Below are 144,179 nucleotides of genomic sequence, written 5' to 3' on the forward strand. Positions count from 1 at the left end.
TCCTAAGCTGCTCAAAGCAATTACCATGTAATGGGTCAGGTTAAACAATGAGAATTTATTTTCTCATGGTTTTGAAGTTGGGACAATATCCAAATCAAGTCACCATCTGGGCAATGCTTTCTTCCTGAAGATCTGCTGCCAGCGATCCGTGGCCCCTCTGCTACACGGCAAGGTACATGGCGGCATCTGCTCTTCTCTCCCTTCCCTTCTAGTTTTGTTAATTTCAGCTTCTTGCTTCTGCAACTTTCTCTCTCTCTCTCTCTCTCTCTCTCTCTCTCTCTCTCTCTCTCTCTCTCTGCTTGAATGTCTTTCTCTTATAAAGGACTCCAGTAATAGGATGAAGACCCATCCTTATTGAGGTGGGTCACAACTTTCTTGAAGTAACCTCTTCAAAAGGGCCTACTTACAATAGGTTTATACCCACAGGAATATATTAAAGAACAATTTTTTTCTGGAGTACATGCAACATCAAACCACCACACATGCCCTAAGAGAATGAGACAATTTAATTCTAATAAATAAGATAAAATTTATCCATGTTAAGATACTTTACCAAAGTCATATCGCTAATAAGGATGGCACATGGATATAATACTTGCTGAGCAAGTTCTTATATTCAGGATTTATGCTACCAATGTACAGAATAACCTCACACTATTTAACAATATGCATTCTCATTATTATTCTTCATTGTGTTTAAGCATAAATGGTAAAATGTTTCCTCTAGATATCTTTACACTGGAAGGATGTTTATAAAGCCAAGTACCACTCAATCTTAAGTTTCCTGAAACCAAGTCCTTGTCTGGTTTATTCACAAACTCACTGTCACTTAAATACATCAATCAACTAAAGACTTGGATGAAACTTCTCAACAACTTTTCCTCTCCAGCTTTTCATGGCTCCCCGATGCCAGGAATGGGTTTCAGGCACTCTGTGTTTGATGAGATTCAAGGCAACCAGAACTCTGATTGCAGGAGGGAATGATACTTTGTTTCTCCGGATGGACCTCTACCAGAACAAGGCAGGTTTCAGGAATGATGTATTGACACTAAGGATCAACTTATCTGTCCCTACCATTTCCCAGAACCCAGATTTGAACAGCCCCAATCAAGCCAACCAGAGCCTATTAACCCCAAAGAAGGATGGCATCAGCAAAAAAACTGGGGAAAGAGCCTGAACACCCTCTCCCTGTGGCTCATTCTCATATGGCCTACATACCAGAATGCTGCTAAATTTATTTTAATTTGGAAGTTAACAGCATGGTGAGGATTTTTATTCATTTCTATGCTGATGTTTAAACTTATTTTTTTTGTTTTTGTTTTTGTTTTTTTTTTTTGCTTTTGCCCATTAAGACATTTTTATTAGAGAATTTATCGGTTTACAGAACAATCATGCATAAAATACAGGATTCCCGTAAACCTTCCCACCAACAAAATTTGCATTGTTGAGAAAAATTTGTTACAATTGTTGATATCCCCCCTTTTTTTTGTAATTTGACTATCTTTTTGTTGTTGTTTCTTTTTTTCATTTTTACTGAGATTGTTCAGATACCATACAATTATCCAAAGATCCAAAGTGTACAATCACTTGCCCCTGGGTACCCTCATACACCTGTGCATCCATCACACTTAATTTTTGTTCAATTTTTAGAAACTTTTCATCACTCCAGACAAGAATTAAAGTGAAAGATGAAAAAAGAAAAAAAGAAAAGGAAACTCTAATCCTCCCCTATCCCTAACCAACCCCCCTCAATTGTTGACTCGTAGTATTGATATAGTACATTTGTTACTGTTTATGAAAAAATGTTGAAATACTACTAACTGTAGTATATAGTTTGTAATAGGTATATAGTTCTTCCCTATATGCCCCTCTATTATTAACTTCTAATTGTATTGTCATATATTTGTTCTGGTTCATGGAAGTGATTTCTAGTATTTGTACAGTTGATCATGGACATTGCCCACCATAGGATTCAGTTTTATACATTCCCATCTTTTGACCTCCAACTTTCCTTCTGGTGACATATATTACTCTGAGCTTCCCCTTTCCACCTCATTCACACACCATTCGGCGCAGTTAGTTATTCTCACATCTTGCTACCAACACCCCTGTTCATTTCCAAACATTTAAGTTCATCCTAATTGAACATTCTGCTCATACTAAGCAACCACTCCCCATTCTTAAGCCTCATCCTATACCTTGGTACCTTATATTTCATGTCTATGAGTTTACATATTATAATTAGTTCCTATCAGTGAGACCCTGCAATAATTGTCCTAATGTGTCTGGCTTATTTCACTCAGTATATTGCCCTCGAGGTTTTGTCATCAACCCATTTTTTTTTAATATGGTTTTGTTCACTCATCATACATTCCATCCCAAGTAAATAATGGATGGTTTTCTGCATGGTCATACATTTATGTGTTCACCACCTTCACCACTATCTATATAAGGCCATCTACATTTCTTCCACAAGGCAGGAGGGAGAGTCAAAGAAGGTAGAGAGGCAAAAGAAAGAGGGAAAAAAAATGACAGCTAAGAAGCAGCAAAAGGAAAAATAACCTTAAATCAAAGTAGAATAAAGAATCAGACAATACCACCAATGTCAAGTGTCTAACATGCCTCCCCTATCCCCCCCTCTTATCTGCATTCACCTTGGGATATCACCTTTGTTACATTAAAGGAAGCATAATACAATTATTCTGTTAGTTACAGTCTTAGTTTATGCTTATTGCATCCCTCCCCCAATGCCTCCCCATTTTTAACACCTTGCAAGGTTGACATTTGCTTGTTCTCCCTTGTAAAAGAACATATTTGTACATTTTATCACAATTGTTGAATACTCTAGATTTCACCAAGTTACACAGTCCCAGTCTTTATCTCTCCTCCTTTCTTGTGGTGTCTCACATGCTCCCCACCTTCCTCTCTCAACTGTATTCATAGTTACCTTTGTTCAGTGTACTTACATTGTTGTGCTACCATCTCCCAAAATTGTGTTCCAAACCACGCACTCCTGTCTTCTATCACCCTGTAGTGCTCCCTTTAGTATTTCCTGTAGGACAGGTGTCTTGTTCACAAAGTCTCTCATTGTCTGTTTGTCAGAAAATATTTTGAGCTCTCCCTCATATTTGAAGGACAGCTTTGCTGGATACAGGATTCTTGGTTAGCAGTTTTTCTCTTTCAGTATCTTAAATATATCACACCACTTCCTTCTTGCCTCCATGGTTTCTGCTGAGAGATCCGCACATAGTCTTATTAAGCTTCCTTTGTATGTAATGGATCGCTTTTCTCTTGCTGCTTTCAGGATTCTCTCTTTGTCTTTGACATTTGATAATCTGATTATTAAGTGTCTTGGCATAGGCCTATTTGTATCTCTTCTGTTTGGAGTACGCTGCGCTTCTTGGATCTGTAATTTAAGTCTTTCATAAGAGATGGGAAATTTTCATTAATTCTTTCCTCTATTATTGCTTCTGCCCCCTTTCCCTTCTCTTCTCCTTCTGGGACACCAATGATACGTACATTATTGTACTTTCTTTCATCCTTGAGTTCCCGGAGACGTTGCTCATATTTTTTCATCCTTTTCTCCATCTGCTCCTTTGTGTGTAGGCTTTCAGGTGTTTTGTTCTCCAGTTCCTGAGTGTTTTCTTCTGCCTCTTGAGATCTGCTGTTGTATGTTTCCATTGTGTCTTTCATCTCTTGTGTTATGACTTTCATTTCCATAGATTCTACTAGTTGTTTTTTTGAACTTTTGATTTCTGCCGTATACATGCCCAGTGCTTCCTTTACAGCCTCTATCTCTTTTGCAATATCTTCTCTAAACTTTTTGAATTGATTTAACATTAGTTGTTTAAATTCCTGTATCTCAGTTGAAGTGTACGTTTGTTCCTTTGACTGGGCCATAGCTTTGTTTTTCTTAGTGTAGGTTGTAATTTTCTGTTGTCTAGGCATGGTTTCCTTGGTTATCCAAATCAGGTTTTCCCAGACCAGAACAGGCTCAGGTCCCAGAGGGAAGAAATACTCAGTATCTGGTTTCCCTGTGGGTGTGTCTTAGAAAATTGCTCCACCCTTTGATGCCTCGGGTCACTGTGCTTTTCTGCCCAGCAGGTGATGCCTGTTAGCCTATAATTCTTGACTGGTATGAGGAGGTATGGCCGTGTTCCCCCAGGCTCTGGGGTCTGGTTCTGAATGGAAAGGGCCCCACCCCTTTCCTCCTAGAGACCACAGACCCCCCAGGTGGAGGTCATTAGCATTTCAATGGTCTCTCTCTCTCTCTGCTTGTGCAGTCCCCACCCTTTCACGAGTCACAGCCCTGGAAACTGAAAATGACTGGGGCTTTCTCCACTGAGCCAAGAAAGAAACAGATAGTCCCCTTCAGACCCAGTCCAAGGCGACCCTCCAGTTCTCCCAGGTCAGTCGTCACCCAAAGCCTCTGTCTGTTTTTTGGGGATTCGTACCTGTAGTGAGCAGTTCACACTCGCTACTTAAAACCCCAGTTGGAGCTCAGCTGAGCTATATTCGCTTGCTGGGAGAGAGCTTCTCTCTGGCACCATGAGGCTTTGCAGCTCGGGCTATGGGAGAGGGGGGTCTCACAACTTGGATCCACAGGTTTTACTTACAGATTTTATGCTGTGTTCTCAGGCATTCCTCCCAATTCGGGTTGGTGTGTGATGAGTGGATGGTCTCGTTTGTCCCCCGGCAGTTATTCTGGATTATTTACTAGTTGTTTCTGGTTTTTTGTAGTTGTTCCAGGGGGACTACTTAGCTTCCTCTCTATGCTGCAATCTTGCCGGAGTTTTACCTTAAACTTATTTTAATAGGCCTTAGTAAGTCCTTTAATTTCAAAATTACAGGTAAGGAACAGGAAGAAATTTTTTAAATGTGGGAAACACATTGACATAAAATTTTAATTAAACACATCAGCAATCTACAAGTATTTATAGATCCTGATACAATAGATCCTGTAGATATTGGACATTGTGAACCTGAAGACATAGCATTGTCAGTCTTTTATATCCAACACATAGACACTGGTTCATACTCTGGCTTGAAGCTTTGAATTTTGCCAAATATAGAAGACTGTAGGAAGTATTTCTAAAAATAAGTGTATATGAGAACCACCTGAGAAGCTTGCTAAAATGCACATTCCTAGGTCTCAGCCCAGATTTGGATGAGTGATTTGTTGGGTTTTGAGTGATACCTAGGAAAATGCATTTAAAGCAAGTACTCTAGACAAAACAGTTTAATGCAGGTGGGTCACAGCCCATAGTTTGAGAAACACTGTTTTAGGGGTTCAGAAAGAGAATCCAAGAAATACAGAAGATCCTGCTTCCCTCAAAGGACCACTTTGGCTTCTGTACTATTATATGAAAACGATTTTTGATCTTGAACCAAAACTGGATTAAGAAAATGCGTAACACTTGTTTTGTTTTGCCAAAGCTGTCAGAATTCAATATACCAGAAATGTGTTGGTTTTTACAATGGGGATTTATTAGTTTACAAATTTACGGTTCTAAGACTGTGAAAATGTCCAATTTAAGGCATCAAGAGAAGAATACCTTCTCTGAAGAAAGGCTGCTGGCATCTGATACCCCACTGTCACATGGGAATGCACATGGCCAGTGTCTGCTGGTCCTTCTTTCCCAGGTTTGGTTGCTTTCAATTTCGGGCTTCAGTGGCTCTCTCAGCAACTTTGGGGGCTTTTTTATTTTCTTCTCTCTGAACTTCTCTAGCTGTTTCTCTCTCTGAGCTCTCTCTGGGTGTTTCTTCTTATTGCCTCATAAAGGATCCAGTAAAAGGATTAAGGCTCACCTTGAGTGGGGTAGGTCACATCTCAATTGAAAGAACCTAACCAAAAGGTCCCACACACAATAGGTCTTCACCCACAAGGATGAATTAAAAAAACATGGCGTTTTCTGGGGTACATAACAGCTCCAAACCGGCACAACTATTAACAGTAAAGCTTCTTGTGGAAGGATTGTCTTGGGAAACGGTGTCTCAGACTGTTCTGCAGTAACAATTTAGCTGGCATTATAGTAAAATAACCTTTTTGTCTTCCTCTAAGCACAGTGCCAAACTCAATTTCACATAACATAACAAAATGATCTATTGGATAAAAGCCAGCATTGTTTCTGCAAGGGGAAAACTATTACAATTTTTAAGGAACTGAAATAAACATGTATTAAGGGACCCTAGTAGATACAATACATTTAAATTTTTTGAAGGACTTTTGAACATCGAATACCAAAAACTATGAAAAGAATGAAATTTTCATAGAATTGTAGGGATTTTATAACATAGAGAACTGGATTATGGAGAGAAAATTAAAAATATATATAGTGGTGAAGGAAAAACATAAAGAGATGAAAATACATAGATTTGACTTATCTTTCTTTGCATTATCTAGCAAAGAGAGTATGTAGTGAATGACAAGTTGAAAATAACACAATTTTACCCTTTTCTATCTCATCAAATTAATTCTCTCCTTGTAGCATAGGTAATATAGATCGGCCAGTATTTTTAAATGCATCTCTGTGGGAAAAAGTGTTGCCTATAAAGCAGATAAAGTATAAATGGATATTTATAAAACTCTGACTGCATGCCTTTTACACTGATCATTGCTATTCAAGAGAAATTCATCCATGTAATAAATATGTGTTATATATGATGAGCATTCAACTAATTGGATGATTGAATATTTCATTCAAAGGTTTAATATATTATCAGAAGCAAACTGATCATTATTTATATGGGAAATAAGAATTTTGGGGTGGAGTGCATAGAAATAGCACATAGAACCAACTGATACCTGGAGAGTTTTCATTCTACAAAATAAATAGTATGGCAATTAAAATGAATTTATGGAATACAATTGCTTGGAGCAGATACTGAATTTCTTTATTTTGTAGTCTATGAAGAGCTCATTGGTTCTATTATCAAGTCTGAAAAATCGTAAATTATTAAGTGAGTCAGGTACATTGAGGAATTACTTTCTCATGAATTACTGAAACACTTGATTGCATTTAGTAACCAATTCATTTCACTGCCATATTTCAGCCCCAACCTGAACTAAATCTGTGGTACTGAGACAGACCTGTTGCAGTAACAGATTTATTGATAGAGATTTAAGAGGTCTCTCCTGTATTCAAATTACTTTATATCCATTTAACACTGCTGCTCTAATTAAAAGGTAGGACTTCACTTTCTTGCAAGTCTCCCCATGTGTATGCTGGGACCATTTAGCTCAAAAGAGAAAGATCAAGTGACAGATCAGATGAAAATGTTAAAAATTAAATTACCTACTTTAAGTTGCTTTCTCTGAATTTAGAAACTCTTATCAGATAAAAGTTGAAATATTAGGGACTTTATACTGATGTTTTGCATATTCATTTCTCAAATTAATTAGACTTTACATATAGGGAATTTCTAAGGCAGATTGAGACATGAGAGGTTTTAATTAATTCCAACAGAAGGGAAAACACCCCATTGCCAGGATAATCAACTTTTTAGTGGAGTCAATTGAGACTATGAAATACTAGCCCTTTGTTTTATTTCACCTCTATTTACTTCTCAAGTTCAAGAGCTTCCAGAATGAGAGAGGATAAGACAAACTATTCATCTTACCTTTGAAAACTGCCATGATGGTCTTGATTTTGACCTAATCATTCAGGCTCAACATAGGAGGAGCAAAGGAGTAGCTTTCATTTTTATGTTTTTGCTGCAAAATTGTTTCTGATCTACTTCAATAGCCAGTTAGCACCCCTTCTCTATGTAGCAGTTGCTGCACAGAGGGCTAAGAAACCTTAATCAAATTATGTTTTCTCTTAAAACTGTAACTACCTTAGAGTATTTAACCACAACTATAGTTGTTCAGCCCAATGATAACATTTAGTTAACAAGATAAAAAATCTAACCAGCTGCCTCGAGTCTGTTCCACAGATACTGATTTTACTTACATATTTATTGTTACCCCTTCACTGAGCCTCCCTGATGTGCCTGATACATTGTGATGAGCACTGGGGATGTTATTATATGTTTTAAAAAACACCACTCTGGAAGCACTAGGACAATCAAGATATGCTATCCGTTTTAACATTAAAATCTAAGGAAATGTGTCCAAGGGATTTTAGATATTATTGGTTTTCAAAATCTATAGATAATATAGATATATATTTAAAATCTAAATAATGAAAATCACCAAAGAAACAGAACCCCAAAACTTACAGGTGCCAAGCAGGAAAACAAATGGATTGTGGTGGACTTGAAGGTCTGGCATGCCTCACGGGTTCATTTCCATGGCAGACTTCCTGTCAATGGTAGCCAAGTCTGATATTTAGGTGAAGCTGTCAATCCCGATTCCTTATGTGACATGATGTTTCATTTAATAATTGCTCAATTAAAATAACAAACAAACAAACAAACAAACCATTGTGGCGGCCTAACCATATTTGGCCTCCAGATTTGAACCACTAGCTACCATTAATCAAATTCCCTAAGTCTGAAATCAAATTTCCCACAGTCCAGCCTCTGTTGTGTCTTAACAAGCATTCTTATTATTTTGCCCATTTGAAGGATGAAAAATTATATCTCATTTAATTTTTTTTCATTACTATTACAGAATTTAAGCATAGTATATATTTATTAATACTGTATGGTTATTTTATATGCATTATAAATCTATACTTCCTACTTTCTATTAGTTTCCTTCTCAGTTTCTAATTGAAGATTTATCATACATTTCAGATATTAACCCTTATTCTACATATGTTTCAACTCCTTTATCCCAGTGTGTTATTTTGTCTTTTGTGTAAAAAACTAAGTCACATCTGCCATGAATTTTTGCAATAGCATCTGGATTTTTGATATACTTAAGAAGATCTCTTCATAAGAAACTTGTATTTTGTTGTAATGCTTAAATACGTTTATCACAAATGCATCTGGTGTTTATTGCTGTACATTGTGTGGAATAAAAATCAAAACGTATTTCTTTGCAAATGGTTGCCAACAGTTCCAACACCACTTATTGAATACCATACTTTCTCCATCATTTTATAGTGCCTCCTTTCTCATGTGATATATTCCTACACATTCTGTGCTCTGCCTTTCAATCTGTTGCTTTCTATGTATCTATTTATCTACTCCCATGGTAAAAATGAACTGTTTAAATGACAATAGCTTTAGAGTATATTTTGATAGCTTGCAGGGCTGCAATCATTTTGCCCCTGGAGTGTGACAGTTGCATTGAGTTCATATAGCTTTTCCAACCTCATTCCTATTTTTGCTTAAGCCAGTGTTATCACTGATATTTTGTTATATTACAGGGGAAAGCTTATTCTGGCTGCTCTTCAATCATCTGTGCCTCTACTTCTGCCTCTTCTACAGGCTACATCTTATTGGATGTTTATCAAGTGTCAGTTCACTCTCTAGGTATATTTAAAATATTTTCTTATTAAGTCTGCTCAAAGACTCTTTCAAGTATTAGAGCAGATGTGTGAAGTGGACATATTCCCTGGGATTCCTTTACCATTTTTTTGCCCACTGGCTTCCCTGTGCTTCACTCCCAACTGCTCACATCTGTGTCACTCTGTGGGGGGGGGGGGGTTTGTTCTTATGTTGTGTACAGGGAGGGACAATTTCTTGGGATTTCACATTCCCCCAGGACAGTCTTAGCCTATGGCTGACAGAGCAGACTACTAATTCTCCACTTCTCTTGCCCACTGGTTGAGTCACCTCAGAGATATGTCTACATTGTCATCAGAGCCCCCTGTGAGATTGAAATAAATGCTCCTCTGCACTGTATTTGACAATTTATCTTCATATGGTTTCTATCCCTTCCTTTTCCCACTTCTCACTTCCTTACTAGGTTTTCCTGGGAATACTTCCTAATAATTCACTTTCATAGAAAATTTTACCTCATGCTCTCTTCCTGGAGAACCCATCCAAAAACAAGTGGTTACAATATTAAAGCCATTACACAATTGAAATACTGAAACTCAGAGGATTTGATCAATGTCACACAAAAACTAAGTGGCAAAATCACTCTACTTTCTTAATCTTTTAGTGAAAACATTCATGAATTCAAGATATTTGTGCTAAATTTACTTTTGTTCCAAAAAAAAAAAAAAAAAAAACCAACCAACCAAACAAAAAGCATTCATAGGTTGACCTCCTAATGCCTTTCAAGTCAATCCAAGGATCCTGTTGGCCCATTTGGTAGTGCCAGCTGTTCAGGGGCATAATCTGTTATTCAACAAGGACTAATGGATGATAAAGAGATGTGCTGGATTGTGCTGTTTTCACAGGTTAAGTTGAGATCCATGTTTCCCTGGATGGACTTTCCCATGTTAGAATTGGTCAAAAGGGTAATTTGTGCAAGAATTGGAAGACAGAATTGAAGCAACAGTCATTATTCTTGGAAGGTCTTTGCAGCAGATATAATGATCGACAAATGCAGAAGTGCCCAGTGGGCCCCAGCTTTCCTTGTCCCCTCCCATCTGTGTCTCTCCTGCCTGCTCACCAGCAGTGGCTCCAGGTCACCCCAGAGGTTGGCTACCTGCCGAGGCAGTAACCCCCAGAGGCAACAGTTCCAAAGTCCTCTGCACGAGCTTGCTATTTGTGTTCCTACTTTGGCAGCTGAGCATATTTGTCCTCTTAGATTTTGCTGAAATTTCAGACCCATCTACCTGCACTGGTTTTCAAGGGGGAGGGGCTAGTGAGCCTTTCTCTCATTCTCCAATTCAGCATCTGGATTTTCACTTTCCTAGCTACTCTTAAGCTTATGCAATATCTTGTTACTTTCACAAATAGCTTTTTTTCCATTAATATTTATAGAGGCCGTGTTTCCCTAACTAAACCCTGACAGATACAAAAAGTGTTAAAAGCAAACTAATACCTAATTGAGACTTTTTTCCAGAAAACGTGAAATCATTTAAAAAATGTAGGCAGCTGTCAAATATAGTTTATGTGTAGAACAAACTCATTTTTTTCTCATAGCATTTTTAGAATTATTTCCTAAGAATATGTAAGATACCTTTAACTAACAAGGGAGTTGCTATGATTTTGTTTTCTTTCTTTTTTTGTTTTTTTTGTTTGTTTGTTTTTGCAATTGTAAAAATACCTAAGGAAGTAATTTTAAAGTAAGAGCATGCCTTTTCGTCTAGTTTCCTTGGGAAAATTCTGTTTTGCTTTTATGTTATTTTAAAGCTAACAAGACCAGAAAAATAATGGGCTATTACAGCAGGTCATGTCAGTTCATGTCTTTGTAGGCAGAGCAGAAAGCTTGACATTCAAACTATATAAGCAAAGAAAATAAAAAGGAAAAGGTTATGATTTACGAATAAGTAACTGCTTTACTTTTAAAGATGTCTCACCATTGTTACACATTACATATGGTTAACTTGTTGCATTTAATTTTAGAGTTAGAAAAGATTCCTAATTGAGAAAAGTTAAATTTGAAATATTTAAATGAGATGTAAATTGTCAATTATTGAAATATTTCCATGAAGATAGAAATTATTAAACAGACCTGAAATTAAAGTAGATTACTTTCCTTAGCATTGACCTAAATAAAATGTATTCAATTTTATCCTCATAAAGAAGAAACTAATGTAAGATTTAGGCTATCATGACCCTGGAGAAAATGATCTCACAGTCAGGCAGCATTTTAGCCTCTGTCCTGGGTAAATAATTCTATAAGCACACAAGCCCGAAGAGTTTCACTAGAGTCAATTAATGTCAAGAGAGAAATAAAAAGTGACAGAAAAAATGGAGGGAACTGCAGAAGCCTGATACAACAGGGACCCTTACGAGGGAGATTTATTATAGAATAGAATGGAGGAAGTCACTTAGATGGTGGAAGATAAGGGAAGAAACACTTTCTATCTTCTTTTTCCAAGTTCTGTGGAAATTAAAACTGAAAGTAGTTTTTATTCACTGCTCCCATCCATGAAATCTCAAATCCAACCAAAAGGACAGGTAGGCATGATATAACTTTAGAATTTTCAAAGAAGTTCCTTAAAGAAAATGCAAAAATCCTTTTTGGTTGGAGAAGTTGAGGTTAACAGGTCATGATAGAAGAGGTCAAGGTTGACAGTTCATGCTTCCATTTGTAGCACGGGAATCTCTAAGGGATTTCTTCCTCCTTTGAGGAACATAGTGCAGCCCTTCCTTTTCCTCTTCTATAAAGATTAATAATGCAGTGAGCAGAGATGGTAGGAATCAGTAATAATTCCCTTCAAATTTGAGGGTGAAGGGCCAGGCCTTTACTAAAGGAGGCAGAAGAGGAGACCAGGATGCAAAATTTGGGGGAACACTCATTGCCAGAGTCAGGAAGGTATCTCCATAAATTTTGTGCCCTGGGCTCCTCTTTCACCTGGGATGGGAACAAGAGTGTGATAAGTTGTTTATGACGTAGAATCACAAAAAGGGATTTTGAGCTAGGAGAGAGACATACGCATGTGGACAAAAATGAAAGATTTTATTTAAGTAGAGAGACTTAAAGATGTCCCAACCAGAGGAATGACTCAGGTGGATAATGCTGTATTGCCTAAATCTGGATTCATCTGTCAGAGTGTGGCCGATACCAGAATGCAAAGTCACTGTGGTGGCCTGAACTTAGAATTCAGGACACAGTCATTGAAGCTATGCTAATAAAAGCACATGGTTGACTTCAGAAAATTTCTGCATGTGATAACATTGGTTTCCTGGCAGATAATGGAATGTACAGATTGGAGTCTGGGAAGAGGTGTGTATAGAGGTCACATAAATTAGGGTCCTAATCACAGTTGTAAAGACATAACTGCAGCTGTAGGAAGGAGCATCAGCTGGTCATTGCTGGCTTTATAGATGGAAGAAGCCATGAGATAAAGAATGTGGGAAGCCTTTAGAAACTGGAAAAGGCACAAAAATCTATTCTCCCCTAGAGCCTCCAGAAAGGAACACAGCCCTGCTGATGCCTTGACTTTAGTCTAGCAAGACCCATTTCAGACTCCTCACTTCCAGAACTTTAAGACAATAACATCATATTGTTTTTAGTCCCGATGCATATATAAATTTGTTACGGCAGCAATAGAAAACTAATACATGAACCAAGTAATGCATTATGATTTGTGCAAAGATAAGGCTGTCCCCCCTAAAGCACCCCTCCCCTCCCACCAAGCACCACACACACACTTTTGGTAACAAAATAAAGCAAGAGAAGCTGATAAAATACAGAATAGAAGACAAAAGGAGAGAAGACACTTTGTAAAGCTAACAAGAACTAAAGAACAAAATCCAAGATTACAGGATCAGAAACTTAAGAAGTTTGGTTTATTTGGGAGGGCTCCACTTCAGATGGAACTCAGAAAACTGGCTTAATTTGGATGAACAGAAAGAAAGAGAAAAAATTTCCACTGAGGGGTCCCTGATAGACAAGAACAAAAAAAGGGCAGAAATTAGAGAATGCAGGTGGTGAGGCAAACACGTGGATCAGGAGGAAGTCACGCGTGAAGAATGATAATGCAGAAGCTGACCATGTACTGAGCGTGAGGCACTGACCCTTCATTATCAAATTGGCACGTATAGAAAGCCCAGTAAGTTCCAGGCACCATTTAGATAGTGGAGCCTCAGCGGTGAATAAGAAAGGTAACGCACCCTATCACCTGGGGTCTACATTCTGACAGGGGATACGCTTTCTAGGAAGTACTTTCGCTGATTATTAGCTCATTTCATCTCATCAGTCTTCACAGAAGTCATTTAAGGTGGAAAGCATGGGGACACATCAGTGGAGGCACAGAGAGGCTTAAAAACTTTTTCAAAGTCACATGGAACCAGGATTTGAACCCAGGCAGCAGGAGTTGGGACCTGCATGCTAACTCATCATGTTGCCTGCTAACAAGTGGACAATAAGGTGGCTCCAGATTGAACAACACTTTAATAAGTTAAAGGGTTTTCACTTAACAACACCACCACATATAATAAGGAAAACTGCCATTTATCAAACAAATCTTTGGAATTAGTTATTAATGCTCAGCATTTTACTACATTTTCTATGGTCCTCAAAACAATCCTGCAAGGTGGGTATAATTATTCCCATTTTTCAGATCAAGAAACTAAAACTCAGAGATCTTACTTAAGTGATTGGCCAATCCACCCAGCAAGCGTCAGACTTGGAATCAAAGCCAGGCAGGAAGAGAAATGTGTTCTTGACACAATTTCACATACTTTCTCAAAACTGAAGCTGGAATAATGAAAGAGCATTTATTTTAACTACATATATCATCACACACCTATTTATATTTCATCATAATATAATATTTCCAGACCTCTTCCCCTATCTCCCTCCCGTTACACATTTGAATTCTTGGAGAAGCAAATAAAATGAATGGTGCAGCTATGGAAGTAACCTAGACTTACGTATACCTGGGAACAAAGAGCCAGGTTTTCTTGTCGTTAGAACTTCCACCTCAGAGATAAAGCCCCTGATGTCTTCTATGCAGTGGAAGAACCATGGGGAAATAAAGATCTGCATAGAAGCTGATTTTCATTTTTAGAATTACTTAAATTTAGAAATTGCATAACCTCAGAATTATAAGCAGTTGTGAAGGCAAATTATTTCTTCTCTCTACTTGAAAAAATATATATATATAGAATTTCATCTTTGAACTACAGTCTTTTCTCAGGGGTCAGAAAATATAGTTCTTCAATAAAACTTAATAGAAAAACTTTTAAAATAATGTATTCTGTTTGTATATGATTAACTCAATTAGTATGTGCATTTGCTTAATGCCATATAGACCTTATTCTCTATTCTCATTCTGATTGCCAGATATGCCCATCACAAATAGGCCAAGAAAAGCTATTGAAAAGACCAGCATTTTTCAGTCCTAGTTTCTTACTTTTTTTGTTATTCCTTGCTATCAGTTTGTGATGTTCTTTTGTTAAAATATGACTTATATGTTTTATTCAAGTTTTTGTTCCCTCTTCAGCAAATTAGAATTTGGAGAAAGAAAACATTTGCATCACACTTGTCTCCAATTTTTCAACTCAGCAATTTACTTTCCTGAGGGGGCATAAAAAATGCCATGCCAAGTGTTAAAAATGGGAAAGAGAACCAAATATTTTGACTTTGTAGAATATTAGGGCAAATGAAATGAATTTGTTGGAAAAAACATTTTGAGTGTCTACTACGGTGCCCATCAAATAGAGAGTTATTTCTTCATATGAAGGAGTTTAGAGAGGAGAGCACCAACAGGCATGAAACTCAGTGGCATTAATCAGGGGAGTTCTGTTCTCCAGCATGCACACACACACACACACACACACACACACACACACACACACAGACCCTCCTAGAAAGATGCTTTAGTTATCATAATCTGCTCCTCAGGCCAGCTCTGGTCCTTCTGACATGAGATGGACTCACCCCAGAAATTTCCATTCTCAGCTACTTTCATATAAAGTTCATTGAAGTTGCTCTGGCTCCTCTGCTTATTAAATTACCTTCTCAATCAGTCTCTGAAAGCCCAGGATACATTTGATCTTTAAGTGAGGAGCCGGTTTATCTACACCATGCAGAGCTAGTTTATTTCATCTTGGAAAATAGAATATCTTTTCTTTTATCAACCTGGTGTATATTTATGAGGTAATTAACTCTTCAGCTTGGTTTGTTTTCAGATAAATAGAAGAAATTACAAATATGAGACTATAGCTTCAGCTTCAATGTTGCTATTCATTTCTAAAACAAATCAAAATTACATCAACTTTTAATGCTGCAGCACTAACACAAAGATATGGGTGGCCTTGGTTTTTATTGAGTGAGAATCTGAATGTGTCACAACTGATAGAATAACAATTCTGTTCAAAACACCTGATTTCCAAACGGCATTTAAGGAAAAGGGAGATGAAGATTAAAAAAACGAAACAGAACAAAACAAACTGAATAGGGAAGCTGCTTTTGTGAATTATAAATGATGTACCTATTAGCAGAATCATAAAACAAGGTAATAAGGTAATTGGACTGACTGCAGGAAGAGGAAAGTTATGTAAATGAAGAGAGTCTTGTTAAAATAATCAAGACAAAGAGATTCACTGATTTAGAAGGCAGCAGTTCTAGAATTGCTGGTATAATTAACCCTTTTCTCTTGTAAACTGTTCTTTCAAAGGGCCAATTTAACTTGAAACAAATTAAGGTGGATTGGACAGAATCAGCATAAGTTGAACTTTCAAAGCAACACTTAGGTAATGCTACTTCTAGAGAGGAAGATGACCTAAAAATATACTCTGGAAAATGACTCCCCCTCCCCTTCCTCGTACCTTTTACAAGGTTTGTAACCCAGTTGTAGAGAAGCAGTACAATTCACTTCCCCAGCTATGGAGATGCTGCTCACAGCTCAGGCCTCCCATTTACGGCCAGAGCTTTACTTTAACCAAGAAGAGTGAGTTGTAAAGGCTAGTCCAGGTTCATCTTCTAGGTTCAGTGGGCATACAACAGAACTGTGGGGAAAATTGTTCTGGTCTGAAGCAGTGTACAGCGTGTATAGGGTTGGAAGAAACTAAGAAATGAAAGTCAGAAGTAATTTCCCCCTTCCATGTACCTGAAAGCACAACTATGTACATAGCCACACCCACACATATATTTCACATATGACACAAAAATAGACTAGAGGTTTTTGGGAAGAAGAATAATGAGTCTATTTTCATCTTTGCACTACCGAGTGAATGTATGCATGACACATGAATGCTCTCCTCCAAAGAACTCAAATTTCAATACAGTTCAGTATTGAACTTCAGTTACAGAACACTAAAAGATGTCTGTCTTTGGCTTTTAGTGTGACCTATTTGTAGGGAAAAGAACTCATTTGCATGTATAATCCTGCATGGGGATAAGAGCAACAATTCTATGAATGGATACAATTATTATAGATCCTGAGAAATGACCACCAAAAGATGTTACATAACTTGTCTAAGCTCCCACAATTACTCATTGGAGCAGCTTGACTTTGAACCAGGCTCAAAGCCACTGCCTTGTACTGCTTTCCAATAGTTTTTCAAGCAAGATATTTCATTTGATCTTCAGTGATGCAATAGATTGGCTGTTTAAATGCAGATACATCTTTTTTTCTCATTCATGTTATCCTCACTTACCACTCAGTGCATGCCTTACAGCATGGATATGATTTGCTTGAGGATACAATATGTTTGTATTTACCGACTCTATTTTGAAAAAAGGAACATTTGGGCATTTATGCCAAATTAATGGGTTACAGCTCAGCTGTTTTACTTTGGAAATATAGACTTTCTGGTTATAGCCACAACCTTAATTATGCATCTCTTTTTATTTTACTAACTCAATTACTGTTACTAAATAAATCGGACCTCATCTAGGGAAAGTCACAATTCATGGTGCACTGTTTTCCAAGAGTACTTGTTGAAGAAGAGGTAAGTACAGGAAGTCAGGGGCTAGCAGATTTTTAAGAATTTGAATGCAAATATGAGGAGCTTAATACATTCCACAAAGATTATGATCATGTTAAAGATATTCATTACTCTCTACTTTTCAGACCTGCTGTTGTAATTGGAAGGTGATAGGGGAAAAAAAAGGCTTAAAATATTTTCTTTTTCTAAGAGTTAATCCATGAAAAGGTAAAAGTTGTAAAATCACAATGTCTAAAGATGACATGGAAACCTCATGGCTATATTCCTTTCAAACCTAACTCAAACACAGCACCTTTAAAACCTTCTCCCCATTCTTTTTCTTTTCTTTTCTTTTCTTTCCTCTTTTTTCAGTTGTGCATATGCTACTACAAAAAGATTTTTAAAAGTAATTTTCCTTTAATTTCAAAATTAATCTTTAAAACCATCAGAAGACAGTCGTATAAAAATGTAGCTTATGAGGGGTGACAATGGGATTGGGAAAGCCATAAGGACCACACTCCACTTTGTCTAGTTTATGGATGGATGAGTAGAAAAATAGGGGAAGGAAACAAACAGACAAAGGTACCCAGTGTTCTTTTTTACTTCAATTGCTCTTTTTCACTCTAATTATTATTCTTGTTACTTTTGTGTGTGTGCTAATGAAGGTGTCAGGGATTGATTTGGGTGATGAATGTACCACTATGTAATGGTACTGTAAACAATCGAAAGTACGATTTGTTTTGTATGACTGCGTGGTATGTGAATATATCTCAATAAAATGAAGATTTAAAAAAAAAATAATAAAACCATCAGAAACTCAAAAAATGATAAACAGTAGGACTCAAGAGATAAATGGATAAATGAAATGAGCAGGCAATTCAGACAAATCATAGAATGGAATGGTATAATTAAAGATTATGTTCAACCTCACTTGTAAGCATAGAAATGCAAATTAAAACAAGATTATATTTATTTGCAAACTAACATAGATAGCATTCAATGCTTGTGAATATGAAGTAAGATGGGAATCCTTAAAACAGCAGGTTTAAACATAAATGCCTACAATTTTCTGGAAATTAATTTAATGATATGTATGATTGACATGAAATGTTCATGGCTTTTTTACAATATTTTCATTTTTAGGAAAACAGTTGAGAAACAACTAGGAGCATAAAAACTTCTGAAAATATAAAAAGATGTCCATAAATGGCATTTTCTAAACATTTAAACATGGAAGAAAATTAATTCCACACAACAGGAGAATGAATAAATGAATTTTGTTATATTAATGGGGTAGTATATTAGACAGTCGTTAAAATTATGTTCATAAATGTTTAATGTAAAAGAAAATGTTTATAATGTAACATTATAAATATAGTATTGAAAAATATGTACAGTATTATCTCAAATCTATAAAATTCATAAATACATAGGAAAATTAGGATTGAAGCAGTTCAGGTAATAGAAAATAGGTCTCATTGGTGGAATCCATAGGTGTTTTTTACTACCTTTTTTACCCTTTTTAATATGAAGATTATATATATATACATATATACTGCATTTAAATTGAAGTATTTTATGGCTATATCTATGCATTTGTATGTATGTGTGTATGCACACATATAAAATATAAATACATATGTATAAATCTTTATTATTTAAACAGCAAGCACCTTTTTGATGAGCTACTTCTTTTCCTTTTGTCTTCATGTTGACATTTTTTTTTCTATCAGCAGTTTCAGTTTTTAAGAAAACCAATTTCATTAATGTATCTTTCATTAATTTATTTTATTTTATTTTATTTTATTTTATTTATAATATTAACATATTTCACCACTCTTCTCTCAAGTTCTCATTCTGTAGGGCATAGTTTTTGTTCATCAAGTATTAATAAGTGGCTGGTCACTGGTGTCCCTTTTTAAAAAGGTATAGTTTTTTGTTTACTTGTTTGTTTTAAGCTATGTCTTTTAGTCTCAGCATATGACTTCAGATGTGAGAAACGTCATCTCACCCAATTTGGAATGTATTTTAGTTAAGGGTTTTAATTTTCTAAGAGGTTAACAATATTATCTACTGTCAAATTGATTGTCAAAATATATGGCTCTGCTCTTAATTGGCACTAAAGCCCATCTGAACCTCAGGTTATTAGAAACAAAAACTTTATATGCCTCGCTGTTCATTTAGCATTAAAAAAACACAGCAAATTGATTTGGACAAAAATTTAGGATTGATGGAAAATCATGTCATCTAATATTTCCTCAGACAAGTGGTTTTTGAAACATTTTTTATGGGAGTGGAAATCTTTCCCAAATAAATCTTACACAGCATCAAAGTGATTCCTGCCCTTTTAGCTTTCTCTTCAATCAGCCCCACACCCCATCTCTCCCTGAGAAAAATACAAGGATCCTGTGGACTCTGAGGAACACCAGTTGAAACCATGGCTCTGGATAGTTCTGTTCACCAAAGATAAGAATATAATTCAGAGTGTATGTGGAGCAAATTTCAGGAAAGCTATGCTTTACCATATTGCTGATGTATTAACCCTGAGAAACAACACAACAGAATGTTTTACTGTATCTAGAATGAGCATATTTCAGGTAAGAGAATTTTATTTAAGGACCCATGGGAGAAATTCTTCTCAGTTTTAAGTTTCAGAAAAAATTTAGCTTCCCCTGAACAGAAGTTTGCTCTAAAGATACTATGAATCAGGTAACAGTTTCCCTCTTTGCTTTGGCTCTAGGGAGGCTCCATGTCACTGACAACTGTACAGTATCTCATGGTGTGAATTCCTGAGTTATTATTAACACCGACTTTTTTTTTCCCACCCACTTTTTCGCTTTTATTTATTGTTTTCTTGATGTATCTTTACTTTAACATCATTAGGGGATTTAGTGACAATGAAAATCAGAAATAAAGTCGATTCTGAATCTTTTTAAAATGTGTATTTATTTTCTTTAGATTGCTGCCAGGAGTTAAGGCTACTTTTATTGCCAATATTCCTCAGAGTGTATTTGATAGAATTCATTTTTTTTTATCCATTCATTTTCTCGGAAAACATATTTGTGGCTTACCTATGGCATGCTCAACTCTTTCTAATAGTGGGAGTGGAGTTGCAAAAGTGAACCAGATTCAGTACTTAATCTCAACCCATTTACTAGAACTACCAAATATTACAGCTGGCCAAACTTTAACCAAAGCTCACAAGCATTCAACAGTTCTCTAATAAATTTGAAGGCATTCAATGAATTAAAGTTAAAATTGAATTCTATCTAACTCAGGTAAGTAAATGATTAAAAAATGAGGTCAATATAATTTCAAATCAATAAAGCTTATGTGCATTCTTCTCGGTCTCCTTTTTAACACACAGTGTGATTTCATTTTCTCTAATACATTTTGTTAAAAGTCATTCAATTCAATATATCTCAACCAAAATTAGTGTTGATGGAATACTACAGCCTTTTCTTAAAGAAGAAGATTTATTTCTCCCTAAGCTATTTATGTGCATGCTATCTGATTAGATCAGAATGCCAATATCCATAAGAATAGCAATGAGTTTGCTTGCCCAGTAATGCTATTAACATCTTTAGAAAAAATTGCATGCCACTCCAAAACTTAAGTCACTTTCAATCTAACTTTTAATTAAGAGAAAAAAGAAATGACTAATAAATTAAAATTTTATGAAAAAAATTGTACGGGACTTCTCCACTATCAATGCTCCAACTATGTCTTCAGGACTATTCATATTTCTGAAATTTTATAGTAGAGGAAAAAGATTTTAGATTTCACATAATTATGTGATTGCAAAGATAAGATAAAAAAACAAGAAAATAAATTAAATCATGTAGATTTAAAAAGTAACATCGGTAGCAAAGCAATTTTTCCCTTTAAATAATGGCCAATCTTATAACATCCAATATTTTTAGAATAGCAATAAAGTGGAATATATTTTATCATTGAGCAAAGTTCTGTATAAAATTAATTTCGATGTAAATTTTCATGTTTCTGATCTCCTAAGAATCTCTACCAGAAAGAAAAATTATGTCCAAAAGAATCAATAAGAGATTTTTTTTCTACCCAGAAACCAAGAATATCCCCTTAAAAAACAAACCAACAAACCTCTGTTTCTAACTTTTCCCCTAAGATCAGAATTCTGCAAGCCATAACCTCTCCTCCAATCTCTCTCCCTCCCTCCCTCTACCTCCCCCCTCCCCCGCCTTTAACCACAGGGATTTATTGGCTAATGATTTTGAAACTATAGAGCAGTCCAAAATCACAGCATCAGCAAGGTGATGCTTTCTCATTACAGCCTGCAACATTCTGGAGTTGGCTGTCAGGGATCCTTGGGATTCCTCGGCTTTTATCCTTGCCTCCATCACCTGGGGATGTCCTCTCCTTCTCTTCCTTCTGACTTCCTGTTTCTCCCTGTAGACTTCTATCACTATCTCAGAATTTCTTTTACTTATAAAGGACTCCATTAATTATTATTATTTTTTAGTGTGGTACCTTTATTACAATGGATGAAGGAACATTAAAATATTACTTTAGCTATAGACCATAGTTTATATTATGTGTATTTTTTCCATATACCACCATATTATTAACACCTTGTAATAATATTGTCCATTTCTTAAAATTCGTGAAAAACACATTATTATATTTGTGCTATTACCACAGTCTGTTAACAACAGGGTTCACTGTGCTATACAGTCCCACGTCTTATCTTCTAACTTTCCTTCTAGAGACAAATGTGATCTAAAGCTTCCCCTTTCAACCACAAACTCACAGTTCAGTGCTATTAATTATACTCACAATAATATGTTACTATCACCACTATCCATTTCCAAACATTTCCAACCAACTTCAACAGAAATTTTGTGCAAATTAAGCATCAGCAATCCATTTCCTACCTTTATCCTCTATACTTTAGATTCTAACTCTGTGTTTGTTTATTGGCTCATATCACTGAGATCATATAATATTTGTCCTTTTGTTGTCTGGCTTATTTCACTCAACATAATGTTCTCAAGGTTCATTCAGGTGGTCACATGCATGAAAACTTCATTGGTTCATACAGCTGAATAACATTCCAGTTATGTATATACCACATTTTGTGTATCCATTCATCAGCTGATGGGCACTTGGGTTGCTTCCATCTTTTGGCAATTGTGAATAAAGTCACTATGAACATCAGTGTGCAAGTGTCTGTACAAGTCCCTCCTTTCACTGCTTTTAGGTATATACCTAGTAGCAGAATTGCCAGATTTTGAGTCAATTCTATACTTAGCTTCCCGGTGAACCACTAAACTGTCTTCCACAGCAGCTGGACCATTTTACATTCCAACCAGCAATGAAAGAGTGTTCCCATTTTGCCACATCTTCTCTAACACTTGTAGTTTTATTTGTTTAATAGCAGCTGTTCTACTGGGTGTGAAGTGGTACCTTATCATGGTTTTGACTGACATTTCCCTAATAGCTACTGATGTTGAGCATATTTTCATGCACTGTTTATCCATTTGGGTTTCTTCTTTGGAAAATTATCTATTCTTGTCTTCTGCCCATTTTTCAGTTGGGTCGTTTGCTTTTTTATTGAGTTGTAGGATTTTGTTATATGTTCTAGATAATAAACCCTTATCAGATATGTGGTTTCCAAATATTTTCTCCCATTGAGTTGGCTGCCTTTTCACCTTTTGACAAAGTCCTTTGGAGCAAAAATGTCTTTAATTTTGAGGAGGTCCCATTTGTCCATTTTTCTTTTGTTGCTTGTGTTTTGGATATAAAGTCTAAGAAACCACCACCTACTGCAAGATTTTAAAGATGCTTCCCTACATTTTCTTCTAGGAATTTTATGGTCCTGGCTCTTACATTCAGGTGCTCAATCCATTTTGAGTTAATTTTTGTATAATATGTGAGACAGAAGTTGTCTTTCATTCTTTTGGATATGAATATCCAGTTCTCCCAGCACCATTTGTTGAAGAGACTGCTCTGTCCCAGTCGAGAGGATTTGGCAGCCTTGTCAAAAATCAATTGACCATAAATGTGTGTCTCTTTCTGAACTCTTAATTTAGTTCCATTGACCAATATGTTTATCTTTAGGCCAGTACAATGCTGTTTTGACCACTGTAGCTTTATAATATGCTTAATGTGAGGAAGTGTTAGTCCTCCAATTCCATTCTTCATTTTCAAGATGTTGTTGGCTATTTGAGGTCGTTTACCCATCCAAATAAATTTGATAATTGCCTTTTCCATTTCTTCAAAGTAAGCCATTGGAATTTTGATTGGGATTGCTTTGAATCTGTAAATCAATTTGGGTAGAATTGACATCTTAACAATATTTAGTTTTCCAATCCATGAATATGGAATGTCCTTCCATTTATTTAGGTCTTCTTTGATTTATTTTATCAATGTTTTCTAGTTTTCTGTGTATAAGTCCTTTATATGTTTGGTTAAATTTATTCCTGCATATTTGATTCGTTTAGTTGCTATCATAAATGGATTTTTTTTTCCTTGATTTCCTCCTCAGATTGCTTATTACTAGTGTGTAGAAACACAATTGATTTTTGAGTGTTGATCTGGTATCCCACTACATTGCTGTACTCATTTATTAGCTCTAGCAGCTGTTGTAGATTTTTCAGGATTTTCTATATATGTGACCATGTCGTCTGCAAATAGTGAAAGTTTTATTTCTTCCTCTCCAAACTGCATGCATTTTATTTTTTTTTCTTACCTAAAGTGCTCTAGCTAGAAATTCTAGCACAATGGTGAATAATAGTGGTATTCCGTTTTGCTAAAGCTGTCATTTTGCAAAATACCAGAAATGGATTTGGCTTTTATAAAAGGGATTTATTTGGTTATAAAGTTACAGTTTTAAGGCCATTAAGTGTCCAAGGCAAGGCATCAACAATAGGGTACCTTCCCTGGAGAAAGGCCACTGGCACCTGGAAAACCTCTGTCAGCTGTGAAGGCACATGGCTGGTGTCTGCTTGCTTCCAGGTTGTGTTTCAAACTGATATTCTCCAGAATGTCTCTTTGTCGGCTTCTCAGCGCAAACTGGGCTAGTATCTCCAAAGCATCAGCAAAACTCTGTTTTCAAAGGCCGTCTTCAGAATGTCTCTGTAAGTTGCAGAAGCAAGCTCCTTCTGTCTGAGCTTCTTATATAGGACTCTGGTAAACTAATCAAGGCCCATGCTGAATGGGCAGAGCTATGCTTCCATGGAAATTATCTAATCAGAATTATCACCTACAGTTGGGTGGGTCACATCTCCATGGAAACAACTTAATCCAAAAGTTCCAACTTTATCAACACTAATATGTCTGCCCCCACAAGACTGCATCAAAGAACATGGCTTTTTCTTGGGGACATAATATATACAAACCAGTACAAGTGGTGATAGAGGGCATCTTTGTATTGTTACAGATCTTAGAGGGAAAGCATTCAGTTTTTCACCACTGACTATGATGTTAGCTATGTGTTTTTCATGTATGCCTTTATCATGTTGAGAAAGCTTCCTTCTATTCGTTTTAAAGTGTTTTTATCAAGGAAAGATGCTGGATTTTGTCAAATGTCTTTTCTGCATCAATTAAGATGATCATGTGGTTTACCCCTTCAATTTGTTAATGTGGTGTATTACATTAATTGATTTTCTTGTGTTGAACCACCCTTGCATAACAAGGATAAAACCCATGTGATATGGTATATGTACTCTTCTGTTGGATTTGAATTGCAAGTATTTTGTTGAGGATTTTTTCATCTATATTCATTAGAAAAATTGGTCTGTAATTTTCTTTTCTTGTAGTATCTTTATCTGGCTTTAGTATTTTGGTGATATTGGCTTCATAGAATGAATTAGATAGTTTTCCCTCCTCTTCATTTTTTGGTCAGAGTTTGAGCAGGATTTCTATCAATTCTTCTTGGAATGATCGGTAGAATTCACCTAAGAAGCCATCTTGTCCTGGACTTTTCTTTGTTGGGAGATTTTTGATGACTGATTCAATCTTTATTTGTAATTGGTCTATTGAGCTTTTTTATTTCTTCTAGGGTCAATGTAGCTTATTTGTGTGAGTCTAGGAGTTTATCCATTTCATCTAAGTTGTCTAATTTTTTAGCATACAGTTGTCAATGTTATCCTATTATGATCCTTTTATTTCTGTGGGGTCAGTAATGCTGTCCCCTCTCATTCATTCCTGATTTTATTTTTTTGCATCTTCACTCTTTTTTTCTTTGTCAGGTTGGCTAAGAGTTTGCCAGTTTTATTGATCTTCTCAAAGAACCAACTTTTGATTTTATTAATTTTCTATATTGATTTTTTAAAAATTCTCAATTTCATTTTTTTTTGCCCTAATCTTTGTTATTTCTTTCCTTCTGCTTCCTTTGGGATAAGTTTGCTATTCTTTAGATCTTCCAGGTGTGCAATTATGTCTTTGATTTTAGCTCTTTCTTCTTTTTTAATGTAGACATTTAGGGCTATAAATTTCCCTCTCAACACTGTCTTTTCCACATTCCATAAGTTTTGGTATGCTGTGTGCTTGTTTTCAATCATATAGAGATATTTATTCTTTTCTCTTGCAATTTCTTCTTTGACCCACTGATTGTTTAAGAGTATGTTGTTTATCTTCCATATATTTGTGAGTTTTCCAGTTCTTCACCTATTAATGATTTACAGCTTCATTCCACCATAGTCAGAGATTTGTTTTGTGACCCAATCTGTGGTCTATCCTGGAGAATGATGCATCACACTTTAGAAGAATGTACATCCTGCTCTTGGGGGTGAAATGCTATGTATATGTCTGTTAGGTCTAGTACCATTTTCATATAATTGAATTTCTCTGATTCCTTATTGATCCTCTGGATGTTCTATCTATTGAAGATAGTGATGTATTGAAGTCTCCCACTAATATTGAAGAGACACCTTTTTCTCCCTTCTGTTTTGTCAGAGTTTTGCCTCATGTATTTTGGAGCCCCACGATTAGGTGCATGAAAACTTATGATTGTTATTTCTTCTTGACGGATTGACCCTCTTATTAATATATAGTGTCCTTCTTTGTTTCTTGTAACAATTTTGCACTTAAATCTATTTTGTCCAATATTAGTATAGCTACTCCAGCTCTTTATTGATTACTGTTTGCACGGAATATCTTTTCCCAACCTTTCACTTTCAACCTATTTGGTCTAAGATGAGTCTCTTGTAGACAGCATATTGTTGGATGATACTTTTTATATATTCTGCCTATCTGTGTATTTGGGGAATTTAATCCATTAACATTCAGTGCTATTGCCGTAAAAGCAGTACCTACTTAAACCATTTTATCCTTTGGTTTTTATATGTCATTTCTTATTTTTGCCTCTCTTTTTACCTTTTTATATCTCTTTTTTACCCTTTTGTTTACCTTACTGATAGTCTTCAATTCTACACTCTATCACAAGCCTCTCTCCTGTATTTTCCTTTCAGCCTACAGAACTCCCTTCATTATTTCTTGTGGGGCAGGTTTCTTTTGAGAAACTCTCTCAAATTTCTGTTTATCTGTGAATAGTTTAAACTCTCTCTCATTTTTGAATGACAGTTTTGCTGGATAAAGAATTCTTGGTTAGCAGTTTTTCTCTTTCAGTACAGTAAATATATCATACCACTGCCTTCTTGCCTCCATGGTTTCTTATGAGAAATTAGCCTTTAGTCTTCTCGTTGTTCCCTTGTATGTGACAAATAGCTTTTCTCTTGCTTCTTTCAGTTTTGTCTCTTTGTCTTTGGCATGTAATATTCTGATTAGTATGTATCTCAGAATAGTGTTACTAGGATTTATTCAGTTTGGAGTATGCTGCGCTCCTTGGACATGTATATTTATGTTCCTCATAATAGTTGGGAAATTTTTGGTCATTATTTTCTCAGGCATTCTTTCGGCCCCTTTCCCCTTCTTTCTCCTGATGGGTCACCCATGATGCCTATAATTGTGTGCTTCATATTGTCATTCAAATCCTTGAAACCCAGCACATTTTTTTCCATTCTTTTCTCTATCTGTTTTTCTGTCTGAAAGATTTTGATTTTGCTGCCTTCTAGTTCATTGACTCATTCTTTGCCAGATCAAATTTGTTGTTGCATACCTTTAGTGTATTTTTAATCTCTTCTATTATGCCTTTCATTCCCATAAATTGTTTTGTTTTTTTATACTTCCAATTTTTTCTTTATGCTTACCTAATATCTTATTAATATACTTTATCTCTTTAGCCATATTTTCCTTCATTTCCTTGAATTGATTTAGGAGACTTGTTTGAACATCTTTGATTAGTTAGTCCAGATTCTATGTCTCTTCCAAAGTTTTAATTTGTTCCTGTGACTGGGCCATATCTTCCTGATTCTTAGCAAGGCTTGTAAATTTTGCTGATGTTTAGGAATCTGATTATCTTGATGAGTTTACTCTGAAGGTTGGTTTCTCTTTCTTGCCTAGAGTTTTATTGCTGATTGGCTTTGTGTTAAGGCTCTTCTTTGAAACTTGGTTGAACTTATTCTAGACTTTTAGAATTGCCCATGTTTATCTGATCCAAATTTTTCAGCTCTTCTTCATCTGATTTTTGCCCTGCGTATAAAGTACGATATTTAAGATTGCACTATTTGTACAATTGCTTCACCCCAAGAGAAAGCATCTTTTCTCCTGTTCCTTCTCCAGGAATCTGTTCTTTTTGTTTTGGGTTTGTGTTCTAATTTGCTAATGCTGCCAGAATGCAAAACACCAGAAATAGATTGGCTTTTATAAAAGGGGGTTTATATGGTTACACAATTACAGTTTTAAGGCCATAAAGTGTCCAAGGTAACATATCAACAATTGGGTACCTTCACTGGAAGATGGCCAATGGTGCCTGGAAAACCTATGTTAGCTGGGAAGGCACGTGGCCAGTGTCTGCTCCAAGTTCTGGTTTCAAAATGGCTTTCTCCCAGTATATTCCTCTCTAGGCTTCAGCTCCTCAAAAATGTCACTCTTAGTTACTCTTGGGGTGTTTGTCCTCTCTTAGCTTCTCCGTAGCAAAAGTCTGCATTCAAAGGCTGTCTCCAAAATGTCTCTGTAAGCTGCAGCTCCTCTCTCAGCTCCTGTGCATTCTTCAAAGTGTCCCTTTTGACTGTAGCTCCTCTTCAAAATGTCACTCTCAGTTGCACTGAGTTTTTTCTGTTTGTCAGCTCATTTATATGGCTCCAGTGATTTAATTTAGACCCACCCTGAATGGGTGGAGTAACACCTCCATGGAAAGTATCCAATCAGAGCCATCACCCACAGTTGGGTGGGTCACATCTCCATGGAAACACTCAAAGAATTACAATCTAATCAACACTGATATATCTGCCCATACAAGATTACATCAAAGATAATGGCATTTTGGGGGACATAATACATTCAAACTGGCACAGTTTGTCTCTATAGTTTTTGTTTTTGTTTTTAGCACTCCTTTTGTTGCCTGTAGCTGCTTTTGTCTGGAGGTCAAATTCTGGGAGGATGGTCACTCTGGAGAGGACTTTCCCAGGTCAGTACTTCCCAGCCAAAACAGGGCCAGTGGCCCATGAAAAGGGCACAGACCAGCCTCAAAGACCCTTGGGGAGAGGTCAGGAATTACATCAAAAGCCTATTTGATGACTCCCCAAAGCTGTACTTTCCTGGTCTGCCCAGCAGATGATGCCCTTCAGCAAACTGTTCACTGCAGCTCTAAGGAGTTACTGTGCCTTTAAATATCCACCACCTATGCCCCAGTTAGGGGCAGGGTTGAAACAACAGCCATGTCTGTCCCTTTCTGGGGCAGGATGAAACAGTAGCCCAGACCCAGAGATCTGAACTTGCATATCAAAAGCCATAATATTTGCTCAGCCATGCCCCTCACACTCACCCTGTTCTTGGGGAAGAGGGCTTTCATAATGCTTTCCATCCACAGCAACCAACCAGGGACTGGACCCTAAGGCTGCCTGCCTTGAAAGTAGGGGATGGATTCTGGCACTGCATTGAGCAAGGTACTCACATTCTTTGCCAGTTTCTTAGTCTCTTCATCCCACTCTTCCCTGGATGCTGTACTGTGCTCCTTTGACCTCCAAAGCCCCAGAACAGTTTTCTTCCCAATGGTTCTTGTCTGTCTACTAGCTGCTGTGGAGAGGTATGAGTTCTAGGGATCCCTACTCAGCCATTTTCCCCAGATACCCTCCTTCCCCATGTACTCTTGAAAGTTGGCCAAATAGGGTAAAATTTAGGAAAAACTTTTGCTTAGTAACCATTAAATTATTTAAATTAACCTCATTTAACTTCACTTTAACAGATTCTTTTATAAATTTATGGAAGTCATGAGTGCCTTTTATAGTGCAGTTGGAATGGATTGCCCATCTCATCTTCTTGATCTAGAAGAACTAGGACACATGACTTCTCAACTTGTCAATATAATCACTACTAGGATTCTATATACTGACATGATTTACATTAAAATATAATTAAGTAAAATAAAAAAATGACTTGGCACTATTGATTCCTAATAGCAAACTAATAAAAAGAGAATTTAGTATCTGCTAGGAGATTTAGCAAATCAGAGACCTAAAAAATATGGCCATATAATTTCACATACTAAAATGAAAAAATCTTTGTATAATTTGTCTTTACTATAATTGTTGGAATAAACTACTGTTCTGTCCATAGTGAGAAATAAGCAGAAACTACTGTAAAAAATAAGACTATACTGATAAAATGACCATTCATCTGTATTATTTGTTTCTAAGAAATTAGAGTGCAATATGTACAAATAAATCATCAGAATAACATTTTGGCAGTCTCCTTAAAAATAGGAATGTGATTGTTAACATGCTTCAAAATTAAGGAACATAAAGTAAATCTGAATATTGATATCTACCCAGTTCATCTGTTCAATAATCACATGCCAAACCAAAGAAATCTGGACTAAACATGAGTCAACAACTAATATACCTCTAAAGAACAAAGTTATTTTTTGTCCCACACACAAGTATACAAAACAATGGATCGATTTGCGTCTAGAGAGCTATCTTGTGTATTGTCTCAGCATACAGCACGTAATCTTGCCTTTTTCAGAGCTACATCAATTATGTGTTTGTAAATAAGGTGAAACACTAATAAAATTTATGCGTTTTTCAAAACGGAAACCAAAATATATTTTTTCACCAAACTAGTATCTAAAAAAAGATATTTTACTAGATAATGCTTAAACTAACAAAATGCAGTTTAATTGAATGTTGATAGCTACAATTTATTGATCTATTATATTCCAGGCCTTATACTGAGCGCTTTAAATATATGATTCCATTTGATGTATTTTTTTAAACCTACAAAAAAATACCAGTAGTTATTGTGTTATCCACTTAATCAAGGAAAATATTCAGAATATTCAAGCAACTTGCCCAAGTTCAAACAGGTACAATGCAAGCCTTCAAACCCAGCTCTGGCCACAGAGCCAGGATTCTTATACTCTGAGTTACACAGTCTCCCATACAAGTTCCATGAATCAAACTCTCAGTTCAGACAATGAGAGAAAAGGACAATACATGTAAACAAGACAGACTTTAGTTTATAGTAAGGTCCACAAAAGTATATGTTTGCCAAAAGCATTTAAAGCATCTTAGGCTTCAATTATAAATGCAGAGTGTCCGGAACAAAGAAACCAATAATCCTTAATTGATGACCCTACCTGGAGATTTAAATTCTGGCAGCAGATGTTCAGAGGAATACCAACAAGAGCACTGACAAACTAGAGACCTGTCAGAAGACGTCAAGAGTGATTAGAATGTAATAACAGTTGCTAATTATTATAGCCACCTTTCATTTAACACATGCTATGTGCCTGGTGCTGATTTTGAACTTTATGTGATTTTCTCATTTAACTTTCACAACATTTCTGAAAGTATGAATTTCCCTATTTTACAAGAGAGAAAACTAGAGCTGAGAGAAATTAAATAACGCTCCTAGGTCACATAACTTTTGTGTGTGTGTATATATATATATGTGTGTGTGCGTGAGCATGCATATATATATGTATCTATATATGCACATGTATATATATGTATATGTGTATATATGTGTGTGTGTATATATATATATTAATGCTGAAAAAGGGACTGGGTTTATCTAACAATGAAGTCAGAGTACTTCCTATTATACTACATGGCAATATTGAAAGGACTGGAGGAATTTTAGTACTGAAGAAGACAAATACCAGAAAGATAAGACTTATATTGCAGAGTTCCAAAGAACCAAACTAGAAACAACTGGAAGGGAGTACAAGAAGACATGTTTTCCTATAGCAAGGATTTCCTACTGATTGAGCCATTTGGAATATGTCATTTTAAGTGGTACAAAAATGATGACCTGTCACTGGATGCTACTTTTCCCTCAGTGAGACCATTCTGACTGAAGGAATTTTTATCTGTGGTTCTCTCAGCCTGGGGTATTCTTGTCTTGCATCTAATCTCTGAAGAGGTAGCATTTGAGCTGAGCCCTCATGACTAGGGGTGTCCTCAATTACTCATAGAAAGGTATTCCAATCTCATTACTACCATGATTCTCTTGCTTACTTATGGTTGACTTGTTGATTGTCTTTCTTCTCCACCAGAATGAAAAGCTCCAAGAGAAAAAGATGAGAACAGGTCAGGCACTCTGAATACTGAACAAATGTTGTTGAAGCTATTCGTGACTTAGATGGCATATCACTGGATGGGGTTCTCATTTACTCTTAGACTCTGTGGCCTATGTTTTCCTAGGATCCATGAAGGCAGCAAAAGGGAGACAGCCTGTATGAGAGTCGTATTGTGTCCTCTAAACTTTTTAATAGATATACTAAATAATGTTTAAGAACACATATGTAAAAACAAATAAAAAGTCATATTGTGGAGGAACTAAGATGGCGGCTAGCTGAGACAGGGTGAGAAAAATGCCTCCATGAAAAACACTAGCTAAAAACCAGAAAGTGACCTAGAATACCGGTTACAGCAATGCACCAACTGGATGAGGGCTCCTAGCTCCAGAGGGGCCGTATAATTGGTGAAACCGGGAGTCGGCATTCTGAAATGAGTGAGTAAGCTGGCTGGAAGACCTGCAGCCACACGGCAGTGTATGGAGACCAGCTGGCTGGCTTTTTTTTTTAAAAAAAGGAGCAGCTCCAGTAGCAATTGTGGGAACCACGCAGTAAAACACAGCAAGAGGGGGCTGGGCTGGCCTCTTGCTGTCTGGCTGGGAAGATAGCCCGCAGCAAATACCCTTGGGTTCAGGGGAATGGAAGGGAGAGCCGGAAGCAGAAAGAAACCCCGCAACTAGCAGCTAGCCCCCGGAGGGCTGGATAAATTCCTGCGCGGGGCCGTGCCCACAGCCCAGAGCCCCGCCAGTTGTCCCAGAGCTGGGAAGGAGGAACGGTGCAAGGAGGAGGGGGCTGAGATGCCCCGCTCAGCCATTTTTGCTTCGGGCTGGGAGTGCACTGCCGCATGGCCCAGCGGCCCGGGGCTTCCCTTGTGGGACGGTGAGCACTGATGACGTAGCACAGCCTTCCCTTGGCTGAGCTACTGGAGGAGCGCGGCTGAGAGGGGAGATCTGCTCAGAGAACCCAGGGACGCTACGCCAAGTCCAGTGGTTTATGGATCAGTGAGAAAGAGAGACTGGGGCTGAACTGAAATGAAGGCTTAGACTTTTGCGGCGGCCTTGAACCTCCAGGATCCTGGGGGAATTGAACATTAGAACTGCACTTCCTCCCTGGCTACCCATACGCACGCCCCACATTCAGGGCGGATGGCTCCAGCAACACATCCAAACTGAGTTCCCCAACTGAACCCACCAGAATCATTTCCCCACACAAAGCGGCAACAAAGTTGAGAACTGACTTGAGGGATATAGGTGACTCACAGACACCATCTGCTGGTTAGTTAAAGTGTATGTCACCAAACTATGCTCCTGAAAAACTAGATCAATATCTCTTTTTCTTTACAACTTGAAAGAGCCCTATCAAGCAAAACAAATGTCAAGAGGCCAAAAACAACAGAAAATCTTAATGCATATGATAAAACCAGAAGATATGGAGAATCCAACTCCAAACACACAAACCAAAATATCGGAAGATACAGTATACCTCGCAAAGTTAATCAAAGATCTACAATCGAGGAACGAAAATATGGCAAAAGATTTAAAGGACATCAAGAAGACCATGGCCCAGGATATAAGCTACATAAAGAAGACCCTAGAAGAACATAAAGAAGACATAGCAAGAGTAAATAAAAAAATAGAAGATCTTATGGAAATAAAAGAAATTGTTGGCCAAATTAAAAAGTCTCTGGATATTCACAATACAAGACTAGAGGAAGCCGAACAACATCTCAGTGTCCTAGAAGCCCACAGAACAGAAAATGAAAGAACAAAAGAAAGAATGGAGAAAAAAATCAAAAAAATCGAAATGGATCTCTGGGATACAATAGATAAAATAAAACGCCCAAACTTAAGACTCATTGGTGTCCCAGAAGGGGAAGAGAAGGGTAAAGGTCTAGAAAGAGTCTTCAAAGAAATTGTATTGGGGAAAAACTTCCCAACCTTCTACACAATATAAATACACAAAGCATAAATGCCCAGCAAACTCCATATAGAATAAATCCAAATAAACTCACTCCAAGACATATTCTGATCAGACTGTCAAATACTGAAGAGAAGGAGCAAGTCCTGAAAGCAGCAAGAGAAAAGCAATTCACCACAAACAAAGGAAACAACATAAGATTAAATAGTGACTACTCAGCAGCCACCATGGAGGCGAGAGGGCAGTGGCATGAAATATTTAAAACTCTGAGAGAGAAAAATTTCCAACCAAGAATACTTTATCCAGCAAAACTCTCCTTCAAATTTGAGGGAGAGCTTAAATTTTTCACAAACAAATGCTGAGAGACTTTGCCGATGAAAGACCTGCCCTAATTCAGATTCTGAGGGGAGCTCTGCTGGAGGAGACACAGGGAAAGGAGAAAGAGATATAGAGAATTTTAACAGACATATATAGTACCTTAAATCCAAAATCGCCAGGACACTCACTTTTCTCTAGTGATCACAGATCTTTCTCGAGAAGGGACCATGAGCTGGGACATAAAACAAGACTCAAGAAATTAAAAAAAAAAAAAAAAATTGAATATACTCAAAGCACATGCTCCAACCACAATGGAATACAAATAGAAGTCAATAATTTTTGAACTGTAATTCCACTAGTTACTTCCTACATGATATAAAATACACAAACTCTAAGGACAAATCAGTGGTTTTGAATGCAATGTAAAATATGTAATTTTAGACAACTATATAAAGGTGGAGGAATGAAGGAATATAGGAACATAGTTTATGTGTCCTATTGAAGTGAAGGTGGTATCAAAGAAAAGGAAGATTGATATGGATTTAAGAGGTTAATTTTAAGCCCCACAGTAAACACAAAGAAATTATCAGAGAATATAACCACAGAGATGAAAAGCATAGTTTGGGTTAAGAGAAAAGGGGGAAGGGGCAATGGGGAGTTAAGAAATGAGTGTAGGGTTGCTGTTTGAGGTGAAGGGAAATTTCTAGTAATGGATGGTGGGAAAGAGCATTACAACATTCTAAACGTGATTAATCCCACTAATGAAAGACTAGGGAGGGAGTGGAATGGGAAGATTTAGGCTGTATATATGTTTCCACAACTGGAAAAAAAAAAAAAGTCAGTCTAACTAGATGACAACTGAATACTAAGGATGAACTTGGATGGGACAGGAGGATAGAGGACAGGTGTCTCAAAGGGACACAGTTGAGACATAAGGAAAAGGACATATAGAATGTAAGCTTTTTATCATTGTTGAATCTATTGTACTTCTTAGCTGCGCTTAACGGGATTGCTTGAAAGAATGTTCTTGTTCATGGGAAGTGTATACGTGAATTATAGTGAATGCTCAGGGATGTGTGCAGCTAACTCTCATATGTTCAGATGACAGAGCAATAGGTGATGGATGATAGGGAGGGAGGGAAAGAAATAGCAATGTGACAGCAAGTTCAAGTTGGTGGATTGAGCTACTGGGGGAGGGGGGTCAGGGTATGATGGAATTCTGTGTATGGGGCTAGTATTGTTTTTGCAACTGTTCATATAACTGAATTTATTTCAAAAAAAAAAGTCATATTGTGAATCTTTTTAAAAAACACTGAAGAACTGTGCAAGATAGTAAGGATGGTCTTAAAATAAGTTAGTTTTCCATTGAATTCAATAAAATATTCTAAATCTGCCCTCCTTGTATAAAAGCATGTATAGGCAACATTGCAACAAGATGCCGTTCTTATTACATATCCACATCAGAAATGAGAGCATGTTATGGCACCATAATATATAACATTTTCCTAATGCCTCCAAAAGACAGAACATCACACATGCATCCTCTCTATTTATCCTCAAAACATGCTTATGAATAAGCTTTTCTTAATAAGCAATAATTCCCCCATCTTACAGTTAAAGAAATTGATGCTCAAAGGACATAAGACACTTCCCTAAAGTTACAGAGTTTATCAGGGATGAAGCCATTTTAGAATTTAAGTCAATCTGATCCTACAGTTTCACTATTTAATTCTAATTATTTTATTATATGATCTCATGCAAAAATGCCATTGGAACAAATGAGAACATGTCCTATGTTTCCCAAAGAAGAAACATAAAGCTTAACATTGATCTCTTTTTTTTTTTTTTCCAAAATTTGAGATCCATGAAAAATTCACTTTGAGGTCTATTTGAAATATATGTATAGGCTCTAAAAAACACTACTAGTAATTATTTTATGGAGAAGAGAACAAAATATACCTCTTAGCGGTGAGCAAGGGATATATCTCACTGTAACCCATTTTCCTCTCCTCAAAGGCATCAGTTTGAGAGGTTCATCTGTAGCAAAAGGAAACAACTTATGCTCTGAGGTTGCAGGGCCAGAAATAGGATTAAGGGTAGATGTTACAGGGAAGGAGATTTTGATTTAAAAAGAGGAAGGAATGTCTATCAACCTTGAAAATGAACTGTCTTGAGGGTTGTGGCTGCCACAACAATGAAGAAGCCCTCTAGAGACAGGGGAACTATTATGGAAGTCATAGAAAAGGGGCCAGCATGCTTTCTTTCTGTAAATGTCAGGACAGTAAATGTTTTAGGCTTTGTGGGCACTGTCATCTGTTACAACTACCAAACTTGCCCTTGTAGCCCAGAAGTGGCCATAGGCAATATGGAAATGAATAGGTGTGGCTGTTTTTCTATAAAACTTTACTCAAACAGACTTCAGGCTGGATTTGGCCTGTTTGATGAAGTTTGCCAGCCTCTGTTATAGAGTGTATCAGTCAGGGTATGTGTGCTGTTGTTACCAAATCTCCAAATTTCAGAGTCTTAATACAGAGATTGGCAAACTAAGGCCCGTTTTTGTACAGCTCACAAACCAAGATTAGTTTTTGCCTTTTTGAAGTGTTTAAGGAAGAAGGAAAAAAGAGAGAAGGAGAAGGAGGAAGAATAAGAGAAGGAGAGGGAGGAGGAGGAGAATAAGGAGGAGGAGGAGTGGGAAGAAGTAAAGAAAGAAGAGTGACAGAGGACAGATACTATATGTGGCCTGCAGATTCTAATATACTTACAAAGCAGGCCTTTTTACAGAAAAAGTGTGCTGACCTAAACAGATGTGCCTCTTTAGGCAGCTCTGCTCTGAGCACCGACTCGGATCCAACCCTCTTGCATTTTGTGTTGCTTACGTCTTACACATGGGCCCAACACCTATTTGTTTCCATATCGTCTATGGGCACTGTTGTGCTACACGGACAGAGTTTAGTAGTTGCAACAGAGACCACAGGGCCTGCAAAGCCTAAAGGCAAGTTCACCATGGTGTGATGAATAATTTCATGCGTCAGTTTGGCTAGGTTAAAGTGTCCAGTTGTTTGGTCAAGCAAGCTCTGGCCTGATTATTACAGTGAGGGTAATTCATAGATAGATTTCAATTTGCATCTACAGTCTGCTGATTGCATCTATGGCTGACTACATCTACAATCAACAAAGAAGACTGCCCTCAGCAATGAGCAGAGTCTCCTCATTCAATCAATTGGAGGTCTTAAAGTGAGAAATGAGGATATCAAAAGTTAGAAAGAAGAATTTGTTTCTACTTCAGCCAGCCAGCTTCTCCTGGGGGAATTCAACTTCACCTTTCTTGCAGTTTCTGATTTATGACTTGTCTTACATACTTCAGGCTTGCCCATCCCCATGGTCACATGAGTCAATTCCTGTAATAATCTCTTGATGTTTACATCTGTATCTATCTATCTATCTATCTATCTATCCTGGCATTTCCATTTCTCTGGAGAACCCTGAACAACAGACCTGATGTGGGGACAAAGCATGAGGAAGACACAAAGGACATCTAAATTTCTTATTCAAGAAGTGATGCTCATTATTTTTGCTCACATCCCATTATCTAGGACAAATCACATGGCCCTGTTTAGATACCAGAGGGCTGAGAAGTATAATACCTGGCTGAAAATAGCTCTCCTCTTGAACCTATTCTACACTATAGAAGGAGAGCTAGTTGTTTCTGCTATGTAGAAGGAATGCACAGATCAGATTAAAATAGGTATCTCTCAAAGAACATTTCAATTATGAGGCATCGTATGTTTCAACAATCCCCAAAGTTATAGAAATATGATGTCTTTGGGCTGGGCAGAGGCTGATTCTCCCTGACACTCTCCCATAAACTTGCTTTTCTTTTACCATAAATGGCATGGTTGATGCTCAAAACATGTCTAACTTTTGTCATGTATTTATGCCAATATGATGTGATCTCAATATTAATGCACTTACATGAGAAAATGACAAGTATCTGCATCTCATAAGGCACATATATCAAATGAAGAGGGAATGGCGCTACCATATCTTTTTCATATGGTGAAAAAAGCACAAATTGGCCATTTAATTTTAAGATATTTTAATATAGCCTCTATTTTCCTTATTTTTCACCTCACCTTACCACCTGTATATTTGCATATTGAGTCTCAGTGGTCAAGATTCATTCCCAGTAATGAAAGATGGGACCACAATTTTTCAAAATGAAAATTTTAATCCCATTATTTCAATGATGTTGATGTTCAGATGTTACCAGTAGAGAGAGAGAAAACACTGAAATCTGAAATAAATCTTGTTACTTGCAGCAGTAAACTTCATTAAAGGTGTGAGATAATAAATGACACAACTTTAAAACTGAATCTCTATTTTAAGAGAAAATGGTATAATCATTCAAATAATTAACTGAAAAGAATAGTGGGAGTAATAGAAGACAAGTGTTCAAAAAAAATAGCCACTAAATCAGACAAAACCAAAGGATAATTGAAAGGACCAAATGGTTGTTTGAGAAGAAAATGCAATCAACTCAAATTAATCTTCAAGATTTATCAAGATAACAAAATCAATAACAAATACATGACATAATTCAACATCAATTGAAGTTATTTTAAAAAATAAGTTAAACAAATACTTTGTTTTAAGTAATTGACACCAGCTTTGTATCATGCAATGATAAAATTGCTAAAAGGCGCCGTTCCAGGGTTAGCTGAATTCCCTGAAGCACAAAGTTAAAATGTGGTAATGTCACAGTAAATCTAGGAATACTCACAAGGAAGCCTTTGCTGTACTTCTAAAACTGCTTCAATGTGCATAAAGCACCGTGATATTTCAGATGCATACATTAAAAGACCTTATCATTCCTACTTGGAACACATATCATGAAACTAAGTTCGGAGAATTTTCTTGAAAAATCTTTCTTGACCCTGTTTTTCTTAGTTTTTATTTTTTTCCATGTTTCCTGTCATTAGAAATCCCAGAGATAGCTACCAGGCAGTCAAATATATTCTTGGAAGGTTATTAGCCATTTTGCTATAACAATGCATTGGTTTGAGTGTTTATTTGTTGCAATGGAGTGGGAAGTCAAACAACTGAACACATCTGGAGTCAGTCACTCAGAACTTCAGCTCCATTCATCTCTAGTAAGGGAAAAGCACTTTTTTTTCTTAGTGGAATCTTGCCACAACCAGAGTACTCTCAGGCCAAGTTGTCACTGGTATACACCAGTTCCATTCTGGAACCCTCTGTTGGAAGTGCTGCCTCTCTCCTCATGGAAAAGAATTACCCAGGCATTCTGGGGACACACAGGCTGTGAAGATACTTCCCCACCCCCCAAGAGCAGTGTGTGCTGACGGTGTCTGGACCATACTGACCATGGGTTATTGTCCTGTGGTGAGGGACTTTGCTTCCCTTTATTTCTGAAGGTGAGAAACAGCAATACAGTGATTTCTGTAATTTTTATTAGGTACAATTGAAAAAGAAAACCTTTTTGGATATCCTTAATAATGCTGTGATTAACTCTAGGCCATTATACTCACAGTGCTGTCTCCTTCTTAGACATCCCCTACACCCTATGCAGCACATGTTTATCTTCTTTTTTCCAGAAATAATTTGAACTTCATTAACTAAGAGAAAGAGGTTTGGCCTCAAGAATAAAAGCAGAAGATACAAGGAGGTCGGGTATCTGAAATAGATTGCTCCTTATGCCCTCTGTTCCACCCATGTGGAAGGAGTCTTTGTAATCTTATTGTTTTGGTGCATTCCACCCCCACCCCCACCACATACTTTGTCCATCATTTGATAACAAGAGCTCACATTTGTATTTCTCACACTTCCGTGGCTTTTATTTTCCTTTTTTCCACTTGCAATGAAGGCCAAGTTCATATCTGCAGCCAATAACGTATTGTTTTCAGGTTCTGACCCAATATGAAGTTCAGAAAGATAAAAATGTTTAAAACTCCTCTGAATCATGGCAACTGTATAAGGACAGTCACTCAAAGGGACTTTTCAGTCCAGTATTTGGGAAATGAAGGCCACATGATTAGCAGATGCTCTTAGCACCATATCCATATTCTCTGGGCTCATCCCAAACATCACCGGAAGAATTCTCTGCCTGAGGCTATTCTCTGGCCACACGGCCAAAAACATGAGACAGAACAGAAGGACCAGGGCCTCTCTAGCACAGGGCCTTTCCAGAATGGCAGTCGAAGTGTATCTTGACCCCTTGTGTGGTGCCTCAGTGTCCCCAGAGTGAACCTTCCAAGGTACAAGAGCAGAAGGAGCAAGACTTCTTAAGCTTAGCATCAGTAGTAAGGCAGACCCACTTCTATCATACATTCTTCCTGTCTTCTGTTGACCAAAGCAGTCATATACCAGCTCAAGTTACAACAGTCATAAAGCTGATGAGTAAATTGACCTCATCTCCCAAAGAAAAAAGTGGCAAAGAATGTGTGCTCCACTCCGTGTGTTCTCAGATCGCCTCCAGATGAAATACTTGTATATATATATCCTTGACTCAGAGTCTGCTTTTTTGGAGAAACCAAACTAACATGATCTGACCACGTTTATTGCTTTTTGAGATTGAAGGGCTCATGGCAGCATTGTTGGAACACATAGTATTCATGGATGCAGGCTTGTGATGGTTCATGTGTCAGCTTGGCGAGGTGATGGTACCCAGGTGTCCGGTCAATCGAGCACCAGCAACTGGCATAACCCTTGCTGCGAGGACGTTTGGGCTGGTTAATAAACCAACAGGCTGGTTTATTAAATCCTCAGTCAATTGGCTGCAGCTGTGACCCTTGACTGCAACAAAGGGCCCGTCTTCCACAATGAGAGATGCAGGCAGCTGGATTTAATCCAATCAGTTGAAGACTTTGAAGCGAGACAGACAGAGAACCTTCATTGCTTCAGCTGACCAGCAAAGCGTTTCCTGAGGAGTTCACTGAAGTTACCAGTTCGTTGCCTGAGGAGTTCATCGAACATCTTCATTGGAGTTGCCAGTCTGCTGCCTGCCCTACGAAATTTGGACTTGTGCACACCCACAGCTGCATGAGACACTTTTATAAATCTTATATTTATAGATACGTCTTGTTGATTCTGTTTCCCTAGAGAACCCTAACTTAATGCAAGGCTGACAATGATTGATAGTTTAGAAATGGAGCTTAGGCAATGTATTATTTCCTTATTCAAAGTATCATTTTTGTTCTTCCAGTTATTCTTCAGGTTTTCTCAGAAAATTAGGTTTGGATTTTCTTTTTCTTTTTAAATTAGCATAGATGGGTTTACATGGTCCCATCTGATGGTGGTGGGAATCAGATAACCTTAGTAACAAGAAGTCTAGCTACTGACTTCTTCAGTGGCTAGAATAGCCAAAGAATGAAAATACCTATTTTAGAACCATTGTAAACATTGCAGATATAAGTTTCAGAATAGTAATACACGTCCAGATGCATTCTTCTTAAAAGAGTCTATAAATCAAATCTGAGCATGTAAGGGCTAATTTTATTAACTATGAGTTGATGAGAAATAGTGAGGGAAAATTAAGAGAAATGTAGAGGAATTGATAAGTTCATTGCCAAGATAAGCAGCCAGCAGAAGTACCATATGAAAACCTAATATGTGTACCACAGGGCAAAGTCTCCCTGATTTGTGGAGAAGTTATAAATGTAATGCCTACAGATACTTCTACACTGCTGACCCACATAGCTCAGACCCACAACATTGCTGCAACTAAAATGATACAGCCCATGAAAACAAAACAGATTCAAAATAATTCATCCTTTATTCAACCTGTATTTCTTAAAACACCAAGAAGGGGGCAAATAGTCCACAGCAATGGACTTCAAATTTATTTTGACTTTCCCCTGTCTTTGACAGGTCTCTCTTCTACCCCAATGCCTCTCTCATCTCTCACTTCAAAAGCTTCTTAAAAATCTGCATCCACAACCCCAGCTTGTATGTCTTATATCCATCTGTTTCTTTGCCCCTTGTTTTTTGTTTTTGTTTTTGAAAACTGACTAAGCCTCTTTAGCTAACTCTTTTTCTCCTCCTTAGACCTTAATGATGTTCTGTTCTGTACAATATACTTTTTCTTTATCATAAAAATCAAAAGACTATCCAGGAATGCCAAATTCTCTTTAGAGGATGGAGCGTAGCACTGGAAAATTAAAACCAGATAACTATCGAAGAGTATGAAGTTCATAAATAACAGGGCACATTCAACTCTCATGCTTATCCAAGACTGTACATTTTGACATTTAATTGTTCAGCTTCACAAAATCTGAAATTCCTGTGTGCTTTAATCCTACAAGCTTTCACCATTCTCCCATTGAAAATATGCAGGAAAACTGTAAACTTAGGAAAGGTAAATGGTAACCAGGTATTTGAAATATCCTATCATTATCCATGTGTGACCCGGAAAGATATAACAGGGAATCAGTCACATAAAGACAAAATCACAGAGAACACAAACTTATGCTGAATATTAAGCCAGCCTCTGAAACTTTTGGTCAAAAGCAAGTTCAGATTCCCTCTAATACTGTGTTAGTTTTGAAATCTAATAAAGTGAATGTTTGACTTCCCCAGGCAAAAGTCATCCTATTTATTGTACATGTACAGGTGTCAATGGAGAATCATTAAAGGAACAGCAACAGAGATTCTAGTAAGAGGACAAGCCCCGAGCTCCTCACATTTATTTGACCGGGGATAACCTCCAGTTTTATTTTGGAGGAAGCAGCTGTACTAGGCAAAGCTCCTTTATTTGGGTGGAAGTTGGGAAGGGAAATGTGTAGGACATGAACATGTTAATAAATATTAACCTATGGCAATTTCTCTCCAGCTAAACTTGGCAGGCCCTGGCAAAGAAATACTGTATATTTAAATGCATTATTCATAATTTACCTAAAACTGTATCACCTTATTTTAATGAAGGATATGAAATTCCGCTTAGATCCAACCTGAGCCTGACTGAGTCCACTACAATATCTTATCACAAAACTCTCGGGTTGAAGAAATCATAGCTTCTAAGGAATCAAACATATTAACAGAGGTAATTTCAGAGAATGCACATAGGGAATTAATTAATAAAATATACTTACAATGATTGTGGTATTGGAAGCTTTTAAAAACAATTGCTGTAAAAATATCTTCTTTGATCAAAATTTTAAAAAGCATAGAGGAGAGCCCTTAAAATTTAATAACTTCATGAACAATTCACTTCTGTACATTAGTGATGGCATTTAATTCCTTCCCTGTCCCAAAACCAATTCCTATTCCCCTATCCCTTTACAAGCCCCCTCCCTACACCATAAAAAGGGAGGAAAAGGAGATGATGAAGAAAAGCAGCCACTAGTTACTCATTAGTCACAATCAAAGCCAAGTGCCAAGTCATCTTTCTGGGGTTATATCAGGCAGACTGGGCCCTGAAAGATTCAGGGATGAGTTGACAGTTTTTCCACATAAGGCACTGGATGCAAATGAGGGGACTCAGGCCCTAACGCAGGCTTCAGTGGGAATTTATTTATTCTGAGGCTAGAAGGCTGGGTTTCTACTGGAGGTCTGTAATGTCCTGGTGCTGGCTTGTTGCAAACTTCAGGACTCCTTGGTTCAAATCCTTGCCTCATGTCACACTGCTATGTCCTCTCCTTTCTCCACAATCTTTGCTTTCCACTGACTTCCAACTCCTGGCTTCTGAGTCCTCCTCAGGGCTTTCTCTATGTATGAATTTCTTCTACTTATAAAGTCTCCAGTAATCCAGATGAAGACTGTGCCTCATTCATGTGACACACCTTGATTTAAAATAACATCTTCAAGAGCTCCTATTTACAACAGATTCACATCCACAGAAATGTGGATTACATTAAGAACATGTCTAAATTGGGGTACGTAATTCAGTCAGCTGCATGGGTCATTGTAATATCTATTCCAGAGGGTTTCCAACATACTCTTATGAGTCCATCCCATAAGCTCCATTTAGTACACACTTGGTTACACTCATGTTCTGGGGAAGCGATTCAGTCCTGCATAAAAATTTCACTATTTGCATAGAATCTAGGAATTGCCCTAGTGCATCATGTGCATATCAAAATGTGTGTGACACAACTAAAGCCACATTTAGAGAGAAACATTTAGCTTTAAATTCATAATTAGAAAAGGAAAAAAGCTGATAATCAATGACCTAAGTATCTACCACAAGAAATTAGAAAAAATATCAATATAAATAAAAAGAAAATTGAACAATATAAATGAGATGAAATTAATGAAATATAACATAAACACACAATAGGAAAAATCAACAAAAACAAAAGATTGTTCTTCAAAACAATTAATAAAATGGATTACTCTCTAGCAAAACCAATCAAGGTGAAAAGAAAGAAGGCACAAATTAACCAATTCCAGGGGAAAGGAGATTACTACAGATGCCAGAATATTAAAAAAAAAAAAAATTGTTATGTATAACTTAATGCAAATGTATTTGAAAATTTAGATGAAATTGACAAATTTTTAGAAAAACCAAGTTTACCAAAATGGGCACACAAAAGTAGAACAATTGAATATTTTATAGCTTTTAAAGAAATTGAATACTTTATTAGGATACTTTCTACAAAGAAAATCTCCACACCACAATGGCTTCATTTATGAATTCCCCTAACTTGTAAGAAAGAAAAAATAGCCATCTGATACAAACTTGTCCAGAGAATAGAAAAGGTAGTAATTCTTCCTAACTCACAAGCTCATTTTATGATAGCAACATAACTGACAAAAACATTAATAAGAAAGGAACATTACAGACAAAACTCTTGCATGACCATATCTACAGACTGGTCAATGAATCATTAACAAATTGAATCAAGCAATATATAAAAATGAATATTTGATGAACAATTTGAGTTCATTTGAGAAACATAAGATTGGTTTAAAATTCAAAAATCAATTTATATCACTACAAATGTTAGTTTTCTATTGCTGATGTAACAAATTATGAAAAACTTAGAGACAGCCTAAATGTATGATTTCACAGCTCTGTAGGGTCTGAAGTGTGCGTACTGCGGAGATTAGCTGGCTAAGGCTGACATCAGAATATCTGGTTCTGTGCCCTTCTGGAGTCTCTGGAGAGTAAATCTCTGCTAAGCTCATTGAAGCTGTTGGCTGCAGTCAGTTCCTTGCTTTTGAAGGACTGAGGTCTCTGTTTCCTTCAGGACTGACCACTAAGGGACAATGCTAGAGGCTCCCACATTTCTCCTCATGCTTTCCATGTAGCCTCCCTCCAGCAATGATAGGGTGAGTCTTTCTGATTTCTCCTGCTGCATCTCTCCTGCCCTTCAGCCAGGGAACATGCTCTACTTTCAAGTGCTCGTGTGATTAGATTTGGACCACTCAGATCACCCAGGATGAGTCCTCTATCTTAATGTCCATAAACTTAAATACATCGGCAAAGTCCCTTTTGCATGCAACATAACATTCAGTTTCTGGTTCAGTCACTATTTTGCCTACCACATTACATTAACAGAAGAAAGGAGAAAAATATATGACCACCTTGAGAAATGCAGAAAAGTCATTTAATGAAAAATCTGCACCCATTTATTATTTTTTCAAATTTCAGAAAACTAGATGCAGAAAGAAATTCTTTAATCTGTTAGTGTCTAGAAAAAAAACCCTTCATAAAATGTATAATTAATTGAAATGCTAAACAATTTCTCCCCAAAATCAGATATGAATAAAAATGCCCATTATCAATTCTACTTTCAACACTTTACCAGAGGTTCTAGACAGCAATAAGGAAACAACAATAAGTAAAACTTATTAGGTATGAAAATAAAGAAATATAAATGTCATTTGCAGAAGACATGATTTTGTGCTTAGAAAATCCTGAAGTCTCTAAAGATAAACTAATGGAATTAGCAAATGAGTTTCATAAGCCATTTGATATAAGATCAATGTACAAAAGTCAACTCTATTTGTATATAATAGGAACAATTAAACAATGCAATTTTAAGAAATGGTACAATTAAATATTTTATCAAGAAAACCCTCAAATACCCAGGAATAAATCTACTGGAAGTTAGAGAGACTCATACAGAGACAAGTGCAAATACTGTTAAGAGGCATTAAAAAAAAATTCAATATACATAGGAAATTCTATTTTCTTAATTTTGAAGAATCAATATTTTAAAGATGCCAGTTCTCTCAAATTAATCTATACATATAGAACAATATCAGACAAAACCCCCCTGTCCTGCAAAATTCTAGAAATTAACAACCTAAATCTAATATTTATATGGAAATGGATAGACTCAATAATTGTGTAATAATCTTGAAGGAGAACAAAGACTATCACATATAAAGTCCTATGAAGCTACATAGTTAAGACAGTGTGGTGTTGACAACATGATACACAAATAAAACAATGGAACACAAAAGAGAACTCAGAAAAAACCCATTCATGTGCAGTCCCTTAATTTAACCCAAGACCACCCTGTAGTATATTGAGGAAATGATGGTCTTTGTAATAAATGGTGCTGAGTCAGTTGGATATTTGTATAGAAAGTAAATAAGAATTTAAATGTTTGGAATTTGCAGGACTCTGAAGAAATCAGCAAGGAGAAGCCAGAACATCTCAACATTCTGATTAGTCTTTTTTTTACAATTTCCCTTGGTATGTGGTTTGCTTTCAAAGTTACATTGACAGTATAACCAAATATTTTACCACTGTGTAATAAGCTTTCTATCCTACAATAACTTGTAAGGGAGATGCTGCTAACCTACACCTAGACTAGACTGTTTTGTGTGATCAGAAAGCTGCCATTTCAGGAAGCCAGGACCCCTCTTCTGATCCTAGAAGAATCAAACCTTTCTGCTTACATGTTTTCCAGACGTTTGGTCTCTCAAGTCACATGCTTCTCACTTTCTCTCTGAATTTCACATGTGGGCAATGCTGGTAGAACACAGTCATTCTTGGACTCTAGCTACAAGAAAGTCTGGGAAACAGTGTCCATTCTAGATAGAGGTTGGAATAAAAATTGGATCAACCAATCTGTAGCATCTGCCTCGGCTTCCAAAATGTCCACATATTTTATAATAACTGCTACCTATTGAGCACTTACTCAGTGCCAGATAAAGTAAACTTATTTCATTTAATTTATTTCATCTGATATTTCAACTAATTTTTAATCTATATGCTATGTATCTTGTCATTTAATTAAAGATAAAGAAAAATACTAATATTTAAAATAATAACAATTAAAAACAAAAAACTTGCCTAAGGTCACAAAGCTAGTCATGCAAACCCAACGCACAATACCAGTTCAGTGTGGCTCTGATGATGAGATTATTTGTGTCATTTCTTGCTTCTTCCAAAACTAAAATGTAATCAGTGTTTCAAATCTTTTTTCCTCAGATTTTAAGAGTTTATTTAATGTTGGACTAAAAAAACTCAGGGTTGTATGAAAAAGTATTTGTTTTAAATGATGGATAAAATGAATAAGAAACAATAGTTGACATGATGCCCAGATCATTCAAAGATTTAAAAAAAATGTCCCAATATGTTAATGTTGATGCATTCATTGAACCAGAACGTGCATGCAATATTCCAGAAAAAGTTTTGACTCCATTTAATTAATATGTGCTTTTGGCAAAATAAGTGAGGATTTGGCCCAAGATAAAAGCTCAGACATCTGTGTACCAAGACTTCTGAGCTCAGTGTCATCTATATTCAACATCAGAAAATTGTGGTACATCCAAGTTTCCCTGTCAATCGTACAATTTAAAATATAACATAAATATCCTGAAGTAAGTAGGACAGTGATGAATAAATCTGGAAATCATGGGCAGAAATACAATTCTCAAAACCACTTGCTTGTCTTTCATCATAAACTAAGAAAAGCAATATTCTTATAATTTATCTGAAAAAAGAAACATGAAAAAATGTAGGTATGAAAATGAAGAGTAAATGATGTAGGGTGCCACATCCAGAAAAAAATGCATGATTCATAAGGACCTGTTTAAAATAAGGCTGAAAACAGCTGAGAAACTAATGTGATAATTTACTGAAGACCTTGAAAGTTGGCTGAAATTTCATTAAATAACTTCCAGAACTTAACCAAAGCTGCCTTTGTTGAAAAGCAGATTTACATTCCAATGAAAGCATTCCGAGAAGCTGAAAATCAGAAGGCTAGAGGAAGAAGGAAACAGAAGGTCACCCCATATATTTCTTATCATCATTACAGTGTTCTCTGCCTTCCTTCTTGCTCAGCTAAATCACAAAGAAAGGTGTTTTGCTCAGAAAACTCTATCATAGTTTAGGTAGTAAAAGTTGCACAAAGTACAAGTAACTAATATTCCTGGAAAATAAGAGTTGGAAAAATTAAATGTCACAACTGAATTGTTAGATCAATGAGAATGCTAATAGATGCTAGTTATCATAATCTACTAACACCCATCTGTAATTTGATGGAGGTAACCAGAGAGTGTAAAAATATTTGAGATTCATTTAGGCTGTCCTACTTTTAGCATAATATTAATTTTGTGTGATATCTGAGGTAAGCAAGAATAGAATTTTTAAATCATTACAATTGAATAATTTTAATTTTTAAATATATGCTAGGTACTTCTCTAGGTAATTCATGTACATTACCTACATCTTGATCTGACTTGAAATGTTAGATTTTTCTAACAGCTTGATAAAATTCTCCTTTATTTTCTCATTCACTTTTAACTCATCAGCTTGGTAAAAACTCCAAATTTTATTTCTCCAGTTTACCTCTTTCCTAGGATCTCCAATTACTTCTAGCCAATACCTTGGTTGACATCTGTACTTGGATGTATCATGCCCATCTAAAACTCAGCATTTCCAAAGCTGATCTCTTGTTTCTCCCACACAAACTTGATCTATCTTTAGTCCTTCTTCCCCAAATCAGTATTATTTCACCCTTATTTGCCTCCATCTACTTGTCCTCATGTATCTAACCTATTAGAGCACCTGTCAGCATTGCCCCTGCTCTGTACCACAAATCCATCACCCCATCTCCTGTCACTTAGCCCAAGCTACTGTAATCTCTTCCATGAACTACTGTAGTAGACTCTTAACTGATGTATGTGTCCACAGGCAACCTCCCTTCCTCAGATTCCTTTTACAGTAGCCAGAGTGGTTCTTAAATAGGATCATTTACATCCCCCTTTAAAAGATTTTCAGCTATAAGGGAAAAAAATCAACAGTAAAAAATTAGTCTTAATAGCCAACAGATCCTTGGATAATTTGCCCTATGCATAAGCTCCAGCTGTATTTCATGTTAGTCAGTAGTTTTGGAGTAGAGAATACATAGGAATGGGGCTGCAGGGAGAGAATTTATTTTATTCTCCTCTTATCCCCAATGCCTAGCAAAGAACCAGACAAATCATCTGATCTCAATAAATACAGGCAAATAAATGAAGAATTGATATTATCTAAGAAGAAAGAATATTATCTAGTTACAGTCAAAGCCAAGGTTAGTCCTTTTTTTAGATTTCAATACCAATGATGACAATAATAACAATTATATAATGTCAATTTATAGAGTACATTATCTCATTTACTGTGTACAGTAACACCATGAGGTCCATACTGGTTTAATCTCTATATGACAGGGGAAAAATAAAATGAACTAAGTTAAATACAAAGTCACATAGTTATTGGCAAAGCTGAGGTTTGTCCCAGGTTTGTTTGACTTCAAACTTCAGGCTCTCAATATCTTTCCTGAATCAGAGAATTGAAACAGCAGTTATTGAAATTATAATAATGTTAATAAGTGCCAGAGTAGGAAAGTATAGTGTTAGTTTAAATTAATCCCACTTATATTTTTATAATTTTATTGACCCTTGGAATGTTAGTCTGGTAAGAGGAGCTGTTGTTTACTATCCTCTATATGGATTTATTGAGACAAATTTGCTATTCTTTGAATGTACACACTGTTTTAGTTTCTTTGGAAATTTCCACATGATGGTAGAATTATAGCTGTTTTTTAAAATATCAAAAATAAAAACAAAAGGGAATATTTCCAAGCATTTGTAGAAGGTATCATAGGAATTGGACTTCATATGTGGTTATAACTATCAAAATAGTGAGTTGCATGGTACATGACTAACACTGTCACCAAGTATCTTTATGACAGGCAGAATGAAGTAATGGAAAGGATCCAGACTCTTAAGAGAGATTGACCTGAATTTGAATATTTCTCTGCCAGCTGTTAGAAGTGTGAATTTATGTGTGTTGTTGTCCTCTCTAAACCTCAAATTAAGCCTCATCTGTGAAACTGTGATGAATATACTTAACTTTCAGTGTCCTTTTAAAGATCAGTAATAGTGATTTTCATCATTTTTATTTTGATCACTCTTGTCATTATCATCTTTATCAAAGCAGAAATAAGGAATATTTTTCCTCTTCTTCCCTCAAACTATCCATGCTTTGCCCTCTTATTATTATGTTTTTTTAGAATCTTGTGTTTTCTCAGGAAAACAGCAAAGGTGTTAAGATTGATTACATACTTTGCTTTTCCTTCTGGCCACCATTTGTCACTGTTGTAAGTAAACAGCAAATAAAATTTTCTCTTATTAAATGAGACTCCATACAAATCCCACACAGTTTGTTCTTGTAGAAAAAAGAAAGGTCTTTACTTCAAGTGCCAAGATTTGGTCTTCCCATATTAATCAACAGTTACTATATACATATTCACCCATTCTAGTCATATATCTTTAGTTACACAATGTAGAAAGTCTACATTGCATACTAAATATTTTAAGCAAAATGTTCCAATTTCTTACTAAGAAAATCTTCCCATTCAGTCCTGTTACTGTTCAGCTAAGTTTTGTCCCTATATGCCACAAATCTAATTAAGACTGACACACACAATTTAGAACTAGAACTCAAAAATACAATTAAAAGGTTTAAATGCAAAGAAAGTGATTTTCAGTAATAAAAAGTAAACGGCATTTTAATTCTAAGAATTCATCAGTTTGTAACTTAATGAAATTAATGAAGCAAGAAATAAGATGCAAATCCAAAAGTTTACATTCCTCTGCCTACTTGGATGCTCTGGGCAAGCCCTAAAGAGGGATCAAAGCCAATTAAGACCAAAAGTAATAATTTGGGGTGTGCTTCCATTAGATTGATATATATAATATAATAGGCTGAGAAGAACTATCTGAAGAAGAGGCACATTCAGTTGAATGTGTGTAAGTGTGTGTGTAGTTGTGTGCATGCGTAGATATTCAGGAAAGAAATGAGAATTTTTGAAGTATAGGGTGATTATCATTTTTATTAAGAAAAAAATAGTCACTGGACTGCCTCATTCAAGGATAAAAATCTAGAGTATAACTTCAGAAATTGAAAGTGGAAAACCCTTAAAAATTTTGAAACTTTGAAAAGTTATGTTGATACACAGAATAAATGATTATAGATATGTTGTTAATATGAGCAGTTTTCTGCATATATAAGGTACATATAAATTATCCAGAGAAAAACATATACATACACACAGTCACCTGTCTACATCCCATCTTATAAAGAAAAGGTCCACATTTATTTAAAAAATTAATGACCATAAAATCAGTTGTTTTATAAAATAGGCAATTATATCATTTTTTAAAAGATGGCAAAATTAATTTTTTTTCTCTGAAAAGATTTACGCATGACCATTAGCATAATTCATGTAACTGAATTGGGAAATGGTCTGTATTGTGTGACAGGTAGCTTTCCGAGGTGGCTCCCAAAGATTCCTGCCCCCTGGTATTGATTACGTCTGTGAAATACTTCTCCTTGACTGTGGACAGGACCTAATGACTTGTGATAATTAGAAGATGGGAAAAGTAATGGGATGTCTTTTCTGAGATTAGGTTATGAAACTGTAACTTCTGTTTTGCTGGCCTTCTCTCTTTTGTGTGCTTACTCTAAAGAATCAAGCTGGGGAGTCCACATGGCAAGGAACTGAGGGTGACCTCTGACCAACCACCAGAGAAAAACAGAAGCCCTTACGCCTACAGCCCTTGAGCAATGGAACCCTGCTGACAACAACATGAGTGGGCTTGGAACCAGATCCTTCCCTATTCAAGCCTTTGGATGAGACTGCAGCCCCAGCTGACAGATTTATTACAGCCTGTGTAAGACCTGGAAACTATGGACCCACTTAAGCCATGCCCAGACCCATAGAAACTGAGATAATAAATGCTATTTGAAGCCACTAAGTTATGGTGCAATTTGTTATACAGCAATAAGTAACTAGTATAGGTATTTCAGAGCATCTAATTTAATAAGGTTGTTGACCCAGTGTTCTAATGTTGTGGAAATCCATTATTGAGAAACCTCATGGAAATCAAACCTATATGGCCAATTGCCATGTACCAGAGTGCTATCTGTTGAACGATGATGTTACTATATATAGTAAATAATATTGTCATTATAAAACATGAAAAAATAAAATTTTTATTTCAAATCTGAGTTGCTTCCTTTGTTCTTTGTGTGGGTTCTTGGAAGGTATATTAATCTAACAGCCTAACTCACTGAAAATAAAAGCAGAAAGAGCTTTTAGGTCAAACTCCTGCTCTTAAAAACTTTTATAATATATTAGCCCATGTTCCTGCCTTTATAAATTGAGTACAGTAAGCTTAGTTTTTTTCTTTTGATGAGTTTTTTTGTCATACCTCAGAGTTATAATGAAATTGAATTTTCACTATATAATAATTTGTATGTAGAAAGTGAAAGAAAGGATGAATAGACATATCTAAAACCTCTATTGAAAAGGTTTTTGGACTAAAACATTGGGATTAGAGTTTTTGTGTGTGTTTGAATTTCTCAGCAACTTCAAGTAAAATAATAATAATAGTAAAACACTGTATATCCAGAAGTTTCAGTTACATAATTTCCTATATTATTTCTCTTACCTATTTGTTTAAAAATCACATGGTTAACTTTCTCTTGTTCTTTTTTGCCAAAGCCTTTTTGGAAAAGTCTTATCTTTTGTTTCTACATTATATCCCTCGTAATTTTTAGTTACCCAATGCATTACTTAGTTATTGCATCATCACATTACAAATACATGAAAGAGTATTGAAATGAGAGATGCAGATTATGACAAATCAAATTAGGTAACTTTCCATTCATTTTAATGTGGAAATACAAAGATGCCACTCCTTCAACTTGTGAAAGGCATATTGTCCTTAGATTTGAACCTTCAAATAATATATATATATATCCCTACCTATATTTAAGATTTTACCTAAATTGTAAAAATGCTAGGCCAAATGACTATGAAAATTCTGAGTAAAGGATTCTGAAGACTCTTATTAACATAAGAGGTAGGAAAAAACACAGCTTGAATATGATATCGCAGGTGGACTTTGCTGCTTTGGAAATTAGAAAAACAAAACCTTTGACTTCTGATTCTAGGAAATACAGATATGGATATTATTCTAAGAATTACCATGAAACCCCAATCTGTCAATTTAATTTTTATTTTTCTGACTATTACCATGTCTAACATATCCTAACATGTTTGTTCTCACAGTGGAAAAAAGATTCACAACCATAATTTAAAATAATCTATCAGTCACTTAAGTTTCACTTCTCTTCACCTTTCTTTATCTTCCATACCCCCATTTATTTTTACAACAGGATGGATTAAAAAATATTTCAATCTTGCCATTTCTATTACCCAAAGTCAAGGAAACCCTATTCAAAAATAAATATTTCTGCAGAAGATCTGAGTCTTTTGTCTTGTTTTATTGAATTCTTTCTAAAGTAAGTTGTTTTCCTTGACTAAGAGGTTATTGAGAAGTTCAGACTAACTTCAAGATGTTGCTAATATGACAAAACAGGGGAAGATGGCAGCATAGAAAGAAGTGGAAGACTTAGTCTCCCCCAGAACAATTCATAAATGAACAAAAAACCAGTAAATAACCTGGAATGGTAGCGGGGAGACAAACATGACTGTACACTCAACTTCCACCAACATGAATTGGGAGGAATGCCCAAGATCACAGCATAAAATCTGTAAGTAAAATTGCGGACCCGCGCTGAGAGCCGAGAGCCCAGAGCCAGGAGCCCCTCCCTCACGGAAGCCGCGCCATGCACTTCCTCAGCCCAGCTCCAAGTGAAGTTTTAGCGATAACTGCTCAATACAGACAGCGAATCCTCAACAAGCAGACAGGGGCTTTTGGTGACAACTGACCTTGGGAGAATCGGGGGAAATATTCTGTCTCTTGCTCTCTGTCTGTGGAGAAAACCTCAGCTGCTCTCAGACCACAAGGTGTTGCAGTAAAGACAGCCTCACACATTCTGCATTCTGAAACGAGCTGAGAGCCCCGCAGCACAGCCAAGCGGCCCAGGGCTTCCCTAGAGGGACGGCGCACACTGATGACATAGCACGGCATCCCCCTAGGCTGAGGGAGGACCACGGCTGGGAAGGGGAATCCACTCAGAGAACCCAGGTGTGCTATGCCAAGTCCAGTGGTTTAGGGGACACGAAGAGAGAGCTGCCCTTCCTCCCTGGCCACCCGTGCGCGTGCCCCACATTCAGGACGGGCGACTCCAGCGGCGCGCCCAGGCTGAGCTCTCCAACTGAACACACAAGAATCATTTCCCCTCACTATGAGAGAACTGTCTGGAGGGACATAGGTGGCTTACAGATGCCATCTGCTGGTTACTTAGAGAAAGTGTATATCACCAAACTGTGTCTCTGAAAAATTAGATCAATATCCCTTTTTTTTTTTCGATACAACTTGAAAGAACCCTATCAAGCAAAACAAATGCCAAGAGGCCAAAAACAATAGAAAATCTTAATGCATAAGATAAAACCAGATGATATGGAGAATCCAGCTCCAAACACACAAATCAAGATTTCGGAAGAAACGTTATTCCTCACAAATTTAATTAAAGAACTACAATCAAAGGACGAAAACATGGCAAAGGATTTAAAAGACATCAAGAGGACCATGGCCCAGGATATAAGCGCCATAAAAAAGACACTAGAAGAGCATAAAGAAGACATTGCAAGAGTAAATAAAAAAATAGAAGATCTTATGGAAATAAATAAGCTATGGCCAAATTAAAAAGACTCTGGATATTCACAATACAAGACTAGAGGAAGCCAAACAACATCTCAGTGTCCTAGAAATCCACAGAACAGAAAATGAAAGAACAAAAGAAAGAATGGAGAAAAAAATTGAAAAAATTGCAATGGATCTCAGGGATACGATAGATAAAATAAAACCTCGAAACTTAAGATTCATTGGTGTCCCAGAAGGGGAAGAGAAGGGTAAAGGTCTAGAAAGAGTATTCAAAGAAATTGTTGGGGAAAACTTCCCCAAACTTCTACACAATATAAACACACAAAGTATAAATGCCCAGCGAACTCCAAATAGAATAAATCCAAATAAACCCACTCCAAGACATATTCTGATCAGACTGTCAGATACTTAAGAGAAGGAGCAAGTTCTGAAAGCTGCAAGAGAAAAGCAATTCACCACATACAAAGGAAACGACATAAGATTAAGTAGTGACTACTCAGTGGCTGCCATGGAGGCGAGAAGGCAGTGGCATGACATATTTAAAATTCTGAGAGAGAAAAATTTCCAGCCAAGAATACTTTATCCAGCAAAACTGTCCTTCAAATTTGAGGGAGAGCTTAAATTTTTCACAGACAAACAAATGCTGAGAGACTTTGCCAATAAAAGACCTGCCCTACTTCAGATTCTAAAGGAAGCCCTACCAACAGAGAGACAAAGAAAGGAGAAAGAGATATAGAGAATTTTAGCAAACATATATAGTACCTTACATCCAAAATCACCAGGACACTCATTTTTCTCTAGTGATCACAGATCTTTCTCCAGAAGGGACCATAAACTGGGACATAAAACAAGCCTCAAGAAATTAAAAAAAAAAAAAAAATTTGTATATACTCAAAGAACATTCTCCAACCACAATGGAATAAAAATAGAAGTCAATAATTTTTGAACTATAACTCCACTATTTACTTCCTACATGATAAAAAAATACATAAACTCTAAGGACAAAGCAGTGGTTTTGAACTCAATGTAAAATATGTAATTTTAGACAACTATATAAAGGTGGGGGAATGAAGGAGTATAGGAACATAGTTTATGTGCCCTATTGAAGTGAAGGAGGTATCAAAGAAAAACAAGATTGATAGGGATTTAAGAGGTTAATTTTAAGCCCCACAGTGAACACAAAGAAATTATCAGAGAATATAACCATAGAGATGAAATTAGAGTTTGGGTTAAGAGAAATGGAGGAAGGGGCAATGGGAAGTTAAGAAAGGAGTGTAGGGTTGCTGTTTGAGGTGAAGGGAAATTTCTAGCAATGGATGGTGGGAAAGAGCATAACATCATTCTAAATGTGATTAATCCCACTAATGGAAGGCTAGAGAGGGGGTGGAATGGGAAGATTTAGGCTGTATATATGTTTCCACAATTGAAAAAAGGGAAAAAAAAAAAAAAAAGACAGTCTAACTAGACAACAATTGAATGCTAAGGATAAACTTGGATGGGATTGGAGGGCAGAGGACAGGTGGCTCGAAGGGACACAGTTGAGACATAAGGAAAAAGAAATATAGAATGTAAGCTTTGTATCATTGTTGAATCTCTTATACTTCTTAGCTGTGCTTAATGGAATTACATAAAACAATGTTCTTGTTCATGGGAAGTACATACGTGAATTATAGTGTATGTTCAAGGATGTGTGCAGCTAGCTCTCATATGTTCAGAAGACAGAGAAATATAGGATGGATGATAGGGAGGGAAAGAAATAGTGATGTGACAGCATGTTAAAGTTGGTGGATTGAGCTATTGGGGGAGGGGGGTCAGGGTATGATGAAATTCTGTGTATGGGGCTAGTATTGTTTTTGCAACTATTCATGTAACTTTGAATTTATTTAAAAAGAAAACAATATTATATATTTAATAAATACTCAAAACTTAAAAAAAAAAGAAAAAAAAGATGTTGCTAATACATCAGGTTGTTCTAGTTGAGGGTCACTACTGTTAACTCAGACTCAAATTACTCATCCTGACAACAGGAAAGTCAAACATTAAATCTAGACTCCCTAGCATGGCTCATGGCTGAATTTATCAGTGAGATACACCCAAGTCTGCAGATAATTAATTCTAACTTGATCTTCTAAAAGTGGAGGGAACATTATAAGAAATCGCCTGCAGAAAGGAATGATGGTGGTTTTCAAAACATTTATGTGGTTGGTTATTACATTAATGTAAAAATTATTGTTTGTTTTAAACAGCAGAATCTTCTATGTGTTAAGTGGATAAAGTCATGCCAGCCCCTGCTTCAGGTTCCCTTGGAGCTGAATTCAGAGAAACTTAATTCAACAGATAAAAACTAATAAAAGTAATTTAAATTTTACAGTAGTCTCTCCCATCAAGACTGCATCTATAATGCACAATAAAACTTCTTAAAATACCATTAAAAGCAACCTTCATAATTTGCTCCTCCCTCTCATACTCAATATTTCCAACATATTTGCAGCTCTCACCGGGCCCTTTATACCTCTTGCACATATTTCTGTCAGCTCTTTCTAATCTGATTTCTCTCATCTAACTCCCCCATCATCACTCTCATTTCATCTTCTACTCTAGCCCATATTTCAAGTCATATTTAACCTCTTGAGGCTTTCATTTTCTTCGTCTTCTCTTTGACAATAACTGGGAAATGATGGAAGATGAAGGAATGATTACCAAGGACAAATCTTCTCCCCTTAACTGGTGGGAGAATGGGGAGAATTGAAAAACATTTATAATTATGTATCTTTTTGGATATTATTTCATATATACCATAAATGTTTGCAGATAAGAATACTTTCATAACACCTAGCAAGAAGGAAAAATTCAGTTTCTTCCAAATGTGGAGCTATTTCTTAATGTCAAAAGAAGACTTGCTCTGACAGTAATTATTTCTTATTGGATATAGGTCTTTCCAGCAAGAGAAGCACAACTTCATTGAAATTATTCTTACAAAGAAAATTCTAAAACACATTTTAAGTGTTAAAAAGTGAGTTAGGATTTCATGTTATATGTAATAAATATTAAAATAACCTTCCTTCTTTACAACTCTTGATTACTGTTTAATGGCAAAATAACAGACATATATATTACATAGCATTTTTCTTTCAAAGAATAGAAAATAATATAAAGCAAGAAGCTATGTTATGCAATATAATTTAAAGTTGTCTACAACATAATCTCTTTTATTTTGGGGCACTACCTCAAATCAAGAAAAACTGTCTGTCTGTCCCTTCATGTATTAAGAGCCACGAAACTCTGTTCTGTAAGAGCATCAATTGTGTACTACACAAAGAGTGAAGGAATTTTAATGTTTCACAACTCATATTAAAAGTTTTCATAATCTGGTTCCAATTTATCTTTGGAATTGTTACACTTATTCACTTCCAAAGGAAGACAATTTAATCTTTTAGAGCATTAATCTTTCAAAAATTAAATTCAAATCTGATCTTTTTGCTAGCATTCAACCATCTTGTCACATTGTGTTTACTTTGGAAGCTGCCACTTTATACTACAACGTGTATTTTATTTTACTGAATGGCTAGTTGAGGCTACTCATGGCTAAAAGAAGGAAAAACTGAAGCTCTTGTGATGGTGCCAATGAAATGAAAGTTGGGATGATAGCAGATTAGGGGGTGTTTCTCTTCTCCTATTCTTTATATATCTTGTGCTCTTCTTGAATACAAGAGAGCAAGGATCAGGTCTGAAAGGGTTAGATCCACCCATGACATTTGTCCAATATGTGTTAAATATGCAACCAAATGAGTGGAACTTGCTCTCTGTTCTCTCTCTCTCTCTCTTCCTCCGCCCACCCCTCCCCACCCCCCACACTGGTTCAATGCATCATTATCCAGGATTCACTTCATCATCAGAGGAGTCCAAACACCTTCCATGCTCTTTTCCTCCTCTCTCCAAGTAGCTAGGAGGCTCAGGATGTATCATATCATGCTCCTGTAATGCTGGTTCCCCTTTTATTGCTTTTTTCCATGTGGCTTGCCAGAGTATAGTAAATTACAAAAGTCTGCCTTGAGCTTAGTGAGGAAAGAGGTGTATTAGATTTGAAACCACAATATTTATAGTCCAAGCCAGGACACTTGTGTGAGTGAAAGGGATGCTATTAATAATTATGCTGGGACAGCAGGCATCAACAAGGAATATCCTGGGCAAACCTAACTTAGAGCCATGAAATTCAGCCCCGCTTTTCAGAAATTTGTCATTGCTTTACAATTATTTCCTATGTGTCTGTCTATTTTGTAAATCTCCAAGGAAGCAAAAATGGTGACCTGAGGCAATATTTGAAATAGGTTAAAGCTCATGAGTTCTGAAATAGTGCTGTGTTCAAATATTAGCTCTGCACCTTAACAATTGAGTGACTTATTCAACTTCTCCTTTCCTCAGTGTATGGATCTATAAAATGCAAGTAAAGACAGTATGAGTATGCATCCCATTGTAGGGTTAGAAGAATTATTGCGACATTTTGTATTGCCAAACATATGATATGCCTCAGTAAATGTTTCATTTGCAATTGAAAAGAATGTGCATTCTACTGTTGTTGGGTAGAGTGTTCTATAAACGGCCATTAGGTCAGGTTGGAGGATAGTGCTGTTCAAATCGTCTGTATGCTTACTGATTTTCTGTCTACTTTTTCTATCAATTACTGAGAGAGGAGTGTTGAAATCTCCACTGATAATTGTGGATTTGTCAATTTCTATTTTCAGCTCTGTCAGTTTTTGCTTCATGTATCTTGAAGCTATTATTAGGTACATACATATTTAGGATTGTTAAGTTTTCTTGATGAATTGAACCTTTTATCGTTATGAAACATGTCATTTTATCTCTGGAAATATCCCTTGTCCTGCAGTGTATTTGGTCTGTTATTAATATATCCATTCCAATTTTCCTATGATTAAAAGTTTTTTCTGTTTGTCTTTTCTATCCTTTTATTTTTAACCTGTGTCTTTATATTTAAAGTGGGCAACATATAGTTGAGACTTGTTTTGTGTTATCCAAACTGACAACTTCTGCTTTTTACCTGGAGTGTTTGTACCACATAGATTAAATGAAATTACGGATATCTTGGGGTAATTGTTTATAATTTTCCTATATGGTCCATTCGCTTTTTGTTCCTTTTCTCATTTCCTGTCTTCTTTAGGGTTAAGTGCTTTTTTTTTTAGTTTGCATTGATTGTATTTTTCCCCCAATACCACCCTATTTTTAACACCTTGCAAGGTTGACATTCATTTGTTCTCCCTCATGTAAAAACATATTTGTATATTTTATCACATTTGTTGAGCACTCTAGGTTTCACTGAGTTATACAGTCCCAGTCTTTATCTTTCCTCTTTCTTTCTGGTGTCCCACATGCTCCTAACCTTCCTCTTTCAACCATACTCTCAGTCATCCTTGTCCAGTGTACTTACATTGTTGTGCTACCATCACCCAAAATTGTGTTCCAAACCTCTTACTCCTGTCTTTTCCTATCAGTCTGTAGTGCTCCCTTTAGTATTTCTTGTAGAGCAGGTACCTTGTTCACAAACTCTGTCATTGTCTGTTTGTCAGAGAATATTTTAAGCTCTCCCTCATATTTGAAGGACAGTTTTGACAGATATAATATTCTTGGTTGGCAGATTTTCTCTTTAGGTATCTTAAACATATCACATCACTTCTTGCCTCCATGGTTTCTACTGAGAAATCCGCACATAGTTTTATCAAACTTCCTTCGTATGTGATGGATTGCTTATCTCTTGCTGCTTTCAGGATTCTCTCTTTGTCTTTGATGCTTGATAATCTGATTATTAAGTGTCTTCACATAGATCTATTCAGATCTATTCTGTTTAGGGTATGCTGCACTTCTTGGATCTGTAATTTTATGTCTTTCATAAGAGATGGGAAATGTTAATTTATTATTTCCTCTATTATTGCTTCTGCCCCTTTTCCTTTCTCTTCTCCTTCTGGGAAACCTATGACACATTCATGCTTTTCATGTTGTCATTCAATTCCCTGAGACGTCGCTCATATTTTTCCATTCTTTTCTCTATCTGTTTTTTGGTGTATAGGATTTCAGGTATCTTGTTCTCCAGTTCCTGAGTGTTTTCTTCTGCCTCTTGAGATCTGCTGTTGTATGTCTCCATTGTGTCTTTCATCTCTTGTGTTGGCCTTTCATTTCCATAGATTCTGCCAGTTGTTTTTTCAAACTTCTGATTTCTACCTTATGTTCACCCAGTGTTTTCCTTATACCTTTCATACCTTTTGCCATATCTTCCCTAAACTTCTTGAATTGATTTAACATTAGTTGTTTCAATTCCTGTATCTCAGTTGAAGTGTAAGTTTGTTCCTTTGACTGGGCCATATCTTCATTTCTCTTAGTGTAGGTTGTAGTTTTCTGTTGTCTAGGCATCTGGTTTCCTTGGTTACCCCAGTCAGGTTTTCCCAGACCAGAACAGGCTCAGGTCTCAGAAAGGGGAAATATTCAGTATTACGTTTCCCTGAGGGTGGGTCTCAGAAGATTGACACACCCTGTGCAGCCTCTAGTTGCTGTGCTTTTCCTAACCTGCCCAGCAGGTGGCTCCTGTCAGCCTGTCAGTCCTGACTGGTGTAAGGAGGTGTGGCCCCCTTAGTTTCCCTTCTGGTCCTGAATGGAAGGTGGGTAGTAGAGCTGGGTACCACCTCCTTCCTCTTAGGGAAGATACACCCCCTAAGGAGTTATCATCTGCATTTAAATAGGTTCTTTGTCTCTCTGACTCTGCTATCTCCACCCCCATCTGGGTCTGGGTCAGAGCACTGTGAACTGTGAAAATTGCTGCGGCTCTCTTCTCTGAGCCTCTCAGGTTGAGAGAGAGAGAGAGGGACAGAAAGCCCCCTGTCAGAGCCAGTACACAGCCCCCCAGTTTCACTCATTGGCCAGAGATAGCACCTGGTCTTCTGGGCTCCCCATCCTGGGACAGAGAAATCTTCGGGCTCTTCAAGTTCAGTTGTCACTAAAAGCCTCTGTCTGCTTGTTGGAGATTTGTAGCTTATATTGAGCAGTCCACATTTGTTAATTAAAACCCCAGCTGGAACTGGACTGAGGTATATTTGCTTGTTCAGAGAGTGCTGCTTTCTCCCACAGCAAGGTTTTGCAGTTCGGGTTGCTGTGGGGGCAGGGGACTCCCAGATCGGGTCTGTAGTTTTTACTTACAGATTCTATGCTGCAATCTCAGGCATTCCACCCAATCCAGGTTGGTGTATGATGTGTGGACAGTCACTGTTGTCCCCCAACAGTTATTCCAGATCATTTACTAATTGTTCCTGGTTGTTTATTAGTTGTTCCAGGGGGACTAACTAACTTCTACTTTTTTCTGTGCTGCCATCTTGTTGGTCTCCCAGGGTTAAGTACTTTTTTTTACTAGTTTACATTTTCTCCTGTTGTCATATCAGTTATAACTTTTAATTTTTTTATCAGTTGCCCTAGGATGTGCAATATGCTTTTTAATTTATGATAGCCTTTCCCTGGACTCCCATCTCCATTTCCTCAACTCAGGGAGGCTCTGCCTGAGCTTCCTCCCTGCATTGTAACCTGCAACACTTCCCTAGTCAGTAAGCTGGAAAAAATATAAGGCTCACCTGGCTTTTATCTCATCTCTCAGACATCACTGTCCTTCATTGTTTGGTGTGCAATACCTTAAGAGGAATTGTTTCTAATTTCATTTTATTTTATTATTGGTTGTTTCAGGATATTGTGAATATTCTATTTTGGGTGTCTAGTTTTTGTTGTTTCCCTTCAAATACTGGTGAGTTTTGTTTTACAAACCAGTGAAGAAGTAACTAGATTAGCTTGGTCTCTTGAAGGCTTTTTTTTTCCTTTTCTTTTCTTTTTAACCTCCAAATTTTTTATCCAGGTTTTGTTAGGGCACCTCTGAAGTTCACCTTTATTCTAAGGCTAGCTTCTCACTATTATTACAGCCTGACATGTCTAATCTCTTTACTGAATGCCTCTAGTGTTCAACGAGGTTGTATCACTCTGGAAGTTTAGAACTAGACTGTCTTCTATCCCTGTGTGAGATCTGGAGAAAGGTCAACTTACACCTTCTGGGTAGCTGTTCTTTCCTTCACCTTGCCGGGTTTTATCCTATGCATGCACTGCTTAGTATTCAATCAAAGATTATAATGATTTCCAGAGCACTTCCTCTGCATATTTGCTCCTATACAGTACTCTGCCCTGTAAAATTTAGCTACCTCAGACTCCTTGAACACCAAATTCTTCATCCTCAACTCATCAAGACCACCATGCTCTGCCAAGTTCTCCTTGCTCTTCCTGAAGATGTCTAGGCAGAAAGCTGGGGAAATTGTAGGGACCACCTATTCTATTCCTACTTTTGGGAGGCAGGGCATGGTCCTGTGCTGCTTGTTGTGCAACATACAAAACCAGATTTTTTAGAATAGATTTTGTGTATTTTTCTAGTTGTTTACAGAGAAAGGGTAAATCTAGTCCCAATAATTCCATCAAGGGCTACAAATGAAATTTACAATGTTGGGAGAATAAAATACGTTAACACGTATAAAACTCCTGATAACCTGTGTTCTCAACTTTCAAATTTTGCTCATCAATGTTAGTTCATATTAGTGAGACTATACAGTATCCTTCCTTTTGTTTCTGGCTAATTTCACTCAATGTAATGTCTACTGTCTCCCATTTTGTCTTTGGATTTTATATGTAATATCTTATTTTATTTTTATATTTTTCTTCTCTCACTCTTTTTATGCTTACTGATAGTCTTCATTTCTACACTCTTCTCCAAACCTCTCTCTCTTGTTTTTTCCTATCTGCCTGTATTGCTCTCTTTAGTATTTCATATAGAGCAGGTATCTTGTTCACAAACTCTCTCCATGTCTGTTTGTCTGAAAATATTTTAAACTCTCCTTCATTTTTGAAGGACAGTTTTTATGGATATAGAATTCTTGTTGGCAGTTTTTCTCTTTCAGTATCTTAAATATATCATACCATTGTCTTCTCAATTCCATGGTTTCTACTGAGAAATCTGCACAAAGTCTATTGAGCTTCCTTTGCATGTGACAGATCACTTTTCTCTTCCTGCTTTCAGAATTCTCTCTTTGTCTTTGACAGTTGATAATCTTATTAAGTATCTTGGAGTTGGTCTACTCAGATCTATTCTGTTTCAGGTACTCTGGGTTTCTTGGATCTGTAATTTTATGTCTTTCATTAGAGATGGGAAATTTTTCAGTGATTATTTCCTCCATTATTCTTTCTGCCCTTTTCCCTTTTATTCTCCTTCTGGGATGCCCAAGACACATATGTTCATGCACTTTATGTTGTCATTCAATTCTCTGAGACCTGCTCATATTTTTCCATTCCTTTCCCTTTCTGTTATTTTCTATGTAGGATTTCAGATGTTCTATCCTGTGGTTCATGAATCCTTTCTTCTGCCTCTTCAAATCTGCTGTTGTATGTTTTCATTGTGTTTTGCATCTCTTCTATTGTGTGTTTTAAATTCCCATAAGTTCTGCCAGGTGTTTTTTCAAACTTTCAAGTTCTTCCTTATGTTCCCCCAATGTCTTCTTTATATCCTTCATTTCTTTTGTCATATCCTCCCTTAACTCAATGATTTGATTTTTTAATTGATATAGCATATTTGTTTGAAGATCTTTAATTAGTTGTTTCAACTCCTGTCTCTCATTTGAAGTGTAAGTTCCTTTGGCTGGGCCATATCTTCATTTTCCTAGTATGATTCATAATTTGTTGTTCTCTAGGCATCTGGTTTCCTTGATTACCCCAGTCAGATTTTCCCAGACCCAAGGGGCCCAGGCCTCGGGAGGACATTGTAATCAGTATCAGGTGTCACTGAGGATGAGACCCAGAAGATTATCTGTCTTTCCTATGAGGCCTCTAGTCTCTGTGTTTTCCTATTCTTTCCATCAGGTGTCACTTGTCATCCTGCAGCTCCCCACTGTCAGAAAAATGTGCAGTGCCTTTAAATCTCATTGGACCATGTCCGAGCCAGTGGCCGAGGGAGCCAGAATCCAAGCTTAAGTTGTTTCAGATTTTTTTCCCCAGGCCCTGGGGTCTGAATTCTCTGACGGAGGGCAGCCACTTGAGCTGGGCCCTGCCTTCCCCCCCCCCCTTTTCTTAGAGAGGATAAGCTCTTTAGGGAATTATCTCCTACACCTGAGTTTTTCCTTTGACTCTCTATCTTAAGTCCACTCTTGCCTGGTTCAGTGCTGACTATTGAAATGCCTGAGGCTTTTTTTAATGAGCTACTTAAAATGAATGGAAAAAAAGGAAAAAGAAAAGAAATCTCCTTTTCAGAGCCAGTCCCCAGACCTGCAGTTCACCCATGAAGAACTGGAATTGGTATCCAGATCTGTGGGTCACTTTTCCTGGAACCCAGACCTTTTCCAGTATTCTGAGCTCAGCTGACCCCCAAAAGCCTCTGTTTTTATTTATTTACGTATTTTTTTTTCCATTAGCCCCACCTTTTCTCTGCCAGGAGAAACCTCCAGTTTCCATTCCTGCTTGCTCTGGGTTTATCTGTGCTTATAGCTTGTATTCAGTAGTTCAAATTTGTTAAGTAAAACCACAATTGGAGCTTGTTTGACCTACTTTTCCTTGCTCCAGCTACTTTTCCTTGCTCCCAGCAAGGACTGCCTCTTTTTCTCACAAGGAAGTTTTCCAACTCAGCCTGCCATGTCAGTGTGGGAGGGGCACCAGCACTGTAGTTTAGGAAGCTTTATCTGCAGTTCTTATGCTGCAATCTCAGCCATTCCACCCATTCCAGTCTGACATATGATGTTGTCCAGTCACAGAATACCCCTAACATTTGTTCCAGATTATTTACCATTTGTTCCTGGCTTTTTGCTAGTGTTTCAGGGGACTAACTAAATTCCACACTGACCTATGCTGCCATTTTGCCCTGCCTCCTTTAGTGAATTTTTAATGAAAGACTATAGGTGGACCATTGTGATATTATGGAACATAGGATTTGCTCCCACTTGCAGGTTCTTCTCCATGAGCCAGGTGTTCACAAGGAATATTGGAAGCAATGCAAGAAATTTAAGAAAACCTCCCTCCTAGTGTAGGCCCAGTGGATGTAAATAAGGGCCTCAAAAGAGACAGGTATGAAGTCTTGCTCATATCCTTCTCTTTCACTTCCCAACAGAACAAAAAACTTTGCAAAAGCAGCAAACCCTTCACTCTTAAGGCCCTGGAAAAGTACCAGTGCTGTGCAGTGGAGCATAATAAAACTTTCTATTCCTGGAGAAGGGACAGGGAATTGTCCTAGGCCTAGACCATTAGAAATCCCTTACCTCTGGAGGAGGGGTAGGATCATTAAGAAGGCCCTACTCCTGAAACCCAGGGACTGAGGCTTAACCCGAACAGAGAATGACCCAGCTGTCTCCTCTCCTCCCTCCCCTCCCCCAACCTCACCCAAGTTAGTAAGCATCAAGGAACAAGTAATAGCAGTTTACCAAGGGGAAGGTGAAGAGCCTGGAGAGAGACTTTCCCTGAGGTGCAGGTGTGAAGGGAAGACCCAACACTAAAGTAAACTAGCCCCTACCCTAAACACAAGTTAAGCTAGAGCAGTTTGAGGAATGTGATGCACTGAGGATAACTAAGGCAACAACAAAACCCAAATCTGGCTAAACTCTTTACTAGATGAACTCAAGTTGAGGACATTGAAGTCCTCTAAGAAGACAAGATGCGTCTTGCCTCACACTAAATCCCAGTAGAAAATTTGTGAACAACTCTGGCATAAATACTATTCACCTCAGTTTCTAGTCCTGCACAATATGTCCAGCTTTCAACTTAAAGTTGTAAGACCCACAAAAATACGAGTAAAGCAAAGCAAAAACAAAAACATCAATAACAAAAAATACCCAATGTACTGTCAAGACTAAGCAATCAACAGACCCAGACTCAGATAGTGGAACTATCAGACAGAACATTTTAAATACTGGTGAAAATATGTTATAGTGATTTCAGCCGAGAGATAGAAATAAAAGTATCAAATGGAAATGTTAGAAATGAAAAACAAGCTAAGAGAGATGAAGAATACCTTCAATTAGCATATCATTAGACTCTACATAGCTGAGGACAGAATCAGTGACTTTGAGATAAGTAAATAGAAATTATCCAAACTGAAACAAACAGAAAAAGGAGTCAGGGCCAGGGGATGGGGGGTAGAACACAGCCCCCAGGAGCTGTGGAACAATAGCAAATATTGTAATATGCATGTAATTGGAAACCCTGAAGGAGAAGAGAAAAACAACTGACAAGTGAAATGTTTGAAGAGATAATGACAATAATTTTCCAAAGTCAATGAAAGATATCATAACACAGAGGCAAGATGCTCAGACAACATCAAACGGGCTTAATACCAAAATGAATGAATGAATGAATGAATGAATGAAATGAACTAGATATATCCTATTCAAACTTCTTATAATCAAATGATAAAAGAAAATCTTGAAGAAAGTCAAGTCCTTCTATGACTGTGTTTTATTTATTGGGAGTTTTAAAATCCAGACTCTTTCCCTCTGAACAATTTTTGAGACATATACCACTTCTCCACTGACTAATGTACACCAAATAGAGTTTTAATGTCAAATATAAATCACCAAATAAATTCAAAATATAAATTTATAATTTATCTACTTTTTTTTTTAAACAGTCTGATTTCCAGGTCTGTATTTTGTCTTAGTGTCAACAAGACTCCAACCCAGCAGCTTCTCTGAGCCCACTGTGTTCTCTGTGTTTGCTAAATTATCAGAGGCTTTCCAATATTTGTGTTCCTCCTCATATCAGAGACTCCAAAGTTAATGGAGTTGGTTAAATTTTTATAAGCATCCCCAGCTCTCAAACCTGTTTTACATCCCTCTCCCTTATTTCCTCTATCTCTATCCAGTGACCTAAACCTGGTCTCACAGGATTAGTGCTTCTAGACCTAACCCATTTCTACAAAAAGTACGTTTTCTCAAGTCTAATTTCCTATGGAAACGACAAATCCCATTTAAATATTTCATAAGTCTGATGCCATTTATGCTTTCAGTGACTGGGTCTGGTGTCACAATCTTTCCCAAACAAAACCAGATCTTTCCAAGTCTATAATTTAAGGACAAGTTCAATTTTCTGGAATGCTTTCCAGATACTGTGTCTAACAAAAACACTATCTAAGAAAACTCTCTCTTGTTAGCCGGCCAAAGCTGTTCTTGATTAAAGTATGTTTTAGTTCTGTTTGTAATTAATTCACCTAGGAAATGAGGAAAGGAGAGTAAGGGTTAGTATGTGTGTATGGGGAATTCTCTTAAGACTTATGATAATTTACCATAAATATTAAGTGAATGTTTGAGGTTGATATGCTTTGTATTAGAATGTACAATGATTAGATATAACTTTTCATATTGACATATGACCACAGTGTTGCATTCATTTATAATACAGTTTTTCCCAGATAACATAGCACACCTGGCCCAAGAATAAGGTCCATACTTAATTATGAGTTTTTTTTAAAAAAAGAACCCCTCCTCTTTCCCCACACAATGTTGTCCTGAATCAAGACTCACTTCTAAAGGATAGAAAGATGAAGAGAGAATAGTATTAACCAAAGCCAACATCTAATGATTACTAGCTATGCTACCAGACAATATCTTAAGTACTATTCTCTTATAAAAATTATATTAGGTAGATGTGTTGGTATCTTCTTCTTTCTTTCTTTTTGTATTTTTTTTTTGCTTATAGAGAAACTGAGGCATAGAGGGGTAAGAAATATGTCTAACATCTCTCAGACAATTTAGAGTTATGCAAGGACTTAAAAAAAATGCCATTTAACCCCAAAGCCCATGCTGTAAACCATTACTTTACTAAGATGTGGTGAAGATACTTTGGCACTGTGCATACTCCTCTGATGTACAATCTTGCTCATTTACATGATACTTTTATATGCTACTTGTCCTGTAACTTAAAGGTTTTAGAACTTGTGCATTCAAAGAAACAATCCAATATTGTGGCCAGAAGTAATCAAGTCATTTTCCAAGAAGTAACATTAAAAACGCATCTCTTTTCTGTCATATATCACAGAGAAAACAGAAATGTGAGAGTATTCTCTCTTAGAACTCTGGAGGTAGTAGTAGCATAGAGGTATTTCTTTCCTTCTCCATAGGCTGTATCTAAAAAACAAATTTAAAAAAATAGGCTCTCTTTCCAGTCTTTAAATGTTTGGTGTTAAGTATTGAATCCAATTAGACAATAATTGTGGGTTAAAGTTGATTAAAGTAGTCTGTTTTTCATTTCTCTAACTCATGAGTCATCTGGAACACATTTCATGGAAATTAAAGCCTTACATGCTATTGGACTTTTGACTTAAATTAATTAAAAAAAATTTTTTTGGCCACTTTTGCCAAGAAGAAATTAAAGTATCACTAATGGTAAAAGAAAAAACTGATGATATTGCCCTGTATTGGTAAAAGTGTAGTAAGCTGCCCTCTTATAGACTCACAAGAGTACTGATAACTCATACAGTCTTTATGAAAATCAATTAAGAAAGGTGTGTAAAGAACTGTTATAATATTCATATTCTTTTAGCAAGTGATTCAACTTCTATAATCAGTTATTAAAAATATCGATGGTATAGATAAATGATTATGTACAAGGATATCATCACAGTTGTATTATTAATAATAAAAAGCTGTAAACAATCTAAATATTCCACCATAGGAGAATTAATCATTGCATATCAATATCATAAAATAAATATGCAGCCATAGAAATAGTATTGAAGAACTTATAAAGACATGATTCCAATAGCATAACATATATTCACACACACACACACACGTGTGTGTGTGTGTGTGTGTGTGTATATATGTTAGTATGGGAATATATGTAGATATGTGCATGTACCCACATACATGTGTGAATACTTACAGGAAGAGAGAGAAGGAGAAAGAAGATTGAGGAAATGTGAGTGATTTATTTTTCATTTATATTTATCTATATTTTCTAACTTCTCTAAAATGAGCAGGTATTATGGCTAGGGTGATCTTACAATCAAGAGTTCCTAGAAGAGTTCCAGTTTACCCCTATTGTCCTAGAGTAATTAATGATCGTGCTCCACTTTACTTGGAAAAGTGTCTTTGTTTGGACAATAAATTATATGGACTTCCAAATTATAATTCAGAAAAAAGGCTTAAAAATAACCACAAAGTAGTATAGGATTGGCCTATGTGTAATTGTTCAAACAATTGGAAGCATATATAGAATTTGGCCCAACACTTGTAATAAAGAAACTTACTAGAATTTTTAATTACATAAAAAGCATTAAGATTATAATATTGATATAGCCTGACATAACAATGTGTGAACAAAGGAGAAGCAAAGAATAAAAATGATCTGAAATTAAAGCAAGTGAAGCTGTATCTCTATGTTCACACACTTGAGTTTTTCAGTAAGCACATTTTAAAAGATTTTCTGAAGTATTTAGCCTAACAGCCTTATAAATCCAACAATAGGGATTATTAAACATTTGCAAATTTATTAAATGCAGAATATCACATTAAATGCCTCTTCAAGGATAGTGAATTGATTATGAACCTGGATTTCCTCTGGCACTAATAGAAAAATCTGAACCATATAACAATATTTAAAAGATGTCTCAGAAGATAGCATTCCAATAAAAAAATTCTAAGAAAGAAAAAAGGTCCTATAATGAAGTGTTTATAAATCAATGCAATTGTAAGTACATTTTCTTTACTTTCTCTCACATTTCTTGGCATTGCACTATATAAATGATCTCTAAAATTATCATCTTTTTCTGGGTACCACATCAAACCAAGCTTAGTCTAATCATTCAGTTTCAACCATTTTGCTACTCATGCTAATCATTCTCTAGCCAATCTCTGTCTCTCCTGAGAAATTTAAAGAAATAAAATTTCAGCAAAACATTTGAGTGCTTTAGCTAATTAGTTGGTTTTCTTATCAACAACAGCATTGGGTTAGAGATGGGATGGATTGTCTTCAGTCCAGTAGACAGACAGATGCTGACAATGTTTATCTTTTAAGATAAAAGCATTCAGCACATTCAAAATAGAAAGCCATCCAAGCAACTGAACCCAACTCTATGTTAATTCCCACCAAACAAGTTGGAAATGCATGATTCCTGTTTTCCCTCACTTGCTAAGGTTTGTTTTTTTTTCCTTCAAATGAAAAGCCATAGACTATTTTGTACAGAGTATACTACATTCATTATATCTGTATATATTGCTTTTCAGATACAGCAAATCAAGTATATAGAATTAGAATGGGAAAATGATTAAACATAACACTTGTGAAAAAGAAAAAAAATACAATATTAAAGGTTTCCACTGATTGCCAGCTTACTACAAGTAAGCTTAAAATAACAACAAAAATAACAAGGAAATCTTGTGGCTGACACTCCCTGGATCCAGTGTATGGGCAGATGTTTCAGTTTGCTAATGCTGCCATTATGCAAAATACCAGAAAAGGATTGGCTTTTATAAAATGGATTTATTAGGTTACAAAGTTACAGTTCTAAGGCCATATAAGTGTCCAGACTAAGGCATCAACAAGATGATACCTTCACTGATGAATGGCTGATGGCGTGTAAGTGTCTAAGGTCTAACTCCTAATTTCTCTCTTTCAGCTCCCGTGCATTCTTGCTTGTTTTCCCAGGGCATTTCTCTCTAAGCATCTGGGGGTCCTCTCTTAGCTTCTCTGGAGCAAACTCTGGCTAGCATCTACAAACATCGTGAAGCTTCAGCGTCTGTGTCAGCTCTTGAGCTCTTTTAATACTCTGGTGAACTAATTGAGGCCCACCCTGAATGGGCAGGGTCTACACTTCTATGGAAATAACCCAATCTAAGGTCTCACCCACAGTTGGGTGAGTCATATCTCTATGGAAACACTCAATCATAATGTTCTACCCAACAAGATTGGATTAAAAGATCATGGCTCTTCTGGGGTCCATAACAGCACAGCAATATAAATGATAAGGAGGGAATAGGGTATGGGATTTTGGAATGTTATTTTTATTTTTATTATTTTTTTTGGGGGGGGTAAATAGGATGTTCTAAGATTGATTGTGGTATGATGACACTGTAAGCCATTGATTGCATACTTTGGATGGATTATATTGTATGTGAATATATCTCAATCAAGCTGCATTAAAAAAATAGAAGTCCAGGAGCATATATAGAAGATGACAGATGGCACTTATTAATCTTCTGATCTGTGCTGATTAGAGTAAATCTGGAATATTGGATTCTATTCTGCAATACAGAGATGTAGAGGATTTAGAGGAAGAACAAAATAGAAATACAAAAGGAAACAACCAGATAAAGAACAGCAACAATGACAAAAACAAAAACACAAACACACACACACAAAACTAGAGTACATACATAAAGACAGAAGACAAATTGACCACGTGTGAACTGATTGATGGGCATAGGCATGCTTAACATGGAGAAAAGGAGACTTAATGGAGTTACACAGAGTCTTCAAAGACATAAGAAGTATTCATGTGGGCAAAAGAGGCAGATTAATCTATGGGCTTCCAGGGGGCAGGCTAGAAATTACAGCAGAAGGGCACTGCATAATTATAAGGACATTATAGAAAATAGAGGAGTCCAAAATTAAATGAGGCTACTTTTTGAAATAACATGTTCCCCATTACTGAAGATGTTCATAGAGATGTTCAGTAACAATAGAATAACAACAGCTACAATAATAACAAAGCTAATACTACAGAGCACCATGATGTGCCAGGCATCAGCTGCTCTACATGTGTTACTCCCCTTAGTCTTAAAAACAACTCATTCCATATAGGTGCTGTTAGCCTTATTTTGCATTAGTGGAAACTGTCCAAGTTCACAAATCAGTAAGAGGCAAAGACAAAATGTTTAGCCCAGGACTCTAATTTTACAATCTGGTTCTCATTTTCCAGAAGTTGCAAAGAGATATTTCATGTATCAGCTAAATTGCTGAATTCAACAAATTGAAGCCCTTTCTAATTCTACCAGTCTCTGTCTCAAAATTTCTGTGAAGGCTCACAAATTTAATATATTCTGTAAAAATGCTATCACAGTAAATCTCCACTTAGTATTACTCTCCACTTAGGTATCCCTTAACAATGTGAAGCTCTTTCCACACTGCCTGTCTGAAACCAACTGGCACAACACTGCAAATAATAAAGGAAAGTGTGACTTTATCCCTTCCCTTGAGCAACTTGCAATTTCATCAGGAGAGACTTTGTATGAGAGAAAGGCAAATCCAGTTTGGTGAGTGTTCCAGTTTGCTAGAGACACCATTATGCAAAATACCAGAAATGGATTTGCTTTTATAAAGTGATTTTATTAGGCTACAAATTTACAGTTCCAAGGTCATAAAAGTGTCCATATTAAGGCATCAACAAGAATGGACAATGGCATCTGGAACACCTCTTTCAGTGGGAAGGCACATGGCTGGCGTTTGCTGGTCCTTTGCTCCCGGGTCGTGTTTCAAGATGGTATTCTCCAAAATGTCTCTGGGGTTCTGTCTTCGCTCCTTTCTCTCAGCTCCTGTGCATCTTTGCTTCTTTCTCCAGGGCATTTCTTTCTAAGCATATGGAGGGCCTCTCTTAGCTTCTCCAGGGCAAACTCTGGGCTTCATCTCTTAGCTTACCATCTCCAAACATCCTTCTGTCTGCATCTCCAAGCAACTCCAAGCATCAGGGTCTTAGTTTCTCCTGGATGCAAATTCTGGACCACACATCCTAACTTCTTTCTCCAAACTGTCTCTCTTAACTTCTCCTTTTAAAGGACTCAGGTGATCTAATTAAGACACACACTGAATGGGTAGGGTAACGCCTCCATGGAAATAATCTAACTAAAAAAGGTCTTACCCACAGTTGGGTGAATCACATCTCCTTGGAAACACTCAATCAAAAGGTTCCCCCCAAAAAGATTGGGTTAAAAGACCATGGCTCTTCTGGGTCCATAACAGTTTCATACCAGCACAGTAAGCAAAATGAAGAAGGGAACAGATGGGACAAGTTATTACCTTCCAGGACTCTTTTTGAATTTTGAATTTTTGCAAAGATAGATCCCTTATCAGGAAGGAAGTCCAATCCCAGTTGCCTGGGATATGTCGCAAATGCTGTGCTTTGAAGGGCAGTGTATGATTCCATAGTCAGGCCAGGTAGAGGAGCCACAGCTTTGGCTGCGAATGCTCTTACAAGCTTGAAGAATTCTGGGAGGCAGAGAGGAAACAGGATGGTTTGGTTGAAATATTGGATTCAGGAGGTCCATTTCTCTCTTGAGCCAGATATTTAAGGACAAAAACAGAAAACTACTATGAGGGGAGAGATGTTGGGAGATTGGAGGTAGGGGTCAGCCACCATATCTAATACCTTTAAGCAGAGACAACACTCATTTCCTGGTGTCAAACCCCACCTGCCTTTCATCTTAGAGTAGGAAAAGGGGGTGGGGTGAGGTGGGGGTGGTTAGAGTCCAGACCTAGAAAGAAAGTGAGGTTCTTGGGAGTATAAAGATCTTAGTGTTGAGAAGCCAAATTTGCGGGCACACATGGGATTGACTGAAAAACTAGATTCTCTAAGAGTGATAGACCCAACCATCTTAGAAAGGGGGAAGAAACTCAAATGAACATAAACATCTGTTGCTGTGCTACAAGATTTTCTACAGGGAAAGAAAAATGGTAAAACATATTTTGAAATGATTATATTGGTGTGTTTTTCATGCCATCCCTAATAAATCATGTTCTTGTGCTGTTTTTCTGCAATTATAGTCAGAAGGAAGGGGATTGGGTGAAACTTCCCTGGGAAGAAGGAGGATATGATGTGAGTGACATCTCAGCCACACTGGAAGAGGAGATGGAGAGCTTGCTTCTAATATCCTGGCAGATTTGCGAAAGTACAAGTGAAGGAAGAGAGAAGCAGTCACACTCATGTATCCTGACCTCTCCCCTATGGGATAATGTCTTAGAATGGAGAGACAGAAGGGGAAGCCAAAAATTACTCAACTTGAGAGTCTAGCAGGAAACATACATTGCATGAAGCCTCACCACACTGCCCTATAAGTTGGGGAGGCCGTGGAAGAGTAGTAAGTGTAGGGTGTATTTTTAGGCAGAGAGAAAGAGCCTACATTTAGCAACTCCAAAAAGTCTTCCTCAGCCCTTCCAGTTATCATTTCAGAAAGAGCCAGAAGAAGAGAAGGAAAGACTGTTTATCTAAGAGACCAAGTTACCAAAAAAAAAAAAAAAAAATTGTGCTTTTTCTTTTTTTTTTCTTTTTTTAAGTTTTAACTGCATAAGCCTGAGTTACTAGAGTGGATTAAAATGCATGTTTTCCAATTTTCTGGTAGTGTAGGGCCACATGAGGAAAGCTAGATAACATACGGAAAGCAAAATCTGTGGCTTTTTTAATTTACTCATCTGAATTTAGTGTGTGAATTGACAAATCCATAAATAAAATCACTAGTGAATCACTGATAAATTGCATATTAGGTAGGTGTGACAATGCTAGTTTCTTTGAAGTTCCTGATATAACATTAGTTATGCTAACAAAATCACTATGTAAAAACTACTGCCTCCTTTTTTCCTATTTACCTGCCCTTTCTAGAAGGCTAATGAAACGTCAACATTGCTCTAAAGCTCATGGGGAGACTGCTTTCCAGAAATTCTTTAGTTTTGGTCCTACCAATATTTTCCCCAACTTTACAGCTCTTCCTTAGTTTCAAAAGCAACACTGATATAAAATAGTTATTCAAAAAACACCCAGGAAGAAAACCAGTGAACCCCTTTGGGCCACTTTATGTGCTTCTACACAAAAATATATCCAGGAAAAGTAATGAATGCAAAATTTGTCTTTAGCCCCTCCATTCCATTCCATTTAAAAAGTATCTCTCATTTTTAACTTTCCTTTTCTATGTTCTCCTCTCCCTCCCTAGCCATCCAACCCCCCACCTTTAAGTTACTACATCTCACTAGGCTGTTTCATGCAGTTTTAAAGAAATTAGAATAGAAGATAATAATTAGGGAATCTGTATTAGTCTTTTATTGCTGCCATAACAAGATACCACAAACATAGCACCTTGAACAAAACAAATTAATTTTCTTATCCTTTTTAGACTAGAAGTCCAACACAGATCTCACTGTGCTAAAATCAAGAAGTCATCAGGGCTATGTTCCCTTTTGGAGGCTGTAGGGGAGAATTTGTTTCCTTGCTAATTCTCTGTTGGCAGAATTCAGTTCCTTGCAGTTGTCAGACTGAGATCTTTGTATCCTTGCAGCCCATTAGCTGAAGGCTATTTCCAGCTTCTAGAGGCCACCTGCATTCGTTGGCTGTGCCTCCATCCTCCATCTTCAAAGCTAGAAGCAGTGGGTAGACTCCCTTTCAGGCTCAAATCCCTCCTTTCTCTTCTTTCATTACATCTCTCTCACTAGCCAGAGTAAATTCTCTGTTTTTGAATTTCTGTGGGATTAGATTAGGCCTCCCTGGATAATCTAGAAAAATCTCCCTATCCCAGTGTCTGTGATTTTAGTCATATCTGCAAAGTTGTTTGGCCGTGCATGATAATACATTACAAAATCCTGGAACTGAGGAAGTAGATATCTTGGGGGTCCATTATTCTCTGTATCATAGGTAGACATTTGAACATTGGTGCTTCTCTTTCCTTAGAAGCTAAATAATAGGCTGACTAAAAAAAGTTTAAACTTGCTACTTTTATTGAATGATGCTGATTTTTGCATTTTTTTTTTGTTTGTCTTCCTTTAAAGGCTTATTCCCAACACTCTCAATATGTTGACATGTTAGCATGTTAATCAGATTAAATACATCCACAAATGCATCTTTGTAAAGTAACCTGAGAGCACTATTTCCAAAGAGGCCTATTATTTGATTTTCTTATTTCTGTTATCCTGATTCCATTATCCAAAATGTTAATGATCCAGGGAAAAGCAATTTTAGACAAGAGGATGGCTTCATGGTTGGCATCAGGAAAGGACTCCCTCATGTCCCATTGGCACTTACAGGGCATTGTAACTTAGGAATATCAGAAGCATCCTAACATGCAGAATCACTACTGTTTATCCTGAGATGGATGCTGTGAATCATGTCCCCTATAAAGATACGCTCAAGTCCTGACCCCTGATCTTGTGGGCATGAACTCATTTGTAAGCAGACCTTTAGAAGATCCTATTTGGATGAGGTCAAATTAAATCAGTGTGGGATTTCATCCAATATAGCTGAAGTCCTTATAAACAAAGGGAATTTGGAAGCAGTCAGTAGAAGCCAGAAGTGGAAGCCAGAGAAGGAGACAGACACTGCCATGAGACAGACAGTGTTAGAGCCAGCATTAGAACGCTAGACTCCCGAGGAAAGCATGGCTTGGCAACACTTGATTTTGGACTTCTAGACTCCAAAGCTGTAATACAATAAATTCCTATTGCTTAAGCCAACCTTGTATTTGTCATAGCAGCCCTGGAAAACTGGTAAATTACAATTATCAATTCAACTAAACATAACACATCTATCTTCTCTCAGATATCCTCACAAATAAGAGAAAGTGATAGCATGATTAATTCAATACAGTAGATATCACAGAAGGGCAACTAGTCAAATCACATTAGAGCTTGGAATTGCTTTTACAATGGATATGACTGCTGTTCTGGGATTGAATTAAACATTAAACAGAAATGAGAAGTCAATAGTGAGGACCTCACAAAGGAAAAGCTACTCTACCAGAGTCCTTTCATTCAAACTCTTCTCATTGCCTTTAAGCCACGGGACATGATTAACCGAACCTGAGTTGCACAGCTTTCCACTGCGAAGGGGCTGATGTCTGCAGAGGGCACAAAGGAGGAGACGCAGGGCACCTAGGTAGGTATCAGCAGCATCTGTTGCTTGTGATACTTGAATCTCATCTAGGCTATAAGTGCACCTTTGCATTATTAACATAGAAAACATCTGCAAGTCAAATCATTACTTGTAAAAAAGAAAAAATTAACCTAAGGGCACTTTTTTTCCTAAATAACCTCTGAAAATTAAACAAATGCTTCTAATTACAAATTAAATTTATTTTTTCACTCAAATAGGCTTGCATGACATTTATCATGAAAATATTATATTCCAATTACTATATATATTCAAAGGTAATAGTACCATCTATTTTTTTTTACTAATTTCTTAAATATATTTATTTTAGGTTTAAAACATCAATTTTTAAGTTGCCAGTGCTTATTCTTTTCTAGGATTCAGTTAAAAGTAGCTGTCATTTTTCAATCTCAAAAATCGATGAACTTTGCCAAGGCTGGCACCCAGATGTTGCATGATTATTCTTCCCCTCTTCATTTCAGATTATATACAGTGAAGGAAAGAAATTGTTTTATGAATGAAATATAAAATTCTATAATCAAAATTGGTCTTCTTTCTCATTTTTTTTAAAGGTATTTTGTTGTATTAACTCATTTTAGGCTTTGAGTCAGAAAACAAATTTTCTGACTTAAGATATAATTGGTAGCCTTTTCAGATGCAGAGATTCTTCAAATTCTGTATGAAGCCATCGATTTCATATGCCTAACTAAAGGAGCAGTTTCTCTTATCAATTTACTGTAATTATTTCAAGTATGTATCTTTTCTCAGGATTTGAAAATTTGATTAGGTCTGCACAGATTTCTGGTACCCAACACATATTTTCACCTTTTATGTGACTGGCAGCCAGACTATACATATTCTTGATCCTAGGATCTAGATGGTACCACATGGCCATTCCTTACCAACAGAATGTGAATGGAAGTGATGCATGGATTTCCTGCTTGAAGTGATCAAGAGCAGGTGTACCTTATCCATGGCGCTCTCTCTCGCTCTCTCTCTCTCTCGCTCTCTCTCCATCTACCAAATGAAGAGAGTGAATTTGAAGAACAGGGAAGAGGATAAACTACAGGCTAGAAGTACCCTAGGTCCCTAGATTTCTGAATACAGCAGAAAGACACCCCACCACACACACAAAAACTTTCCCCCTCTCCTGCTCTTGACTGACATGAGCAAGACATAAAATTTCATTGCTAAGCCACTGTGATTTGGAGAATTTTTTTAATAAGTTAGGGAACTCAATAATACAAGTTTGACTTGCTATATGAAGTTAGATTCAGCAACATATAATCTTATGCTCTGTTAAATTGAATTTATTTAGCAAAAGAAGTTTAAATGTGTTTCCTGGCTTTCAAATGCCATGAATGGAACTTGTTCTGCTATTTACTTTTCATCATCACAGACATTGGGGCTTTTTACTAATTTAAATTTCTCCCTATTTTCCTAACCTTAATGCTATGGCTACCAAAGTGCACCTCAAACAAACAAACAAACATAAATGACCTGGAGCAATTAAGACAGCTAAGTTCTTCTTGATGGGGAAGTAGATACCACTAATCTTTTTCTAGACATTGAAGTGAAATGCAGTTTCCAAAAAAATTGAGATATTTCATGACATTTTTAGATCACCATCATGCCAAGGATTGCAGAAATTAATGTCCTTCCAAAATCAATAAACAAATTGTTATTTTAATATATCAAACTATTATCATCATCCTGATATAGCTGATAAGCCAAATTAACCTTTCATGAAGATTATATCATTGCACGATATAGCTGGTTCCAAAATGTGTAAAAACTTAATGGTTTTCCACAAAATGTTAGTGATATGAAGCCTTAAAACTGAAAATAATTTCTTAAAATAAAATTTACATTGAATCTTCTCTGATAACTTCAGGCCTTGACTCTACAAAAAATAAACTTCTCCAGTTATTCCATCCCTCTCTAACTTTTTGAAACAAAATATAATATAATATGGGATTAGTGTATGTTCTTATATATTTTATATGTGATTCCCATATATGGCTTGCTTCTTCAAACTACTTGAGAATATCCAGAATCTAATACTTTGCATCTCCGAACTCACCTAGCAAAACATGGGGCACATATTAAGCATGAAATGAACATATGTTCCTCTTGCAGAATGGATGACTTTAAGAATTGATTCTTGATGCTGAGATTGACTACCACTGTGACTGGGTAAACAATAAGACTCAGGGTGTTTTATTTATACCACCTGTTCAGCAAAAGATCAACTCAACATACCATACTAACTGTATAAAGGAAACCAAGAGAAGTTAGCCAATATTGGAACCTCTCTCCATCTGGTGTTTCCAGTGAAAATATAGGCTAATTAGCAAAATAATTTACACTTAACATTGAGACTAGTATTGGGAAGACTTATTTTCCTACTTTTATATCTATAACCTTTTCGAATAACATTTTCACTTGGAAATATGGGGATTATTAATACAAAATCAAAATGCTTTAAAATTCCTGTTTTGACATTAATAGTAAAGTCCAGACAGTCATATACAATTCCAGTTTCTGTGAATACTTTAAAACCTTCCTCCAGCAATCCATGTCTTTTGTCTAATTAGAAAAATGCCATTATCAGGAATCATGTCACTGTGTAGCATCTTAACTGCCATTCTTTTTTTAATCCTCATTAGTGTTCTGTTGAGTCTGTACAATCCTAGAACTCAAAAGGACATCATACGATATAGGCTAAAAAGCTACAAAAAAATAAATTGACAATTGACAAAACTTTTGCTCAGAATAAATTAATATTACTGTCTTAGAAATTATTGCACAACCCATAATACAATTTAAGTAGTTCTTGTTTGTATTCATAGCATGTATGAAGTCCTTTTGATTTATACAATTACATAAACAATGTAAAGGTTCATCAATATTGAAAATAATTTCAAAAACATATTTTATATATATTAATAATGCACAATATTCATGATATATCTTGTAAGGCCTTGATAATGAACTTTGGGGAATACATAAATAATTGTTGAGTGTTGAAAGCTGTAAGGAGTTAGAATTTGAATGTTGAAGGGCATGAAGATTGTAACTATTAACCAAGCAATGACCAAGTTTCTCTCTCCAACTTTTCAAAGACATGCATGTGTGTAGGTCTGTTAAAGTAATTTTATACTCAAATCCAGAAGACCTACTAGGCCCATGCCAGGTGTTTTCACATATATGATCTTTTTTCAAGAATTCCCAATGGGTAGGCCATGGAACATTGGTATGCCATGAAGAGATTATAAGAGTGCTGCTAAAATATCAGCCCTTTATTCCCCTAGAGTTTTCAGGAGGGAGTGCACTGTGGAAAGAGTCCACAAGGCCACCTGAGGGCCACTTGTCTCTGCTTGCCTTAATTATCCAGGGCTGCTTTGACAAAAGCCACAGAATAGGTTGGCTTCAATAACAAGAACTTATTGTCTCGCATTTTTCGAGGCTAGAAGCCCAAAAGCAAAGTATCATCAAGTCATGTTTTCTCTGAACGTCTCTAGTATCCCAGTGGCACTTTGCAGCAATCCTTGGCTTTCCCTGGTTTATGAATGTACCTCTATCACTAGCAGTATCTGTCTCCTTCTCTGACTTTCACATCCTTGTCCAATTTCCTTTGCTTATAAAGACTTCAGCTATATTGAATTAAGGCTCACACTCAGTCAGTTTGGCCACACCTTAATTAGCAACATTTTCAAAGGTCCTATTTACAAATGGCTTCACACCCACAGGACCTGGGGTAGGATTTGAACATGCCTGTTGCAGGGGAGATGATTCAATCCCCAGCACTGCTTATGTAGCTTCTTCTGGTGCCCAAGTGGAATAGGTTTATGGACACTCCTTTTCCCCACTATTGGTGAGTAGAATAAGCAAAACCTGACCTTTGCTGTTCTGCCGCAGTGGCCTGAGCATGGTCAATGAAATGCTCTAAACCAGAATGTATCCTTCAACAGTCTGTAATAAGGACCACAATTTTCCTTGGATAAGGAATCTATGGATCTTCCAGGGAGTTTCTATTCCAGGCACTCAACTGGTTTAAAGTCTTCATTAAGAAATACACATAGCCATTTCATGGAAGAAAGTTTAAATTACTTTTAATTACAGTACACATTTCATCAAGACTCTTTAATTTTTCTTATCATAATTATGTTTCTTAAGGATTTTTTCACCATGCCCTAAATTGATACACCCCACCTCCTTCCATCCTACTCAAGTGTGTCATACACATTTAATATTCCATGCTTGCCACCAGGTGAAAAATGTTGGGAAGTTTATAATTATTCTGATGTTAACAGAAAACAACCTTGTATTAATTTCTATAATTTTTTTAAGCATAAAGATATGAGGACTATAAACAAGCAGAAAAAAATTACATCTTCAGCTTAGGAATTGATGGGTTTCTTAAAGGTTGAATGACTTAAGTGATCATTTATCAACATACAATATTTAAATGGCACTTTGTAGGCTTTATGCATACAATAGTATTTAGTTTTTATAGCAACTCTATAAGGAATATATTATTATTTCTATTTCACAGATACGTAAACAAGGTAGTTTCTCAAGGTCACAGAGGCATCACATAATGATGCTGAAATCTAACCTTTAGTCTTTGTTAATACTATGTACTCTTTCCAAATCCTTATCTATTTATTAACCTGAATATCCATTTATGATGAATGACTTTTAGCATAAATGTCCATTATAAATCAGATAATAAAGAACATATTAACAAATATCATTAATCCCTACTGTATATGTATGTGCTTTGCAGTTTCTTCGTTTCTATTTTATCAGAATATCAATTTAATCTTCCCAGAAATATGTTTTCTCTTACATTGTCATTTTTTTCAGGGATAATAAATGGTAAGCAAGAAGAATAAAGACAAATGATCTGAAATTGATATATCAACTAGGTTAAGTTGGTGCCTCAGCTAAATCAAGAAATTAAGTTGAGTCAAAATGCATTCTTTCTCATGGGTTTTTCATGTTTTAAAAAAAGTAAAAAACCTATTCTTTGCCAAAATGTCAGAAATTTGAACTGTAACTATACTCTGTTGAAGTTGTCTACTAATGTTTACATACCAGTGTTTTAAATTACCAGTTCAGTTTCATTACTTCAAATACTATTTCCAAAAGCTTTTCTTGATAACAAGTTACGACCACAGTTGACTCAGGTCTTCTCATCATTCAGCTCTGTTAGTTTTAGCAATTGTTTTTCATTATCACTGGACCATATATAAAGATAATCTCAATCATCAACTTATTCAATAGGCATCTACAGGAAAAAAATTAGAAAGAATCCAGATCACCATTATCTCCAGCAGAGTCCTGACTTGCCCCAAGTCACCAAGTAAGTTAGTGGCAGACTTGTTTGATGTCACCTCTCTTAATACTACATCATTACTCACAGTGTCACCAGAGTGAAAATAGCTTCACTTCTCTGAATTAGACAGTAAGGTTTACTGAACACCTAATGGGAGTGAGCATTAGACTAACAATCTTTCTTATTTCATAACAAGGTTTTTGAAATAGAGCCTCCTCCATTGAACCTTTCTTGATTGAAGAGAAATGAATACAAATTGCCTTATCCTACTTCTAATTCCAGAGAGCAATTTGTATTTCTATAGTGTGAGAAGTCATGGGAAGCTCTACCAAGGCTACAAATGGTCTTAGTTTCCTTATGGTACGACTACCAGACTTCTCTGAGTATAACTTCTTGAAAGAATTCAATATATTTTCAGAACAAGACTTCTAGTATTATGCTTTTTCTACTCCCATACGTAAACACAATTCTCCACATAAAAGAAGACTAAGGAACATATGGTGTTTTCTCCTGTTAAACAGCCTAACCCAAGTTGGCCATGGAGAAAACCCCTCCATTTTTACAGCATAGACTTGCATGATTATCAGCAAATGCTAGTCTAAGCCTCCAATTTACAAATGGAGGAAATTATTGCTAGAGAAGTTAATGATTTGTACAAGTTAAATCAATTAAGAATAAAGTCAAGTCAGGAATCTGTTTTCTAATAGAAATGTTGTCACTTTGTATATAAAAAATGCAATACAATATATATTATATATGCAAATAACTTTGCATTTATATTGACTCAATTGATTCATTTAGCAAATATTTATTGTTCATCAATTATACAGTCAGTTTGGAAACGTAGTCTTTGCCCTTGAAATTCCTGGGCTTGAATCCCTCTTCTACAATATTATAATTTGTACCCAAGGCATTTTTCTTTAAACACAATGTAATTAAAAACAATAAGTTCTACTGGTTGTTACACAAATCAGATAAATGCTGTTTCTATATATAGTGGAGAAAAACTATATATAACTCATTTGAGCCTTATTCTATAAGATCCAGACATTGTATTCATATAACCAAATGTAAGGCAGCATTTACTGTGAGATACACCATTATTTTATAAAATAATAATGAAGAAGGAAGAAAAGATTAATGTCAAGAGACGTATTGACACAATGCTTTAGCTGCTATCAATGATAGACATAGGATATTTCTATGTGTCTTAGAAATTAGGGAATATGCTATGTCTTTATTTATATCCAGAGAAATAAAGAAAGGGAGAGATTTCTATGTATCAGGCACTAGGTTCACTAGGCACATGCATTACTTCATTCAATTCTCACTACTCTCTTTTGCCATTATTATTTCTTTTTACAAGTGAGGAAGTCAAGGCTTATGATATAAGCGTCTTACAAGATGACATTCTATCAATCAGAACAACAAGGACATGTTACTAATCATTTGTTAGGTGATCACAATTCTGCTCGGTGACTTGTGGTAAATCAAGCACTGTCCTCATGTGCATTGCAGCTAGTCTAGGAATCAAGTCATGCACCCCTGAAACAAGCACCCATTCCAAATCTTAACAATCTAGTTCGAGATTGTGTGTTGGGTTTTGCCTAATGCTCTTTTGTGCAAACCAAACAAGCAAAAAGACTTGACTCAAAGATTTGCTTCAGAGAACTGAAAAATAAACTGAGTCCAATTTTCACATTCTCACAAAAAATAAAGTTAAAAAAAAGCCAAAAATGGAGCATGGGTTCTCATGTTTTGGGTACAGTACTTTTTACATTTCTTCCTTTTACTTCTGCTTCCACAAACACAATGGTCTGTTAAAACTTGAAGAAGCCTTCAGCTACACACAGGAGGTATTCAAATCTCTTCATTTGGATGATTAGGGAACAGGGAGTTTTTGGTTGGTTTGTTTGCTTTTAATTTAACACTATGGACAGTTTTTAACAAATTCAACTTAATTGGGTTTTGTGCCCTACCATTCATGTGGTGTTTGTCACACATCAAACTAGTACCCATGCCAAACTATCACAGTTAATTCAAACCGAATTGGGAGCTTTTGCAGTAGTGAATGTGTTTACTGAAGCAGAAAGAATCCTCTGTGTGAATAAGCTTCTCCAAAATACCTTGGCTTAAATGTGCTTAAACTCATTTAGAATACCATGTTCTCTAGGAATTCTTCATGCTTGTTAAGTTCCTCAAACTAAAATGCAAGCTACATCCTCACAGTATTACTGTGTTTTGTGATCTTTGTTTGATATTACACATTCAAAATTCCAAAACCTGATCAATATTATCAATGTTTTGAAATCCAATAACCATAATTTTAAAATTACCATTTGTTAATGTCACTGTATGTTGCTAATCTTTTAAAAATCGTAACATCTCTAAACTTTATTTTAGTTAGTTCAAACTGATCTATTTGTCTTAGCTTCCTGATACAAATTATTCCGATTTCTAGCTGACTTACCTCTTAAGGATCTTACAATTTTGGAAGTGAAAGTTCGAAGTGTTTGTCCCTTCTCTTCCTCTCTCTCTTTCTCTCTCTCTCTACTGCCCCCTTCCTTCCTTCTTTCCTCCTCATTCTCTCTCTCTCTCTCTAGCTCTAGCTCTAGCTCTAGCTCTTTCTCTCTTTCTTGCCATTCTTGTGACAAGAGTAACCAGGGTTATGGCAAGCTGAAAATTAATTCAGAACTTCAATTGATTTGGTCCCAGGTAGGGCCAGGTATTCTCTGTGTGATTCTAATGTGCTTTTGTGTTTAAGAACCACTGACTTGTATGACAAAAGGGTATTTACTATGGAGGGTACCAATTAATACAGATGCATTTTCTGGAATCAAGGACAGTGCTACAAACAGGCCTCAGGGAAGATCGGAAACATGATACAAGAAAAGATTCAGAGGAGCTAGTAAAAGTCTTTATGTTGACTTCATTTTTCCTCTCTTTTTTTCACTTTATTCTCTCTCTCTCTCTCTCTCTCTCTCTCTCTCTCTCTCTCTGTTACTTAGTCTGCATGGTTGAAATAGGGCTACCAATAACACTGAAGTTAAGGGTTAGGCAAGGAATATGCCAGAATTTCTCAGCCCTGATTACAAATCAAGGGGAGAGTAAATCTATTTGGCCATTATTGAATCTTAGACTCACAATTAGGCCATGCAGCTGTGGCCTGGGTCTGGGATCATATTTTGGGTGCTTAGCTGCTCTCTCAAAGTATGGATAGAACAGGAAGGAGGCAGGTGGGGGCAGATAACCCCAACACTGACTAAACACCTGTTAATGTAGGTCAAATGCTCTAGATTCAATATGATGTCAATACTGGTGAACTAGGAGCTGGGGTATATGGACTTCAATTTTGGGTATTCGAATAAAAAGGAAACTAGAAAACTGTCTGAACTATTAATGCCATCAATACTTTATTCCTAATTTTCTACATATCCAAATGATGTCCTTCAGATGAACATTGTCTCCTCTTTGAATACTTTCCTGATCATTAATCCGTGGGTGATGAATCTTTCCTCTAATCATATACACTTATGTAGCACTTATTATTATTTTGTACCATATATTGCCACTATTATTTAATTGTAGCATATTTTTATTATTAGATTGTTTACAATGATAGCTCCTGGGGAAATAGGAAAACATCATTAATTGTTTATATGTTCATTGCCCCTAGCTGAAGCATATCCAGATTTCATTTAGACAATTTGGGGAAACTTTGTTAAAGAAAATTAATAAAAATTAAAATATAAATAAAGTGTAAAAAGTAATATTGATTTATATAAATTATAAAATAATTCACAACAAATTGCAAAATTTTAAATATGTAAATATCACAAAAATTACAAAATTTAGAAAAATGGCAAGCAGTTTTAATTAACTGACATCTACACCTATTAAAATACATTTTTCCTACATGTTTTGGCTTATACTCTTTAATTGTCTCTTAATATGAAAAAATTCTATATAGAGAGTAGAAAGATGATTTATTCTGTCTTGTAGTATTATTATTGCTTTATTATTGAATGTTGGGATGCATTAAACATATAACAAGAGTGTTTCAATATTTGCAGTACTGCTGAAATTTGTGTGCTATAATTAAGGAAATTTTGATAAATTCTACTTTGTGCGATTTCCACCAAAAAGGGGGGACAATGTATGGTGAAATCCACCCCATTATCATGTATACGTCTGACATGGAAAGACCTCTCTTCACTAAGTCCAGATGAAAACCAAATCCTCTGCTTATAAGTTTTTATGTCTGGTGATTAGAAGAATTTTCCACAGATTGGCTTCTGGCTCAACATGTTCCAAACTTTGATTCTCTTCCCTCATCCACTTACTTTCATCATTGGATGTCATGAATTTTGCTGTAAGACACTTGACCTAAATCTTCACTTTACAACTCCAGGTAAATAAGCACATGGTCAGTAAGGGTATTCCTAGAATACATTCATACACTGGGGTGATGACAATAACCTTAAGTAAACACTTAAGTGACTATAAACCATGTGAAATATGTGACCAGACCCAAACTAATTATATCCCTTTTCAGCTTCCCCTTATCTGATCCTCCATAATGCCCACAACCTCTCTAATACCCCTGCACACAAGGAGACTGGTGACTTCAGAGACATTGAATAGCAAGAGGCAGTGGACCTTTCATAGAAGCATTATTCACAATTGCCAAGAGATGGAAACAACCTAAATGTCCTTCAGCAGATGAGTGGATAAATAAAATGTGGTATATACACACAATGGAATACTTCGCAGCAGTAAGAAGGAACGATGTTGTGAAACATATGACAACTTGGATGAACCTTGAAGACACAATGCTAAGCAAAATCAGCCAGGCACAGAAAGAGAAATACTATATGCTACCACTAATGTGAACACTGAAAAATGTAAAATAAATGGTTTATAATGTAGAATGTAGGGGACCTAGCGATAGAGAGCGATTAGTGAAGGGGGAATGATAACCCATTAAGAACAGACAAGCTATCATGGGTAAATTTAACATTCTGGGAATGCCCAGGAATGACTATGGTTTGTTAATTTCTGGTGGGTATGGTAGGAACAAGTTCACAGAAATGTTGCTCTATTAGGTTACTTTCTTAGGGTAGAGTACAAACATGTTGAAAGTGAAGTAGTTACTTTAGGTTAGTTGTCTTTTTCTTATTCCCTTGTTTTGGTTTGTTTGAAATGTTTTTTATTGTATTTTTTTTTTTAAATACAGTTAATAGTTAATGGAAAAAAAAAAAAAAATGGAAAAAAAATACACACAGTGCCCCTGGGGAGCTGGGGGAGAATGCAGGGGTGTTGGACTTCCCCACCTTGATGATTGTTGATGTGCTGACAGATATTGTGGACTGGAGGTTTGATGGGCTGGGCCCTCAATCATGGTACTTACCCTTGGGAAGACTGTTACTGCAAAGGAGAGGCTAGGCCTGCTTATAATTGTGCCTAAGTGTCTCCTCCTGAATGCCTCTTTGTTGCTCAGATGTGGTCCTCTCTCTCTAGCTAAGCCAATTTGGCAGGTGAAATCCCTCCCCTCTACATGGGATCTGACACCAAGAGGTGTAAATCCCCCTGGCAACATGGAATATGACTCCTGGGGAGGAATCTAGACCCGGCATTATGGGATGGAGAACATCTTCTTGACCAAAAGGGGGATGTGAAAGGAAATGAAATAAGTTTCAGTGGCTGAGAGATTCCAAAAGGAGCCAAGAGGTTGGTCTGGTGGGCACTCTTAGGCACAATATAGATAACCCTTTTTAGGTTCTAATGACTTGGAACAGCTAGCAGTAAATACCTGAAACTGTCAAACTACAACCCAGAACCCTTGAATCTTGAAGATGATTGTATAACAATGTAGCTTATGAGGGGTGACAATGGGATTGGGAAAGCCATGTGGATTGCACTCCCCTTTGTCCAGTGTATGGATGGATGAGTAGAAAAACGGGGGGCAAAAAATAAAAAAGGTACCCCGTGTTCTTTTTTACTTTAATTGTTCTTTTTCACTTTAATTTTTATTCTTATTACTTTTGTGTGTGTGGTAATGAAAATGTTCAAAAATTAATTTTGGTGATGAATGCACAACTATATAATGGTACTGTGAACAATTGATTGTACATTTTATATGACTGCATGGTATGTGAATGTATCTCAATAAAATTGAATTAAAAAAAAAAAAAAAAAGAGGCAGTGGACCTAACAAAAACATAGGCCCATGTGAATAGATTACTAGGGCCACTTCCCAGGCTTTTGAAGCCGCCTACGTAACTGTGGAGCCAGAAATTTTAGGCTACATTAATTTCTTCATAATCCCCAACCTGATTTTATTTCCCACTGAATAAAAACATTTATTTATGTGGAATAAATAAGTAATGAACATGAGCTTCTGTTCAGCTCATGATGTTCTATAATGGAAATTGCACAATGGGAAGTAGGTTAAGGGAGGTGGGAGCTAATATTTAAACTTTCTATTATTTGAAATTGAAAATGGTGTAAACCCTTTATAAAAATCACATCTTTCAACAAGGGGGAAGATTTCAAAACTGTCTGGTAGAGGTCAGTTTCGATTGTGTAGCAACGTAGAAGCGGCAGAAGAATGGAAATGGAAGTGCAAAATCAAAACTAAGTACCTCAGAATTAGAATCTAGAATAAAAGGAGCATAATTCCAGAATCAAGTTCTTAAAGCAAAAATCAGGATGCAAGGTCATGGCCAGCTTCAGACACTGCAATGCATAATTAGAAAGAGAGATAGCAGGATAAAGTAGGGAAAAAAAAAAAACCCACACATATAAAAGACAAAGATTTGGGGTAAAATTCTGTGAGGAAAGAGAAAGAAGATTAGAAGTAGCAGTTGTGTAGAGAAAGAAGCCAAGAAAAATTCAGCAGTGAAATCAAAGTGAGAGTGAGGTGCAGCATGTTATTTTCCTAGAGTTAAGATCCAGTTCTCTCTTTAGTCTGATTATTCAGTTATACTAATAAAAGAAGCTTTACAAAAAAGAATCTCATTCATTTTAAATTCATTTTTCAGTTACTTAATGATTTCCAATTATTTGCTAGGCACTATTCTTCTCACTGTACTTACAATTCATAACCTAACTCTTTGATAGTGTATGTTGCCCTATTTAGCCACCCAAAATGAGAGAGAGTAAATTATTTGAGGGATAGAAATGTCTAGCAACTGAATTCTTAATGAAACTCTAAACAACTTACCAAGGATTTTTAAATGCCACAGTTTCAGTAATATAGTACTTTAATATGAAATCTTTGCAAAGGAAAGAAAGAGAACATGACATTATCAAGTGGCTACACATGACATATTATCATTAGAGTGAAAGGGTTTTTCCTTTCTCTTGGTTGAGGGTGAGGTAGAGAAGAGAACTTCTGAATTTATTTGTAAATACTAAAAATAACATTCAGAATATTCCTATTTATTCTTAGGAGTGGGCTCGTTAGCTTGAAAACAGGAGACTGATGAATTACTTAATCATTTTTCTTACTGACGCTGCACTCTATTGTTTGTAAATCCCATTAACAAACATTAAAAAAAAAAAAAAAACCCTAGAGCCTTAAAGGCAGGCAAGAAAAAAATCTAATTATCTTTTGTTGCAAAGTGCCATATGTTGCTAGTTTAACATCAGAAAAGACAAAGAAGATGTCCAGATTTTAAGCAAATTTTTGATGAATCTATCCGGGGTGAAAACATTGAGCTGTTCAACACATTGCATAGTAACTCCATTTATGACGTATTTAATCATGTCAAAATATTTACCACTCAGCATCAGCACCCATCAATGAGAAGAGGAGATGTGGTTTATCACTTTAATACTCAATACAATCTTGTATCCAGCTGCGGCCCTAGAGAAATTTGAAAACTTTTTGTGTAGGACTGGAGTTTGGGAGGGGCAAGGATGGAGGGGAAAGGAGACATGTGGATCCCCATACAAAACAACCTGCTGTTTATTCTGGCACTTTGCATAAAAATTTAACTGAACATTAACAATATTGATTGTGTGTGTGCACTTTGGATAAAACTGTTTTTTAGGCTTGCTTTATGATTTATCTGATCTCTTGCCAAAAAGAAACTGAGTTCTTTCTTAAACATTTTAAAGATAAATGTGTATTTAATTTTGGTTTGGGGAATATTTAAATTCCAACTGGAAAGAAAACTATGAATGGAAATTTTCATTAACTGCTAAACAGCAATTATATTTGTCACTGTCCTTGGGTTTTAAATAACTAGATCACTCTTCCTCAGGGAGAAATGACTGAGAGCCAACTAGGGGCAAGGCACTTGCTAGGTTCTAAACCTGTGCTAATGAACAAGCAAACACACTGAGCTGCATTGTCCAAAGGCACATAGGCTTTTTTCCTATGACTTCCTGTCATGGGGGAAATTTTAAAAGAGTAAATCCTCTCACATTTAGAAAGCATGTCTTTGTCAGACCCACGCAGATATTATAATCAGAATAGCAAGGAAAGGCTATCTCAAGATTTAATCTAAATGAAAAACCATGAGCAACACATTGCAAGGCATTTTAACAGATCTGGACCTTATTGCCTTCTGAGATTTTTAGCTCAAAGCTATAGGAGAAAATCAGTTAATTCAGGGTTTTCCTTTTTTTTAGAATCACATATAACTGAAAAAAAAATGATTTGAGGCAGAACTTACCAATTTTTATTAAGATATTTTGTTACTGTCTGGACTTGTAGTCATGAGGACTACTTTGATTTGCTAAATAATTTGTTTGGCTTGACTTTTACTCCATATTCTGGTTTTGAGCATTTTGGAAAGTTTTGGGTTTTCTTTAAGATACTTGCCTAGTTCTTATGCATTTTTAATTGAGGACACCACAACTTAAATGGTTTCTTTTTTCAGAGAGACACGTGTAAATGATTGTCTATACTTCATGGCACAGTCAGCAGCAGTTTAAATATTAAGTGAGTGAATCATGTCTTTGTTGTTTGCCATGCTCCATACATTGTACTTTCCTTACTGGTAAAATGCCGTTCCACTCTGCTAAACATCTAATATCCACAATCTACTCTTTGGCTATGGAAAGCCCACCAAACTTGATCCAAACCATATGATGCCCTGGCCCACCACTCACAATGCTTCTGTGCTCCAGAATTGCACCTTCTTATTCTATCCTCATTTTTACCCTTTCTCCGCTACATGTCCCATCCTCTTGATGTAATTTTAGCTACCTACCAGAATAAATAGATCTCATTAAATAGTTAACTCATTCACATTAAAGTATGGGCTATTAATAACAAATTCTCCTTGTTGAATTTTATCTGAATGAGTTTATTTCCAAATTACTTTCTTACTAGACTGGGCAGAAAATACGTTTTTGAGGGAATGTCTTTTTTTTTTTTTTTTCAAAAGTCATTAAAATGAAACTCATAAAATAAATGATTTTTTTTTAAATGGGACTTTCCTATTACAGAAGATAGAGATTTTTAATAGTTTTCTATATATACATCTCTCAGAATTAACATTTTGACTTCTCATTAGATATCCTTGTTTCTCTTTATGCTTGGTTAAGATTTGGGAAGGTTTTTATTTATTATAAGAATACAATAATCTTTCCAGTTCATTTGATCTTGTTGACAGACACTAGGGATTCTTTCCCTCAAGGAAAAATTCTATGAATAATAAGCCCTATTACAAATCAGACTAAACCAGGAAAATCAAGAATTCCCACTTTCTCTCCCCCCACAAGTCTAGAGCTGAGTAACAAGCAACCAGCAGTGCACTGTCATTGATAAGGAAATGGGTGTAGAGAGGGACTCCACGCGCGTGGTCTCCTTAGAGCCAAGGGTAGAGCACAGATATCAACAGGCAACCAGGTTAAGAGTTCTGCTTCCATTTAGAATATAGGAAACCACAAAAAAATGCTGCCCCATCCTCCTAACCATGAGAAAAGGAAAAAGCATAAATTTGCTTACTCTGATAGAAATCAACAATTAGGTTTCTAAATTATCTTCAATTTAAAAATTGTTGAGAAATACAGTAACAAGAAAAGTAGCTGTGAGCAAAAGCGTGATATCGAAATCTCAGGAATGTCAAGTTTCTAATGAAATTCTTAAATATTCAATTTTTTTAATTAAAATGCTTCTATTTTAAGTTAACGATGATATTTAATAAATTGGCAACATTCCTTGCATGACTGAAGCCCTGTCCTCCACTTGAATGAAAAAAGTCATTAGTCTTTTGCATCTATTACCAGACCACTTTATTGGATGTTGACACTTCAATTTCTTCCATAAGTGGTGCCAGAATACCTTCTTTATCAGTCAATCAATCTGCCAACATAGTCTGCTATCCTTCCTCTACATTCTCTAAGTTAATTCATAGTTCATAGCCTACTAAGTGAGATCCAGGCCACGGGGAACTGGACAGCAATCTCAGAAAGGCCACCTTGCTTATGGATTTTCCTAGCAATTCCCCATGGCAGCTAAACTCAAGATCCCTGTCTAAGTGACTATCCTTGCCACTCATTAACAGGCATCCAATATCAAGGTGTATTCAGTCTGATATATAAAGACATCCCTTGAATTATTGGCTTTCATTCCTGAGCTGTGGGGGAGGGGGTGGATATGCAATCAGTGCATGCAGAATAGAGAAAGAAGGAAAAAAAAAACAAGAAAAATGTTTAAGGACCAGTACAAATATATTTTTTAAAATTTATTTACTCAATAATCTACTTCTTTATTAAAAAAGCAACATAATCTTTAAAGATTTTGTTTCAAGAAATGTTTAAGAAATTAGTCATGAAATTTCTGAAAATTTTTTACATATTTAACCAACTGTACATTTATAAGGAAAAATAATGACTTTTGAGATAGAGAAAATCAATAGAGACCATTTCCAACTTAGTGATTACCTTTCTCCTTTGGAAAGCAAATAGACTTGCTTCTATATCAGAAATCCTACTTCATATTAGTTTTAGTAAAACTGTTTTAAATTTGTTAGTTTTCTTTTTTTCGGGGGGGGAGGTAGTGCTTGTTTTGTTTTTGTTTGTTGGTTTGTTTATAGTTTCCTCAAGAACTTTGGTACCATGTGAAATTCAACATTATTTTCATTATATGTTAAAGTGGAATTGCTTGTCTTCTAAGTATTAAGTTACAGAGAAAAGCAGTTGTAAAAATTCAAAAACACTGAGTTAACATGATGCCTTTGGATAGACTCTGTTATCAGTTTTGTGAAGAATCACGCTGGGGGATGTAACCCAACACTGAAGGAGTACCATTAGATTTGGGATACTCACCTACACACCAAGCACCAGTTAACTTGTTTCATTTTGGTATAGAGTGGGCGATGTCCATTTTAATATTGTTGCAAAACATAGCATTGTGATTTGTTTCAAATTATTTTCCTTATATGTCTCTTTCTTAATACAACTTTCAGGATAACTGGCCTATACCTCACCATGAAAACTGTTCACTGGGATTTCATTGATTAATTTTTCATTCCCCACTATGTACCTTATGTCTACAGAAAGAGATGATTTTTGATAGTTCATGACATTGGAGTGTCAACTCTATTTGAGTAACCAATCTTCCAGCCCTCTAACCCACTTTGTTTTTGTACCTAGTAATGAGACTGGCTCACGATAAAGCTTAAAAAATGATTTTAGGAATGATGAATGAATGACTGATGATGAATTCCAGAGTTACCTATATCACCACTCAGAGGAACACTATGCTACTGCTGGTTATACACTCGGGATAATCTTGAATCTCCCAACCCTCATCTCAGCCCAAAAGAAGCCCCATTCAAAGACATATATGAGAAGGGTCTAGGAGAGCTGATGAAAGAACTTTGAATATGAAGAAAAGTGCTTAATCTTCCTTGGCAGGGAATTTGCATGCCGATTCTACTAGCTTCACTCCTGTATATCTGACAACTTATTTCATTATAATTTTAAAGGAAAGTGCCACATAGTTATTCTAATTTTAAAGGAAAGTGCCACACAAAGGTGACAGGCATGCTGGGATTCTGATTAATTTGAAATGTTAATATGCGGAGAATTATGGATAATATACAGAAGTTGGAAACTTTGTCCCTTATTGTTGTTCTTCCTGTAAGTCTAATTAGATGACACTTCTCAAATTATCAATGTATAAAATGAGGTTTTGCTTCTATAGCTCCTTTTCCTGTGTGAAAATGTTCATCACGATTTAGGGTGAAGTGAGCACCATACAATGTATAATGTGCAATTTAAATAAGATAACACCAAGAATTTTACAACATTTTTTTAGATCCTCTCTTCATGATTTGTTCTTTCTTTCTATTTCTCCACCAAGAATGACATGTTGCAGATAGAGTATTTTCTACCTCTTCATTTAAAAACAGGTAATGATATGGGTATCTATGATATTAGAATAGACAAATTTTATAGGTTATTAACCATATAAATAAATTATGGAGGAGGAGAGTTTAAAATCAACCTTGCTCCATAAAGCCTTTGTAAAATATATGCTCAAAATCTAATGAGGCAAAATGATTATGGGAAGATGGTAGTGGTAGCAACATAGTATTTGAATCTTTACAAATCCTATGCCTCAAGAAAATCAACAAATAAAACAAAATACAAATTTATGAATTGAGCAAGTCTGTCAAAATGTAAAAATAAGCTGTATTTCTATAATTAGCAAAAAAAATTTAGAAATTGAAAATTTTAAAAAATACTTTATAATAACAAACAACTTGAGAAATAAATCTAAGAAAAAGTGTGAATTCTATCTTGAAATCTATAAAATACTGCTGAAAAATTAAAGATAAATAAATGGAGGGATATACTTTGTCCATGGATTGAGAGAATCAATACTGATAACCCTTCAATTCACCTCAAATTGATATTAAAGAATGAGACTTCCAGAAGAAAATTTGTGGTAGTAACTTCATGATCTTGGAGTAACTGAAGATTTCCTAAACAGGACACAAACCCTATCTACAGGAAAATATTGATTAATTGGACATCACACAAATTAATAATTTCTTTTTACCTAAGAGAGTTAAAAGGGAAGCAACAAACTGAAAGAAGATATTCACAAAACATATATGTGAAAATAACATTTTGCAAAATATATGAACAGATGCAAATCAATAAGAAGAAAAGAGTAACATTACAATAAAAAGGCAAAAGATTTGCACAAAAACTTCATAAAAAAAGAATATCCAAATGGCCAATAGGCATATGTAAAAGTGTTCAGTTTTCATCAGGAATAAAAAAACTAAAAGCACAAACACAAGAATTGTTATAGTTTAAAAGACCGAAAATATCAACTATTGACAATAACATGGAATGGCTGAAACTCTCACATATTGCCCATCTTTGTACAACTGTTTTTTGAAAACAACTTGGCAATAAAATAAATGCCAAATGCATATCTATCCTTTGTCACCACACTTTCATTTCTGGTTATATATCCACCAAAATGAGAGCGTATGTCTTCCAAAAAAGTCAGGCATAGATGTTCATAACAATGAAATTATAATTTCACCAAAATGAAAACAATCCAAATGGCCATCAGCAGCAATACAGACAAATACATCATGGTATATTCACATGATGAATTACTATACTGCAGTAAAATAAAAAAGAATGCTGCCCATAAAAACTTGGATAAATTCCACATATATAATGATGAGCAAAAGACTTAGGGTTTGGAAGCAACACTGATCGCTGTGTTATCAGCAAGAGCAAGCTGGATTTTCTCCGCCCATACTCAGTGCTGAACAGGAAGGGAACCAGGTTTGGGCAACACAACTGTGAGAAAGGGACCATAGCAGTCCTCACTGAAAGTCGCTACCCTGGAAATTGAGGTGATGAGGTGGTGGAAGAAACAGTCCAAACAATGGACACTTCCTGAATGGTGTCAGGGATTAGTGGTTATTACTAAAGAAGACCAGGGTATTGGAGTTCCCCTCTGTAAGACATTCATTTAACCAGTGTTTGCCGAGTGAAACTCAATAAAAAATGAAAACAAAAAACAAACAAACAAAAAATCATTCATACTTTAGTAAGATAATTTGGCAATGGAAATCAAAATTGTGACTACCACATGGGAAAGACAACACAGGAAAGGTGATTTCTGGAATTTATACTAGTGATAGAGAAACTGGAAAACTGGAAATAACCCAAATATCCCACAACTGGGGAATGGATTAAAAATGAAATTATAAACAAAAAAATTCTGGTACATCCTCTGTTCCGGTTCGCTAATGATGCCTTTTGGCAAAACACCAGAAATGGATCGGCTTTTATAAGGGGGTTTTATTTGGTTACACAGTTACAGTCTTAAGGCCATAAGTGTCCAAGGTAATGCAACAACACTCGGGTCCCTTCACTGGAGGATGGCCAATGGTGTCTGGAAAACCTCTGTTAGCTGGGAAGGCATGTGGACGGCATCTGCTCCAAGTTCTGGTTTCAAATGGCTTTCTCCCAGGACATTCCTCTCTAGGCTGCAGCTCCTCTTCAAAATGTCACTCTCAGTTGCTCTTGGGGCATTTGTTTTCTCTTAGCTTCTCTGGAGCAAAAGTCTTCCTTCAAAGGCTGTCTCCAAAATTTCTCTGTAAGCTGCAGCTCCTCTCTCAGCTCCTGTACATTCTTCAGTGTCCCTCTTGGCTGTAGCAAGTTCACTCCTTCTGTCTGAGCTTATATCATGCTCTAGTAAACTAATCAAGGCCCATGCTGAATGGGTGGGGCCACACCTCCATGGAAATTATCTAATCAGAATTATCACCTACAGTTGGGTGAGTCGCATCTCCATGGAAACACTCAAAGAATTACAATCTAATCACCACTAATATGTCTGCCCACACAAGACTGCAACAAAGATAATGGCATTTTGGGGGACATAATACATTCAAACTGGCATATCCTCTCAATGGAAAGTCTCTCAGCAATTACAAAGGAATGAACTGTGGATACATGCAACTACAATGATTAATATCAAACATATTTTGTCAAGTGAAAGAAGCTGACTCAATAGACTGCTTACCATATGTTTCCATTTACATAATATTCTGAAAAATGCTAAACTACAGGGGCATAAAATTGATTAGTCATTGCCAGGGACGGGGGTAGCTGTGAGTTTAACTATAAAGGACCATAGGTGGATTTTGGAGGAGGATAGCTAGGAGCCTGACTATATCATTTTTTTTTTAACTTTTTATTTTGAAATATTTTGAAACTTACAGAACAGCTATGAAAATAACACAAGCCCCATCCAGTGAACTCTAAAATACCCCTACACAACCAGATATCCAGACCCACAAATTTTAACTTTTTGCCACATTTGCCATATTATTCTATCATTCTATCTGTCTGTCTGGTGTCTGTGTCTGTCTGTCTATCTATCCATCCATACATCCAATCTGTCTGTCTTCTTGTCTGTTTATCAAACCATTTTCTGAACAGTTGAGAGTAGGGTGTACACATCATGCTCCTTGAACACTTAATCCAGCAATGTATATTTCCTAGGAACAAGGATATTCACTAATGTAATCATATTAGGTATAGTTCTCAAGGTGAAGAAATTTAACATTGATATAAAGCTTACAGTCTACATTCCAATCTTTTTTTATGTTCTAATAATGTCCTTTTGAGTTTTTCCCCCTCCCTTGCTAGATTCCATCCAGGATCATGCATTGCATTTACTGTCATTGTCTCCTTAGTTGCTCTTTTTATTATTGTCTTTTTTTTTAATTGGGGGAACATGTACACATCTTGAACTTTCCATTTTAGCCACTTCCAAGCATTCAGTGGAATTAATCACATTCACAATATTTCAGTACCCTCACCATCTTCCATTACTAAAACTTTCTTAGCTCCCCAAATAGAAACCCTATACCCATCGTGCATTAACTCCCCATTCTGCCTGCTCCTCGCCACTGGCAACCTGTGCTCTAATTTCTCTTTACGTGCTTGCACATTCTCCGATATTAACTTTGTAGTTACCATGGAGCTTAAATGTGACATTCTAGATCTATAACAATCTTGATTGCTTTGATACTAACTTGACTTCAATGATATACACAAACTATGTCCTTATACCTCTTTGTCGTACTCCCCCCACTTATGTAGATCTTGTCATAAATAGCAGGCTCATACATTGAGTCCAAAACCACTGATTTACCGTCACATTTTATGCATTTGCTTTTAGATCCTGTAGGAAATAAAAAGTAAAGTTATAAAACAAAAATACAACAACACTGGCATTTATATTTACACATATCATTACCCTTACCAGAGATCTTATTTCTTCATGTGGCTTTGATCTGCCATTTTCTTTCAATCTGCAAAACTCTTTTTACCATCTCTCGTAGGGCCAATATAGTGGTGATGAACTCTCTCAGCTTCTGTTTATCTGTAAATGTCTTAATCTTGTCTTCATTTTTGTAAGACAGTCTTGCAAGATATAGAATTCTTGGGTGGTGAATTTTTTCTTTTGCTTTCAGTATTTTAAATACGCCATCCTACTGCCTTCTTGCCTCCACAGTTTCCGATGAGAAACTGGCACATAATCTTATTGTGGCTCCCTTGTATGTGACACATTGCTTCTCTTTTGTCTTTCAGAACTGTTCTTTATCTTTGTCACTACACAATTTGAGTATAATATGCCATGGAGTGGGTCTATTCGTGTTTATCTTGTTTGGAGTTTGTTGAGTATCTTGGATATATGTAGTCATGTCTTTCATTAAATTTTAAAGTTTTAAGCCATTATTATTTGAATATTCTCTTTCTTTCATCTCCTTTTGGGACTCCCATAATGCATATATTGGTATATGTTATGGTTTGCTAATGCTGCTGGAATACAAAATACCAGAAACGGATTGGCTTTTACAAGGGGGGTTTATTTGGTTACACAGTTACAGTCTTAAGGCCATAAGTGTCCAAGGTAATGCATCAACAATCAGGTACCTTCAGTGGAGGATGGCCAATGGCGTCTGGAAAATCTCTGTTAGCTTAGAAGGCACGTGGCTGGTATCTGCTCCATGTTCTGGTTTCAAAATGGCTTTCTCCTAGGATGTTCCTCTCTAGGCTGCAGCTCCTCTTCAAAATGTCACTCTTAGTTGCTCTTGGGGCATTTGTCCTCTGTTAGCTTCTCCAGAGCAAAAGTCTGCTTTCAACAGCCATCGTCAAAATGTCTCTCATCTGCAGCAAGCATCTGGGCCTGTGTGGCTCTTTTTAAAGTACTCCAGTGATCCAGTTAAGACCCACCCTGAATAGGTGGGGCAACACCTCCATGGAAACACCTCCAATCAAACGTTTCATTCACAGCTGACTGAGTCACATCTCCTTGGAAACACTCAAAAGAATTCCAATCTAATCAACACTAATTTGTCTGCCTCCACAAGATTGCATCAAAGAATATGGCTTTTCTGGGGGACATAATATATACAAACCAGCACAGTACACTTGATGGTGTTCTATAGGTTCCTCATGCTTTGTTCATTTTCCATCTTTCCACTATTCAGACTGAATGATTTCCATTGTCTTATCTTCACATTCTCTGATTATTTCCTCTGCTAGCTCCAATTTTGTGTTGAAATCCTCCAGGGAATTTTTAATTTTTGTTACCGTGGTCTTCAGTTGTGTTTGGTTCCTTTTTCATAATTTCAGTCCCTCTATTAATATTCTCTTTGTGTTCATCTATCATTTTCCTGATTTCCTATAGTTATCTTTCCATGTTTTCTGTTAGTTCTTTAAACATACTTAGGATGATTTTCTTAAAGTCTTTGTCTGTTTTGACCCAGGTATGGTCCTACTTATTGCTGTTTTCTAATGCTTAAATCTTCTCCTTTGCATGGACCATAACTTCTTGTTTCTTTCTATATTTTGTAACGTTTCATTGAAACCTGGAGAATTTGATATTTTAATACACAAGTCCTCTCCTTTAGGGCTTATCCATACAATGAGTAGAAATTAGATCTGGGCCAAAGCGTAGGGGCCTCCCTGATTCTTTTTGGTAATGCATTTTCTTTTGGGCATGTGTGTGTAACCCTAGAAATTCCCCCATTTACACATTTCTGAGTGTCTCTTTTCCCTAGGAAACAGTTTCCTCACTGTTCTGGGCACAGCACTGTATGTCCTACAAGCAATCTCTTTGCCTCAGAAGCACAACTTGACAGTTCTCTCACAGTGCTCTCTAGGTAAGTTCTGTGAACTGCCTTCTACACACAGAATTAGTTTGGGATGGAGAATGCCTCAGATCACCACCAAACAAATTGGGTAGGACATACTTGCTCCCTATATGTGCACTAGGATTACTCTGCTTCCTGCAGAACAGGATCCAGGGATCTCCATTGGCAATGCAGACTATCTCCGTGCCAAGGTGGTGAGGGGATTGGGGAGGGGCCAGCCAGTGTGACACAAGATCCTATCACTTTTAAGTGGCTGTTTTCTTGATTTGGTACTCACCCTGTTATTGCCTTTAACTGTTTTATGAAGCTTTTAGAAAAATGTTTCTGCCAGTTCTTGCTGATTGTTCAAAATTTCTGAAGGGGTCAGAGCCTTGAAGCATCTCATTTTGTCATCTAATTTGGGGAGGGAGGGGCCAGTCTGCCTATATCTTGATTGTTATGGTGATTACACAACTCTACGTCTGTCAAAATTTACCAAATTGTACACTAATAAGGGTGACTTTTAGTAAATGCAGATTATTATCAATATAAATGTCAAAAAACAAGGGGATAATCTATGGAATAATGAAACAAATATATTAACTTATAGGAGAATTGCAGTGGGCAAATTGGTCAGAGATAGAATCTTTTCTCTAAAGAGCGCAGATTCTTTTTAAAGATTATTGGTAGAATCTGTTTTAGATATGAGTTTGACACTATGTAAATATTTTGCATAATTATCAAACAAAATTAAACTTTAAAAAGCAATCCATAAAAATTAAGATAAAATTAAACAGATAAACCTAACTGGTTTAAATTAATGTACTCAGAGATAAAAACACACTGTGCAAAACATCATAAACTCTTCCTGAAAATTGGTGTTGATAATGTTGATAGCACTGGTTTCATTATTAAGAGTCAGCTGTATGTGCATCATTCAATGGAGTGAATATGTAATTATTTTTGGTGTCATTGAGAAGCAAGATAATTTACGTGATTTAAAGGAGTTTTATTTGCAAAGAATGTTAACAGTGGTATTTATTTGGTGGAAAGCCTGCAGGGCAGGTGCAATTTGAGGGGAATAGTAGATTGGTGTTAAGTATTGCAGGCAAACAATGGATGATAGCATAAGACTAATTGTGTGTTTTCTTGCCCTAGTGAAAAAAAGAATTTCTCAGGAGCCCTACCTCTTCTTAGTTAGAAATAGTATTTATGGACATCAATTTGGGTATAGAGGATGCTCATTGCTACTTTGTTTATAGGCCTGTTCATTGGAAAAAGCTAGAAAATATGCCTTTTTTTAAAGATACAATGCATCATGAATTCACCCTGAAACTTCCAATTCAAATTCAGTACTATAGGATTGTGACTTAGTCTTTTGGATGCTGTTGATCATGAGAAATGAAATTGTGGGCAGCTTTCTAAGGTGTTCCTTCATAGACATAACAGAAAAAAGTTTCTTAATCTAGAGGCAGAAATTTGACTCTTGTTACCACAATGAGGATCCATGGTGTCTCACTCAGCTCTCACCCCTAAACTAGTTATTAGAACCAGAACCTCTTAATTAAGTTACAGTCTGGTTCACCTGAAGGAAAGCCTCTATCATGCGGCTGCAATGTCTGCTATCTTCCCCTATAAATCTTCCTCCCCTTTACCAAAGAGGCCTGAGAAAAAGTAAATACCCAGGACTCATGGGGTTATTTTAGATATTGATTATGAATTGTTGTTAATATCTGAGAAATCAAAACAGCATCACAATAAAATAGTCATATGGAGGGATTATGGAGATCAGATAACAGATTGTATGATTGAGATAAATGCACTAGGCTACAAAATGACTTTTCACATTAGTTAGGAAAAAGTACTTGGAACTAAATGCCATTCCCCCTCTTCCCCATACAGTCCCAAATAGAGAGGCAATGCATATCTCATCCCACAGAGATTTGTAGAGATTAGCACACCATCAAATCCTTGAATGATTCAGGGGTGTTAATTCCTATCACATTTCAATTTTCTTTCTTTGGATGGTGCAAAAAGCCAAGTATATCATGGAGAAATTTTGTATTATTGAAAACTTAATCAGTTGGAGAGGTCAATTGGAACTGACTTTCCAGATGGTATCTTAAATGGATCAATTCACCCAGTATCAACTGACCTGACAGATTAATTTGTTTCTCTATTGTTCCTAATAGGGACAATTAGAAGCAGTTTGCCTTATAAAACAGAGAGAACAGTTCACTTTAAATGCCATACCTCTAATCTGCTGTGTCAGCTTTTCTGTTCCCTGTCAAAAAATTATCTAGAGTAACCTTATTTTTTGATATCATACAGAACATCAGGCTCATTCATCAAGTAGATGACATATTAATCGGACAGGGTTAAATGAAGTGATCATTACTTCAGATGCCGTATTACGGCACAACTAAGCCAAAGGGAACATTCAGGGGTCTGTCACATCAGTACAGTTTCTAGGGGTCCACTGGTCTGAGGTATGCTGTGATACCTCTCTAAAGTGAGAGTCTGGTTGCTACATCTTATGGTGCCCATCACAAAGAAAGAGTGAACCATTTTGGATTTTGAAGGCAACTGTATTTAGGTACACAACTCATAAGACTGCCAGTTCTCACTGGGAACCAAATCAAGGGAGGGCTTTGCAGTTGCGTAGAGGTTGTGGTACCAGAAACCTGCCACGTGAGCCTTAGGGGCCAGGATACCACCCCGATCCCTTCTTGGCTGAAAGTATTCTCCATTTGGGAAGCAGCTTGTGGCCTGGTCCCTGGCCCTTATGGAAATTGAATGCCTGTCCAGGGAAAAGCACAACCATGCAAAACAGACCCACCCATCATAACTGGAAATGCCTCTTCCACTAAATTACACAGTTTGGATTTGAATATAGGCAATGCTCTTAACCACTATACAATTGCATCTCAGTAGTGACCTTCCTTGGATGATGCTTCCACACTGCCATGGTGCCTTTAGAGAATGATCTATAATACCTTATCCTTGAAGGTTATCATGGCATATCATCAGATCGTAGAGCCCATGTCCACTTTGATCTCTGTGTTATTTTTGAAAGCACCTATGTTCTGAGACTGCAATCTGTATTTTTTGGACCCCTAATGCTGACCATGTTCTGAAACTACCCCAACAGATATTCTGTTTCAGCCTCCTTGAGGTGTAAAGTGCCTGCTGCCTGATAATGCCTGTAACCATATTCTATGCCTCTCGTACCCCAGGGCTGAAACCCTGGATGTAAGCATGACTCAGAGTTTACTTTGCTATATGTCTGCTGGTGAAAGCAGGGAGAACAAAACAGCACAACTTTTCCTATTGGTTCCTAGCCCTTCATTTTTTCCCACATCCATTATGAAATACAAGAGCGATGTGTAGCACATGATATATTACTTACTAAACACGCGCGCGCGCGCACACACACACAGATTAGGAACAGAATACCTGGCATGAAAGAATTAGGAAGTCATATTCTGACCTCTGTGTGTGCTCATGGAGAGATGGAGGGGAGGGCTCCTAACTCTAACAGTGCTTCTTAGGAAGTGTCATGAAAGCTGTTTTTCTGTCCAATGGGGACAGAACAATTTCAGATCAGTCCTCAACAAGGAATTTCCACTTTCCACAACAGGGAGTAAGAGCTAACTCTCTCCAGAACAAGAATATTTGTTAAAATAGAAAATACAAATAAAAATACAAGAAAACAAGGAATCTATTTATTGCAAGGAAGAAAGAAAAAAGAAAAGATGAAAAGGTTTGTCCTTGTCATGAGTGAAGCAGAAAGCCAGGATTTTGCAAAAGTCTTCAGTTATCTACTATTCACATAAATAGTTGAATGATAAATATGTAGACTACCAACTAAATGAAGTAGATTGATGCTATTTCCCTCTCCAAAACATGGTAAATTATTTAAAGGGAAAAAAATGGAAATTAAGATGCTAACCCAAAAGAATGGAAGAGAGAAAATTATTCAAAAGTGGAAGAAACCTTTCAGCCAAGTTTTAGAAAGAAGACAGAAAAGTGTTAATTGACTGTGGTAGTTTGAAGTTGTATACACCCCTGAAAAACATGTTCTTATATCTAATCCATTCCTGTGGATATAAACCCCATGCAAGTAGGGTCTTTTAATAAGGTTACTTCTGTTAATGTGTGTCCCACCTCAATCAGGATGAGTCTTAACCGTATCACTGGAGTCCTTTATAAGAGAATGAAATACACAGAGAAAACCACAGACGCAAAACACTGAAATCAGTGAAACCCGAAAGAGAAGGGAGAGACCCGCAGATGCTGCCATGTGCCTTGCCATGTGACAGAGGAACTATGTATCATGGGAAGTTGGTCTTCAGGAAGAAAGATCTCCTTGATGATGCCTTGATTTGGACATTTTTCCAGTCTCAAAACTGTGAGTGACTAAATTCCCATTGTTTAAGCCACCCCATTTCATGATATTTGCTGGAGCAGCCTAGGAAACTAAAACATCGAACATAGAGTTGTGGAGTTAAACTGTGTTAGTTTCCTGGCTGAGATCACAAATACTACACAAAGGGTTGGCTTAAACAGTGGGAATTTAGTGGCTTACGGATTTGAGGCTATAGGAAGTTCAAAATCAAGCTGTCAGCAAGACTGTGATATTCTGAGGCTGGCTGGCAGTGATCCTTGGTCCCTGATTTTCTGTCACATGACAATGTATATGGCAAGGACTTCTTTCTCCTGTGGGTTCTGTTATTTCCAGCTTCTTCTCATAGCTTTCTCTGTGTGGCCTTTTCTATAAGGGCTCCAATGAATACGATTAAGACCCATCCTGATTCAGCTGGCCACACTAAGTAAAAGAAATCTCAAAAAGTTCTATTTAAGAACGTGTGCAGAGATTGGGCAATCAAAGATGCAGGAGTGCAGAATGTTCAATAAGGTTTATTGTAAAGGTTCCGAGATTGCAGGCTCTTAGAGCAGTAACATCTATTCCTGAGTTTTAACTGTTATTTAAGAGATGTTTATTCAGTATGAAATTTATATTCTCTGTAGTACAGTATCTAATTTAACCTGTATGGTCAGTTTATTTAAACAACATGGAATGAGATTTTGTTATTCTGTACAGGTTAATGTAATACCCCAACACATTCCAGAATATTTTGGGCAGAAAATAAAAAAAGTATTTGCAAAGTCCCCTTGAAGGACTAGGGAGAAATGTGGAAATATTAAACTTCCCCACATGGGGAACTCCTGATATTCTTGCAAGCATTAGGGACTACCAATTTATTAAGTCAAGTCTCCAATCTTGGGGCTTACCCTTATGAAAGTTATTCCTGCAAAGGAGAAGCTAAGCCTACTTATAATTATGCCTAAGTGTTACCCCCAGAGAGCCTCTTTTACTGTTCAGATGTGGCCTCTCTCTTTAAGCCAACTGCAAATAAACTCACTACCCTCTGCCCCCCTACATGGGATATGGCTCCCAGGGTTGTAAGTCTCCCTGGCAATGTGGCTCCCAGTGATGAAACTGGCCCTGCCATCGTGGGATTGATCAAACAGGGGAAAAGAAACGAACAAAATAAAATTTTAGTAGCTAAGACATTTCAAATAGAGTCAAGAGGTCATTTTGGAGGTTATTCTTATGCATTATACAGATACTCCTTTTTAGTTTCTACTGTACTAGAATAGCTAGAAGGAAATACCTGAATCTGTTGAACTGTAATCCAGTAGACTTGATTCTTGTTGATGATTATATAACTATATTGCTTTTATCATGGGACTGTGTAAGTGTGAAAACCTTGTGACTGACACTCCCTTTATCCAGTGTATGGGCATATGAGTAATAAAAGAAAGACAAAAAATATATAAATAATAGGGGGGATAAGAGGTATGGGATGTTTCGGGTGTTCTCTTTTATTTTTATTTTTTTCTTTATTTTAGAGTAATGAAAATGTTCTAAAATTGATTGTGACAATGAATGCACAACTATATGATGATACTGTGAGCCACTGATTGTATACTTTGGCTGGATTATATGATGTGTGAATATATCTCAAACACAATTGCATTAAAAAAAAAAGTTCTATTTACAAGAGTTGACGCCCACAGGAATGGATTAAGATAAAGAACATGGGTACATAACTCCAAGCAACTACATAAATCTATGTGCCAGCAGAGAAAAATACCTTCAAGAACTGAGCCGACCAGCTCTGTAGATCAGCTAAGAGTCTCAGAACATCACAAAGCATGCATGGAGGAACTGAGGAGCAGGGCTTGGATAATATCTATGAGCAGCAGGTTTAGTTCCCTGGGGCCATTCTCTACTTCATGCAGGAAGCAATGTCTACTCCTCCTCTTCACCCACTCTTGGGGGAGAGTAAAATAATTGAAGCAAAGAGACTTGAGACTCCCAGAAAACGCAGACAGAGAGGAGGCAGGGGTTGAAAAATATGCATTAGGAACTGTGGACACCCAGCAACAGTCCCCCACTACACTAGTGGAAGATTGCCATCCAGGCGAATTACAAAACCCAACCCCAAGAGGGGCTGAGCAAGTGTTGGGATGTTTTGCCCTAGAGAAACTGAACGACCCAGAGAAAAGGTCTTCAAACTAAAACATATCATATTTCCTTCATTTCAAGTGTTACCCTTAGGTAATATTTTCTCAGCAACTCTGATCAATGACCCCAAACACATGATTTCTAGAAGGGCACACTAACAGTGAACTTGCAGTGTGCATTGAGTTTGCCTACCCTACAGCACCAGCACACTCTCTGGCTCCAGATAGGTGCTAATAAATATTTTCTGAGTCTATTTACAAATTCAGCCAAATACTTGTCAAATTGCAGGTATCAAACATTGCAAAGTACTGGAAGAAACTTTTGTAGGTCAACTAATATGTTCCCTGGGCACAGTAACTTCTAAACAGAGTTTTCTATCATAGTTCTGTACAATGTCAAGATAGAAGTGAACAACTCACAGAGAACTTTAGAGCTTTTATATTTTTGCTTCAGTGAAGCTAAACCAAATTATTTAGTAGCTTAAAGTCAATCTCTGTCCTTTTCAGAATTTCAGCATCAGCATTCATGAAAGGATTTAGTGCAGTTTCAAACCACAGACAACTAAAAAGGACACTGATGTATCCACAGAAATGGGAAATGAGTTGACTTTTTGATAAGATTATGCTATCTTTGGGATAGGTCTTCATGGCACTGGGTGAAAAGAAATGCAAGACCGAAAAGGGCCTCAAGCAAGCCCATCCTTATTAATTTTATCTCAACACCATTGTTCTCATTTGTCATTGGCAATATATTCTTCAACTCTCCAACTACATGAAAATGTCTAATTGTTTCGAAAATTCATTTAAACTTTTGGCTTTCATGGTCAATTTTTATAACTCACTTTGAATTTACTGGAAAGGGTTAACGAAAACTTACTGAATTAATTTATTGGTTAGATTTAATGTTCTAATTTTTAGAATATATCACATGCCTCTTTGTAGTGATTTCTTAGTAAAGCCTCTATGCTTTTAAAGTTTCTAAGTTCTATATACTGCCTCATTGATTACTATGAGGATTAAATAATACAATGTGTGTAAAGTGCTTAGCACAATACCTGGCATGAGTAAATACACATTAACTCTGAGATCTTTGTGTTGTCATTACTAATAGCTTCCAATTTCTTGTACTTTCCATGTAATAATTTTTTTAAAAAAGTCCATTTTCCTATATCTGGTTTGTGGTTAATCATAAAGAATCATAATTATTAAAATGTTATTCCTTTTTTTACATCATCTCTTTTCTTTTTTGAGAATAAATAAAAAGTCATTAAGACACAAGGCAACATAATTACAGTTTTGAAAAGCCACAATCATTTCCTTATTAGCTTCTAAAGAGGTGCTATGTAAAGAGTAGATTCTAGTTCTGTTTTGCCCTTTTTCAAAAATCTGCATCAAGAATTATTCTGTCCCTTTTTTCCCAAAGATTTTGATGTAGAAAAATGTATACTTCGTATGATTCAGTCACATCAGTTTTTGACTTAAATCCCTGCTCATTAAACAGCCTTAACTATCTTTGATCTCTCTTGCTTACAATTTCTTTTATAAAATTAAACACATTTGATTTCATTTGTCTTTTATAATTAGGGTTAACAACCATCTTGGTGTACGCGGAACAGTCCTGTTTTTGCCCATTTTCCTAGCATCTCTTCTAGTTTGCATTAGTGCTTGATTTTTCATATTTTAACGAAGTAGAGTAATGAAGAGCTGTCTTGATTCATGCCATAATGCGTCTGGCAGACCTCCACTTTGACTTTCATTTTCTGCCTTGTTCTCATCTAGTATTCTATGAGATGCATGTGCAATGAACAATAGCTTCAATTTAAAACTTAGGTAAATCTGAAAAACCACCAATGTTATCTGATCTCTCTTTTCCAAGACCTTCTCAGACTCAGTGTAACATACATATTAACAATACATATTATTATGCATTATACATATATTTTACCTATATTAATATCTATGGAGGGAGAGAGAACTTGTTCATATCATTTACCAGTGTATATTGATGACCACTTAAATTTGAAATATTAGTAAACTATATTCATATACATTAAAGTATTTAAGGAAATTTAGATGCAATAGTTTCATAACTCTGAAGTAAGAAAATGATTGCTAAAGCTTGATATCCAAGCCAAAAATCAGAAAGGCATGATGGATTGTGTGCATATTTAAAACATCTTTAGATAAAAAATACATGAACAAAATTAAAACAGAAGATGCAACTGGTATATTATTGAATCTCATGTGGCGAAAAAGATGTTGCTGTTCTTAAAGCAAATACAGTTTTTGAAGGAAAAAAGGGGGGAATAAAAAATAAGAGACAGGCAAAGAGAATGAATAGACATCAAGAAGAAATGTAAATGCCTCCCACATATTCTCTCTCCTTCCACGGTTATTAATATAGATATAATATATGTATATGCTTAATAATATGTATTGTTTATATGTATGTCACAGTGAGTCTGGGAAGGTCTTGGAAAAGAGAAATTGGATATCATTGGTGGTTTTTCAGATTTACCTAAGTTTTAAATTGAGGCTATTGCTAAATCAAAACGCAAATTAAAAATACAGTATAAGATTTTATTTCTGTTTGTCAGATTTACAATTTTTAACAAGATCATTAATACTCAGAATTAGCAGGCTTTTTGGGAAATGGGAAGTTTGAGTAGAGTTTTAAATTATTACAATATTTTTGGAGTACATTCTGGTATTATTTGGGTTTGCTAAAGCTGATGAAATGCCATATACCAGAAATGAGTTGGCTTCTACAGTAGGGATTTATTAGTCCTTAGGCCATGAAAATGTCCATCTCAAGGCATCAACAGGATGACACCTGGCTCTGAAGACAGGCTGCTGGCATCTGGGACACCTCTGTCACATGGGAAGGCGCACGGCTGGTGCCTGCTGGTCCTTCTCTTCTGGATTGCATTGCCTCCGTCTTCTGATTGTGTTCCCCTTTTTTAGCTTCTGTCTCCTGGTGTGTCCTTGTCTTTCAGCTTCTCTGGGGCTTTTTCTGTGAGCTTCTCTGAATTTGATCTCTTAGGGCCTGTATGTGTTTTACCCTTTATAAGGGACTGGAAGCCCTTATAAGAGGCCTCCAGCACAAGGATTAAGACCTAGCCAGAATGAGGCATCATATCTCAATTGAAATAATCGAACCAAAAGGTCCCACCCACAATAAGTCTGTATCTATAGGAACGGATGAAAGGAACGTGACCTTTCCTGGGGTACATAGCTTCAAAGCAACACAGATATTCACATTTAAAATGTGTCTACTCTGACTCAGCAATTCTATTTTAGAAATAGATAAAAGATGCAATTTATACAAATGAAGAACAAACATATATATCTTACTTTTTAAAAATGACAAAATTGTGAAAGTTGTTCTCTCTTAAATTCCTCCTGAATGGCTCAATAGAGCAATGTTTCCTGAGTTCTTAAAATGCTGAAAATATTTTCAGGGTGCCCTTTATAACTAACAGTCAGTTTTGCTGGATATAAATTCTTAGATCTTTTTTTCTTTCTCCTTGAAAATTCTAAAATTTTACTCCATTTTTTTTTGGATACAAAGTGTTGCTATCAATGTGAATGATGATAATTTAATTTTCTTTTTCTGTTCTTTGCTTAGATGCCCAAATGATTGATTCATTTATTCATTTGTTTGTTTGTTTGTTATGGTTCAGTAATTTTACTGAAATATCTTGGTTGTAGTAGTCATTCAAGGTGGATATTCTCAGGAATAGAGTGGGCTCTTTCGATAGATAGGCTCAAGTCTTTTTTTTTTCCCCCTCAGGAAAGTTTTCTGTCCTGTTTACTATTCCTGTGGTTTGTGTTTTACCTTAAGAACATCTATTATACATATATTTTATTTTATTTTATTTACTTGTTTTCAATATTTATAATTTCTTACATAATATTTTTATGTTTTAACTTCTTACCATTTTGGTTAAAAAGTCTTCCTTTTCATCTTCTGTTTTTTAAAGCATTTTATATTTTATTTATTTTTGCATGTGTTCTAGTTTATCCTTCATGAGATGACTAAAATGCAGAGTTTAGGAATGCACATAGAGTGATGAAATTATTAAAAAGGGCAAGGAAGTGGTGACTATAAAAGTCTGAATACTCTTTACTTCAGGGAATAGGAGACACTTGAAATTGGAATGAGGTAAATGGAGGGGCTCTGCGTGGCCAGCAATGTTTTATTTCATGATCTTTCATTTCATTTCTACCGTTTAGTTGAAACTTCCTATTTTCTGTTTGTTTATTGGATATATTACCTTAATAAAACATCTTTTACCAGAATGGAGTGAATATTCCTAAAGCACCATGCATTAAGACTTTTGAAACTTTCAGAAGAAAATGTATCTAAATTCAAAAAATAAAACCAAAGTAAAGTTAAAAAATAAAAAGTGAATATCTAAAGAGGAAGACAAATTATATTAACCTGTAGTGAATAATCATACACATACCCATATGTATGTACATATATATATATACACATATATTTACATGCTTGTTGGTATATAAACATTGGAAATCTATGCATTTTATATAAGAATATTAACAGATTATCTCTGAGTGATAGGTGACTTCCCATTTCTTAATAATTTTCTAAAAGAGCATGCATTATATTTAAAATTAGAGGGAAATCTTATTTAAAAAGAAAATATTTCAGGGACCTTTACTCTATGAATTAACTATTGGGACAATGCTCAAGATAAATTCAAAGGGTTGACTGAAGAGCCTGGGGCTATCAGAGAAAATAATGCTGTTTAATTGTCTATTTCTACATAACACATTACCACAATCACATTGGTGTAGAAAAACAGACGATTTATTACCTTGATAGGTTCTGGGGGTTAGAAATCTCAGCACAGCTGGCTCAGGGCTTCTCACAAGACCAGGAGGCAGCCACCTCAAGGCCTCACTTAGGGAGGAACCTCTTCCCAGCTCACTTCACACTGGGGCTCACAGGCCTCAGGTTCTTGCTGGCTGTTGGCCAGAGACACCAGTTCCCCACCTGGTGGAGCTTTCCATAGGGCAGCCCACACCTGCTAGCATTTAATCACCCTTGCTGTACTCTATTCATTAAAAGGGAATCACCAGGTCCACAAGAGCCTGCGTCCTAGAAGCTGGGGATCATTGGGAGCCATCTTAGAGGTTGCATAAAGGTAAATACTTTTAGAGAAAAAAGTATCTGATAAAATCATAACTACTAATGTTAGTCCTCAGTATAACAAAGTGCCTAACTCTAATTTTACAGGTTTGTTTTGCAGGATACTGTGATATCATTCATAATTAAGGAAACGAAGATATTATTGAAAGTATAAAATAAATAAATAATCCTCACAAATAACATCATATATCTTCCTGTCATCTGATATATCTGAAGAATGATACATTTTAGTTAGTAAAATATGTTATTTAGGCATAATAAATATGTATTTATTAAATTATTATACTATATAATTCTTCAAACTTTTTTCCTACTTCCATCTGTGCTTGTTGAAAACCCATCAGTATTTTAAAACTCATATTGCCAATTTTCTATGTTCTTTTGCAATTTTCCTTCCAGATTTGATCTCTCTATCCTCTGAACACTCATGTCTCTTAAAAGCTTTCCTATGAGATTTACCATGCTTTGTCTTGTATTTCATGTCCTCTGTGTCTTTGTGGTCAGAGAATATTATCTTGAGAATATTATCTTATTTATTTTTGTATATTTTATAAATATAAGTTGAATGAAAATATTTTAAAAATGTTATTTAGCAATGACCTTTATGTCCTATAGAATACTATTAAATAATATATTAATTTAATAAACTAATTTGAAAGAGTAAAAACAGCCCACATTTATTATATTTAGTACCTATGATTCTACCTTGGTGAATAAAAATAACACTCAAAGTTCTAGTTTGCACCTTCTCTTTTTAAAAAAATCCAAGTACTTGCTCTGAAGATGGCTTGACCATAGAAGCCATTGTAACATAAAGTTCTGCTTTAAAAGGGAGACAGCACCCAAACATTTCTCTTAAAACTCCCATTAGACCACCTTATGCAACTGTGTGTATGTTCAGGTGGAGGAAATAGCTGATATTTTCTAAATTAGAAGCAAAAGAATAATACTAACAAATTATTTAACTATTTTGATTTGCAGTATATCTTAAAAAAGAGTTGATTTGGTTTTCAAAATATACGAAATAGCTATTTTCACAAGGAAGGAATTAGCAACAAATTTTACAGATTAAAGGTTTTGACCCTTTCCAGGGTTTTATTTCTCTGTGGACAACAGCAAGAGTGGAACCCTAATTTTGACCAAGTACTTATTCCAGGGTACAAAAGTTTGGGCAGAATATGGAGATTTCTCAGAAAATGCAATGTATATTAACAGCATCAAAGATCAGTTTCAGTAGAATGTGACACTTAGGATCACAACAAAAAGAGAAAGTGAGACGTCAGAGCCCAGCTTGGACATCTCATTGGCACTAACACAAGCAAACCTGTGCTCCTGAGTCAGCTTGTTCTGATTCTTCTAGTAGTCCTCATGCAACTCATGGCAACTCCACTTTTTCAGTGGCTCATGTCAAAAAATATTGATGTCACCCTCAAGACTGCACTTTCTCTGACATCAAACATCTATTCATAAGCAAAGCCTGTTGATTCCAACTTCAAGTCATGTCCAGGGATGACAGCTGCCCTCCAGCTACACAGTGTCCGTCGTCTCTCACCTGCATTATTGCATCCCCTCCTAACTGGTGCCCCTGCTTCTGCCCTTGCCACCCTACAGACTATTTTCACTGAAACAGCCAGAGCTATTCTCTTAAAACATAAGCCACGTATTTTCATGTCTCCCTTCAGCACTCTCAAAATGTGTCCCTTCTTACTCTGAGTTTAACTCCAAGTCCTGGTGATGAATTACAAGGCCCTCCCTTCCAGATTCCCTCTGCTTTACTTCTCTGAACTCATTTTCAGGAACTGTGCCTCATCTCATTTTTCTCCAATTACAGTGTCCTTCTCACTATTTCTCAAACTCCCTAGGCACACTCTCACTTTAGCACCTTTTTTTTTTTTTCCTCTACTGAGGAAGTTCTTCTCCCAAATGAGGGAGCACAGCTCACTCTCTCACTTTTTTCCAGGACTTTACTCAAATGACAGAGCTCTCCACACCATATCTAAAACTTCTGTTCAGCTCCTGCACTCTCAGGATATCTTCCTGTTCTAGTTCTCTCCTTAGCAATTGAAAGTCTCTAGCATGCTATATCTTTCTGCTGCTTAACTCATGGATTGTCGGCCTCTCCCACTAAAAGTCTCAATATAGAAGAGCAAGGTTTTATCTGTTTTACTCACAGCTCTATCACCAGTGCCTAGAACAGAGCCTGGCACAAGCTGCCACAATGTAAACTCCCTCCCTGCTGCATTTTATGTAAGTTGTACTTCCTGGAGCACAACTGAATTGAGAGGCAACTGGACCCCCTGAGGCTGTGCAAAGCAATGACATGCCTGCCATTTATTAGGCTTAAAGTAAATATGTGTTAAAAAATGAATGAATGTCTAAATTAGCAAATGCAATATCATAAGTAAGGCATCATGGTAATTTTAAGGACTTTATCCATTAATCCATGGGTTAATTTGCTGCCAAATTAACCCATATTTACTTCATTATAAGAATTAAAAACACTTGCCTTATTTTGTTATATTATTAATGCAGCTTGGGGATAAAATACACAATGAAATACTTTCCAAATTCCAGTAACTCAAAATCAAGACAATATTTTCAAGACCGGAATGGTCTTTGTGGTTTAGGTAAGTGTGGCAGTCAATTTCATATGTCATCTTGGCTAGGTTATGGTGTGCAGTTGTTTGCTTAAATAAGCAGTGGCCTACAGAGTCTTTCATAGATGGATATGCATCCATAATCAATTGATTGCATCTATGGCTGATTGCATCTACAACTAACAAAGAAAATTGCCCTCAATAATGTGGGGAGTCTCCTCATTCAATCAGTTGGAATTCTTAATAGCCATAACTGAGGATTTCAGAAGTCAGAAAGAAGAATGTTTATTTCTACTTCAGCCAGCCAGCTTTCCCTGGGAAATTTAACTTCACCTTTATTGGGATTTCCAGCTTGTGTGACCTGCCCCACAGAATTCAAACCTGACAACCTCCATTGTCCTGTGAGCTAATTCCTATAATAAATTTCTTAAGGTATATATACATTTCATATATATCTCCTGGCAGTTCTGTTTCCTTGGAGAAGCCTGACAAATGCAGTAATTACCCAGGTTCTATATTTTCCTCTGGGTTGAAAAAAGTCAAGAATCTGAAGCAGTGAATTATTTTCTTTTCCTACATTTAACAAATATTTATTGATTGTGTGTTAGTTTCAGGTATTGTACTAGATGTTTTTAAATGCTTGTTATTTAAATTAAATCCTAATAAAAGCCATATAATGCTGTGTTCTAATTCCAAGACTTTGAAGTATCAGAAGGATGGTTCAAGCAAACACTGTAAAATGAAATATACGTATCCTGAGATTTCAAACTTATTTTGCCTTTCCTAAGATTCAGGAATGAATGCAATACCCAAAGTTGCCCTCACTGGAAATAAGCATGATATCCACATGGGCAAAAGAAAAGCTACTCAACGGATACATTTAATAATTATTTTTCATATTTTGAATACAAGTTCATGTTTGGTTTTGAAAATATAGATGGATAGTTGGGGAGAAAAACATGAGAATGCAGTTTGCTGCTGCTGATTTCAACTTCAGGGAAACATACTTTTAAATCAATGGTTACTAGGGAAAGGTACCAATATTTTTTATAATTGAAAATTTCTCCTCTTGTGCTGATGCTATATCTTGCTGTGTATCATTCTGACAATTGAAAATAACTCGGGTATTTAAAAAAAAGTTCCTTTAGAAGAAATCACATATAATAGGTAATTCTCAGGCTGTATGCATTAACGCAGGTAATTGATGGGGGATATAGGTGCCTTGTTTCATATAATTAAACCATAAGTTTTTATGTGAGTCCCTAATAGTGCAAAGATTGAGTTCCTAACTCGTTTTCTGAATTTCTTTTTCCTTGGGTTGTATTGAGTTGTTTCCCAAAATGCCACCCTATAAAAAGGTACCAATCCAGGGTCTTTGAACATCTCCATGAATTGTTTTTGTTGTTTTTGTTCACTTTATTGCTTCAATAATGTGATAAATATGAATATATTTACAAATAGACCAAGGCTTAAAACAATTACAAATGTTTATATCAACTATCTCATTTCATATTACTAGAAAACGGGTCATTAAAAACAAGAAAAATGAAGGCAAGGACAGTTGAAAGTTATTCTTGGATTCAAACTACCATTGTTTCACTGATAACTTCAAATTTAAGAGAAAAATGCAGTTACAAGATTCTGGAAAAGTCATCTCATGTGGTATATATGACTTTTTTCATGCTTTGCAAAGGGAATGGGATTCATGTATGTATGCATTTTCTTTACCTTTTTTGGTGGTTGTTTTGTTTTCTTTTAGGTTTCTGGACTGAAAAAGATTGGCTCACCTACTTTGAAAGGAAATCATTGAAAGAGGTAGGTAATGACAAGAGTGCAGCATGTGTTGCATTATGAGATTGGCCCTTTTGTGTTCAGACCAAAGCCTCATAGAGTTTACAACTCTTAGATAGCTTTGCACACTGCTCCAGACTGGAGGCCACCTGACTGTGGGAGAACTGCCCATCTTTAGATCAATCATCTTTTGGCCAGACATGTTTCAGACCATCAGCCTCTGGCTGAATGTATTTAGAGGGTCATTCTAAACTATGATGATTTAATTCCTACAGGTTTCTAAAAGATGATGGAAGCACTAGACTAGCTCTTTCTAAAGCTGCACTTTACTACCAGTTTGGCTCATTCTATTCCACATGCAGTTCTGCTGAGGAAAACACTTCTCATTCAGCTGAATCAAGTTTGGAGGTGCCCTGAAAATTATCAAGGAGAGGCCTGGGGGCATGGTATAATTGGCCAAGGCAAGTATCATAAGCATAGAGCAATATGGACTATATGTTCTAGGCAACTGTCTGTCACAAACACATGAAGAAAATTCTAAATGCAACTCAAACAGAAGGTACAGGATTAAAAAGTACAACATTCCCCAAATTTTTCATTCTTCTTTGTCCAAAAACAAAAGAGAACTCCTATCTATCTAATTTCATTCATTGTGTCTTTCATTAGAAGTGTGTCTCAAAATTCCAAGATATTTCTAAATTATTTCCTGAAACTGAAATGATTTGGGATGGAATTTTCACTCCAGAGTTACCCCACCACCACCACCACTTTTTTTTTTTTTTTTTGTCATAAAATGGTACTATATCCAGGAGAAGGAATTAAAACTTACTTGAAGGGGAGCCAAATACTAAAATTTCCTTCCTTACTAGACCATCTTTTGAGTCTTAAAAGAATCCTTAAGGGTTTGATTTTGGTGGGAATGGAAGTGAATATGTCTCCTCTCTGGTTACTAAGAAAACTGCGATCTCTCCTCCCAAGCATTTGCTTTCCCCCCAAAAATCAATCAGCACCAGTCATGTCACTGCCTGATACCTTTGAAGATGCCCACCCTGTCTTGTCCAATGTCTTCATCTTTGGATGCTCGTATCCCTCTACTTCAAAGACAGTAAGCCAGTCCAGAAGACTGTGTACACTGACACTTTTACTACCTAATGCAACTCGATGTTGTTTAAGTTGTTTACCCCTCCTTCCCATTTAGGGAGCTGCCAAATCTTTCTAAGATTTCTAGATTCTTTATCTCAGAGAAAAAGAGAAAATGCTGCAGAACTTGGGTTAAGACTAACAGTTTCCCCCTCCCTCTATTTCCTTCAGATATGCCTCCCCCAGTGAGGATGAAGAGCAAGAAAGAGAGGGACTCATATCCTAGTGTTTCTTCTCCTTAGAGCTCATAGTCTCCTTACAGCAGCTCGATCTTACACAAATGTAAATTTTTCTGTGTTTCTGAGCTCAGATTCTTATGAGGTCGGTGTTTGGCTGTGCTCAATCAGGTTACTGACACCCTGTCTCATTTACTTCTTTTACATGATAGTGAGTGCCTACATGCTCCAAATCAACTAAACTTTGGGACAGCACAGAGTAGGGATAGTACCTTAAATTCTGGGTTCATTTGATCACTTTTCCCAACTTCCCCCACCAATACAGACAAAGCTCCTACAGACACACAGACACACAGACACACAGACACACACAGACACACACACACACACACACACACACACACTCCACATGTGGGAGTAAAGTCAGGCCCAAAGGTATCCCTGTTTCTCAGAACAAAGATAAATTTAGGCAGTCACATTCAATTGCACTTATTGCGAGTGAAAAACAAATACTTCAAGATTGCAATATATGAGGCCTTCATCTATTTTTTATGCAGATTTTAAATTTAGTTTAGGAAGGAAACACTCAGGAATCTTCCAAGACTACACATTTACTTGACGAAAAAGGTAGACCAATGTGTATGTTGTTAATGGGTGTAATTCGGGTGGGACCAGGTTTTAATAAACTCAAGCATTTTACTGAAATCTCTAGTCAATGTTTTCTGGTATGTATTGATTAAAGGCAAATTGCCTCTGTGGTTCTTAAATTAAATTTGTTTCTACCCTATTATAATAATGTAGCTATCGCCAGCTGAGAAAGCAACTTAGGGGCTAGTTTTCTTGGAAAATGTATTCTACTCTTTAGAGCCTCAGTTTCTTCATTGATGTTGGAATTCACTATGAAAATAAGTATCAAATTATATTGTAAACTACTGAGTACTAGAAAATGTAAAGAACTAAAATAAAAACATTATCTGGATCATCATTTTTCAGCCAGTAGACTTCTGATACAGTCTAGGGAATTCAAGCCATGGAATATAGTAATAAAGTTATCTTCTATTCCATTTTCATGAAAATAATTACTTTAAAGGTTTTACATTTAAAAATAATTTTCTCAGGGCCCTCAAGTGCCGATAAGGTGAACTTGTGTAGTATTACAGGAGAGCATGTGCGCCACTCATCATTCAATTGCGCAATTGACCATTCAGCTGAACGTTTTACCCATGATAGTAAATTTGACAATTAAATAGTTTTAAATTATTATTAATTCAATCATGTACTGTTTTTATTCTAAAAATGGACTGGTGGATAAAAGATAGGATGTGTAAGTAACACTGATGTTGAAACAGAATATGCACTAAATATCACAAACCACGTAAAAATGGCAAATGATTTTTTGTCAATGTCTAAGGGGATAAATAACAGGCAATATTCTGAGAGGGGTTGGTGAATACTTACCAACTCAGACAAATTAATGTAGAGAGATTCTTTCCAAAGTGGAGTGGAAGGGCTCAGATCCCAGCCAAAGAATGTCTTTCCCCACTTTGATGGCTTTTCTTTGGGCTCTCATGAAAATTGGTTAAAAACCATTACACCAGGTATTTCTTCCCAGATTCCAAATGTAAGAGGTAATATTTGGTTTCAAACAACTACACTTGAACATTGACTGTTTCTTTTGGATTTCAGTACTATCTACTCAACCAACATTAGACATTCTTCTATGAAAATGCCTTCTAAACTATTAGGTTTTGCTACTTAACAAATAAACTGAAACTCTTTTATTCACAGCCTTCAGATAATCAGATGATGGCATTGTAATGTGCCCACCTACTCTAATAATTGAGCCTTGATACGTAATAAAGAGAACAAGCCTGTAAGTGGAAATGTGTCTGAGATTCCTAAAACTGTGTACGTATCCATTATAAATGATATATCCATTATAAATGGACATCTCTTCCTCAATTATACATAAGGAATTTTCTGACTTAAATAGTCAGATATTTGGAATATTCTGGTTTTTTTTGTTGTTGTTGTTTTTTTTAATACTCTGGTGCTTAGGAAAATAATAGCAACTTTAAGGATCACAATTAAGAATATAATAATATTTCAAATGATACTTAAGACAAAAGTAGTTAAGAGTAAATAAAATCTTTCTAATCAAACTACCTGTGTCTAATTCCAGTTCCACCACTCACTTGTCTGCCCATAAACAAGTCTTTTATAATTGCCAAGTTCTACTTCCTCATTTCAAAAATGGTAATTTTAATAGAACCTACTTATTTGAGTTAAGAAAATTAATAATAGAATTCATGGAAATGCTTAGCACAATACCAAAAACATGGGAAATTCTCAATAAATACTGGCTATTGTTAAAGAGCCAGGGGAATGTGTAGCAGACAAGATACATGCTTAAACCAGAATGACAGTAAATCAATATCTCCTCTGCTTCCAAAAATTTGTCTCTTGTGCAAAGGGTACGTTTTTATTATTTGAACAATTATTTACTAGGATTATTATCTATAAGCCTTCTATATAGAAATGAGATATCCATCATTTTATAGATAAAAAACAAAATAGCATAATTAAGAAAATAATTCACATTTATTCTACAACAAATCTCGTTTTCATTATATTAAGATTCTTTTACAAATAGCATCAGAACAAATAATAAACTTAGAAAACTAATCGACTCAACACAAGCTAAGCTAATTAGTGACATTTGGGTCAAATTCTCAAATTACAAATAAAAGTTATCATTTATCAACCGAACATTTTCCTCAATAATTTTTTTCACTGCGTTTCTACTTCTCAGGCCCATTGTTTGATTTTCCCTTCTGATTTAGTAAGCCACTTTTACCTCTATCTGACCTTTCACCCAGTGGAAACTTTTACATGCAAACAGGAGCTAATTCAAAAATTGCATAATCAACAAAGTAGTTTGGAGGGAGAACATACTTGAATTGCCCTAAGACAATCATTTTTCACCTCCTCCAAATAGCTCTACTCCAAGAAAAGTGTTTAATTCTGTGGAGAAACTCCCAATGTACCTCCACAAAGAAACATGTACCATATTCTGATGATGAAGATCACCCTCAGTTTGGACAGCAAGTTTTCTTCTCTATTTGATTCATGGATGTTTATGTGTATAATTCCCTTGAAATCCAGCTTGATTTATGAACAATCTTCTCTGTTCCATTGAGCTATTAAATCCAGAGGATTAGACCGTTTGGAATACACATAGAGATGATAATGGAATCCAAAAGATGAGCCCAGTAAAAATTATTTTCCTGAGGATTTTTTTCAGAGGGATGAAGTAACATTAGCTGCAGAGGTCAGCAGTATATGTTCCTCAAATGAAGATGAGAACGATGGCATCGCTGTGGTCCTAAGAAAAACATTGCTCCAAAATATGCATTTTGCACTATATTAAAAAAGCTATAATCTATGGCTTGCTTAGTTTCAACTCATTTTCATTCCCTGAAGTTCTTTTTCTTCAAATCATCTCACCCACTTGCTTTAGTTTATTTAAAATTGCATTTCATTTGTATTGTGAGCCTCCAATCTCTTTTGAAACAAGTCAGGGAATATATGCATAAATGAATGAATAACTAATGATGAATGATGAACTAATAAATAGTAATGGATGAATGTATGAATGGCAGAATGAATGAAAATAAAATGAATTAATTCACCAATGAATTTCCTGCAAGATTGGGTTCGGATAGGAGGATCTGGGCTTCAATAAAGAAAATGCTGAAAAATGAGGCAGAAACAAATGCCCAAAACAAAGTGTCACCTTCACAATTTTTCCAAGTTCCTGTCATGCATTTTCCTTTTGTTTTCTCTCTCTTTACCCCACTTTGCCTCTTTTCTACATCTCATTTCTCTGTATTCTAAAGTTAGCATGTTAATCGACACAGCATATCCAGAGTTACACTGATACTAAAACTGTTGTTGTAAGGTAATGAAATTAGCCACTCAGATACCTGATTATGGGATGGAAAGAATATGACAGGATACCCAAAAAGTGAAATAATAAAGGTGGGAGGGGAGATAGATAAATAGATAGAGAGAGAGAGATGCTACCTGTAATGCCTGTAATGCTAGGATGAGTGGGGGGTTGGGAAGAAAATCAATTACTCATGGAAGGTGCCAGAAGAATTGATTTATGAATTCATAGCTTCCCACCATAAAGGTGAATAATGACACAGGCACTCAGATCGCAGAATAAGAAGAATAAGGCGCATGCAAGCTTCTTCTATTTATACCTGATTGAGATACGAAAAGAAAATGAAGTACTGGATTAACAAAGAAAAATTCCAGACAGTTTAGCAATTTTAGGAATGATTCATTTGAGATATGCTCATCAATTATTTATAAGGGTTAATAAATAGATTTATAAGCAAGAGGTACACAGAATCCAGAAAAACATAAATGCCCCACAAATTATTTACAACTCCGACAAATCATAACACATGAACTGCCGGTGAAAACACCATTTACTTGACTTTAAAATTTGCACCACAAACTATAAATGGACCAGTTGTGGAGCATCAGCCATTTGTAATGTGCTGGGCAATATTTAACACCAACTGAGTGTGTTTTCAGTAGCTGCTGACCACTTGGGCTAATTTAGTAAGAAATCCTAGTGCCTAATAATTTATTTGTAGGCAAAATGTTCATAATTATTTAATGGTCTTAATATCAAAGATGTAATTCTGTAATATAATATCATAAACTGGATTCAATACATGCAGCTAAATATCAAGAATCCAAAATTTAAAAATAAAAACATTTGCCACCTGTTAATTGAATCCCCTTTGGTCTCATGCTTTTCATACCTGCTTCTTCCCCTTTATTTTTCTGTTTAGCTCATCTCTTTAATATTCCTTTCATTCGTGCAGACTTTCTTTGTCTCTGTATCCTCTTCTGTTCAAATTTTCTAGCCATTCCCCATGAAATTTTAGTTTCCAAAGGGGACTTTAGTTCTGTTAAGCATGGCAGTAAACAAGTGGAAATATTCCTTAGCTTTTCTGCTTTCTAAATGAATAGCTAGCTACAAGTACACACAGAAAAGCCCCACACATTGTAATTACCCATTTTCGCTTGTTTTCTGGTTTATCCTTCAACCATTTCTCCTTTTACAAAAAATTAGCCAGATGTACTTAGATAAATTGTTTTCCCCCCTCTTTGTGTAGGAATATGTAACACAATGTATCCAATAATTTTCCTCTTAATATATCCTGGAGATTCCAGCACATCCACTCATGGAGTTCTTTCTTGTTCCATTCTATAGCTGCACAGTCCTCCATGGTGAGAATGTGCCATGTCTTATTCAACTGTTCTCTTCTATGCAGATGGCTAGTTCATTCCCAATATTCTACTGGTGTAAGAATGCAGCAATGAATATTTTGTGCATATTTTTTCATATTATTGTGGGTATATCTTCAGAATATTCCTCTAGAAGTGGGATTGCTGAGTCAAAGGGTAAAGGTATTTGTAGTTCTGTTAGATATTGCCACCACCACCCCAGACCAAGGGTTGTACCATTTTGCATTTCCATAGCAATTGATAAAATGCCTGTTTCCCCACAGTTTCACCAAAGAGTATATTGTTAAGCTTTTGAATTATTACCAATATGATAAGTACCAATGTTATTTCCTTTACTGTGAATGAATTTTGGACATTCTTTCATATGTTTAAGGAACACTTGCTTATTTTTCTGGGACCCCTGTGTTCAAGCCTTTCGGCCATTTTCCATAGGTTTTTGGTTACATTTCCTCATTTACTAGACTTATTTATTTATTAGGAATATTAGTTCTTTATCTCTGGTATATACTCAAATATTTTCTCCCAATGTGTTATTTGCCTTTGGCTTTGATTATGGTGTGTGTATTTTTATGCAAAAAAAAAAAAAAAAAATGTTTTTTCTTCATTTCTATGTTGTCAAATTTATCAAATTTTTCTTTTCTTGCTTCTGGATTTGAATCATGGAAAGTATTTTTTCTACAACAAAATTATAAAAGGATTTACACGTCTCCTAGTTTTTGTACAGTGCCATTATTTTTACATTTGTATCCCTGATCCATTTGGACTATTTCATTAGCTACTGATTTAGGTGTTTCATTTTAAACAAAGCTGACCACTACATAGCATTTTCTCCATCTTCTCTAAGTTCTGATATCTTCTAATTGTATGTGATTCCTTTATTTAAAACTACCATCAGCACCATTAAAGAAGGTGAATAATGTTTTTATTAATATGACTTTTTCTCAAGTAGATTCTTCCTTACTAGTTTTTGCTTTGGTAACAAACTGCAAACATCTCAGTGGCACAAAAAAAAGATTTACTTTTTGTTCATTTTAATTGAGTACACTGGGTCACTGTAGCTTAGCTCAACTCTGCCCCATTCAGCTGGACTGGAGGTAGATGTCGTTCTCTTGCTTATGTCTCCTCATTTCAGGGTCCAGATGGAAGAAGCAGGGCCTTCCTGCGATAGGCCCTTATTTCAAGCAGAGATCAGGAACGAGAAACCACTAGTCAAAGCATGTAATTGTATTTAAAACTTCCACTCTGATACAGGCTGAGCAAATCACTCAGCCAAAACATCTCACTCATCCAACCCAGTCAGTGAAGCAGGCAACTCACATAACAAAGGGCAGTAATGTACAACCCTGGATTAGGGAAGGTACATATAGTTTGGAAAATTATAACTCCTATGTAGTTTATTAAACAAATAGAAATTCTATTAAATAGATTAGATTAACATTGTCTTAATTACAAATAGGGATCATAAAATATTTGGGAAATATTTAAAAAGGGAACAGAGAATGGAAATACTATATACAAATTCAACACCTAGGAATAAAGACTATTAATATTTTATGTATCTCCAGAAGTTAGCAATGATACCACAAAATATTGCTCAAAGTGTTATCAAATTATCCCATGATATTATTAGTGTATAAAATAAAATTTCCTTTTAACAAGGAAAACCATACTGATACGTGGCATACAAAAAATACATACATGCTTTTGTATGTGATTTAAAAGTTTTATTCTATCTGGAGTCTTTTAAACTACTATCGTATTTCTGTGCCCTTAAGTATGGCTATGGAAAAAGAATTTTAGATGACAGTTCATTTATTTTTTTACACCAGTCATCCAATTAAACGACCTTTATCAAGGCCATTGGATTTTCAAATTTACAAAATTTGACAGTTGGCTTATTTGATAACTTTTACTTTAAGGCTCTCATCTTTGCTAGTTGCCTAGTTTATTGTTTTAAAATTATGCTTACGCTGCTGGAAATGTAACAAAGAATGACTCCAAAACCTTTGTCTGAATATTTCAAGTTAGTAATTATAAGTAAGTAATTAATTTACTGGACTTCAGGTTTCCTGAGACCAGGATCTCTGTTTCTTCAGCACAGAGCAAAATTCCTGACACAGAGTCGGTGCTGAATGAATTTCAAAATGTAGCATTAACGAATAGTGTCTCCAAAACCCAGGCATGTTTAGGCTAAAAAAATCCCTCTCCCTCCCTCCCTCTCTTTCTGCCCCCTCTCTCCCTGCCTTCCCCCTCTCCCTCTCCATATGATGCCTTTGCTCAAGCTGATCAAGGGAAAATACAGTTTCATGCAAGTTAGAGGCATGTTTTGGGGAATTTCTGATGTTTTCCACAAATATGTTTTGAGAGTCTTCTATGTGATAGGCACTGTGCTATTACCAGGGTTAAATAGATGAATAAGACAGTACCCCTGCTCTTGAGAACAAGGAGTGTTCAGCTACTCCTGGACAGATGCCTTGAATGGACAGATGTTTGCAATATGTATTCAGATACAAAATTTAAGCAGATTAGTCTGGTTCTTGTCTGCACATTAGAATAGCATGTGTAGTTCTCAAAAATGCCAATACTTGGGCTCAACCCACAGAAATTCTGATTTAATTAATTTGGAATAGTGCATGCACATTTATGGCTTCTAAAACTCCCCAGGCAATTCTAATTTGCAACCTAGGTTCAGAGTCCTTAGTCTAATTACTCCTGTACCTTGCTACTGCGAATTTTCTTGGTCTAGCATTATCGCCGTAGTATAAGAGTTTACTAGAAAGACAGAATCTCAGACCTCGCCCCAAACACTCTTTGTCAGAATCCACATTTTGACTAGATCTCCCAGGTGATTTATATGCACATTAAAGTTTAGTAGGAACTGTGTCCAGAGCATAAATTATTATGGCAAAACGATGTCTTGGGGATGGCTGTAAGAAAGGAGTGGTGCAAAAGCAAGTATACCAGGAATTTTTTCCTTGGTAAAATTACCAAGTATTCACAGTCCGTGCTGCAGGCTGAAGCCAATAATGAGCAGCAGCTCAATCTTGTCTATAGGTGCAACATACTTTATAAGTGTGTTAATATTGAGACTAGCCAGATGTGCATATTATAAACATTTACTTACAGAGATTTAGGATATCCCATGTGAGTGTGCAAGGGATATAAATTTGGATGAGGCCAAATTCAAAAGCTTCTTCCCAATCAGAAAGGTACAGGTATTTAAGTGGAGATTTAGAGGGTCTCCCCAAGTCGTGCTTGAAAAATTACAATCAAACCATAAGGAGCAGAGAGAGCTACAAAGCTCTAGCCAAGGATCACAGGCATGATCCCTTCCTGAGAGGGAATATGTGTTTGCTAAGACTTCTTAGAGTGTAGTGGATTTGGTTTTAATGTGGCTTTGGTAAAGAAGCTCTCTTGGCTACTTCTAGTGTTTGAGTCTATGTCTCCTGATTGTTTCCAAACCATTTGCTTTCATCTATTCTTTAGTCTACCCAAATATTCATAGGTCTGAGTGCCATATTTTATGTTGTTTATCTGTCACAATTCCACTGCTTTTAGCTTTTTGCCCATATCACATGTTTGAGAGACCACTTGGACTGCTTATTTAATTCTGCTTATTTAATTTCTTTGCAATCTTTCACCATCTATTCTAGCTTTTTATTCATGTCTACTGCATCTCAATCACCTTCCATTTCACCTTGTTATTCTTATTTTTTTCTTTTTCTTCTTAAGAGTGCATATTTTCTTTGATTTTATTAATAATACAATACATAAAAGTTTATTCTTGTTTCTTATGAAAATTCTAAGGAGCATAATTATTCTCTGCATTTGGAGCACAACATTTTCTTTAAATAGTGTTAACAAATCTGTTATAAGGCCCTATGAGGTTTTTCCATTTGTTCCTCTTCAATGGAGAAAGGTCAATTTTACTCTGTCATTTGAATAGCATGGGTACTTTTCCTAGGTTTCCTGCCTGTTCACTCATTAAATCCCACACTTATAAATAAACTATAAATGCAGGTGATATGCAAAATCTACATTCAGTCTACCTTCATTTATTTAGTGTAGCTCTGTCAGGATGAGGAGAAAGATCTTTCATATTCTGTTACTGTGCCGGTTTATATATATATTATGTCCCAAGAAAAACCCATGATCTTTTTTTTTTTCTAATTTTGAAATAAATTCAAAGTTATATGAACAGTTGCAAAAACAATACTAGCCCCATACGCAGAATTCCATCATACCCTGACCCCCCTCCCCCGGTAGTTCAATCCACCAACTTTAACTTGCTGTCACATTGCTATTTCTTTCCCTCCCTCCCTATCATCCATCATCTATTGCTCTGTCATCTGAACATATGAGAGTTAGCTGCACACATCCTTGAGCATTCACTATAATTCACGTATGTACTTCCCATGAACAAGAACATTCTTTCATGCAATCCCATTAAGCGCAGCTAAGAAGTACAAGAGATTCAACAATGATACAAAGCTTACATTCTATATTTCCTTTTCCTTATGTCTCAACTGTGTCCCTTGGAGCCTCCTGTCCTACATCCTCCTGTCCCATCCAAGTTCATCCTTAGTATTCAATTGTCATCTAGTTAGACTGACTTTTTTTTTCTTTTTTCAGTTGTGGCAACATATATACAGCCTAAATCTTCCCATTCCACTCCCTCCCTAGCCTTTCATTAGTGGGATTAATCATGTTTAGAATGTTGTAATGCTCTTTCCCACCATCCATTACTAGAAATTTCCCTTCACCTCAAACAGCAACCCTACACTCATTTCTTAATTCCCCATTGCCCCTTCCCCCATTTCTCTTAACCCAAACTCTACTTTTCATCTCTATGGTTATATTCTCTGACAATTTCTTTGTGTTTACTGTGGGGCTTAAAATTAACCTTTTAAATCCATATCAATCTTGTTTTTCTTTGATACCACCTTCACTTCAATAGGACACATAAACTATGTTCCTATACTCCTCCATTCCCCCACCTTTATATAGTTGTCTAAAATTACATATTTTACATTGAGTTCAAAACCACTGATTTGTCCTTAGAGTTTGCGTATTTTATATCATGTAGAAAGTAACTAGTGGAATGACAGTTCAAAAATTATTGACTTCTATTTGTATTCCATTGTGGTTGGAGAATGTGCTTTGAGTATATTCAATGTATTTTTTTTAAATTTCTTGAGGCTTGTTTTATGTCCCAGCTTATGGTCCCTTCTCGAGAAAGATCTGTGATCACTAGAGAAAAGTGAGTGTCCTGGTGATTTGGGATGTAAGGTACTATATATGTCTGTTAAAATTCTCTATGTCTCTTTCTCCTTTCCCTGTCTCTCCTCCAGCAGGGCTCCCCTCAGAATCTGAAGTAGGGCAGGTCTTTCATTGGCAAAGTCTCTCAGCATTTGTTTGTCTGTGAAAAATTTAAGCTCTCCCTCAAATTTGAAGGAGAGCTTTGCTGGATAAAGTATTCTTGGTTAGAAATTTTTCTCTCTCAGAGTTTTAAATATGTCATGCCACTGCCTTCTCGCCTCCATGGTTGCTGCTGAGTAGTCACTACTTAATCTTATGTTGTTTCCTTTGTATGTGGTGAATTGCTTTTCTCTTGCTGCTTTCAGAACTTGCTCCTTCTCTTCAGTATTTGACAGTCTGATCAGAATATGTCTTGGAGTGGGTTTATTTGGATTTATTCTCTTTGGAGTTCGCTGGGCATTTATGCTTTGTGTATTTATATTGTGTAGAAGGTTGGGGAAGTTTTCCCCAACAATTTCTTTGAATACTCTTTCTAGACCTTTACCCTTCTCTTCCCCTTCTGGGACACCAATGAGTCTTAAGTTTGGACGTTTTATTTTATCTATCGTATCCCTGAGATCCATTTCGATTTTTTTTGCCATTCTTTCTTTTGTTCTTTCATTTTCTGTTCTGTGGGCTTCTAGGACACTGAGATGTTGTTCAGCTTCCTCTAGTCTTGTATTGTGAATATCCAGAGTCTTTTTAATTTGGCCAACAGTTTCTTTCATTTCCATAAGATCTTCTATTTTTTTATTTACTCTTGCTATGTCTTCTTTATGCTCTTCTAGGGTCTTCTTTATGTAGCTTATATCCTGGGCCATGGTCTTCTTGATGTCCTTTAAATCTTTTGCCATATTTTCATTCCTCGATTGTAGATCTTTGATTAACTTTGCGAGGTATACTGTATCTTCTGATATTTTGGTTTGTGTGTTTGGAGTTGGATTCTCCATATCTTCTGGTTTTATCATATGCATTAAGATTTTCTGTTGTTTTTGGCCTCTTGGCATTTGTTTTGCTTGATAGGGCTCTTTCAAGTTGTAAAGAAAAAGGGTTATTGATCTAATTTTTCAGGAACACAGTTTGGCGACGTATACTTTCTCTAACTAATCAGCAGATGGCGTCTGTGAGTCACCTATATCCCTCGAGTCAGTTCTCAACCTTTTTTCTGCTTTGTGTGGGGAAATGATTTTTGTGGGTTCAGTTGGAGAACTCAGTTTGGGTGTGTTGCTGGAGCTGTCCACCCTGAATGTGAGGCATGTATACGGGTAGCCAGGGAGGAAGGGCAGTTCTAATGTTCAAATCCCCCAGGATCCTGGAGATTCAAGGCCACCGCAAAAGTCTAAGCCTTCATTTCAGTTCAGCCGCAGCCTCTCTCTCTCGCTGATCCATAAACCACCAGACTTGGTGTAGCGTCCCTGGGTTCTCCGAGCAGATCCCCCCTCCCAGCCACGCTCCTCCAGTAGCTCAGCCAAGGGAAGGCTGTGCTACGTCATCAGTGCTCACCGTCCCACAAGGGAAGCCCCGGGCCACCGGACCATGCGGCGGCGCACTGCCAGCCCGAAGCAAAAATGGCTGAGTGGTGCGTCTGTGCCCCCTCCTCCTCGCACCATTCCTCCTTCCCAGCTCCAGGACAACTGGCGGGGCTTTGGGCTGTGGGCACGGCCCCGGGCAGGAGTTTATCCAGCCCTCTAGGGGCTAGCTGCTAGCTGCGGGGTTTCTTTCTGCTTCCGGCTCTCCCGTCCATTCCCCGAAACCCAAGGGTATCTGCTGCAGGCTATCTTCCCGGCCAGACAGCAAGAGGCCAGTTCAGCCCCCTCTTGCTGTGTTTTACTGCATGGTTCCCACAATTGCTACTGGAGCCGCTCCTTTTTTTTTTAAAAACAGCCAGCTGGTCTCCATACACTGAACCCTGGCTTCCCCAGCCCGCTGTGCGGCTGTGGGTCTTCCAGCCAGCTTACTCACTCGTTTCAGAATGCCGACTCCCGGTTTCACCAAATATACAGCCCCTCTGGAGCTAAGAGCCCTCATCCAGTTGGTGCATCACTGTAACCGGTATTCTAGGTCACTTTCTGGTTTTTAGCTAGTGTTTTACATGGAGGCATTTTTTTCGCCCTGTTTCAGCTAGCTGCAATCTTCTTTCTCCCCACCCATGATCTTTTAATACAATCATGTGAGATACTGGGATTAGGTTGTTTCCATGGAAATGTGATCCACCCAACTATGAGTAACACCTTTGGTTAGGGTGTGACCTCTGACTGAATGTGTCCAAGGTGTCGCCCCACTCATTCAGGGTGGGTCTTGATTAGTTCACTGGAGTCCTATAAAGGGGCTCACGAACAGAAGGCCCTCAGAGATGCAGCTGAGATAGACATTTTGGAGATGGCTGTTGAAAACAGACTTTTGCTAGCCCAGAGAAGCTGAGAGAGAACAAAACACCCCAAAAGCAACATTTTGGAGAACATCATTTTGAAACACAACCTGGGAGTAAGTAGACCCCAGCCACGTGCCTTCCCAGCTAACAGAGGTTTTCCAGACACCAATGGCTGCTCTCCAGTGAAGGTACACTATTGCTGATGCCTTACCTTGGACACTTTATGGCCTTAAGACTGTAACTTTGTAACCAGATAAACCCCTATTATAAAGGCCAATCCATTTCTGGTATTTTGCTTAACAGCAGCCTTAGCAAACAGGAACAGTTACCGTCTGACTCTGCAGACAACCTTTTTTGTTTTTCCTGAATTATTTTAAAGTTGTAACAGACATACCTTTGCCAAAAAAGAGTGAATGGAAAATTTTGGACCACTGAGTTACTCATGCTGTATTTTTGTAGCTTCACATTATCACCCTCATTTCAGAAATAAGTGCTTATATGTTGACTACTCTGATTATGTCCCATTACTTGACGACAATTCCACTACTACAGCTGCCGCTTCAGTTACCACTAGTACTAATCCTATGATTTAGTCAAAGCTTAAAACATTCTGGGTACCAGCAAATAAGTTTCACATGTGTGGTTACATTAAATATTTAAAAATATTCTGTGAAGTAGGTATGATTATTCCCTTTTTACAGATGAATAAACACATTTTTACAATATTAGCCTATGAATGTGCATAAAGTAATGGCAATAATAGCTAATAATTACAAGTGCTCATTGTGTTCCAACGACAGTTTCAAAGCTTTACATAGATTAGTTCACTTAATCCTTACAAGAACCTTAGGAAGTAAATACCAATATTATCCATACATTACAGCAAAGAAAATAAGGCATATAAAAGATGAGTAACTTGCTCAATATTACATGTGGGTGTAAGGATGTGAACAAAGGAACTGCTTGGAGGTTTTAGGGAATGGGATTACTTTTTTATCTCAGAGTATAGGATTACTTTGCTACCTGAAATGTATGAGTGCTCAACTCTCTGGAGCAGCCCCTCAGTCTTTTAATTACAATTACCAAGTAAGGTTGGGCAAAAATTCCCTTTCCCTATCTAACGCCATTTCTCTGCCTCCAGGGGTGAAATGCACTTTACATTCTGGAATTTCATCTTGGAGCTGGAAGATTGGTATGAGTGTTCTCAGATTCCTTTGCTTATTTAACGATTCCATTACTTCCTGTAATTTTATGAGCATTCAATTGAAAATACAAATTAAATGTAGTTATCTCACTGCCATCTCATCAAGAAGTCACTAGAGAATTTGCAATATTTCTAACTACAGAAAGCTCTCAGTTAAAACAATTTAAGAAATATCTATTTGAAAATGGTAAGAATCATACTATCAGTCTTCTCTTGTTCTATTTTATCTTCCTAGCATGCAAATCTGATCTTGCTAATCCCTTGCTTATTATTTTTCCATGGCTCCCTGTTGGCTATAATATAAACTCTAAATTGCTTTTCTGCCAGGCAATGTCCTTCATGATCTGGCTACTACCGAAATGCATAACTTTATATCCCCCCTCTTCTACCCTTTTTACTTTTAATTTCAATAGTACTCAACTATTTGTCACATCTGTTCATGTTTTGGTACATGCTGCCTACACAACAAACTTCTAGTGATCCTTTACAAGTTCTTAAATACTTTCCTAAACTTGATAATGTCCCTCCTTTCACATTTCCTCTTATATTCCCTTAGTACTTTGTGTAATATGCCTCGATAGCAAATTTAAGAAATAAATATGTATTGTGTGTTCTATAATGTGCTCGGTGTCTAAAGCTATTAAGATTCTTTCCTCACCCTAGGCCCTGCCACCTGGGGAGAACATTCTCAGCTCTGTTCTGAGTCTACACACTCCATTTGTTGTCACCCTTCCTTGCCTTGTAACTTTATATTGGCATCTGCTTCTCTACTAAGACTTTTCAGACTTCCTGTTTCATTTATTCTGTCTTTTAATTCCCCTCTCAGGCCAGAACCTCTCCCAATAACACATTATCCAGACTCCTAATCCCAGCTTGGGAAAAGCACTGAGGCCTCGATACAAACAGCAGAGCCTTATAGGCGGGTAAGACACATCTTGTTTAATTTTTTGTTGCTACTTCAGTCGTAGTGATTTTTGATGCTGTTATTCAACTCAACTTTTCCTTAGCTATCTATGATCTAGAGCAGTGCTTTATAAATTGTATGCTACAGAGAAGTCAGAGGGTGATGTGAGTGCTAGAGGAGGGAATGAAAGATACGGAGGACCAAGTAAGCAGGCCCTCAGGCTGCCCTCCCACACTGCAAGCAGAGAAAATCCCCTAGTGTGCCAGTTTGGATATATTATGTCCCCCAAAAAGCCATATTCTTTAATGCAATCTTGTGAGGGCAGATTTATTAATCTTTCTGATTAGGGTGTGACCTTGTGATTGAATGTTTCCAAGGAGATGTGACCCCACCCATTCAGGATAGGTCCTGATTACTAGAATCCTTTAAAGGGAGCTCACACAGAGAGGAGGAGGACAAAAATAAGCCCTGAGATATGCTAAGCCAGGACACCCAGAAGCTTGCTGACACTTTGAGATGCTAACCCAGAGTTTGCTCTGGAGAAGCTAAGAGAGGAAAATGCCCCAGGATATGCTAAGCCAAGGCCTAGATGCTTGCTGACACTTCAAGATTGTTGGAGATGAGGACAGAAGGACGTTTAGAGATGCTGACACTTAGAGATGCTTGGAGAACACGATTTTGAAATGTAACCCGGGAGCAAAGGAATAGCAGACACCAGCCACGTGCCTTCCCAGCTAACAGAGTTTTTGTTAATGCCATTGGCCGTTCTTTAGTGAAGGTATCTTCTTGTTGATGCCTTAGTTTGGACACTTGTATGGCCTCAGAACTTTAAATTTGTAGCTGAATAAACCCCCTTTATAAAAGTCAATCCATTTCTGGTATTTTCCATAATGGCAGCATTAGCAAACCGGAACACCTAGTATACATTTTATGTATTGGACTTTTCCCACATATTTTAGTTGGATAAATATTCCCAAAGCTTAAAATAACAACCACCACAAAACTCATGAAAATCTAAAACCACTGATCCAAAGCAATACTAGAGAGTGGTAAAGTACTTTCCCATAACACTGAAACTTGCTTACCTTGTCTCTTTTCTACATTGATACATTTTCATAGACTTAAATCTGTTCTAGCTATGATACTGAATTTGCTAAGATGACAAAGCATTACATGCTTGGCAAAGTTGTTTCTACATCTTTAATGATGACAGACCAAGAATATCTGATGGGCCAAATTTGCAGAAGCAAAAGGATTTATTTACCCAAGCATCTCTTCACATAGGAAATTCAATGATTTCTTAATTCTATGCCACTTTAACTCATTGGCACCTGGAACTTCGAGGGCTTCCTGCCTTGAAGACAATTGCCCAAAATGAACACCTTGGAAAGCACTAATGCAAAAGGATTAGTGAGCTAGTACAGACAAAATAAATTATGCTTAGCATTTACAAGTTTTCTATGGGCAGTAGTAGGATAAATGAGGTATTATTAGTCCTGTACATTTTGTGCCAGAGGCAATATCTAGCAGTGTCGTGCTTTACACTACTTGATATGCCAGCTTCCACAGTGTGTTCCTCCAAGCTGATGCTGATAGAGCAATGCAACACACAGAGATGAAATCCTTTAATTTCTTGTGTTCCCTGATATGAAGGATGATAAAAATCAATGCATTATAATAATTCGAGTATCAAATAAAAATGTACTGTGAATTTTTTCTAACATATCTCTTAGGGTTATTAATCCCACCTCAAAAATCAAAGGGAGCACTTAATCTGTTAAAAAAATGACTTAACTTCAAAGATACTTTAAAATTTTATTTTGTTCTTTTCCCATCACTGATGATTCCCATCTCCTGAAAAGAAATGGGTCCCTTGTGGGTATAAGGGAGTGATTTCTCTCATGGTGTCAATATCTGTACCAGAGACATTCAGAGACAGTTTGCAGTTTTATGATCCTTTAAGGAAAACTGGTGAAATGTCATCCCTTCTCCTTCTAAATAAATGGCATATTGATAGCAATGAATATTATTTGCCAACATTAGCACAGAAAGAATGCCCCATTTCCGATGACAGTACTGAGAATGTAAGGACAAGAAGCTATAAAATGAGGATAGCACATGTTTATGAAAGCGATGCTTTGATCCAATGAGACTTAAATTGATGTCATACACTTTGCCTTCATTAATGTGTGTTATCATTCAACTTCCAGCCGGAAAGTTCCACACCATCTTCCACTTTTTAAATTAGGCACAGTAGACTAGACAAGAACATTACATTAGTTTGAGAAATATATTTGCCAGTAAATGGTTTTTATGCAAGAAAATATGTACCCCAAATATTTGAAAATTAGCCTATTGTAAACACTACAAATCATTTAAAAACAACCCATATGCTCACCAAGTGCAGCATGTGGAAAAGCTTCATTTTAAGTTGTAGCAGCAGAAAATGAAATATTACAGAATCAAACTTTTGCTTTCTTTTATTATCTCTCAACGTGTGATGTAAACATGTGTGTTGAATAAAAAAAGTCATCCATATTGGTCACCTGAAACAGTAAATGAATCCATTCACTTACACATTTTTTAATCCATCCATTCATTCATTCAGCACATTGCAGGCCTACTGTGGGTGGGCACTGTGCTATGTGCTAAGCACACATACATAAAAGCCACAATTTCTGTTCTTAAGGACTGACAGCATTGTAGAATAGATGGATGGAAAATAACCCAGACAATAAAAAGGTAACAAAAGCTAGGACAAAAGTAAGCTTTGGGTTGAGAGGTTGATCTGGCAAGTTCTTTTGTTATATCAGTGACCACATGTTTCCAGTATAATCTGAGGACCTTGTGTTCCCTTTGTGACTCAGATAACTCCTCAGACTTAAATACTTGCTGTACCTAGGGCTTTATTGTGTCCTGGAGAAGTTACCTTCTTGGGAAAATCTTTCTTTCAGTTCCCTTTATATTCAAGAGGAACTTTTCTTTTCTTTATTTTTCCTTTTTGTTAATTTTAAGATTACTTTATTCATCAAATAAAAAAAAACATTTCCAAACAAAACAAAGCAAAGCAATGGGAAAAACAATATCCTGAAATAACTTAATTCCTTCCAATATATCCTACCATATCAAAAGAAAATTAATGAACCAGAGTCACACCTGAACATTCCCATATTGTTATGATCACCCTCGATATCTTGTCTGTTCTTATTAGATTAAAAGTTACAGGAGGAAGGCGGGGCAAGATGGCGGACTGGTGAGCTGTATGTTTTAGTTACTCCTCCAGGAAAGTAGGTAGAAAGCCAGGAACTGCGTGGACTGGACACCACAGAGCAATCCGACTTTGGGCATACTTCATACAACACTCATGAAAACGTGGAACTGCTGAGATCAGCGAAATCTGTAAGTTTTTGCGGCCAGGGGACCCGCGCCCCTCCCTGCCAGGCTCAGTCTCGTGGGAGGAGGGGCTGTCAGCTCCGGGAAGGAGAAGGGAAAACTGCAGTGGCAGCCCTTATCGGAAACTCATTATACTGATCCAAACTCCAACCATAGATAGACTGAGACCAGACACCAGAGAATCTGAGAGCAGCCAGCCCAGCAGAGAGGAGACAGGCATAGAAAAAAAACAACACGAAAACCTCCAAAATAAAAGCGGAGGATTTTTGGAGTTCTGGTGAACATAGAAAGGGGAAGGGCAGAGCTCAGGCCCTGAGGCGCATATGCAAATCCCGAAGAAAAGCTGATCTCTCTGCCCTGTGGACCTTTCCTTAATGGCCCTGGTTGCTTTGTCTCTTAGCATTTCAATAACCCATTAGATCTCTGAGGAGGGCCCTTTTTTTTTTTTTTAATCCTTTTTTCTTTTTCTAAAACAATTACTCTAAGAAGCCCAATACAGAAAGCTTCAAAGACTTGCAATTTGGGCAGGTCAAGTCAAGAGCAGAACTAAGAGAGCTCTGAGACAAAACGCAATAATCCAGTGGCTGAGAAAATTCACTAAACACCACAACTTCCCAAGAAAAGGGGGGTGTCTACTCACAGCCATCATCCTGGTGGACAGGAAACACTCCTGCCCATCACCAGCCCCATAGCCCAGAGGTGCCCCAGACAACCCAGTGTGACGGAAGAGCTTCAAATAACAGGCACACACCACAAAACTGGGCGTGGACATTAGCCTTCCCTGCAACCTCAGCTGATTGTCCCAGAGTTGGGAAGGTGGAGCAGTGTGAATTAACAAAGCCCCATTCAGCCATCATTTCAGCAGACTGGGAGCCTCCCTACACAGCCCAGCAGCCCAGAACTGCCCTGGGGGGACGGCACTCACCTGTGACATAGCACAGTCATCCCTCAACAGAGGACCCGGGGTGCACGGCCTGGAAGAGGGACCCACTTGCAAGTCTCAGGAGCCATACCCCAATACCAAGGACTTGTGGGTCAGTGGCAGAGACAAACTGTGGCAGGACTGAACTGAAGGATTAGACTATTGCAGCAGCTTTAAAACCCTAGGATCACCAGGGAGATTTGATTGTTAGGGCCACCCCCCCTCCCTGACTGCCCAGAAACACGCCCCATATACAGGGCAGGCAACACCAACTACACACACAAGCTTGGTACACCAATTGGACCCCACAAGACTCACTCCCCTACTCACCAAAAAGGCTAAGCAGGGGAGAACTGGCTTGTGGAGAACAGGTGGCTCATGGACACCACCTGCTGGTTACTTAGAGAAAGTGTACTCCACGAAGCTGTAGATCTGATAAATTAGAGATAAGGACTTCAATTGGTCTACAAATCCTAAAAGAACCCTTTCAAGTTCAGCAAATGCCATGAGGCCAAAAACAACAGAAAATTATAAAGCATATGAAAAAACCAGACGATATGGATAACCCAAGCCCAAGCACCCAAATCAAAAGATCAGAAGAGACACAGCACCTAGAGCAGCTACTCAAAGAACTAAAGATGAACAATGAGACCATAGTAGGGGATACAAAGGAAATCAAGAAGACCCTAGAAGAGCATAAAGAAGACATTGCAAGACTAAATAAAAAAATGGATGATCTTATGGAAATTAAAGAAACTGTTGACCAAATTAAAAAGATTCTGGACACTCATAGTAAAAGACTAGAGGAAGTTGAACAACCAATCAGTGACCTGGAAGATGACAGAATGGAAAATGAAAGCATAAAAGAAAGAATGGGGAAAAAAATTGAAAAAATCGAAATGGACCTCAGGGATATGATAGATAATATGAAACGTCCAAATATAAGACTCATTGGTGTCCCAGAAGGGGAAGAAAAGGGTAAAGGTCTAGGAAGAGTATTCAAAGAAATTGTTGGGGAAAACTTCCCAAATCTTCTAAACAACATAAATACACAAATCATAAATACTCAGCGAACTCCAAATAGAATAAATCCAAATAAACCCACTCCGAGACATATACTGATCACACTGTCAAACACAGAAGAGAAGGAGCAAGTTCTGAAAGCAGCAAGAGAAAAGCAATTCACCACATACAAAGGAAACAGCATAAGACTAAGCAGTGACTACTCAGCAGCCACCATAGAGGCGAGAAGGCAGTGGCACGATATATTTAAAATTTTGAGTGAGAAAAATTTCCAGCCAAGAATACTTTATCCAGCAAAGCTCTCCTTCAAATTTGAGGGAGAGCTTAAATTTTTCACAGACAAACAAATGCTGAGAGAATTTGCTAACAAGAGACCTGCCCTACTGGAGATACTAAAGGGAGCCCTACAGACAGAGAAACAAAGAAAGGACAGAGAGACTTGGAGAAAGGTTCAGTATTAAGAGATTCGGTATGGGTACAATAAAGGATATTAATATACAGAGGGGAAAAATATGACAAACGTAAACCAAAGGATAAGATGGCTGATTCAAGAAATGCCTTCACGGTTATAACGTTGAATATAAATGGATTAAACTCCCCAATTAAAAGATATAGATTCGCAGAATGGATCAAAAAAAATGAACCATCAATATGTTGCATACAAGAGACTCATCTTAGAAACAGGGACACAAAGAAACTGAAAGTGAAAGGATAGAAGAAAATATTTCATGCAAGCTACAGCCAAAAGAAAGCAGGTGTAGCAATATTAATCTCAGATAAAATAGACTTCAAATGCAGGGATGTTTTGAGAGACAAAGAAGGCCACTACATACTAATAAAAGGGGCGATTCAACAAGAAGAAATAACAATCGTAAATGTCTATGCACCCAATCAAGGTGCCACAAAATACATGAGAGAAACACTGGCAAAACTAAAGGAAGCAATTGATGTTTCCACAATAATTGTGGGAGACTTCAACACATCACTCTCTCCTATAGATAGATCAACCAGACAGAAGACCAATAAGGAAATTGAAAACCTAAACAATCTGATAAATGAATTAGATTTAACAGACATATACAGGACATTACATCCCAAATCACCAGGATACGCATACTTTTCTAGTGCTCATGGAACTTTCTTCAGAATAGATCATATGCTGGGACATAAAACAAACCTCAATAAATTTAAAAAGATTGAAATTATTCAAAGCACATTCTCTGACCACAATGGAATACAATTAGAAGTCAATAACCATCAGAGACTTAGAAAATTCACAAATACCTGGAGGTTAAACAACACACTCCTAAACCATCAGTGGGTTAAAGAAGAAATAGCAAGAGAAATTGCTAAATATATAGAGACGAATGAAAATGAGACCACAACATACCAAAACCTATGGGATGCAGCAAAAGCAGTGCTCAGGGGGGAATTTATAGCACTAAATGCATGTATTAAAAAGGAAGAAAGAGCCAAAATCAAAGAACTAATGGATCAACTGAAGAAGCTAGAAAATGAACAGCAAACCAATCCTAAACCAAGTAGAAGAAAAGAAATAACAAGGATTAAAGCAGAAATAAATGACATAGAGAACAAAAAAACAATAGAGAGGATAAATATCACCAAAAGTTGGTTCTTTGAGAAGATCAACGAGATTGACAAGCCCCTAGCTAGAATGACAAAATCAAAAAGAGAGAAGACCCATATAAACAAAATAATGAATGAAAAAGGTGACATAACTGCAGATCCTGAAGAAATTAAAAAAATTATAAGAGGATATTATGAACAACTGTATGGCAACAAACTGGATAATGTAGAAGAAATGGACAATTTCCTGGAAACATATGAACAACCAAGACTGACCAGAGAAGAAATAGAAGACCTCAACCAACCCATCACAAGCAAAGAGATCCAATCAGTCATCAAAAATCTTCCCACAAATAAATGCCCAGGGCCAGATGGCTTCAGAAGAGAATTCTACCAAACTTTCCAGAAAGAACTGACACCAATCTTACTCAAAATCTTTCAAAACATTGAAGAAAATGGAACACTACCTAACTCATTTTATGAAGCTAACATCAATCTAATACCAAAACCAGGCAAAGATGCTACAAAAAAGGAAAACTACCGGCCAATCTCCCTAATAAATATAGATGCAAAAATCCTCAACAAAATACTTGCAAATCGAATCCAAAGACACATTAAAAAATCATACACCATGACCAATTGGGGTTCATTCCAGGCATGCAAGGATGGTTGAACATAAGAAAATCAATCAATGTATTACAACACATTAACAAGTCAAAAGGGAAAAATCAATTGATCATCTCAATAGATGCTGAAAAAGCATTTGACAAAATCCAACATCTGTTTTTGATAAAAACACTTCAAAAGGTAGGAATTGAAGGAAACTTCCTCAACATGATAAAGAGCATATATGAAAAACCCACAGCCAGCATAGTACTCAATGGTGAGAGACTGAAAGCCTTCCCTCTAAGATCAGGAACAAGACAAGGTTGCCCGCTGTCACCACTGTTATTCAACATTGTGCTGGAAGTGCTAGCCAGGGCAATCCGGCAAGACAAAGAAATAAAAGGCATCCAAATTGGAAAAGAAGAAGTAAAACTGTCATTGTTTGCAGATGATATGATCTTATATCTAGAAAACCCTGAGAAATCGACAATACAGCTACTAGAGGTAATAAACAAATTTAGCAAAGTAGCGGGATACAAGATTAATGCACGTAAGTCAGTAATGTTTCTATATGCTAGAAATGAACAAACTGAAGAGACACTCAAGAAAAAGATACCATTTTCCATAGCAACTAAAAAAATCAAGTACCTAGGAATTAACTTAACCAAAGATGTAAAAGACCTATACAAAGAAAACTACACAACTCTACTAAAAGAAATAGAAGGGGACCTTAAAAGATGGAAAAATATTCCATGTTCATGGATAGGAAAGCTAAATGTCATTAAGATGTCAATTCTACCCAAACTCATCTACAGATTCAATGCAATCCCAATCAAAATTCCAACAACCTACTTTGCAGACTTGGAAAAGCTAGTTATCAAATTTATTTGGAAAGGGAAGATGCCTCGAATTGCTAAAGACACTCTAAAAAAGAAAAACGAAGTGGGAGGACTTACACTCCCTGACTTTGAAGTTTATTATAAAGCCATAGTTGCCAAAACAGCATGGTAGTGGCACAAAGATAGACATATAGATCAATGGAATCGAATTGAGAATTCAGAGATAGACCCTCAGATCTATGGCCGACTGATCTTTGATAAGGCCCCCAAAGTCACTGAACTGAGTCATAATGGTCTTTTCAACAAATGGGGCTGGGAGAGTTGGATATCCATATCCAAAAGAATGAAAGAGGACCCCTACCTCACCCCCTACACAAAAATTAACTCAAAATGGACGAAAGATCTCAATATAAAAGAAAGTACCATAAAACTCCTAGAAGATAATGTAGGAAAACATCTTCAAGACCTTGTATTAGGCGGCCACTTCCTAGACTTTACACCCAAAGCACAAGCAACAAAAGAGAAAATAGATAAATGGGAACTCCTCAAGCTTAGAAGTTTCTGCACCTCAAAGGAATTTCTCAAAAAGGTAAAGAGGCAGCCAACTCAATGGGAAAAAATTTTTGGAAACCATGTATCTGACAAAACACTGATATCTTGCGTATATAAAGAAATCCTACAACTCAATGACAATAGTACAGACAGCCCAATTATAAAATGGGCAAAAGATATGAAAAGACAGTTCTCTGAAGAGGAAATACAAATGGCCAAGAAACACATGAAAAAATGTTCAGCTTCACTAGCTATTAGAGAGATGCAAATTAAGACCACAATGAGGTACCATCTAACACCGGTTAGAATGGCTGCCATTAAACAAACAGGAAACTACAAATGCTGGAGGGGATGTGGAGAAATTGGAACTCTTATTCATTGTTGGTGGGACTGTATAATGGTTCAGCCACTCTGGAAGTCAGTCTGGCAGTTCCTTAGAAAACTAGATATAGAGTTACCATTCGATCCAGCGATTGCACTTCTCGGTATATACCCGGAAGATCGGAAAGCAGTGACACGAACAGATATCTGCACGCCAATGTTCATAGCAGCATTATTCACAATTGCCAAGAGATGGAAACAATCCAAATGTCTTTCAACAGATGAGTGGATAAATAAAATGTGGTATATACACACGATGGAATACTACGCGGCAGTAAGAAGGAACGATCTCGTGAAACATATGACAACATGGATGAACCTTGAAGACATAATGCTGAGCGAAATAAGCCAGGCACAAAAAGAGAAATATTATATGCTACCACTAATGTGAACTTTGAAAAACGTAAAACAAATGGTTTATAATGTAGAATGTAGGGGAACTAGCAATAGAGAGCAATTAAGGAAGGGGGAACAATAATCCAAGAAGAACAGATAAGCTATTTAACGTTCTGGGGATGCCCAGAAATGACTATGGTCTGTTAATTTCTGATGGATATAGTAGGAACAAGTTCACAGAAATGTTGCTATATTATGTAACTTTCTTGGGGTAAAGTAGGAACATGTTGGAAGTTAAGCAGTTATCTTAGGTTAGTTGTCTTTTTCTTACTCCCTTGTTATGGTC

This window comes from Choloepus didactylus, chromosome 9 (genome assembly GCF_015220235.1).
Source record: "Choloepus didactylus isolate mChoDid1 chromosome 9, mChoDid1.pri, whole genome shotgun sequence".
In the NCBI taxonomy this organism is placed as follows: domain Eukaryota; kingdom Metazoa; phylum Chordata; class Mammalia; order Pilosa; family Megalonychidae; genus Choloepus; species Choloepus didactylus.